The 144,179-nt window shown below is 42.1% G+C and overlaps 3 protein-coding genes across 18 annotated transcripts in view; 1 reads left to right on the plus strand and 2 right to left on the minus strand.

The window, feature by feature from the left end:
* Window positions 1-7,463: 7,463 nt before the first annotated feature.
* Window positions 7,464-64,647, minus strand: EFHC2 (EF-hand domain containing 2). The gene is made up of 15 exons (XM_063393581.1): window positions 64,204-64,647; window positions 56,235-56,420; window positions 51,832-51,982; window positions 45,212-45,435; window positions 41,083-41,337; window positions 39,398-39,508; window positions 38,937-39,075; window positions 30,386-30,551; window positions 29,206-29,333; window positions 24,986-25,182; window positions 21,338-21,471; window positions 16,977-17,174; window positions 16,316-16,408; window positions 9,402-9,507; window positions 7,464-7,772 (listed from the first exon to the last, which is right to left on the minus strand). Exons 1-15 carry the CDS (start codon window positions 64,243-64,245, stop codon window positions 7,677-7,679), a joined length of 2,226 nt encoding a protein of 741 aa, XP_063249651.1. The 5' UTR covers window positions 64,246-64,647; the 3' UTR covers window positions 7,464-7,676.
* A 23,163-nt stretch (window positions 64,648-87,810) lies between these two features.
* FUNDC1 (FUN14 domain containing 1) lies at window positions 87,811-99,759 on the minus strand. The gene is made up of 5 exons (XM_063393055.1): window positions 99,634-99,759; window positions 97,765-97,921; window positions 95,905-95,980; window positions 89,877-90,005; window positions 87,811-88,423 (listed from the first exon to the last, which is right to left on the minus strand). The coding sequence occupies exons 1-5, from the start codon at window positions 99,662-99,664 to the stop codon at window positions 88,346-88,348; spliced, it is 471 nt and encodes a 156-aa protein (XP_063249125.1). The 5' UTR covers window positions 99,665-99,759; the 3' UTR covers window positions 87,811-88,345.
* A 34,519-nt stretch (window positions 99,760-134,278) lies between these two features.
* Window positions 134,279-144,179, plus strand: part of KDM6A (lysine demethylase 6A) — a 149,282-nt gene continuing 139,381 nt past the window's right edge. For 11 of the 16 annotated variants that reach the window (XR_010079755.1, XM_063393057.1, XM_063393058.1 and 8 more), the window contains exons 1-2: window positions 134,279-134,581; window positions 134,786-134,849. Coding sequence is in view for 15 of the 16 variants with exons in the window: in XM_063393057.1 (XP_063249127.1) it covers window positions 134,424-134,581; window positions 134,786-134,849 (222 nt within the window). In the remaining variant the exon portion in view is untranslated. The remainder of the gene's footprint in view (window positions 134,582-134,785; window positions 134,850-144,179) is intronic. The other 5 variants (XM_063393069.1, XM_063393061.1, XM_063393067.1 and 2 more) reach the window with 1 other exon arrangement.

The following is a 144,179-nucleotide window of genomic DNA, read 5'->3' on the forward strand; positions in this document are numbered from 1 at the left end:
TCACCCTTACCCCCAGGAAAGGCAGTGTTGCCTCTCACCCAGGGAAAGGGCGAGGTTGGAGAGGAGCAACCCAGCAGGGAAAAGAAAGATCAAAAAGCTGAAGCCTCTCCTTGGGGAGGAGGAAATCCTACTGTCCTTGCTGCTGCTGTCCTTGTTTTGGGGAAACAGTCCCCCATCGGCTCCTGAGCTGCACACAGGGACCTGAGCAGCCCACAAGAGCCACAGTCATCTGCAGACTTCAAAGGACAAGCTTCTAACCCTGCTGCTTCAAGGGTTTTCAGAGGACAGGTTGGAACTGGAGAAGTCCTTGGCCCAGTTATAGCTCAGGCCTTCACCTCCTTTGGAGCCAACCACTCCACTTGTTAAGGGACAAGTGCAGCTGTCACCCCACACCTAAATATCTGTAATCCTGAATTTTGAGGTGGGATCTGCCAGGAGCTGACCCAGTCATGGGACCTGGCTGTTGCAGCTGAAGCATGTGGGCTATCCTGAGACAAGTCAGGGATTTTGTGTGCAAGGGTAGGAATGCAGAAAAGCAATGGCCCTTTCCCGGAAAGCCAAGCCAAACCCTGTTCCCACAGGAAACCCTGCTTCCCCGTTTCACAGAGATCAATGGTGAAACTGTTGGGGCCTCAGGAGTGACAGCTCAGGTCCTTCATGATTGTTTGCCTTCAGAAAGGAATTTTGCTTCATTAGGATGCTGAGTCTTTCTAATTCACATATTTGATTTGCTTCGGGTCTTGTGTTGTCTTCATTCTGTGCCTGCCAACAGGGAGTCAAAAGGGGCCAACAAGGAGTCAAAAGGGGCCAACAGGGAATCAAAAGGGGCCAACAGGGAATCAAAAGGGGCATCTCTGAACCTGCTGCGAGGCCGTGAAACTTCACTGGAGAGTGTTGTGTGTGGGGTGAGAGGAAGTGGCAGGCACATTCGAGATGGAGTGCCCTCTCTGTTTGATGCCATTGTTATGGAAACTTGAAACTTCAGGAAGGCCAGTGAAATGGAAATGCCTAAGAGAGACCATTTTTCACTCCTTACCAGGCTTCTGCCAGAACAAAATGTCTGAGTTTCTGCCTTGTTGGAGTTTTTCCTGAAAGCCAAACTCCCTTGCAGGAGGAAAGGTCAGGAATCCAGCAGCAGAGAGGTGATAGACACAAATCCCAGCAGTCACTTGAGATGCTTACTCTGGAAACAAACTCTCACAACAGCAGTGGCAAGAAGAGGAGACCTGATGCAATGGCAAAACAGATGAAAACCACGGGCTCCATCCCAGGGTGAGTTACCTACTGGGAGAAGGAGGGTGGGAGCAGTGGCTCTGTGTGCTCCTCCAGCTTTTCACAATCACTTGAACACAGATGGGGAGTGAGTAGAAACAAAAAAAAAGCTTCCTGCATTTTGATGAACTTGAGCAATATGATTTTAACAACACAGGAAGAAACGTCCTTCAGCAGCAAAGCAAGACAACAGATAGAGGTAGCTCCTGGAACAAAGATTTGCTAGGCAGAAGAGTGCCTTAATGCACTGCAAAATCAAATATTATTTGTCTTGGACAAAGAAAAGTGCTCATTTTTTATTGAAAACAGTTAAATTACTCACTACCCCCAGCCTCAAATGGAAAGAGGCTTGAGCTTCAAAAGGTTTGCTTGTATTGATGTCCAGGCAAGCACATGCACTTCCCTAGAATTCATGCTGTCAAAAACAAAATGCCAGCAGCAAAGAGGTTCAAAAACTGTGGAATCCAGGCACTTCAGTGAGGATTTTCCTTTAAAACAATAATAAATGTAATAACAATAATAATAGAAAAATATGCTGAAACCCAGCTCTGGAGAAGATTTTGTTTCTATTTCTCTGGAGGGAGAGGCAGGGTGAGGATACCACCAGGCTTTCACATGCAATCCCTTCATGTAAATGATTTCCAACAGGAGCAGGAAATCCCCCTTGCTTGCAGACAAAAGCAGGATGCATCAGTGTTGCCAGACCACCTGGGACATGGGGAGGAGAGGAAAATTTCCAGATGGGTTTTAAGACAATTCATTTATATTTATATAGCCAAAATAAATGTTGTGGGGGTTTTTTTTCCTGTGATAGCATTTCCCTTTGCTCTATCCAGACCACCAAGAGAAGAGGGAAGCACAGAATTTCTATTGCATTAATAGTCCTGGTGTTTACAGTTTTGGCTTTTATGAACTTGTGGGAGCTGTTTATTGAGTCATAAACTCTACTAATGGGAATATTATCTCTAAATTACAAAAGTACCATAGTATTTGGGTTAGTTAAAAGAGAGGTTTCAAACAGTTACACACTTACAGTTTATCTCAATTACCAAAATGATCCCATAATGGGAATTTAATTGCTAATTGCTGGCTTATATTGTAGAAGAAATGCAATAACAACACACAATATATAGCCTATAAACATGTCCAGACAATTCTGTATCACCTCCTTTCACTGCTACCTTCTTATATGGTTTGAGGGGGGGTAGGGGGTGGTATTATACAATGATTTAATTCCTAAATGACTCAAATTAGGGATTCTTCTTTGTTAGGAAAGCATTTTTCCAGCAGTGCTTTGTGTGACAGATTTTAGCAAGCTGTCTGCACACACTCGGGTGGCTTCGAACAAATAGGACAGCCTTATGCACACACATAAATACTTTGCTAAATTAGATTCTCAGAGAGTTCTGACAAAAGAAATCACAGTTCCATTTAAGTCAACCCAGATATTCCTGTTTACCCAGCTGGAGTTTGAGCAACACCCACCAGGAAGAGTCAAGCTCAAGCACAGTCAGGTCACTGATAAACGTGGTGCTGAATCTGCTCATCCTGAGCTCCACAATGCCCCAGGAGAGGGATCCTGTGCATGTTCAACATGGACTCCTGGTCTCATGGACTTGTGGTCTCATGGACTCTGCCCATTCCACCCAGCTCAGCCCAGACTATCCACAGCTGGCCCATCCTCCACTGCAGCCACAACCTGCCCAGGGGCAGGGAGCAGCCAAGGTCACCCTGCTTGGCCTCAGAGCTCCTCTCACAATGCCAGTGGACCCCAAGGGTGGGACTCATCTCCCCCAGCAGCAATGCAAACATCTACATTCAGCTGGTTGTTTCTAATCCCTTCAGCTGGTGCAGAGGGATGGGTAGGGATATCAAGCATCCTCTAAATATTCCTGTGGGCTGGTCAATCTCTAGAGGTGGTGATCACCCTTCCATCAGCAGTACAGGATCCAGAGAGCAAGTGCAGGTGCAGACACCTGCACTGCTGACATCTGAGAGCAGGGGACATGAGTATCACCCAGAGACATTCTAATTGGGAAGTGGCCTTGTCCCACCTGCAGCACAGCAGCTCTGCCAAGGGTCTTCCCCTCATCTTCCAAGGCAATGCCATCCCGACAGGTTTGCTTTGGAAGTGGGAGCTCTCTCAAGCGCTGTCAGGTGATACAGTGAATTTGTGCTGTTACAGATCATCCCACCATGCTGCTTGCCAGGGATCTGCATCAGATTTCAGGTAGGTTTGTGAATCAGCTCCTTTACTTCTCTCTGTTCGTAGTTCTAAATATGAAACTATCCTGATGAAAGAGGAGAGCAGAGAGGACAGATGGCTGGGGTGAAGGGCAGATGAGGATAGCTCATTCATTTGTGTGTAATACATACCGGAAGAAACTTTCAGATGATTCAGAAATGACCAGAGAAATGTGCAGAGGAAGAGTTCATTTAATCAATCCATAACCTTAATATATTTTAGGTATATTAACTTCCTAATCTTGGTTATGCTTCCTGGTTTCAAACTTTACACTGGAAGCTGGCAGAGACATGGATTTTTCCCCACACCTCTCTCTGGCTTCTTTGACCATTGCCCAAATCAGGAGTGCTGCTTTTGACGGGGTCTGAGTCACTCCCCCAAACAAACTACAAAAGAAATTGATCTAGAGCAAACAGTAACTTTTTAAAAGTCTTCTTTCCAGATAGTTTTCTCTAAAATGTTACCTATACTGCCCTCTAAAAACTAAAAGTAATTTTTAAAATCTGACTGAACTCAGATTGTGGTACTTTCTTCATCCTGGTGTTGTGAATTCTTCACAAACAAACCACTATTCTGTCTTTTTATTGTACTGCATCTTGATGGTTAAACAGGCTTGAAGAGGAAGAAATTCTGCAAGTAACCATGCAGTTCAGTTACGGAGGGTACAGGACATTATTGCTTAAAGAACTTATGTTTCCCTCCCTGACACCGAACTATAAAATGTTAAAAACTGGAAAATTGTTCTTAGTTCCATGTCTCAAACCACAGGAACACTTAGAAGGGCCCAGCAAGCACACACCTGGTGAATTACTGCTAATGATACATGGACTACTGTTCTCTGAATGCAGTCAAGTGACTGAAAACATCCAGTATTTTGGTTATTGTGGAATTAGGATCCCTGCAGCTTTCCCACAGCAAGTTTTCCTTTGGGAGGCAACGATGTCTCATGGGCTAAAAGGACAAAACAGAGAGAGCAGACACAGGAGCCAACTGAGCCCAAATTTTTTCCATGAAGTAAGATGAACTCACACCAGCACATGAGGAACAAATGCGGGATGACTTTCATCCTTTTGTTTATGCAGATAAACATCTGCCTGATGTTGGTGCAAATGGCTCTGCCTGGAAAAATACATGAAGAAAATATTGCCTGGTGAGGAACATCCGTTTTTTGCCCACAGCAGATGTCCGTGGCTGCCCATGTCCAAGGGGCCCCAACTGCAGGTGACAGCCCAGGCGCTCTGAGCCAGCCTGTTTGCAGCCATTTCCTTGCCACAGCAGCAGCTATTCCAGAGGACCTGGAGCCTCTTCTTCCCAAATGCCAGGCTGAGGAAGCAAACATCAACACTGAGCAGGCAGCAGAGCCCAGCCGTGGGATGGGGCCGGTGCTGTAACGTGAATCCCTCCGCTCCTGCCGGGCCAGCGCAGACACTTGTGGAAAGGAGATACCCTGGGCTGCCCTGCAGAGATCCTGAGCTGAGATTAATGCAACTGTGGGACTGCCTTCCCCTCTGTGCCATGCGTGCTTTACAGCCGTGGCCTCCTGCCATCTTGAAACATAACCCTGTGGTATTGTCTTCATTCAGGCCCCTCATCAGCAATGTGAAAAGAGAGAAGAAGCTGGTGGCAGGATTAGAGGAGAGGTTGAAATATTCTGGGCAGCATGTGCTGTAAGTCACATTATACAAAGAGGATTACTGGGCTGCTCATTGGCCAGGGCTTTCCATTCTGGAAGCACTGCTGCTTGTAAGAGATAAAACCTGGTGAAAAGTGTTTATAGCATGTCAGACCACAGCGTTCAACACATTGAGCACAATGACAAGCAATGAAAATATTTTTCAGGCCCTGTCTGCCCTCTCCTAGGAGATTGTTTTGTGTTTTTCAGGGTTATGCAAGATGCATGGGAAAAAGGGAAAACCAAAAGTGAGACTAATAATTCAGAATGGTATTATAAACCTCCTAAAATTATCATCATCAGATGAACCCATCTCAACCTTAAAAAAGAGTACATCAGTCTCAGAAGGCAGTTTGAGACCCTTGTTGTTTTAGAAGTGAGAAACTACCTTTTGTCCAAGTTTAATTTATTCATGGCAAATTATACCCATTTTTTCCTTAAGACTACCAATGTTCTTACCTGAATCAGATAATTTTCCTCACCTGGCAACAATGTATTTACAGAGTGCAAGGATATTAATTCATTCTGAGCCTTCATTTTGCTACACTAAATAAGTCATGCTCCTTCAGTCACCTTTCTTCTCTCCATTCTCTTGGTCACCTTTCCAGCTCTTCTCTGCACTAATTCCAGTTTACAGTCCCCTTTCTTAACCACGACCAGACAAGACTGGACCATGACTGAGCAGACCTATGCACATGGTTCCACATGAAATTATAAAATGTTATATTTCTTGAACTATTTTTTTCTTTAAAAAAAATGCTTCTTTTGTCTCATAAACATAAACAAACTAAAGCGAATGTATCTTTTCTAGAAGCCACTTGAGAGGTTCTCAGTGTTGAGAGTCCCCTTTTCTTGGAAACACTCAGCTGTACAAGATTTCCACAACTGAAACAAAACCTTCTGAAGTCTTGGGAGTATTGAAAATTTACAAAGAAAACTGCATTCATTTAGCATCAATCTCAGTCTTGGTGGCATGTTATAAAACTATCCAGCTTTCACCAAATGGGCTTCAAACACAAATTGTTGTTTAGGATCCTGACACTGTCCCTCTGGTCAGATATTCCTTGAAATATAAGGAACCATTTTCCTCTTTTGGATCAAAAAGCAATTCATGGTCTTGTCTACAACTTGGAGCACTTTAGGTTTTCACCTTTTCATTTTGAGCCTCTGGGCACAGACACTCCTTGGCCATTTTACTGCCCCTCCTCAGCAGCAGCAACATAATTATGCTTTGTCTCAAGATCTTTTTCACTGCAAAAAAGGCAAAGAGCTGTCAAAAGCTACATATTTTGCCATATGGTACAAAAAGAATAAGAATTTCATTTACATTATCATGCAAAAGTGTAGGAAGGCAAGGGGGATCTCCAAGTTTCAAAAAAAATACTATTGTTTTCCCCTTAGTTTCAGGATTTAGATACATTGAATTCTCATTTTTCTAAATCTATCAATTCTTCCCCAAAACTGTTATTTCAGATTAAAGAAAAAACAGGGTTCTAAGTCTTCCCAGGCACCAGAAGAGGTGCACTGGCTCACACCTCTTTCCCTTCCCCAGTGGAATCTCATGGATGAATCAGCTCCACCTTCACCTCAGCTCTTCCATTCTTCAGAGTGGGGTCTGAAGACCTCTCACAAAAGCACAAAGTAAATCCAGATCTAATCATGGCTTTGAGCTGGAATAAGCTTAAAAAGATACAAAAATGCTAACAGGAACTCCATTAAGCCATGGAGAAAGAGAAGGGCATCAATGAATTTTCAAAGGGCAAGTACAGTTCTGCTGCAAGAACGCTGCACACTGAAATTGCACTGAAACCCCTTCTCTTCAGACATGTCCCACCCAAGTAAAGCTGGGTGGGACTAACACTGAGTCATATCTAAAACAAAAAGCAAGAACTGACAGCTTCTGTGCCATGCCTGCAAAACATTTGCTTCCACTTTGGAAGGCTATAATTATCTCTGATACCAGAGCAGCTTTATAGTGTGCAAGAACCTTTCTGGCTTTTCCCCCACAAAATAACCAAGTTTGACACGAACAGCACTCTAGCATCACCATGGGGATAGAGCAAAACTACAGATATGAGCTGAAGAGGAAGGAGGAAACGTGAATGGAATGGCATTATTGTGCTAAAGCAGTCCAACCCAATTTTAAGAGGTCATCCAACCACATTTGTTTGCAGAACAAAGCAGGGTCAGTCAGATTTTGCACTGTTTGACTCAAAGATTTCTCAATACTCTCAAATTCTCCATGCAACAAGATAGAGAGTAGAGGTTCTAGTTTTAATTATGCTTGTGTAAGTATGACAGAGTGCTGTTGATTTAGAAAGAGTTCCAAAAACACACAAGTATACATCTCTGTTGGAACAAGCAATTAAATACAATAAAACCTATATCTGATTTTTTCTGGTTTTTCAAGGAATGCTTTCTGTATCTCTCCAAGTAATCTTCAGAGCTGAAGCACCAATCTTAAATCAGTGCCTTGCACAGAAGAGATTATTCTTCCTTGCCAAACAGGTCATCCAGAAGAGCAGGGTATCTGATCCCAGTCACGGGAGGGGATCGTGGTAGTTGGTTCCAGATCTCTTCCTTCTGAAATTAGTAACCCAGAGAATATCTTAGTATATAATAATGAAAACAAAAATCATTACAAGCTGGTCAACATAAGATTGAATGAGCTGCTTCAATTCCTCAGACAAATCTGTGAAAAATTTGGTCTTTATACAGTACATCTTCCTAAAAGGTTACAACATGCACATTCTTATGAATGTTATAAAATATTTTATTAAAAATATTATATCATCAGCCCTTTTGCAGACATTTTTAAATTAATAATGCTATATTTTCTTCATTTAAATGCTTACACATCAAATTCTTGAAAGTCATCTATGTCTCAACACCAAAAATCATACAAAATAATGAGATAAAGAGAAGGAATAAAAAAAAAAAGCCAGCTAAACAAGCACAACACTGCTGCTGAAATCTATCTGTCAAATACAGGTACTGTAGCCTGAAAATACTGCTATTAATTCGTGCTAAGTCATGCACAGAATGACAATTTAATTCTAAAGCTGAACAAGATTTAAAACTCCCTGTCTCTGATTTTTTTCCATTTTGTAGTTACCTCTCTTAAAATACTAAATATTTAATTATTGCTTAAGCACAGAATTAATCTGTAAAAACAAAAAATACCCCCTCAACAAAGCCTAATAAACACCATGCTCCTCAGGACTGCTGTATTAAACCTGTGGAAGGGCTTTGAGTTTATCTGTACAAGACAGAGAATTTCTTCACAAAGACAAAGCAAAAATAATCAGCCATGGAAAGCAGAGCAAACCAACAGCCCTGGGCCCTTGTTAGACACCACCAACAGTCTGAGATGCTACAGAAGGTCTTGGTAAGTCAGGAGGGAGTGAGGAGTCAGGAGCACAGTGCCTGAGGAATACTGGTTTAAACTATGCCACATGTGAACTTGAATTTAAAGGAGTGCTGTGTTTCTAAATGGTCTGAACACAATCAAACACATTCTGTACAATACATTGGCCAGGCCACAACAGCAAAATGATGTGTTGGCAGAAGGCCTTTGGATTTATCTGTTACAAAGTATTTAAAATTCAGCATAATTGCCTTATGGACCTTCTATTTTAAAATGTTCCACTCAGCACAAGATGACAAGATCAGATTAGCCTCTGCAGTTTGTTGATACTGCATTTTTATTTACCCTAAGTAGCAGGCTGAAAATATACCAAGTTGATCCATTAGTTCTTCTCTCTGTGCACGCCTACCAGAGATGTGGTGTGTTAATTATGTACAGGTTTCTGAGGAGTTATACAAAATGCAGAGCTATTTTCTGCATATGTGTCAGTGGAGCTTAAAGTATTTTCTGACTACCTCAGCAAGTGAACAGTTGATTTGACATGTGACAATGATATTTGTGGGGGAAGAAGTACTCATGCCCATTGTCCACAGATAAACACACCTGCTTCCCTTTCTCTTTTTACTTTTTCTTCTATAAAATGTCCCAGAGATCTGACAGTAGGCACCTCCACATCCCTGTTTTGACTTCTCTGCTTCATCCTAAACCTCCCTATCAAACCTATTAAAAATAATTACTTGAAGAAAACAGGTATAAATATACAAATATGAAAAGATGTTGTAGTGTGTGTTGGCTAGAACAGTCATGTTAAAGTTTGAGAAATTATATTGAGACACTGGTTTTACCTTGGGTGGCTCCTTTACCTCCACGTAAGTACGGACTTGATTCTCTCTCCAGTTCAGTCCATGAACCAATTTTCTATAATCTATTTGCTTCTGGTTATCTTCAAACCTGAGCAGAATATCCATAAGATGACTCAGGGTTAAAGGGAATTTTTAACAAAGTTATGTCATATTAACTGCAGCATACTAATCATTACTTTTGTGATAATAATTTTTATGCTACTTTATTCCCAAACACTGGCAGGAGTGAAAAAAAGGTACAAAATGTCAGGAACTCATATATTACACATTCTTTTCCGTATTCTTACACCTTAGTTTTGTCTCTTATAGTAGAATTCAACTTCTTCAAGTTTTACTTTATTTCAACTATTTTCATTTTAGTTTTGAAGCACTGTCCAACCTTTTCCAACACTGATTTCACAGCTTTTGACAAACATAGAGTTGGGATGATTATTGTATGATTCCTTTGTGTAGATAAGAAATGGAATTATACAGGAGACCTGTGCTGCTGACCTGCTTTATTATGACTTCTACAATCGTCTCCTGAAAATGAGTAATCCTTCAAAAATGCTGTTTGCACACACGTGGGGACCAATTTGCAATTGACAAACACAAAGCTTGCTAATGTATCAAATAATAGCCAGATTTTAAATCATTTGGTAACAGGCTTATGGCACTGTTCTTTATTTCTATGGATAAATAGATTTATTTGTATCAGTTGTGGCTGTCCCCTAAATGCATGAAGATATATATGCTGCCAGCTAAGGTCTACAGTGTGGAAAATGCAGTTCCCCTCCCTCAGATTTCTAAAATCCTTACCCTGCACTAATAAGCCCCATGGGAACAGATTTATAAGTTACTGCATCCTTCTGCCATTGATTTGGATGGAGCAGCTTCAGAAATAAAAGTCCTCAATTCAGCAGAACACTGAGGAGATTCAGGCCCTTGGGAACCGCTGTTCTTTCAGTGTCACCAGCCAAATGTTGAAAGATACCTTTGGGCTGAAGCTTGAAAAGAACAGCTGGAATGCTCTGTGATAAATACAGCACTGGCAGCTTCTGAAGGACTCCTGTCCCACCCAACACCACCCACCTGCAAAAGGGACCCAGTCTGGGCACAAAAACATAGCCTGGAAGTGTCTGTGCCCCACTGGGCTCCATGGAGAGACACAGACACCCAGCAAGACTCAGTGGCTCTTATCTGGTGGGAGACTCCAGGTTCAACAATTCTGCCCTGCCATCTGGTGAGTCAAAACCACCGCACAAGTATTTCAGAAACAAGTATTTCAGAAAATCATTTTGCCTTGTCCTTAATGAAATTGTGCACAAAACACAGGCCTCAAAACCCTTCAATCACTGCAGAGGGTTCCAACAAAAACCAAGCATGAAGGCACTTTAAGGGAGAATTTACAGCACAAACTTGGAAAACAATATTGGAGGAGAAATGGATCTGGTGACAAAAATAAACTGCAATAAACTGCAACTCATCCTTTCCTTCTCCTCCCCCCACACCTTTCATTTAATAGTCAGCAGGAAAGATAATAATAAAATATACTGAGAGCCATAAACAGAGATGGCAACGATAAACTGGAATGTTAAGTACAGTGAGTTATGCTGAAGATGAAAGCAAAGTCAGAAAAGAATGCTACTGCTACCAGAATTAAATGGAGCCTGAAACACTGCCATGAGAAACCCTCCTATGAGAACCTGCTCCTTTATCATAGTTCACACGCAAGTTAACATTTCCATAAAGCCTCACTTTTGGGGAATATATCCAATAGACAAGAAAATTACCATTCCCACTTCCAGTGGGTTCTTAGTTTCAGGGTTTGTTTGTTTTTGTAGGTGGCAATAGGGAAAAGAAACAAGTTTTGCATGAGATGTAATAAGACAATCGAGAAGTTTATACCTCTTGGAAAAATAATGGCACACAGATTGGAGTTTCAGAACTATCAGGACAAATTATTTTTTCCTTCTATTATTATATTGTTATCTTTTGCTCATTGTGAGAAGTCAAAAGATTCATTCTACCACCAAGATGCTGAGCTGTATAAGCAGGATTTTTAAACAAAGAAAAAGTGAAGGTGTGTAACTACTTAAACTTTCAGTTTAGGCACCAAAGTTGAGGAAAGCATTGCTTCTGCTTTTGACAAACATTTACAAGGAGAAAAGTCCTTTGATGTGACAGCACTAGTGAGCTGAGATGACAATATGAGTTTGAAATTATCTATAACCAAGAATTTTAACGTGGGCAGAGGAAATGGGATTCCTAAATCCCATAATGAAATAGCTACAGAAAGCATCTTAAAATACTACTCTAGAATAACCCAGAAAGAAAAAAAATCTACTCATTAGATCTTTTTACTGCTGTGACTTACTGTATCAATCTACTAAAAGCACACACTAGAGATTTGGCACAGAGCATCCAGATGGACTGAGGAGATGTTATCAATTTGTGCATTATTAGGACAGAGATGTCATACATTCAGTGGCTGGAGTTAATAATGCTGAGACAGACAGTCCTCTTCAGAAAAGGAAATTAGATTTGTCTTATCAAGAAGATGCACCAAAGATAGCTTTAAACCACCCTTCTCTTCAGTTTTGCCATTACTTCACCAATGCATGGGATTTTAGACTATGAAAATCACTCCTCCATCCCTATCACAGTTTGCAGAACTTTTTATTTTCTTTGTCATTACAGAAATAATCGCACATTTCTGCTTCTAGAACTACTTTCATAATTAAATACTCCAGTTAGGTGAAAAATCTGGTCAAATCACATTATGATCATTCCTGAGGATGCTTTTGTGAGTAAAGGTAACTTGCTAATAAGACTTTATTTCCCATCAAGAAATCTATACCCCAAAGATTTACGTGAAAGTTTAATGTACATGCAGAGTTTTTATCTTTAATTCCTTCATTTCAAACATTTATTAACAACTTAAGCTGATAATAACAGAGCAGAAGCATCTGCTTCTTTAACCTTAGAGAAAATCTAGGGATTCTTTAGCCTGTTTGATCCTCTCTGTGCAACACTGTTCTACAGGGTCTAAATTGTTACAGGTCTACACCTAAATTGTTATAAACTGCTCATATCAAACGACTTAAGCCAGCAAGCACAACAAGTCACTATTAAATAATAATGTCTACCCTCTCCTTTTTTAAATTTATATTTACACTACATTTACTCATGCCTTGAACAAGCATGAATTGAACCATCATCTCCTCAGCAAACTGAGTAACAGGAATAATTTGTCTTAAGAGATTAAAATATGAATTCTAGAGAACCTTTTAATCACAAATGGCATAAGGAGTCTCAGGCACCAAAGGTAACAAGAAGGCAGCAGGAGAAAGATCTTGTGATCATTTCCACTGCTGCTCCTGCTACTGGAACTTGCTGTAGCAGGAAAAGAGGGTTTGCTTCCTGAAAGAAAAGGGCAGCCCTAAAGAAACAACTACAGGTAGGAATCCAGGTAAAAAATTATTATCCAAACACCATCCTGGAAAAAACTGAGCAGGCAGGAGTGGCCTGGCCTGGCCTGTAAGTGACTTGAGAACTGGGATAACCATGTAGGAGACCCTCTGTCATCAGGCTCTGCTGCCTGAGGGACCAGAGATTCACCTTTTAAAAACAAGAAGCATCCTTCAAACAGACTCACCCCAGCAGTGTAGAGACATGAAAAACTATACAGCTGCTTATAACAGAAATTAAAGAAGATAATTTTAAAAACCAGGGACCTAAAATTAACAACTAAATTAATGCAGAATAATCAACATGTAATGCTTGTAAACTTGTCATACATTCTTCTCTCCATTTTTTCCTTCCTTATCTGCCAGCTGTTTATAAATCCTCCAGGGAAGAACTGCTTCTTTTTAAGTCCTTGTTAGCATCAATTTAGCATTGCAGTAAATAAAAATAACAGAGAAAAACCCCTAAAGTCATTACTTAAGCACTTCGGCAAAATTTATTTATTAAACAAACTGTAATTGTTCATTATGCCTGCATAAATTTAAAGACATGTTTATAATGACTACTGTAGTTTTCTGGCAGAAACAACTGTGTACCATCTGCATTGCTTAATACAGTGTGATTAAATTCTGTATTGTTCTGTGATTTAAAAAGTAAGTGAGAAAATGTCAATGGAGAAAGCAACTACTTTTTAACATGCCAGCTCAGGTAAATTGGAAAAACGTTCACATTGTTGGGTACCTAAATCCTACTATTTCATCATCCCACAATTAAAAACATAAATTTACACTAGATGGACAATAGGAAAACGTCTTATGAAACCCCAGTTTTTGTGCTAACTCTCCCTCCACTCCATGGCAACTGAGTGGTCTTCGGGTACAGTAAACAAAGTCTTGGGTCATTTGGAGGTGACCACAAAATTAGACAGTAATTTCAAGTCCCATGCCATGGTTTTAATAAGTGACAGATCCTTGCAGCATAATTTACAAATCTAAATAATAAATACTTTAAGAGTACTACCTCTCAAAATGGAATAACAGAGTCATTAAGTCCTGGAGAAAGTCTTTGCCACCTAATCTCAGATAGCAAAGCTGAATAAACACAGAGCTTCAGCCTTCAACTATTATCTGATCACATTGTCCAGCATCATTTTATAGCTGAATAGGGTCCAGCTAGTGCATTAGCTATATAGACTGATTTTGTGGGAATCAGTCCAGCAACTTTTATTGTACCACTTTCCTTCTTCATAAATACAGATACACAGAGTGGGAGCACCACTCGTTTTAGAAGTATGGGAGGGGGGAAGGGAGGGAAGGGAGAAGGAAAGGAGGGAAGAAAGAAGGGAGGAAGGAGAAGGAAGGAAGGAAACTGTTGACAAACTTGGCTCCCACTGAATTGCAAACTCCACAGGAATGAGACTGTTCTCCACTAACAATAAACTTGCCTGTTTCATGATTCTTCAGTGTTGAAGAAAACTACAGGAAGCAGAATGAAAGGAAAAGAGAAATCTAAATCTCATTCAGATGACCCAACGCTTCGATTTACAGACTACTGGAAAAAGTCTGTAAATAGAGTTCAAAAAAATATTTCCCTGGCTCTGCACCCTCATAAAACAATCAACTTCCCAAGCAGTGCCAAGTGCACACACGATGAAGAATGTGACAATCTTCCTCATTACCTGCAGTGCTGTGACACCACCTAACCTGCCACCTTTGAAGCAGCTGATGCTGTAACTTAGAAGTGCCTTTCATAAGGCTCTCTGTCAAATGAAGCCCTTCCCACACTGATTTCTGAGGCCCAGCTTCACATCATTCTCATTTACCTTTCTTCATACGGAAATCTGTAACACAGGCTGGCCTCAGCCCCTTTAGAAACTAAAGAAAATGGATGGGAATTTAGAAATGCAGTTCTGATGCAGGTTGAGGAGATAACTCTCTCCTCCACCACCTACAGAAAGAACCTACAGCAGCTGAAACCTCATCCAGTTGCCATGGGTATCTTGCTAAAGTTGGGTGAAATCCAGCCCTTGATCTCCTCCCTGTGTTCTAAGCTTATCTCTAATTTTTATTATAGTGTACTGGGCTTCTTCTTCTTAACTGCCTACACTCACTCCTTAGGAAAGTAGATGTTCAGGGCACAAAAGCTTTCCCTGGTATAAATTCACAAACAATAAACGTGTCCTTAGAGCCCAGGATGTGTCAGGCTTGTCTGCTTCTTATCAGAACTGAGTTGGTACATAAAGGAAAACTTCCAGTGCCTTGTGGTGCATCTATTCGAGTTCAGCCCTTAAGAAGTGGAATCTGAAAGAACCCTTTGTCTAATATGGGATGTCAATTGTCCTTCAACAATTGTGTTGGGCAATTTGGTGGGTGTTCTAAAGTATCAGCTGTAGATCACTGTTAAAATTCAGACATTTCTGAAGACTAATGCTTATAACTCATTGTCAGAAGTGATGATCAGCAGTATGAAGAAGCTTTATCAAAATGGGTTCCACATTTCTGCCTGACAAGGGCCTTTTCATTATTTACTAAACTCAGATACCTAATTTGCCACTCCTCCTAAAATCAAGAAGTATATTTACCTGAAAGAATCTAAACATGACAGAAGACAAGACCAGTTTCTGTTTTTAACACAGTAGGAAAGCACAGACAAAGCATGTGATTTAAGGATCTCCCTCCAGGGAAAGAAGAAACCAGTAAGTATGCATTTAAACCTACTACCAGAAAATCTGGCCAGGAAAACCAAAGTGTTCAGAGCACCACAGCTTACTCTGAACTCTAGTCTTTAATACAAGTGCACTAAATAGTAGTTCTTTTCACTTCTATTTCCATTAATACAGCTAGCAAAGCAATTTGTCTCAAAAAAGCTACATGTGCTATGGAAAAGTACCAAAGCCATGCCAACACTCCTTTTCCTTTTAAAAAATAACAATAAAATATGTTCCATGTCAGATTAATAGGAGTAGCAAACTCTTTTTTTTTTATTACTCATCAATAGTAAATTGATGTTTATCAATAAACTGCCTACTTGATAAAGACACTTCATTGTATTCATGTTAGTGTGTTCCTTGGAACTCACAAAATGTGCTTTCATAAAATTATTATTTTTACCTCAAATCTATACGCAGGAACAACTAAAGCAAAAAAAAAAAGTGAATGTCATTGAAAATGATAAGTATCAGTAACTGACTCTGGAAAGATTAATTCCACAGAATTCTGCCAAACCCCACATGATTTACCATGCCAGGCAAAATGAAGAGAAGTTGCTAAGATGGATGCATCTCTATTGATTATAGATATTCTGTAAATAGGAAAGTCTCTGTGTGTGTAGGGAGAAAATCTACATCATGAAATGATTTGTATTTGATAAATGACAAATTCTGAGGATTTGTGTCTTTAGTAAATACTTGCATCCATGCATGCAGGTCACACTATCTCCCCTTAAGTTACCTGGTCAGTAAAGTTTCTAGAAGATCATCAGGAAGTGGCAACTTAAAGGATTTGAAAATAGTCCTGCAGGTCTCGTAGGGCAACAATCCAGACCTGCATATCAGAAAGACAAGGGTAGAAATATGCATTAGGTATTTTCCAGTTTTACTTCAAATGAATGGTTCAGTGCATAGGAAAACACGTGTGGAATATCAGGATAGAGAAAAAGACAACAAAGTTTTATGAAATTTTGCTATTACAAGTCTGAGAAACTTGTAGGTCACATTGTAACCATTCTCATACTGAGATCCTCAGTGGTTCTTTATCTGTGACATCAGAAAACAAAAAAGGCAAATGAGTCACATAAAAAATCTGATTTTTCCCCCCCCTTGAGTCACTATTTCTCTTCTTTGATTTAAAATCCTATGTTTTGCCCATGAACTGGTATCTGATGTCACAGAATGTTCAGTACAGCATCTACAATAAAGTCCACATATGAAATGTAAAATAGACAAAAAGGTTGTCCTCTTCTTGTCTATTGTCAAATGCTGAGAGAGGCTTAACATTACACACAATATTCTTTGGTCACAATATACCATTTTTGCTCAGCAACAAACAGAAAGTGTGGGTTTACAAGAAGAGCCTCTCAAAGAACAGCTTGGGATAAAGAGAGGAAACTTACTTGTCTCGGTCATTGTACAAAAACACTGCCAGCAGTTGTTCAAAATACTCAAAGGCATTTTTCTTTAGTTTTTCTTGAGCCAGTGAAAGGAGGCGGCACTGGTCTATTTGACTTTCATCTCTCATGCCATAGTGACGGCCAAGAGTGATAATTTCGTGTTCTGAAAATCCTCCACCAGCGACACTGACTATCCAATTCCTGTTCACAAAACCAGTTTCGTTTTAGGTAAATGAGTTAAAACCAGTTAATAATCACTATTTTGGGGGAGAATGTCCATATTTCCTCAGTAACTGTCTATACATCCTAACCACAACTGAAGTGTTTTACCAGAGATGCCACACAGAGAATTATAACAAATCACAAGTTCCCCTGGCAAGAGTGTAAGACAGAAGGTAGCAGTAAGAGCAGCTTACACTTGGATGCTGTAAGTGGAAAATCAGATCCCATGCAGGGATGAGCCTGGGATGTGCTCTCTCCAGCCCGTGTGTGCCGTTCAGACAAATCATCCCAGCCCAAGGAAGAAGAAATTTTCCTGAGATCCATCTGATGGGACAGTTTCAGCTCCTCAGCTGTAACAAGGCCTTTTGTCAAGTCTGGATTAGTGTGACTGCATTGGCTCTATGATCCCAAACATCTGCCTGTGGTGCACTCACATTCAACCAGGCTTTTTAACAAGCACGCATCAGCATAGGCCTGTGTGTCTCAGTCAAAATTAGATTAATTATATATAATACTTCTGGATAAACTGCACTAAGAACAAATTTCACCATAATTGCTGGTGCAATCAGTGCTGTACCTTGTGATACCCATGAGGACACTGAATCACTGTGACTAAACACCAATCCTTGAAAACAAATGGAAGAAATTAGTAGTCATGCACAAAGTTCTGACACAAGACCTAAATGGCTGCCTGGAGAATACTTGAATTGTTGAATTAATCTGATGAGGGATCTCTTTAACATCCACATGTGAACTGAAAGCACAGAAACTTAGGACCCCTCCAAATCTGCAAGAAACATAGTTCTTCATTTGCTTCCTCTCAGAGGCTTGTGTGGTCCTGTTCAAATTAAGGGATCACTCCATGTAATATGATTGCACTTACACAGCTATCAAAGGAAGGTTAAATACTGCAGAGCGTCTTCTTTGATTCAACTGCTTCTTTTTTCTTATTAAGTAAATTAGCATGATCTTCTATTTCCAGTGGCAGAAAACAAATGCAAGGAAGTGACAAGTTGTTGACAGTAGCAAACCTTATTTGAGATTACACAAACTTAATGACCAAGAGCTGGCCCATCTATTAATATTATCATTATCTTGTCAGTATTATTTTTTCCACTTACTGGATATTATTATTTATATTGCAGCAGCATCCAGAGATCCAAAGCTGGAGCCTCCTTCCTGCAGCCTGCAATAAATACCCCTGCACACACAAAGAGGACAGTGCTGCCTGATCAGCCTGGCACTCCAGTGCTTGGGCTGGCAGAGCTGGGGGCTGTAGATAACATCAGCCATTTCCACAGGTTGCATTTCCATACATGGCACAGATTTTTCCAGTGTCAGGATTTTAAAAGTCTTTTATTTTCTCCATCCAGTCAGTGACAAGCAAATCACCAAAACCCACAGATAAAATTATTTCCCTTGGGAATTAAGGAATATTTTAGTGATTGTGAGAGACTAATGAGTAAGACCCAAGACTCACAAACAGAATGACATCTAAACTCTCCCTGACAAAAAAAAACAAGCTTCAATTATTGTTCCCACAGCTTAGCTGTCTCTTGTTTTACTTTTTTCTTTTTTTTTTCTTTTCTTTTCTTTTTTTTTTTTTTTGTTCTAGAAGAATAAAACAGATTGTAATCTGAATTCATTACAGAAAGAAGAAGTCGTAATTAATTGCTCAAGAGAGCTGCTTCTCAAACTGAATTGAAGATAGGCATCTTTGTTAGACCCACATGGTTCTTTGTCTCTAACAGCAAACATCCTTGCCAGTAGCTTATGAGAAAAAACAGAGTGGATTGGGCTGTGTGATGCACAGGCATCTAAGTTTTAGTTATTTTTAATTCTCCTTTTAACAAAGCTTTCAATAGTTCTAATGATAGCTTAGGGGATAGCTTCAGTGTACATTACACATTTATTTCCTGGATAAGGGACTGAAGACTTGGGTTCTGAAAGCAGTTAAAGTAAATTGTATAATTACAATTCTCTTCACTACTTCATACTTATAGATGTAGTTTTACATGCAGATTATATAAAATTACATAGGTAGAAAGGAAGAAATTTGAACAGCCAAATTCAGAGCACAGTAAAGCCTCAGCTGTATTTAAGATAAGGAAAGAGGATTATCATTGAAGCTGTCATACAGATAATTGCCTGTACTAAAAATAATCATTTGATGTTAGCTATAGTCATGGCAGATTAAAAATAAACAGAGATGTACACAATAAGAAACTGAAAGAAAAGATATTCTATTCACATAAAAGTATCTTGGAATTTTCACAGACGTAAAGAAGTGCTCTTGTTTTTGTCATTAAAAATGCTTCTTTCATTCTAAAATCAGACACACAGATAATAATAATAATGAGAGCCTTTGGATTACTGGATGTAATACAAACTAACAGAAACAAAACCTACTGTCACTATAGAGCACAAATGTTCAAGGTTCCTTAGAGGGAAATTCTCCCTCTGGCAGTGTGAACATCCCCTATTCCACCCCAGGCCTTCCCCACAGGAGGGATAGGGAGCATTAAAGAGTGTTGAGACTGGTCCAGGTGAGCACTGAGGCCCAGAAAACCCTGAATATTTGGGTTCCCCAGATTTCCTGCACACGGAGAGGGCTCCTGCATTTTTTGTGGCTGAAACCAAGTCCCTCAATACCATATGATCAGACATATCTCTCCCCATGTCACAGAATAGCACCACCCTAAATTAAACAGTTGAGCTGTTCACAGCTGCACAGATTATGTCCATGATTAAATTTACACCCAACTGAGCCTCTTCTGGATAAAATAAAAACCTTTCCCTGCCATTTAAAAGCACAGTCATCCCTTCTAAAAGTTTGCTTCCCTAATTCTATCATACAAATGTTCCAAACCTTTGAATTGCTCTTAGTGCATGCACAAAGTTTTACAGATGATTATTTCATAATTTGAACTAAAACTATTTTTTAAAATTTTAAATAATTACCTTTTACATAAATTAAAAACCTTTTCCAGATGACAGAAACTTTCTCCCATTAAATATGAACTTTCAATTTTCTCCCTTCTTATTCAAGTAATAACATCTTCCCTCTTAATGCAATTAGCAATTCAAAATCTTGCTTCTGCTGAGTAAAATATCAGAGTTCAGAAATATTTTGACCAAAAGCTGGCAAAAATTGTGGCCTCTTTTAGTTTAATTCCTACGTTTAATTCACTTATTTTTCATTTCTGAATACCAGCTCATTTTAATTTTACTTTCACTTTGAATTGCTGAAAGAACCTTCTGCTGATCTATTTCTTTTCTGAGATATTTCAGAAGCAATTCCTGCCTTGGTGAGCATTCCTATGGAGATGACATTCCATGCAATATTCATCTACTTACATGCCTTAGTTATTATGACAGTTCCTAAATAGACACTGTATTAATTCTGTGAAAAACAAATGCTTCTAAGTAAAGTTTTCTCCTGTTTCACATCATTAACCTTAGCAGTACTGTGCCCAACACAGTTCATACACTCAGGTATTCTGGCTGTGGGATAAACTGAAATCAGTTTGTATTTGAACATGATTTCCTCTTTCAAGTATCTCTCTATCTGCCTATTGCCATATCTGGATCATTCCCAGAATCCACATTTCCCCTTCCTTTGTCTGTGCTTAAATTACTGTCCAAGTATTAATTATTGTTCTCACTACTGCTTTCCAATCTTTTTTAAACATGCTTAGCACTGCCTTCTATAATTCCAATGCACCTTAACTCTATAAAGACTATCTTCTTTACCAATGGTTCAAAACACAAACATCATTTTCAGAAGGCAATTTGAACATTCCTACTTGAATTTCAAAACTACTGTTTGACTCTCAGGATGGACTTTTCTTTATCGTTCAGCAAATCTATTATTGATGACTCCTGCCCTTTCACAACACTCTCTGTCAGCCCCATAAAAAGTAGACAGATTTCTGTTGTGCTTTTCAGCTTACTTGAAACTATTTTTTTTTTCTGGAGCATGGATTTACTTTCATTTTCACACATAATCTTCAAGTAAATGCAAAACAAATCTATGCCACTTGTCAGCTACTGGGCAGAAAGCATCAAAACTCAGTCATGCTTTATACATTTTGGGGCAATGTGCCTTTATTAAATATTAAAACCCCAACCCACTGTCTTACCTGAAAGTGTCATACCCAATGACATTGGTACACTCAGGGTCAGTAGTAGCAAATGCCTTTCTGATTTCTTTGGCACGAAATCCAGTCATGCTCTTCAGTTTATTGAGGATGACACAAATATCAGCCATGGGGAACTTAAAAGAGGAAAATAAGACACAGATTATAAAGACCTGAAGGATAGGATGCCATTCAGAGGGACCTGGAGAAAGGGGCCCATGGGAATCTCAGTAAGACTATCAAAAATATAAACAATTTTAAAAAAATCATCAGGTCATGCATTCTCAGAAAGTTTAGTGCATTTAGAACATCCACTTTTGCTTGAAACATTGCATTTTTAAAGCAGAAGTAGAAACATTCAAAGTTGAGTTCTAATAATTTGGTCCTCATTTTATGTTGGTGCACCACACAGAACTCACAAGTCATAAATTTCACCATGTTAAAGCTAATTTTTCACCACTGGCTCCAGTGGAATGTTCCAACAAATAACCTCATCATTTGGACTGCACTGTCTTAAATACTCAGAAATAGCCCACTGGAAATTTGTTAGGAACCAATTTTACCTGTTAAGTATAAAAATGCTTAAATGTTTATTTCTTCCTAAATAGACCGTTAAAATAAATTTGAACTCAGATTAAACAGAACTGAAGCACTAAGGCTTTCAATCTACTCAGATTATGTTAGTGCTCTACCAAAGATTTATTTGCTATATTCATTTTTAATATAAAACACAGAAGTATTTAGTCATTAAATTGGGGGTGACTTCAAGTATGATTATCTGCTATGTCCTTATATCTGTCATGCTCTATCTAGCTTAAAAAGCACAATGAACTGCCTGAGAACTTTTCTCCTGTTTCTTCCAATAGCAGTTATTTGAAATTTGGTATGACTGGTATTAAGGACCAGGACATAAAAATCGGGCCTCAGTCCCAACTCTGCTGAAATGTGTCTACAGTTTGTATCAGTTCAAAATGATCCAGAAAGGGGTATTTAAAATCCCTATGGCACTGCCAGAGCAGTACAAATTGATCCAAGTCTAATCAGTACATCAGATCTTGCAGGTTTTTCTCAGAATTGGAGAAGACAATTTCTGCCTATGCCAAAACCCCAGGTGCAGCCCTGGCAGGCAATACCCTGCAAGGCAGCACCTTGGAGCATCTGGAGCAGCAATCAAAGAGTTTTAGAGGCTGCAGCTTTTCCAGGCCCCTCTCCAAGATGTTACTGTTTGGGGCATAAGCACACAGCCTTCTGCTGATCAAGCAAGAAACAGGGAGAAAAGACTGAGCAGAAGGATTCAGAGAGCAGAGGATTTCAGGATGGACAAAGTGTTCTGAATATTTAAGAGCCTGTCTTCTCCACATTATCAAAAAGGCTATTTTTACATCTGTTTTCCTAAACTACATATTCCAAACACCTACATGGACACTGAGTATCTGAGCAGCATGGCAATAATTTCACCAGCTTTCCCCCTTCTCATGTAACTCCTGGCATGTTTCTAGTCACAGTCTAGTTTGATTTAATTGTCTTGCTTAACTCAGAGATTATTATGCTGAATTCAATGGAAGTAAAATCCTTTTCCACGTTTGTGCTACAGCACACAGCAAAGCTAGAACAACTGATGCAGTTCAGAGATGCTGAATTCCCTTCCAGTGATGCCTTGTTTGAAACAGTCCTCCCCAAACCCGGATAATACCAGTAGGACTGTACACAACACACCTGTTCTGCTTTGCAAGGAAATCTACAGTTTCTAAATAAATATTTTTTCCTTCAAATTGAAAAAGAAATCAGAAGTTCTGAAAAAATTTGAACTAGGTCCTTGAATTAACTTTCAGCCAAGGTGGCAATCAAAATCACAGGACTCTGATTTTTCTCTCTCTTTAACAAAAAAACAATAAAATAAATGTAATTTTGAAACAGAAAATTAAAGCCTTCCAACTATCTTAGATGGTCTTAAAGAAATTTTCAATATTCACCTGCACTATGATTACCAATCAAAATTTCTAAATCTAAATCACCATATGCCTATAGAACTGTGGTCAAAATGGCAAATTCCATGAAAAAATGTTCCATACAGATTTCTTTCACCAGTTTTCAGAAAACATACTGATGTGTTCTGCTGGAAGGAAATCTCTTGTCTAGTCAGATAGAAAATTATTTGTTTTCTCATTTTAGAAACAGATAAACAAATTGCCATCTTTATATTGTTTCCCCTTTTTCCAAACAATCTTCCAGCTCTGATCTTCTCTAGTAATTGCTGAAGTTGTCATTTGAGTATGTGATCCCCTGATGAACTGAGGTAAACTTCTGGAGCTCTAGTCAAAGGATGTGAGTGAAGCATCTACCTATGGAAGAATCAACCTTTTTTTTTCTACCAGCTGCATTAAAACCTTAGTTGTGTGAAGAACCATTCAAAATTCACTTTAAGGACACATTTTCAATGCTGTCTCTTCTCATTTTGCAAATTTTATTTTGATACTATACAATCATTCAGTCTGAAGAACTAAAGCCTCATCCATTTGATCCAGGACAATCAATGCAAACAACATTCCAAAGAACATTTACAATCTAAAGATGAGCTCTGCATTTTGGAGAAGAGGTTTGGTTTTGATTCTACCAGGAGGAGAAACCATCCAGCAGGAAGGAAACACACTGGGTTGTATTTTTGAGGTTTCAGCTTTGTATTTTACTGCTTTAAGCATTTAGCAGTCTTAGGATTTTATATCCACAAGGATTTTACAGATCTTCCACGTTGTTCCAGGGAAGGCAGATGGTGCTAATCCACATTAATTCACAAAAAACTGCACCATTCTGCTAAAGTACAAAGCAGCAGAGGCACCCCAGCTCATAATTTATTGTTGCTCTCCCCTCTGAAAGTAACAAGAAAAGACAGTAAAATTCAATAAACACTTTAAGCTTGAATTCCTGACTGTGATATGAATTTCTACTATTACAAGTTTTGGTAGAAAAATGTGTATGAACCCAAAAAATCAAATCAGGACATAAATAGCCTCATCAGTAAGACTACATTGGATCTTGAGTAGTGAACACTGTTCCAGTCTCCACACCACACAGTTACTTTGCAAGAACAGACCAAAAAGGGTGAAACTCTTAGCTGCACAGAATTAGGCTGAGCAGGAAGAATGTCTTAGATTTACAAAATTATGAAGGTGGTGCATAAGGTAAATGGGATCTTCCCCAAACCTCAGAACAGTAAAACTGGCCTTGAAACTAGTGGGAGGCTGGTTTGAAACAGTTAAAAGATACTTTTTTTTCCATCAGATATTTGTTTTTCACAGCACGCAGTGAACTTTTCAACCTACTGCCACAGAAAGTTGTGGAAGCTGACAGTATCAGCAAGGGTTAGATCAGCTCAGGGACAAGAGGTTCATGAACAGCCTCAAGAAGGAACAGAAAGGGATATCCCTTGTGACAACCCCTAAGGCAGCCTGAGTGGATTCTGAGAGAGGAAAAGGGAATGGGCAGTCAAGAGTGGCCAGACCTGCATGCACTCCCAGCTGGCACCTCCTAAATCCACTGCCAGACAGAGAGCACTGGGCTGTGAGCTTTGGGTGAGGAAACAGTATAAATAATTCTGAAAAATATATGATAAACCACAGTCCTGAGAGATAAATTAACAAGAGGCTGCTTCACCTCATTTGCATTCCTCTCCATGTAGTTGAACGTGTATTCATCAGCATCCACCAAAAGAAAATTGTGACCATGGAAACAAAGTCTGGCTCCAACAAACAGATCCTGAGCCTTGTAGTATTCAGATGGCTCACTCTTAAAGAGTTCCTGCCCAGGCTTCTTAATGCGACCTCTTTCCAGGAACTTTCCACCAGCTATCCCTATGAGAATAGAATTAAAAATAATTAATTATGGCTTTACTTGGAAAAAAAAACATACACACACACAAAACCTCCAAGCCATCAACAAAAAGACACCCCAAACCACATTATTTGTATTGAAATACCACATTTTGCACACCAGTTTCTTGCCTCAGAACACTCTCTTCCCCTCTCTCCCAGTGCTAAAAGGACTGTCTTTGCCAGTGTCCACAGCAACAGCGACATTGTGCACATTCTGTGACATGTCTCATTTGAATGCCTGCCAAACACCTTCCCTGCTTTGCTTTTCTTTAAAACAGGACAGAAATGTGCCTCTTCAAATCGTTCCCATAACCCTGTTGCCAGCCTTGGAACTGGCCCTTGAGAAACCTAGATCCAAAAAGATCCAAACACAAAGATGCAGACAATTATCCTTTAACTGTTAAAAGCAGAAAAAGAAAAAAAATCACAACTTAAGAGAGCGCTGTCCTATGAAGATTGTGAATTCTGATGCACTGTAATTCTAACTTCTTTTAAAGGGCTTTTGAAATTTATAAAAAATGTAGGAGTGACATGATACTGTCTTCCACGTTGTTCTGCCAACGCAATTTAACTGTGGTCTGCTCTTTGCTTTGTGAGGTGGGTATGTCACAAGATTCCTTTTCACAGTATAATGATTTTATTTGTGTCACTAGGAACTGCACGAGTTACTCAGGGTTGGGTAAGATGCTGGAAGGAACATTTCACTTTCCTGTATTAACTTCTGCTGTACCACAGGACTGCATTGCACGTACCAAGCTTTCTGGAAAACCTTCTGTTCACATGTTTAGTTTCACTGGGATATGTGCCCTACAACAACTCTGGGGTTTGCTTCCTGTTGATATTTCAGCTTCCAAGGCAAAAGCCAAAAGCTTATTTTAGTAACATTTAATGGTGCCTTAATATCAGGTACTGGTGCAAATCCAATAAAAGGCTGATGAACAGTGTAATCAAATGCCTTTTACAGTCAAAATTATAAATGAATCTGAAACCCAAACTACTTATTAAACCAGAGTTTGGAGCAGATGTCTATCTTAATTGCTTTATTAGCACCATAAAAGACAAAAAAACCCTCCACTGTGGTAATCATCAGACCTTGCTTGAATCAAAAAACAATTCAAATCATTAATGTGACTCTAATGTTAACACATTCCTTTTCACCCAGCTATAAAAACAAATGTGAATTTTTTAGGTTATATAATCCTGGCAACCGTTTTTTAATATTTAATGTATCTGCAAGACTGGAAATTCACTCCTGTCTCTCTATTTCCCTGCAACTGTGCACTTATTTTGGAAACCTACTTCTGTCCCATAATGCTTTTTTAAATGTTACAGGTTAATACATTACAAGTGGTATAAAGAAAAATGACTGAAAATAACTCATTAAGTTAGATATTTTACACTGAAACTTGATAAGGAGTTTTGATAGAAATCTACAAAAGCCAGGCTCAAAGCACAAAATAAACACCACCACAAAAGACCCTCTTCCATTAAGATCAGATCAGAGTTTGCAGGTGTTTGTACAGCTGTTGGCTGGGTCTTACACTGAGTAAAAAAGGGGGTTGTGATCTTCTTCATGGGGAGCCAAAGTTCTCATGCTTTGATCCCCATCTCAAGAAGTGCTTCAAGATGTCCAGCCCTATGAATATCATAGAGTTTCAGTGTTACTAATATTAGAGTGAAGTATTTCTCTGAAACCTTCAGGTTGCTGAACCGAGAAAACTAAGAGCAACTTATTACTTCCACTTTAGGATTGGGATTTGAACCATTACTTGCCAATTTGTACCAGTTCATGTAAATAAAAAGGTAAAATTAGCCCTCTGAACCTGTGCACAAAAGGGTTTGTTATTTTGGATGGCCTCAATCCTTTTCCTTAGCCACTATTACCTGACTTCTACAAAACCTTCTCATTCTTAACATTGGAGAAACTCACTATCCTTGAGACATGCCTAAAATGAGGAAGGGATAGTGAGAGAAAAGAAGTAGAAAGAAAAGGAAGGTGGGAACAAACAAACTTGTGCAGACTCAGGCCTCTTTCCAACTGCTGCTTTAGCTCCTCCAGCACATTCCTTGCCTCTTCAACGCTGTTCTCACTAAACTCTCCAATGGACAGTTCTCAGCCATATCCCTCAATTTCACCTTTTACCACCTCTAAAAGTCAGCTATTTCATCCATTTTAAGAACCTAGGGAAGTTAAAAGTCCACTTACAGACACATGCCTTTCACATGTGCCTTGAAGCATTTGTTACTATTAGTGGGCAAATTTGCCCATTTATTGTTTCACATTTTATTTGAGCAGCAGTGTTCAGTGGGCTCCCAAATGAAATCCCAGCACATATTCTCATTCCAAAATAAAAGGAAGGCAGGCAGCAATCTCTGGCCTGGCATTCCTGCTGCTGTTGGCTTGACCAGCTGACCACATCTGCTCTGCAGTGCGTGGCTTTGACTCTTGTCTGGGTGCTGTGGGATAAACCTGGAGTCTCAGGTCACAGCTATTATTACTGTGTTCAAGGCTCTCTGGGCTTGAAATGGTGCAAAGGAGAACTCAAAGTGACTGAACAGCAATAAACATGCTTGGGGTCCAAGATTCAAACTGTTCCCTGGACTTCTTCAATTTAACAGTGCAGCTGTACCTTTAGCACCCTTTATGTCTCTGGACATAAAAAATGCCAGTCAAACAGGCCATTCAGTGATGGAGAACTGAGCTGCTCTTCAGCCTCACAGCAGCATTCCATATTAAATATATACATAAATGTGTGTGTGTGTGTTTAGCTGCAACAAAAGAAGTTGCATAAATCTCAGGCCACTGGATGCCAGGAAGTGAGTAAAATATTGATAACAAGACATTGCTGCCATAAAAATGCTAAATCTTGATGCTTTAGTGGAGCAGGATTAATTGGGAATGTTCACTGAAGTCCTAAGCAGGTATTCCACATCTTAATAAAACACTTCTCAGAGAATTGCTTGTATTTTCGTTGGAGTTGAGGTCCCTATTTATGCACTCGTGATATAGTTGGATAGAAGCAGAGATGTCATCAGAGGTTCTCTGGATTGAAAAGACACTTCTGGATGTTAACTGCTCTGAAACTGTTGCTGAAGATGTTTAGTGGGCTTCACAGAAAGACACAAATCTCTCCAACAGGGTCATGCTTAGCCAAAGCTCCCCCATCACTCTGAACTACAGAATTGCTTCCTGACATCCTTCCCACTGCTGTGTCCTTCCATCCGTGCACAAGATGCTTCAGGAAAATAAAAAGATGCTTGAAAATCACAAAACCTTTGATATCCTCAGCTGGAGGCAGCCTAAAACAGACAACAGAGGCCAAAAGAATTTAAACTTGACAACATTTGGTGACCATGCTCCAGCAATAGGATGTGATCAAGCAACTGAGAAGTAACAAAGCATTTATTTGCCACTTAAACACTGTCAGTTTGGCTCTTGGAATGCAGTTCAGTATTGTACACAAACACACATCCAGACTCTAGTACAGGGAAATATTCAAATGCTCAGCACTCCACGATTAATGGTAAAGTATGTTAGAAAGTGTCACAGCTGTTTGGCTTTCATGAGCTGCTTCTATGCAATGGATGCTGTGTAGGTTTCATAACACAATTTTGCAAAACAAAGGATTTAGTCTTTCATTCTTGATGTCTTGTATTTCCTGTCCCTATTTATCATCAGTTACAATACTATCCCTGTATTCTATCCACAACAAAAGCAAATGTTTAAAGGTCAGGTTTTCAAATTAAAATGTAATAAAAGTTCTAAGGCATTACGCTTGCAGTTCCCAAAGGATATTGTGAAGTACTGTCATGCAATGAACAATGTAATTCTGAGTGAGGAAGATCATGAATTACTGTGACATCCAGCTATGCAAGATAATGCAGCAGGCCTGCTGATGGAATTCCCATTGCATTTAAAAATCCACATTCCTGCTTCTGCTGCTGCTGAATCTGGCCACAATGTTTACTGTGAAGTCTAATTAGAGACATTTATAATCTTACCTGAGTTTCTCTCTGTATGTTCAAAAACAGAAATGGTGTCATCCCTCAGGAAGTAGGAGATGATGAATTTACGATCCTTGTCGATGTCACTGTCCGTGATGAGTTTGGCCCTGTAGCGCAGTATCTTACTATCCATGCCATAGTTGAAAAAGCAAGGGACAGGTAAGAAATCAAAAACTGAGTGTGAGAAAAGTTTCCACCCCTAAGAGATGCCTTTTCCTGAGTTTTGTAACATACTTTAATTGTGTTATTACTGCACCAAGAAGGAAAATGGCGTAAGATTCACTACTTTGTCAAAAACCACTTTCAGCTTAAATTAATGGAACCAGATAGAGTCGGTCAGATACAAAGGAATAATTTTCAGGGGAAAATTACTTCTCTGCCACAGGTCTGGAATAAATTTTTATTCAAGTTGAGTTGCAAATCAAGCCCCAAGTTTCTTTCCACAAAATTTGTGAAGGAAGAACACAATTAGGTATGTATATTTTCAAACCAAATTCAGAATAGCGATTCATACTAGGATTATCTCCCACAAATTCAGGGGAGTAAGTGAGATTATCCAGCAGATGATCTTACTAGCCAGATATTTATTAAGTGATTGTGTTTTAAATAATTTGCAGTGTCTGTATACACACTATCAATAGATTTCTGGGCCTTTTCTAACAGCTTTCCTCTTTTACAAAGGTTATCCAGGTGAATCTTTAACAGGAGACTTTGCTTTTTTTGCTTTGGCTTCAACAACTGCTGCCTAATAAACCATTTAACAATGGAAAGTAAATTGTTTAAAGCTTTAGTAGTGCTACAGTAAACTGCATTAATTCAGCAGACAAAAAAAAGTATCAGAAAGTCAAACAAAAACAAATCTGTGTTGGTCTGCTGGATCATCCAAAATTCCTGACTAATGCCTGGACTAAGATTTCTGTCAAACTCCCACTGAAGACAGCAGAGGGAAGGAGGTAGAGGATGGAAGGGTCATATTTGCCTCCTCCAAAGAGAAATTTTGCAGAGTTTGCAGAAAATTGGAGTACCATGTCCCTAACTCAGGCCTCATGCACCTGTGCCCTAAAAGTCTGATGAGCAGTATATTTTGCTGAAAAAAATGACATCCCCACATAACATTTATCTCCTTCACAAAAAAGACATAATTTAAACAACTGAAATTATTTTTCACACCAAATACCTGTCTTTCATCAGGAATTGCCTGTAATCCTTATGGGGAGACTCAATAACCACACCCTTACAGGAGGACAAAGAATCTTCTTCAGAACCAAATCCATTATAAGGAGGAACAATTTTTTCTGGTTTTGGAGGCGGTGGAGTCTTATACTGAATGGGGGTGAAATCCACTGCAGCAAAGAGAGCAAAACTTATTTGTTACTACTGTGATGAAGACATTTTACCAAGGATTTAAACTTCCAATATGAATAGTTATTAGCCTACTTCTGTAACAGACCACTGATCAAAGTCAAACCAGGATGCCTCCTACTGTTACAGAGTAGAAAAAGACTCTGTAAAGCCAACAGCAAAATTATTTCTTCAAAGGTTTCAGGATTTCATCTATAATCTTAAAATATTTGAAAAATATCATTAAGATACACAGGCAAAAGGAAACACAAATAGTTTCAAAATGGGTTAAAATAGTAAATTAAAAATTGTAAATTAATTTTTCAATTTCATCCTTCAAGAAAACATGATTAAGTAAATAACTGTCTTTTCAGTTTTCTGCCCTGTGCTTTTGGCCAGAGGAAAAAAATACATAAATAAATAAAATTTTATTCATTATTTAAAACATACATATGAAAAAGTCTTTGGTACACTAAAGCAAATAACTTCATCCCACAGCTCACTATATCCAGAGTTTTGGGAAGCTTTGTTTTCGCTCATTTTCCCCAGATTCAAGCCTTGTCTTGCTGTGATCAGTGATCTTGACTATCCCAGGTACAGAGCAGCAGCTGTCCTGACTCAGCAGAGACACATCTGGTCAGGGACCTGCACTCAATTCCCAAAAGTGCTGCTTCCCTGACTCTCATTACTCCTCTCTTGGTGTAAATATTGTCCCATTTAGCCCCTTGTTGCACCCCTGCACTGCCCTTGTGCTGCAGGACAGCTTCCAGTGCATCCACATAAAACTTAACAGAGGAGCTCAGTCTGCTGCTTAAATGAGGTTAATGGAAAGGGTGAGAGGAAAATAAGGAACTTGCATATGGGAGAAAGCAAATGGGCAGATCTGAGGCAAATGAAGATCTGAGCCACAGGAACACAGGATAACTCAGGCTGGACAGGACCTCGGGAGGTCTCCTGCACAGCCCAGGGTCAGCCTCACGTCAGAGGAATATAAGATATTAGAACCATGTATAAAAGTAGATCCCATTAAATAAAGGTGGTTTTTTTTCCTTTAAAACATTTCTACACAGAACTAAAGAGACATGGATAACTTAAACTTGTTCCAAGGGCTTCAGTGCAAATAGAGGAGGATGACAAAACTGCTGTCAATTGGAACAGTGAACTGGTTTGTGATTTAAATGTTTTAAACATGGCTATGTCAGATGATCAAAGCACAACACTCCTAAAATCTGACTTGCTTAACAGCAGTGTGAGTTGAAAAATAAAGCAACCATTCAGATGTCAGAGTTTTTCTTTGGCCTGAAAACATGAGTTTTCCTTTAGCCTTTACTTCTCAGAAGAATATGGTCTGACTCAAAAAGCTGAAACTTTCACTTGAATCAGTCAAAAAAGGGGTTTTGCAAAACCACACCAACATTCTTCTCCATAAAAACTGCATGTCCCCTTTCTGGGACTCAGAAGCAAAAAGGCCAAGCCCAAAGAAAGACTATTCAGAAATCTTCAAAGTAAATTTCATCATGAAAGAGTATGTGTGTGGAAACAGGCACCAAAATCACAGACTCATAGAATCATAGAATGGTTTTGGCTGGAAGAGACCCTAAAGGTCACCTCATTCCAACACCCCTGTCATGGGCAGGGACACCTTCCACTACATCAGGTTGCTCAGAGCTCCATCCAGCCTGGCCTTGGACACTTCCAGGAACCACAGAATCACGGAATCAATTAGGTCATCCAAGACTATCAAGTCCAACCTATGACCAAACACCACCTTGTCAATCAGACCATGGCACTGAATGCCACGTCCTGTCTTTCCTTAAAAACCTGGTGGTGACTCCACTGCCTCTCTGGGCAGCCTATTTCCATGTGTAATCACCCTTTCTGAAGAATGTCCTCCTAATGTCCAACCTACACCTCCCCTGGAGCAGCTGTCCACTCTGTCCTCTCAACCTGTTGCTGGTTGCCTGGGAGAAGAGCCTGAGCCCCACCTGGCTCCAATTTCCTTTCAGGGAGTTGTAGGGAGTAAGGCCACCCCAGAGCCTCCTTTCCTCCTCTGTGAGTCTCTCCTCACAGGACTTGTGCTCCAGACTTTTCCCCAGCTCCATTGCCCTTCTCTGGACCTGCTCTGGATGGGACATCTGAGATTTCTGGGGACAGTCTGTTCCAGTGCCTCTCCTCTGTCACAGGACAGAACTTTGTTAACATCTAATCTCAGCACACTCTCTTTCAGTGTGAAGCCATTCCCCCTTGTCCTGTCACTCCAGGCCCTTGTATAGTCTCTCTCCATTATTCTTGTCTGTTCTCTTCAGGTACTGGAAGGCCACATCTAGGTCACCCCAAAGCCTTCTCCTCTCCAGGCTGAACTGCCCAATACTCCAAGGTATTGTCCATAAGAGAGCTGCTCCTTCCCTCTAACCAGCTTGGTTGCTCCTCCAGACTCTCTCCAGCAGGTCCATGTCCTGGGGCCCCAGGGCTGGATGCAGCACTGCAGATGGGGTCTCAGAAGAGTGGAGCAGAGGCAGAATCCTCCCCTCACCTGCTGCCCACGGTGCTTTGGATACAGCACCCCCTTGACCTCTGGGCTGAGAGGGCACATGGCCAGGGCATGTCCAGCCTCTCATCCACCAGCACCCCAAATCCTTCTCTGCCTGGATACTCTGGATCTGCTCATCCCACAGCCTGGGTTGATACTGGGGATTGCCCCAGCCCAAGTGCAGCACCTTGAACTTCTTATTAAACCTCATGACATTCCCTATTTTCTAAGCATTGTTTGTGACCAAAACACCACATTTTCACAGCTCCACGGCGTGTGTCTGATACAGGCAATTCCTGATACCATAAACAGGGAGCCTGTACATCGGCATAGAAGGAGCAGGGAAGTAAACCCCGGTGCCTGCAGGTGCTGAGCACGGCAGGTATCGCACAGGATCCCCCGGCGAGATTCCCGCTGGATTCTCCGCTGGATTCCTGGCTGCATTCCCTGGCGCACTGTCGGCTGGATTCTCCGCTGGATTCTCACTGAATTCCCGGCTCGATTCCCGGCTCCATTCCTGCTGGATTCCCGATTCCCGAGCCGGGAGCGGCACCCGGAGCGGCGGCTCCGCGCTCCCACAGCGCCACCCGGTGGCGGCGCGGCGGAGGCGGCGGGGGGCCGATGCTGCTCATCAACCCGGGCGCTAATTTTTTAATTAGGCAATGTGGAACAGCGTATTTTGGCAGACACAAGCCCAACCTCTTTGCTCAAGTGTCACATTTTCCTGCCAGAGGCGCTCGGAGTTCCAGGAACCCTGGCCGCAAAGGACAAGAAGCTCCTGTGTTTACACGCTGGTCACAGTCTGTACATTCACACCCATGCATAAGGCATCCATTAAGAGATGTTAAAGCATTTCCCGTTTGTAAACTTTAGCGCATGTGGATGAAAATTAGATTTATAAGCTAGAAGGGAATTATAAATTAAGAGGACTAATGTTTTATCCCTGGGGAATGTATTGAATCCCTCACAAGTGAAGCTCGGAGTAAGTGAAATCCAAAGTTCAGCCCTTTCATTCCCATCTCACCCCTGAAGTAAAATGATCTTGTGTAATTCATAGAATCATGGAATCACTAATTTTAGAAAAGACTTCTGAGATTACCAAGTCCAACCATTAACCCAGCATGGTCAGGTCTACCACTAAACCATGTCCCTACGTGCCACATCTACACATTTTTTGAACACTTCCAGAGATGATAACTCCACTACTTCCCCGGACAGTCTGCTTTAGCTTGACAATCCTTCCAGTCAAGAAATGGTTCTTAATATCCAATATAAACCTCCTCTGAGACTGTTTCATCTTCTTCTGTCACTTGTTACCTAAGACAAGAGACCAACCCTCACCTATCTAGGTTCCCTAAAGAGAAAAATACAAACATCCAGCCTTGAGTCCCCTATATTTTCCAGGATTTTAAAGGATTATATATTAATATTCTCTCCTGTGAATGAGAAAATTCAGAAAGAAATTGCCATGGAGAAAAATGTTATAAAACTAGTCAAAAACTCATTTCTGGAACTCGTGGAGAGCCAGCTACCTGAGCTCAAAACTCATTTCATTTTTGCTCTGCCACACAGTATTAGGGCAGAATCAGACAGACAGGTGGCACTTACACAGAAAAAGCACTCTTCTCAAGGTGACCACTGGTGTTTAAGAAAATTACCTCTGTCCAGTCTGGAAAAGGAATCAATTCTCACTTTTTCCAGGCTGTAACATTTTCAGTGTAAATTTACAGTGGGTAGAGAGTAAAGTGAAAGTCTGGGATTACAAATTTCTACTTCCAGAAAGAATAGCACAGGTATTTTTGCTATGTATAGTTTCATCCCTTGTTACTGCAGTGACTTGGGGGGTTATTTCACCTCATTTACCAAACATGGACCACGTACTTGTAGATTTCTCATGACATCAAAACCTGAGTGAGATTGGAACAAACACTGGGAACAGCAAGAAACAAAACAGCTCTAGCCACATCTTTAACATATAAACAATTTGAAGATAGCTAAGCCTTCTTACTAAGAAAAACTAAATTCCTCAAGAAGAGTTTGTTGCCAGAGAGGCAGCATTAAACCAGCTTGAATGAACTTGTCAGCTTTCAGTTTCGATATACATTCTGAGATTTTGGTATAGAATGTGAGATTACCTTCTGCCTTACCTACCTTCATTGAAGAACTGCAGGAAAGCCCTCATGTGTTAGATAAGACCATATTTCAAGGAAGATCCAAGTGCTACATACTTTGGATTAGAATGATAACTATACTCAATATCAAGATAAAGAAGCAGGAAAGAAATTCATCCTTCAGAGGAAGAGGACAGGCACCTCTGAGCATTAAAGCCAGGACAAAAGGAGAAATCCCACTAGACTTGGACAATACAAAGAGGTGGTGATAACCTGGGGAGATGGCAGCATGGTGTTCTTTATAGATCAGAGGAGATGTATGATAAACAGCTGAGACCTAGTGATAGTCTGCTTCACAACTGAGATAAGAAGTAAAATAAGAAGGCAAAAACTCCATGACCACAACTTTTACATGCAGGAATAAAGAAAACCTAATGCTCACAGAACTGTCCGTGCAGCTGAAACATGACAGTGTTTCTCTTGATTCAAAGAAAATCTCCATTTACAGCCTTACTTCACGATTATTACAGTTACCTGGGCAAAAAAAAAAGGCATCTGTATATGCACAAGTATATTCAGAAGCTGCTGCTCAGTCTCCTCCACGTGTAGTGGAGAGGTTGAACACCAGAGACACTGACCTCTGACGAGCCCAGCGAGAATTGGCAGCGGGCTTTAGTGCCCCACTGGGGGGAAAGCAGGAGTCAGCTGTTCTCCCTGTTATCCAGGGCTGTCCCTGCAATCCAGGAGCAGCTGCCTGGCCAGCACACACGGCCCTGCCCCGGCAGCAGCGGGTCACGGCCGGAGCCTGAGAAATGAGGGGGTGGGAGGGGTGGAGAGCCGGCACAGCACAGGGAGTGCAGGCTGCTGTGGAGAGCCTCAACAGCCAGGCTTGGGAGGTGCTGGGACAGGGAAGGAAAAGCAGTAGGAAACCAGATTTGCTTGGTTTTGTTCCATCTTGAGTAATCTGTTATTTAAGAAAGAATACTTTCCCATTTCAGCAGGGTGACCACAACACCTACATGGCTACAGAGTTTTTTTCTCCTCCTCTGAGGCTGCACTAGCAAGTCTGCACAGGTAACTTCACACTTTAATGCATTTTCTTTTGCATTCATAGTACTTCCAGGTGACAGTAATGCCATCAGCTTCCTGCTGAAGAGCATTACCTATGTTCAGCCATGGAAAAATTTTTCTTTTCACAAATATACTAAAATAGGCAAACCCCATATTAGAAATATATCACGTTGAAATACATCACATTCTTCAAGAGAAATCTAAACTACTCTTCATTCTCCAAAAAGGCAAATTCTGTGGACAAGCAACTTGTGCTGAAACTGCAGACTCAAAAATAAATGTCAGCTTCTTTAATGGCTTTGGCAGAAGAGTATAAATTGAAGGGGAGTAATGTAAAAACACAGTAACAAAACAGCTGGATTAATGCCATGAGATGCTGAGTACTGTGCCTTGATGTAAGAACTAATTTATTCACTTGCTTACTCATTCTCAAGTAAATGGTCTCCCTGGACTGGAACTGCAATTAAGTCTGTTTCAGTGTTTAATTGGATCAGAGTGGAATTCTGAGCACTTTGTGGGACTGAGCCCACTGAGAGTACCTTGTACACCCACAGACACACACAAAATGTGTAAATCACTAAGAGTAAAAGGTGAACACTCACTAGTTCTTTCTAAAAAACCTGCTTTTAAGCTAAAACCTACCCTGATTCTATTCCTGGTCCCTTCCAGTTAAATAGTCATACCTACATTTTTTAAATCCTTGTGGGGAAAGCAGGAAAGAATTTTACAGCAAAGTGTGTGAATCCCTTCGCTGTAAAAAAAGTATTGTCTGTGAACAAGACAGGCTGCATCAAGATGGATGGTTTTCCATGTCAGCCAGAGTCTCTGCCATCATATATCCTTAAAGGTATGTGTAAAACACTTCTCAGTTTCCCAAAGGTCTCAGCTAGAGCACATCTTTGTGTGTTTGATGTCAACAAGGCAGAGAAACTGGATAGAGCACTGAGAAAAATTATCACAGATAGAAAAGAATGGACTATGGAGAAAGACTGAAAGGTTTCCCTTAGCAGCAAATGGCCTGGGATGGGGGCAGGGGAGTAAGGTTTTGTATTGGAATCTTGTTCAGAGATGTACGAGGTTGTTATTAAAAGAAGATACTGAGTACTCGTTCCCCAAGTCCAACAGAGAGAAGAAAAAAAAATTACTCTCTCAATTTACACAAACCAGATTCAGAGCAGCTTTTAAGCAGCATTTTTAACTATGAGGTTAGGACAAGATACCTCAGGAGGCAAAGAAATCTTTACTGCAGAACAGGAACAGACTAGACCACCTACAGTCACAATTTTGTAGAATTCTGCACATCAGCAACTTCTGAATTCCACTAACTTGCAAACCACCTAACTTTTAGCATCCAGAGACATAAACAGTAATTACTGAGCCAGCATTAGAGGAGGGGAAGGGCCTTTGCATTTGTGCATCACTTGGTTGCACTGCTTGCTTGATCCAGGATGGTCAGCTGCATTTCATTTATTACCTGTCCTGAGTAAGAAATCCCCATTCTCTGTTTGGGATAATTGCTCAGACAGAGGATATTGCTGCCAAAAAGTAGCAGTGGTCTTGGCTGAAGAAATTCCCAGAGCAGAACCCCCCTATTTTGCATCTCTAGAGTTAAATTTGCTGTTATTACAGGGAGTACCTGTATGGTTATTAAACATGGCTTCCTCACACACTGGCAAGATCAGATTTACTTTGGTACAGACATGCCAAGGTATTATTGAAAAAGTCTTAACAAGAAATATTTTGCCAAATAAGAAATGTAGTGTCTGAATGGCAATGCTACACCATTTAATTCCCCCAATGCAGCAGACAAGCTCTGATACACACACACACTCTATCTGATCACAAGGTAACAGAAATAGTCTGCTCAGGTGTTTTATTTCACAGTGGCAGGGAAAGGCCATAGTAGGGCTCTTCCAACCATCTCTGAATAGTCAGATGCTCAGCTGGATTTATTGAATGAATAAACTGCCAGAAAATAACTAAGTCATTTTTGCAGGAAGATGTCCATAATGGAACCATTAGCAAGTCTGACTAGGGACATTGAAAGACAGATAAATGAAAGCCCCTATTGTTATTCATTTCCAAAATGCTTTTCCATAATGGACATAGTTGCTAAATATTTCCAGAATTTAGTACTGAAGCTTCACAAGATACACACTCTAACGGTCCAGAGTACACAAAACTGCATTGCAAAAACCAATAATGTGATAGACTAAAACTGTCATGTCAGAAAATCTTATTATGTGAGGATTCTGATATCCATATAAAATGAAATATAGTATAAGGGGGAATAATTGAGCTCATTTTACTCACCCACTTACTACATGCTCTTTATTATTTTCTGACTGCAAATACAGCCATTGGAAGGGGAGAGGGAAGGAGAGAAGAAGAAATGGCAGTCTATCCATATGACTATTTTGTCACTGTAGTTTTCAAATAGAGGCATTACGAGCAGAACACATAGCTTATATGCTAGTTTTCAATAGAGCAATATACAAGAAAGCCCTTCTGGATTACCTGCAAAATTACTGCTTTGCTGCTAACAGCCTACAACAGATTGTTATTGCTAAAGGTTTTAATGAACATGTTTTGTCAGTAATAAAATTTGAAGACAGCTCTGTTAAATTCAGAAGTATAAAACTGCTCATAAGGAAAGGATAATTATCACTACTTACCAATTCCATACTTTTTCCTGTAATGTTCTTTAGTGAATTCATCACAATCACAGAGTAATACTTGCCTTCCCCAAACATTAATTACTGCCCCTATTTTCAAGTCACTGTCTTTGTAAAAATCCTGATGCACTGCTCCTGTCTAATAAAAGAAGGGACATTTATACAGCAGTTCCATAAATCTCAGAATTATACAACTTTTCTTAAACCTCAGGTCATTTAGTGTGTGTGATTTAACCTTCTAAGTCCATTGGCAAGTATATTTCACCCCAGGTTAAGCTCCTTCACTTTTCCAAATGTGGGATTTACATACAGTAAATCTCAGTAATTCTCATTTGAGCTACTCTACAGTGGCAGCACAATTCTATAAATAACTCTCTTTGTTGCAGAGGATAACAATCATAGAAATTACAAAAACTACAATAAAGATATTCAACAGCTGGAGGTACTCAGTAATTTCTGACCTGCAGAACGTCCCGAATGTAATAGCTTTTGTTTCTTTCTGGCTTTCCCAAGACATTGAGCAGGGTGTAATTGGTGATGGTGCCCGGACGATGCAGAGCAGTGGGAGCATTCTGCAAGGAAAGAGAGCAGCTCTTCAGAAATACAGATTACAGTGAAGAAAGAGAACTCTGCTACCTTAGAACCAGCAGGTTTGTTATACACGGGCTGTTATTGTAGTATTTTCTGGGAGAGTTTTTAGTAAATTCTAAGATTCTACCACCAAACCTAAAAGCCAAAAGTGTATATTCCAAAAGCCTGTACATATGCCAGAAGCAGCATTCAGAATCTTACTCTCTCCAAGGGTAAAGTCTCCTTTCTCTTGGAAGCAAACAAAAAGCAAAGGTCAGCATACCCAAAATACCACATCGTTGTCAACATCTGCTCTAGAGGCTATTATTTTGATTGGTAATAATTATAAAAACATGCAAAGTACCATCCAGGGTTGGTCCTATCCACTGCACAAACACAGGAGATTCAAGTCAGCATGCTTCTGTTGGCAAAGACGTGGGGTTTTTTTTCTATTGTGAGTTTTAAAATTACAGTAGTAATTTATCCCAGTAATATCAAACTTAATATATACTTATGTCATTTTTTTAATTATTAATAAACTGCTGATGCAGGCTAATCAAAATGAGTTATTTTGTCTTACCACCTCTCCTGACCCCTCAACTTTTGATTCCTCTGCTGCCATTCTCAAAACTTCCAGAGAAAAAAGCCAGTTCTTAACAATTCTTAACATGTTGCAACCTCAGTGGTCAAAGGGGTCTGGTATCACAGAGCCACTGCTAAATCAGCATCTCAGAACACAGGACTTACAAGGTTAAAAAACGGGTAATATTTTGCTGGTAGGTTTTTATTATAAAATCTCATGTACATCTATGGCATCACAAATAGATTATCAGTGTTAGAAGGAAAGGAGGAAAAGGCTCCCAGTATTTTATTCCATCTGTTGGCTGCTGTTGTTCTATCATCAGGATCTGTCTGGAGTGACACAGAAGTGTATCCAGATCAGTAATTTTATAAACTTAACAGGTTACAGAGAATACAAACCCTTTGAAGATTTCTCTGAGTGGAGCCTTTCTCATGATTAATGCCCAACAAAGCCTATTGATGGATTCCTATTGATTTTAATTGGTTTTACTTATGGTCCCAAACCCAGAAACTGAATTTTAAGAAATCACACCAGACTTGCTATGAAGAAGTAATGTTATAGAATACTAAAACTGACTTTTCCAAAGGCTGCAAATGTAAGTCATAGATCAAATCTGAATTCACCTCAGTTTTACATAAGCTTATCAATATTAATGGATTTTCTTGTCTTCTATTATTGCAGAGTTTTATTAATAGAGTTACCTTGATACATTAATATAGGAGAAAGAAAATCACAGGACATCTCTGTGCCTAAATGCTCCTTTTAGTTTAAGCATGACAAGCCTAAAAATATTTTTCCATCACTTTTTATATTATTTTATGGATTCATGGAGAATTTACTCCATGAGTATGTGTGCAAACCTAAATCATACAATTATGATTAATACTCTGAAAACACTTTCTAAATATCATTGCAATCCTAATACAGGATTTTCAAAACAAGGCATTCAACGTTTCTTAATTAGTGGAAGAATTTGAAATCTTCATTCCTCACCTTGGGAAGCTTATCTCTTCTGAGGAAAAGTGGAACTACATCCCAGCCTGAGTTGTCTGGTAAAACTTCTCTTATATCAATAGTATCATCAGACAAATAATAACGAAGAACAAGTTCCCGTGGACCAGAAAGCTGCGACTCTGGGTCATTCCACACACAGGAAAACCCTAACACTTGTCCATCAAACTCCAGAAATTGTTTCAAAGTGTCAAAGCGCTCATAAGGGTGGAAAGGATTTGTGCTCTCCAGATGTCTCTGGTAAAGGAGAAATTAAGAGAAACATATTTTTAATTATTTACTCCTAAAAACAGGATCACAACTACGTGGGGCTGTCTAACCTTACAACATGGTTTAGGATTTTCAAATGACACCATGCCATTATAGCATATGAAACATGATTTATGCCATTCTCAGAGAAGCATTTACTGGGTTGCCATGCCCTCAGAAAAAACATGAAAACAGTTTTGGATTGGTTTTAATCCTTGTTTTTCTTGCAACAAGATCCTCTAGATCAGAGAATTGTTAAATTATTTGCAGTACAGCTCATATTTTCAGAAACTGCCTGTGGTAATCACATGACTAAAACACCAAACAGTATCACTCTTCCTGATTTACTTCCTTAAGAATTATTTCTTCTAGATCACATAATCACAGAATCACTAGGTTGGAAGAGACCTTCAAGATCATTGAGTCCAACCCATGCCCTAACATCTCATATAAACCATGGCACCGGGTGCCACATCCAGTCTTTTCTTAAACACATCCAGGGACGGTGACTCCACCACTTCCCTGGACAAAAAATTCCAGTACTTTGTCACTCTTTCTGTAAAAAACTTTTTCCTAATATCCAACCTATATTTCTCTTGGCGCAGCTTGAGGCTGTGTCCTCTCCTTCTGTCAGTGCTGCCTGGAGAAAGAGACCAACCCCACCTTGAGCACAGCCACCTTTCAGGGAGTTGTAGAGAGTGATAAGGACCTCTGAGTCTCCTTTTCTCCAGGCTGAACAACCCCAGCTCCCTCAGTTCCTCACAGGGTTTATGTTCCAAGCCCCTCTCCAGCCTCGCTGCCTCCTCTGGATGTGCTCAAGCATCTGAAAGTCCTTCCTGAACTGAGGGGCCAGAGCTGGACACAGCACTCAATGTCCTTCCCAAACTGAGGGGACACAGCTGGACACAGCACTCAATGTCCTTCCTAAACTGAGGGGACACAGCTGGACACAGCACTCAATGTCCTTCCTAAACTGAGGGGACACAGGGACACAGCACTCAATGTCCTTCCTGAACTGAGGGGACAGAGCTGGACACAGCACTCAATGTCCTTCCTAAACTGAGGGGCAGAGCTGGACACAGCACTCAAGGTGTGGCCTCACCAGTGCCCAGTGCAGGGGCAGAATGACCTCCCTGCTCCTGCTGGCCACACCATTCCTGATCCAGGCCAGGAGCCATTGGCCTTTTGGCCACCAGGGCACACTGCTGGCTCGTGTTCAGCTGCTGTCACCAGTACCCCCAGGTCCCTTTCTGCCTGGGCACTGTCCAGCTACTCTGTCCCCAGCATATAACGTTGCAAGTGGTTATTATGGCCAAAATGCAGGACTCAGCACTTGGACTTATTAAACTAATGTGGTGTAAAGAATCAGTTCATTCTTTTCCCTTTGGTATTTTCTGTCATTCAGCTTTAAAACACAGATTTTTAGCTTTTGATTCATGCTACAGCTGGCAGGTACTGGGTATATTTTTTCTTTCAAAACACATCCATATGTCTGATAAAGAACAGCAAATGTTCAACTAAAGATACTTTTCAGTTATGTGACCTATGACAAGGTGCTTCCTGCAGTCATGATTGCTGAAAAAACAGTAGCACTGGGTTAAACTGGGTCCCAGGATGATGATGCAGTCCAAGGACTGCATTTCTGTACTGTTAGTTCCCATATATAAATGGTGACTTAAACAGGGTGTTTTTCCTAAGTCAAAATCCACATGTCCAAAGTGCATTAAAAGGGACAAGATAATCCTTCTCATCTACAAAACTGCTTCCAAAGAAGAATGGTGACAGACATTGATGAGACAATGTAAGCTGAACTGTCTGAACAGAAAACAATGTTGACTGTGGACAGTTTATGTCGTTGTCTAAATTTCTCTTTATCACTAACACACCTTCTAGACTTAAAAATTTTACAGGGAAAAGGTCTATTCTTTCAGAGCATTAAATCTTAGAACAAGGAGAGCAGAACCAAATTATTTACCTTCCCAGTGCTCTCTTTCCTCATCCTGACCCTTGAAGATGCAATAGACAACCAAGAACCAGGTAAGGCCATTGTCGTCCATGGAATACCATCTCCAACAGTACAGGGGGAATTTCTTCATGGAAAGGGTTCTTAAGCATTGGAAGGGGATGCCCAGGGAAGTGGTGGAGGCCCCATCCCTAGAGGTGTTCAAGGAACACTTGGATGTGACACTCAGTGCTTTGCTCTGGGTGACAAGGTGGAGAGTGGTCACTTGTTGGACTTGATGATCACACAGGTATTTTCTAACCTAAATGATTCTGTAATTCTGTGAAATAGGACCCTAAATGGTTTACCGCACTTTCCAGTGGCCTCATTTTCTATCCCATCCCATTTCTTACCTTCTTTCATACCTTCATTTTCTGGCTATGTACTAGGAGTCCAGTGAAAACCAATTTCATTTTGCTCAAAGTAGCCCAGAGCAATCAAAAAAAAAATTACCTTCCCCAACTTACGCACAGAAAAGTGAAAGCATAAAGCAGCCAGAATGTACTAAATAACTTTTCTGGAATTCCTCAACAACTGAGAACATAGAGACATAGAGTTTAGTAATTTTTTGTCAGCTGAAGCTCTTATTTCTCAAACCTTTTTTCCCCTCTCCATTCTCTTTAGGGACCAATATGCCCAATTCTTGAATGTTTTGCTTGTTAAAAAAAAAAATTAAAATGTAAGTGGGTTATGCAGCACCATCCATAATGTTGACACAGTCTGAGAGTATCAAGACAACTCAGCATGTGTTTATATACACAGCTGTTACCCACAGGGGCTGAGTAAGGGAAAAGAAAGCCATGGCCAGGCTGAGTCACCACAAGGCAGAACCAGATGTAACAAATGCTGCTTTTCACTGGGGGGCTGCACAAGCCTGGCAGCATGAATGAAGAGAAAGCAACTTGCTGGCCTGAGAGTGCCTCAGAGACATGGAAATCTTCCTGCACATCTCAGTCACAGTCCCCTTCCATTACTGCTGCTGAGACCTGCAGCAGTTTTCTCACTGGGAGCACTAAGGATGCCACAAACACAGGGAGGATTTGCTGCTTTCACAGGACCAGGCTGGATCTGTCCAGCCTGGAGACAGAGTTGGGTCAAGTGCCATTTGCACTCATATCAAGAGAAACAGAACTGAAAGAAACTTGTCATTATTCCCAACAGACAGCATCACTCCCATTACTACTCCCAGAGGAAAAAAAGAAAAAACAACAAATCCTGCAAAGGGGAATCCATACAGAATGTAGGAGTTGTGAGTAAGACTTCTGGAGGTGTGTATGTTTGTGTACATGTGTTCCCATACACTTACAAGAGGGAGGCAAATAAAACCTTGCAAGTCTTAAAACTGCAGAACACTGGGTTCTGTATGGCAGAACTGCTTTACACATGCAAAGAGCTGTTAAAAACATGTAGGGGTACAGATGAAACATATGAATAGAAGAAAAGAGTCTGCAGGAAGCCATGGGTGGACTGGAACCACAATTCCAATTAGATCTTCCTTTAAACACTTCAGAAGTGTTTACTATCATTAGATTAGCTCAAGCAAAATCTCACGTAGAACTTGTAAATTACATGTAATAGGTACACTTTTTTCAGTTTAATACTGAAAAGTTTATTTTATTTTTCTTAATTATTTTATTCTGCTTTAAAAGGTATGTGAACACATCAAGAGAAAATTATTTATATAGTACAATGACCCACATAGCAAATTTTTAAATCCAAGTTTTCTCTTGGGATTTGCAATGTTGAAATAGCTACTTTCTATTTGATATTAAAGAAATAACGTATGTAATGCATACAACTAGTATGCATTTAAAGCAAGTTTTATTCAAACAATTTCTCGCTACTGGTGCCTCTCCTGACCTGTTCTCGCTCTGTGATGTACGGGTCATCCGGACGGCATGCAGGAGGATTTAGTCTGATTCCTATCTTCCTCAGGAAATTTTTTGTGTACAGGTCACAATCCACAATCTTATATTTTCGGCCATAAAAGGTTACTTCTGTGTTGATATTGAAATGATAAATAGTATAGAACTGATCCTCATGAGGAGGTGGAAGTGGAATCCGGTGCCGTCGAACAATAGTTCCTGTAAAACAGAATAAATGCATGGAGTGAATAATATTTGCTCTAAGGACCCAAACAGAACTAAGCTTAGAGAAGAAAAATGCCTTAGCAGGGAATAAAAACATGGCTTATCAAGCATGGAGGCAGGGACATTGAACTGAGCTTCCTTGAGGAGCACAGGGAAGGTAGAGACAAGAGAGGTGAGTTGGTCTGAAGCAAAGAATCCATCTCAAAAACACAGAGCCAAGACTCACAACCCACAATCTAACAGGAACATTACCCAAAAGAGAAAGAAAGGAGAGAAGGATAGATGAGAAGAAAAGGAGATATTTTAACTTTGACAAAGTAATCACACACTTATATTTTCTTATTCATAGTCCTTAAATGAAAGGACTGTTATCCTGACAGCTTTGAATTTTATTACCTTTTGAAGATTAAAAGACATTAAAAGACAAGGAAACTGCTATTGGCCTATCAGCTGAAAACTCTGAAATACATTGATGAATTGGGTGATGCTTCAGAAGTACTCACAGCTTGTGAGCAAGAGACTGGAACATCTTTCATATGAGGAAAGGCTGAGAGAGCTGGGTCTGTTCAGTCCAGAACAGAGATGGCTCAGGGTGGGGAACACCTATCAAAGTTCATTGATAGCTGATGGGAGGGAAGGAAGGAGATGGAGCCAGGCTCTTCTCCATGGTGCCCGTTGACAGCATGAGAACAAATTAAAAGACACAAAATTCCAGCTGAGCACACAAACCCACTTTTTACTGTGAGGGTGATCAAATACTGGAGCAGGCTCTCCAAAAGGGTTGCAAAGTCCCCATTCTCAGAGATACCTGAAACCCAAAAGGACATGGCCCTGGACACCTGGCTCCAGCTGACTCTGCTTAGGGCAGGGGCATTGACTAGACAATCTTAAGGTATCCCTTCCAACATAAGTGATGTAGGGATAGCACAAATATTTTAGAAATAGCTTAAAGGAATTTTAGAACCAACTTCAGAGGGCCTGGGGAGAGAGGGGATAAAGAGAGGCAGAGCAGAAGGGAGAAAGATATCGCTGTGTGCTTTGTTTGGTGTTTGAAGGGCTTTGTTCCTAGGTTAATGCATGGAAAATCTTTATTGTTCACTTTATTTCCCTATGGACTAATTTATATGAAATACCTTTTTTTACTACATTATCAGAGTTATTTTTTCTAATTCCTACAATGAAAACATATCATTACTTTTTCAAGGGAATAAAGCAGCAAAGCAGATTTACTTAATGTTCCCATTAAAATAATTTTTTAAGACCCATTCATCATCCTGATGTTTCACATGCACCAAATCCAACATTCTGGTTACTGACCTTTGATTGTAAAATAAACCTTAACCTCTATCTGCTTAAGAATATTATACACCTATTTAGGATGTATCCTCATGAAAGATGTTAGAAAATGTGGGAAGTAGCACATTTTAATGAGATACAAAACTGCATTGCATTACTTTTAACAAAACTATATACTTTAAAATATTTTACCTGATTTTGGCTAATTGTTAGGTTGATCAACAGACAATGGGGTAAGTCAGAGCATGCAAATCCTGTTGAATCATCACTTTAATTAAAATATAATGGTTGATGATTTTCTAATATGAGGTGTTTTTGGAGATTATATTCACCTCAGATTTGGTGAATAAGCCTCAGCTTGTTTTTCATATCACTTTTAAGAGTGAAATACACATACCTATTTTGTTCTGAGGGAGAAGAATTTCTTTCCTAATCGAAAATGTCTTGTAAAGATAATATCTTTAGCAATCCTTTGCTTTTATTAGGTATCACTGTGCCCGATGTACATCTGTAGAGGGTACATTTCATAATGTTGAATTTGAAATTTAATAAAACCTGATCAGCTGAGGTTAGGTCTCATCATTTTCAAATTGTTCTTTCTTCTGGAAAACAATACATTTTGTCTAGAAATTTGTTGCAAGCTGTTAAAGGAGCATCTGAATGTCCAGTTTTCAGGTTGCTCAGGATGGATTGCTATTCCTGATAGTTCTTTGGTTGTCAGTTTAATGAGCAGGACATTCTACTGCACCACCAAGCATTGATTTAAATATTTGTATTTGGTCAGACCAAAGCTTTGCTCTACTATGCTCTTGAAAACGGAGTTGAGGTACTGCTTTTCTCTGACAGTGGTGGTGGCACTGAGCTCCCACACTGTAATTAGTCTTTTTTTCTTTTTGGGCTCTAGATTATTTGGCAACCCCAGCAGGTGCTTAAGGTCTCACTAGTAGTGAAGGCCTTTTGACAACGAAGCTAGGCAGAAGGTGATTTGGTCTCTGCTGCTTCTCTTCTTTGCAGAAGAAATTAAATGATATCCAGAGTTTCCTCAGCACAGCTTTCTGAACTTGCACAGCTCAACAGTGCATTAGAGAGAGGAGAGGAATGAGTAATACCTGGACCTTGTACATGCTTTGTTTGCACAGAAAGGAGGAGAAGCCACCACTATTATTCCTGCAACACAAAGAGTTCATCCCAATAAACAAGGAAGCTTCTTACATTCACTTTTTCACCCTTCCAGAACATAGCAAGGTCATGATTTGGCCACCATCAAACATGGCAAGATCACAATTATTTCAAGGCCTTGGGGGAGGCTTAAACTCTTAGATAATCTGTTATATTGGAGGAGCTGATGCAACTTCACTTTCCCACTTGTACTTTTCTCTTCCGCCAGCCGGCCTTGGGAACTCAGCCAGGAGGCAGCTCCACTCTCTTTTTCAGCTGCCTGACCTTGGGGAAACCAGCCAGCTACTCCACTCTGCTCTGGCTTGCAGGGTCTGGACTGCACTGGAAGCTACAATCAACCCCATGGGAACAGAAATGACCTTTTGATAAGACAGTATCAGCCAGCCACAGTCCTGTTAACTGGGAATTATATGTACAAAACACTTGCAACTGCCATATGTAGCCTGGCTCTCTATGGGAGAATTTTTTTTTTATACTGAAAGAGTAATTATCATTCTGGCTGTGGAAGAAGCATTTGGAGTTTGTTATGTGGTCATCTTTAGCATCCTTCTCTCCTTATCTCAACTTGGGCCTTGTGCACTGTGATTGTCCTGCTGTTTCTTGCTTTGATTCTGGTTTCTCAAGTTCAAGGTCTCTGCATTTCTTCCTCAGTACAGATTTCTTCTAATGTTTCTAGTATTTGCCAAAGAGCAAGGAAGCATCCAAAATTAAATGAAGTTTAAATTTCAGTTATTAAGGAGCAACCTTGTAAGTCCAAATTCATGTCCAAGTACAGCAGCCAATTTCATAAAGCAGTTTTTAAAGTCACTGAAACATTTCCCATGGATAATATTCTTCATTGCTTTGAGATTTTGATCAATGGTAAAAGCACTTTCTGGCATTTTTTTTTCTCTGAAGCCAATTTGTTTTAATTTTGTAAAATCATAACTGAACTTAGAAATTCCTCTACCTTCTTTGACCACTGTTCCTTCACCAGATCTTCCTGCAGTCTGTAAGCCTCTCCAAATCTCTTTCCACAAAACCACAAGCACTACTAGAGTACAATGGGAAGACACTGCATTTCTCCAGTCCCACCACTCCTGGATACCCATTCAGAACATCAAAGTCTCATTTGTTGGTTATGGCACAAGCATTGGTGATCCCATGGCCTCAAGGCAATACCAGCCAAGATAAGATCTACCTTTGATCTACCCTGTCACAGCTCTACCTTCTCTCCAGGAAGCCTCCTGAAAACAGCCATCCCAGCTGTCTGGTTTACATCTTTTTTTGATAGGGCAAACATCCAAGTTAAGGTGACCAGCACCTTCTGCCTTCAACAGTTCAATTCTACTTTATCCACCACTGGTTTTTGTTGTTCTTCCTTTACATGATGCCTTTCCTGGCACTGCAGCTCTCCAGTTCTTCACACAGACCGAGCTCATTGTGCTCCTGATGTCCTCACACCTTTTTCTTCATGCACCTGTGCTCTTTTGTTCAGTGCAGTTTGCCTTTTAGCAACCCAAGCTCTTCTACAGCTGAACTCTCCTCTACAAATCTCTGGAATTTTAATTAACTGAAAAGTTGTATTTCAGCAGATGTGCAGAGAGCAGCATAATGGCCAAGATCCTGAACTTCAGTTCAGTTCAGCTCCTCACCCTGTTATGACCTTTTCTGTATGACTATGGGTAAAATTTTCATTCCTTTGTGCTTCAATATACCAACATTGCAACGCAGACAGTTACACTCCTGTTGTTCTTGAGCTTAAATATTCCAAGGATAAAAAAACTGAACAATTGAAGAAAGATAGAATTATAATAAAAGAGGAAATGGGACAATTCTTTGTTGAAAATGGTAAGATTAGCAGTTAACGATTTAGTAATTTTTTTAAAACAACATTGCTTTGCATGTATTCAACAACAAATATTTAGAGCTTTTAACATAGTAACTTTGTCACTGGTCTTTAGTTATGGAGCATGAAGTCAAACTCCAAGTGCATGTGAGTAGAGAATTCTCTGATAGGTGTCTCCATCACCTCTTTCACTCTACATCATATTAATTTCTAGGACAACAAGAATTTTTATGTAGATGTTTATGAAAAGGTATAGGCCCAGTACCTATGCATCAACTGTGAAGCCCAAACACATTCCAAATAGTCCTTGGGCCTTTTAATCTACAGTTTTTCCTAAACACAACCAACACACAGAGCTTCCCTACCAGCCCAGATACCAGTGACAAATAAATTAAGTGCACTTTGGAGATCCTGGAACTTTATTTTTAATCCATCAGGTAAATATGTTGCATATATATATCTATCCCACATAAAGTACTCAGACAATCTCATAGAGACTTTCAAAACATCCTTGCATGGAAGACTGAGAAAATTCTTGTTTCTCTCTAATACCATTCAGTTAATTTCAGGTCCAGTATCAAAGGTGATTCCAACAATCATTAATACTAGATACAGCCAAGGAAACAGGAGGAAATTGTAGCCTTCCTGTCACCAAAGGAACAGGACTAGACTGCCAGGAACATTAGGGCTGAAGAGGCAGCCTGCACAACCCATAGTACAAAGACAATGAAAATAACTCCTTCAGAGGAATTGGCTTTGAATTTGCTTTATCCTGCTCTTAAGACTCTGGCTTCCACCTTCTCTCTCCAAGGCATCACCTCTGACTCTCTGTACTTCCTTTGTCAGTGGACATTTCCTCTAAGCCACAAACCCCAGAGGGAGCTGCTCCCACTCTTGGGGCACACAAGGAAAACTTAAACCCGATGATATTTCCGATGTCTTACATATGGGTGCAGGGCAGGGCTAAGGGAAAGAGCCCCAAAATGCTTTTCTTCTCATGAAAAAGCACTTGTCCGTGTAGGAGTAGGATGAGGTTTCAAAATCAGTCCCTGTTAATGACCCTACAAAACTTCTGGCAGGAACTGCTCAACACAGGGACAGCAGAACCTGAAGTATCAGTTTAAGAGATTCATAGGCAATTTTATACCAGTCCTAATAGTAATGATGCACATAACACCTTCAAATATTATCTTACTCTGTAGACAGAGAACTTGACAGCATCTGTGGACCTGGAAATAGGGTAGTTAAATGGTTAACTTATTTTGTGCTAAGAATGTATAAAATGTACAAAACATCTTTGGGGACTGGGAGGTGCAGTCATCCCAAGACATCCTGCTTCTCTGGATTATATCCCTTGAAAACTTTTAATTCTGGCAGTGACCCACAAACACCAAGAAGCAGCAGCTGTGTTCTCCTTCTGCAACAGGATGTTGACTGCTAGATCACATTTTCTTAATATAAACCAGGTCCAGTTATACCCCAGTAAATCAGAACAGCAAACCCTCCTCCTGGAGTCCTCAGGCTGGCCCCAGTGCAGGGATGTGACACTGAGGCACGGCAGCTTCTCAACTTTAGAGGCATCAAGGAAGAATTACTGTGCCAAGGGCACTTTAATCATAAAAGAACCAAAAGCCAGAGGCACAGAGGACTCTTGTCCTCAGTAATGGCAGAGACACTGCAGCAGCTCATGAGCAATTACAGAGCTGCGGCCACAGAACTCCCTGTCAGTGCCAAGGTGGGAGGAGCCAGGCTCAGGGATGGAGATCTCGAACACGAATTGTTTTTGCAGGAGTGACACAACACTGACAAAGACCTTACCACCATATGATTTCAAACTACTATATTGGAGAAAAATTTATATATTTGAGTAGGGGAAAGGATTCAGCCTTACAAAAGCCACATCTTGAAAAACTAAGACAATAAAAAAGTTCACATCATGATCTGTACCAAAAAAGGCAATTATACCTGTGCATTTACACCCCATTTTAGCTATAAGAACTCACATTCTAAGTCCTTTGGAACAGACCACGACTGCACTGAAGAAAGATACAAAGGGGAGAAAAAAGGGTGCCAACAAAAACAGATACCTTGATTTATGCCACTATTTTTCACTACGGGCTCAGTCACCTGGATTGTATCATCTTCAAGGTAGTAATATATTTGACAGTGTCTGATTCTATACAGCTCTTGATTTTTTTCAGGCACTTCTTCATCAAAATAGGCATCAAAATTCAATACCTATTAAAAACAATAAATAAATATAAAGCAGCAAAATCTCCAATGCTTTTGCACAATATGTCAAATAAGCATGTATGGGTTATAAGTAACTAAAAGTATGGATTTCAGGAGGTAGATTTATTTCTCAGAAATGTAAAAACAGAAATCCACATTAAAGCACATAAGTTTAAAATTCTTTGCTTGGCATTTTTATTATCACAACATCTAAGCAGAGATGGAACTCTAAAGTAAAGAAATAAATCAAATACAAAACTATCAGCAGGTTGCTTGGAAAACCTTCCAAACAAAGCATTTCTGATAACACAATGAGCTGCCTAGGTACTGAAGCAAATTTTAGACTGCTGTTCTATGAATTACTAGAAAATACAGCAAGGGCTCTACCATCAAGGCAAGTGGAAAGGGTTCTTTTTAAGCAGATCCTGCAAGTGTTCAAATGGTACTGAAGACTATCAGAGAGAAATTACATTTTTCAGGAGGCAATTACAGCTGTGCACTATTGACACTCTAAAACTTCCCTGGTTCTGCAGTTCAGTCACAGAGTGCAGCAACTTTTCTTGACTGTCTCTTGTAACAGCAATAATGCAAAAACACCCCACCTTCACAGGGTAGGTGCTCAGTGGCCCTCATTCCTGGACGTCCCAGCTCAAGCTCAGACACCCTCACAAAAATTTTGCACTTCTTGGTAGCAGTTTGTAACCACCACACCAATGTTAAGGGAACATGAGAGATGTATCTACTTCCTAGTGCATTATCCAGCAGGATGCTTGCTTTGGTAAGGATGTGTAGCAAAGCATTAATTAAAACAGGTTTCCATCCTGTCCCCTCAACACATTTGGGTCAAATCACTGTTAATTTATACTTTATTTTCCACACTGATTATATTTAATAAATGCAATTACTTTTACTTTTGATTCATCAGACAACCTGAAGCATTGAAAAAAAAAAAGACAATGTAGCTGTTCCCTATGTTTCAAAAAGCATCTAGTAGACCATGAATTGGGAATGTTTGAAATCGAGGAAGCTGGCTGAGCTCCCTGCATGACAGAACACATTGTTAATAGTCTGTACTCCTTTTGCATGAGTCTTTGGGAATCTCAAAGCACCTCCATGAGAACTGAAGACAGAGATTTTATAACACCTCATAGACAAGAACAAACTCCTTTTCTCTATCTGGGAAGAGAGGAGTAGGAGCTTGCCCAGGAGCACACAACAGCCACCCTGTGTCCTGCTCAGACTTCTCAGTCACTTCCCTCCTCTCAAGCAGGTTAAGTGCAAAATGAGAATAATTCTGTTTCCAGAAATTATTTCAAAGGCTCAGATCCCACTGATTTTCAGCAACCATTGAACAGCATGGCAGAGACATTTTTGGCATCAACTCTTCTGTACTGTGACCCTCTGCCACTAGAGAAATAAAATTCAAATTATAATCAAATGACACAACCATTACCTGCTAAACCTGATGGCATTAGATCTTCACAGAAAGGAATTTAGAAACCTCAGTGGTAGTCTGTTTAATTAGTACAACATGCAAGTTTCTGAATGTCCAGACTTGAAAATAAATTCAAAAATTAATATTTGTCCACATTTTTTAACAGTGGATTTCACTGTTTCATGTATCAAACACAAAAACACTGGACAAAACATCTGACACACAACAGAGGCAACACAAACTATCAACCTTCAGCGTTTCTTCTTCCTTGCAATTGTCTAAACACTGGTGTAGAGTGCCATTTTTGGTGACCAAATGATCCTTCCTGGCCTCCAGCTGCTGTTCTGGAGTGACCAGGAGCCCTGTATAAATCTCTTGAACACTCCAGGGGACTTCAAAGTTACTGTGGTGGAACCACTGCATACCATGTGAACATCCTGGGCCTCAGCTGACAAGAATTTCACTCCTCACTCAACTGCTGTTAAGCCATGGAACACAGAAACTTCTGCACCCTTTTGTTCCTATTCTGCCAGTCCCACTAGAATAGGGACATTTGATGAACATACTGTTCAAGAGTTCTGTTTCATTACTAATTGTTCTTAATTTTGTCAGTGATCTCTTCTGAGAACAGTTGTCTCATGAGACACCAGCCAGGCAAAGCCGTCTGTTTGCACAGAACTCCAAGCTCAATCCCATCCTTAAAACACTGGATTTATTTCTTTCTCTAAGCATACACCTATGCCCTGGTTTATTCCATTTGAGGAGTTTGTGCAGGTTCTTTTGCACTCACATTTTATTCTCTTTATACCCATATCAACATACTAGTGTGTGACTGAAATATATGCAGCAGCCAACTGTAATTTTACAGATCAAAGCAGAAGATTTGGGAAGTGTGAGGGGAAGGAACAGAAAGGAAGATGACTTACTTTTCATTTTGGAGCAAAGTTAGTCTTGAAAATGCTCAAAATGTAACACTTCCTAACTTGAATCTCATCTATGGTACAGAACTATAAAGTTCCCATCCCACTCCTTAAAAAATTAAATGTTACCTATGAAAACCAAAAATAACAAATATTGAATAAACTTGGTAGCACTTTACAAAGTGCCACAAAATTTCCCTGGTACCTGCTGTGGTCAAATTATAAATATCATTTCAAGCCTAGGAGACCTTGTGTGTGTGCTTAATGGTAGAAGAAATTAAATTTACACCTGCTTCCTATTATGCAAGTGAAATTACAAAGACTACTTCTCAGCCTACTTAATAATGAAGTTTTATGCCTGTCCTTCTTCCGGTTACTATGGTACTATTGAGAGTTAGCAGCCAAAGTGGTAAGAAAGCAGCTTATATTTCCAAAGATAAACACCTTCTCAAACCATTTTTCATTAAGTGCATTCTGCTGAGTCCCAGACTGCAGCACTGGAGGACAGAGCTGCATTCCAGGCTCTCAACTGGGGAAGCTAAATTAGTTAGATAGGAAGTACCCTGTACCAATCTGCCATTAACACAAACACATGAGCCCTCCAGAGGCCAATTCCGAACCTGCAAACTCCTGCCCTGGACTTCCCTGGGGATGCACATAAGGATTAGATCAGGAAGGCCAAGGGTCAGCAGGTTCCTCTTCCCAGACAAGGCCGGGACCTGACGCTCACTGGAGGGTCCCTGTGCCTCCCACTGAGCCCTTTGATTCCACAGACTTGGATCCAATGCCTGAGGAGGCAATACACCCTCCTGGTTCCAAGAAAGGAGGAGGAAAAGCAAGTCTAGGTCTGGCTGAAGCCTTAACACGTGGGCACACTGGACCAGGTCCTACCCAAGCCTGCTGCTCTGTGAGCAATAGCAGGGATCTCAGAGGCAAAGCCAACCCAAGGCATGTGAGCTGTTCAAACCTTACATTTTCTTGTTGTAGTTCTGCTCTGCCAAAGATGAATGTGTAATTGTACTCCAATTACCTGCATGGCTTCTCTTGTAAAGAAAAAATTACAAGATTTGCCTTTCTTCCCAATATTTAAATACCATAATCATTTAGTCATGCAACATTTCTGTGATCTGCTGAATGATTCCTTTTTCTGGATCATTTTCCTTCCCTACTGTAGGCTTTTTTCTTTAGAAATAAAACATCTCTAAGTAGAATTTAATGGGAATTTAAACATGGCAAGCAACAACAATGTGCTACAAAATTCCTGTCATCACAGGTTACAGTTTTTTGGTAACTCTCTAACTTGAAAGGTGTCACTACATTCTTGCAAAAAAACCCAAAACAAAACAACAAACAAACAAACAAAACCCAAACCCTAATTTTAAGTTCCTCTGTCTGTATCAGACATATTCAATTACACAACAGCAAATCATACAGGAGTCCAGAAGTCACCAGGACTGTGAGCATCCAAGTATGATGGCATGAGCGAATCCCAAGCATGTAGCACTCCACTGAGTTTTGTGATTCCCAAGTGCCCACACACACTTTCTCCCAGACTAGGGTTTACCTTACTTTCATTCTTACCAGGTTGCCAAATAATTCCCTTACTGTCATCATTTTCACTAAAAAGGAATATGCTGCCCACTCCCTTGGTCTTGTTAAATCCTGCAGATGTATCCCAATGCAGAAACTTTTTTATATATTTCTGTATGGTATGACAAACATTTATAACAATTGTCCAATATATTAATATAATGAAAAATACCCACTACCACTCTTTTTGTCTATCTAGGAGCTTTTTTTGCATGCACAAATAATCTTCTGAAATATCACATTAATGGAATTTCATTGTTATACTCTGTCATATTGTAGCTATTCACAAAAATAAAAAAGGATTTCTACAAACCTGCTTGTCAAATGCTATCCAAGAAGGAGCACTACTTCTCATGGCTTCAGGAAACACACTGTTGGTAATTTTCAGGGTCTGACCAGGTAACAGTTCACCTCCTATTCCACGCTTATCTTCAAAGAGCATAGGAACATCATTGCAGAAGCCACAGAGCTGTGATTTGTGGAAATTTTCTCCCCCAATCTGTCAAAAGAAGAAGAAAAAGAGAAGAAACTTCCTGTGTGTTTGTTTTTAAATCCATAATAGCTGACCATCCAGGAAGGAGGATTAATCATGCAGAAGTTTCTTTGTATTTAGTTTAATACAGACTCTAAAAATCTGTAACAACTGGAATGCTGCAAGTGAAGTGACATTTTTCAGTGGTCAATTTGCCAGTCTTATAGACAAAAAACAGAAAAATATTCCAGTCATTTAACTAGGCTGAGAGACTGGACAGTACCAGATTTTTAGCCCCCACACTCCTTCCCTGCAATAAGGATTGAGGTACATGGTAGAGAAAGAATCAAATCATCCCCAAGAACTGTTGTAAAAGGTAAAGGGGAAAGGCCTTTCCTACAGCTCTCCAGAGGACAAATGGAAATAGTTCAGCAGCACTCAGAGAACAGCCTCTGTTGCCTTTCGATGGAAAGGCAGGCGACCTGGTTTCAGAAAGCCAGCACGGCAGCTTGACTCCTCAAGCAACTCGGGCCACAGACAACGCATACACCAATGTGGTGGACGGCAAATGGCGATTTATTAGGGTCTTACATGAGATTATATAGTCTAAGGGGTCTTCACTACGTCAGAGGGGAGGGGAGGTTAAAAGTTAGTGGAAAACTACTGGGTTTAGAGGGGCTACATTGTTCTCAAGGTTAGTTACACATCTCCGAGGGTGAGGGGGAGGCTTCTGTCTTTCCGTTACAATCCCGAGATCTTCCGCAGCGCCAGGCCTTATCTTATCTGCTCACACACAAGCCTCCTCTCAATATTCATGTCAAAGATCTTATTTACATTTGCATCCCTGGGTGCAAAATAAATTCCTCTGTACTAGTGAATACACTTGAATTTTGGGAGGCTGGACCTCAATCAAAAGGCAGACATTTATTCCATCTGGGAGTATTTCAAAAGGTCTCTGTGGTGGTTCCTCTACATTATTACTAATTTTTCAGGCAACTAAAGATGGAGTGCTTAAAACTTTTGGAACAACCAACAGCAAAGAAAACCATCCTGCCCACTCAAGTTTCTTGGTTGGGGCTAGAAGCCTTCACTTCACAGTCTTTAAGTGACACAGAAAAGCTTCTAGGCTCACATAAACGTCACTCCTGTCTCTGGGAATGTCCCTCCTAATAAATTGCCTGCTTTGCTGGCCAGTTCCCTCCAATGGAGGCAGCTGATGTGAGCTGGGCTTGGGCAGCAATCCCCTACTGACCCCACACATCAGTCTCATAGGACAGGGAAATAGGAAATACCAATGGAAAACTCAACTTCCTTCCATGAGCAGCAATCCTGACTTGTTAGCTCTCCTCACTCTGCTGTTCTTCCCTTTCTTGCCCTCTCAAATCCTCAAAATACTTTATCTGGAAAGCAGAGACGGACCTCTGCATGCTGGCACACCCATTCAGGGGACAGAGATGCCATCAGGGCTGTGCCCTCCCTTGGCCTGGGACTGGGGAACGTGGGGGAAGACCAGGCTGAAGTGGGAGGAACTGATGTTATGGGGGAGAAAAGTAAAGGTAGAGGAAAAGGCTGGACAGCAAAATGTTTTAGAGCAGCACCAGAGCAGGATGTCAGTAAAGCAGCAGGGGAACAAAATTGCCTCCCCACTCCATTTGGAAGACTAAGCATCACTGATGCTCTACTCCCCAAAAGGTGTAGACAGTTCTAAGTTAATATCATAAATCAAAAAACGGTACAAATAATCCTTTTGCACAATAGCAGCATTCAAATGCTCCAAGATAATGTAACACACACCCAGCAGAGCAGTTCTGGGAACAAGTGCAAACAGTGAAGCTGCAAAACCTGGAAGTACTCAAGCAGTTATTTCATTCTGCCAGTATGAAAGAGTCAGTAATCTGAAAGGCAGGGAACCAGTCTCACAGCACAGAACTATCAACACTGGTCTGCAGGAACTCCTGCACTTTGGGGTCACAGTCTGAACTGCTCACCTGCCTCCAGGGGCTCCAAATCTGAGGGCACAGGACAGAGAGCTGCTGACACAAACAGCCCAATCACTGCTTTAGCTTAACCTTGCCTAAAATCCTTTTGCACACCGCTTTTGCAAGGACAGCAGTATGAAAAAGAATACTTGCTATTTTTACAAATCACTATTTTTAATACCATGATTATCAAATCAATGGCAATCCCCTTGCTTAGGTTAAAAAAAAAAGCTGAGCTAGACAGTACCCTTTGAAACAGTTATTACAAAGAATAAGGTTCACATACTGGGGTCAGAAACAATCAGGGCTATGGAAGCACATCCCCAAAGAAGATATTTTAAGGTAAGCAGTGTTTTGAACAAAGGTGGATAAAAGAGCATGCAGAAAATATCACAATTTAAAGAATAATACAAAAGAAACAGAAATTTACTCCTCAAGATATAACTCAAGAACAAGAGTTACTGAATAAAAGAGAAAATAAAAGGAAATGCTTGTATACAGACTAGGAGCTCATGGGTCCCCCTACCAGAGCATTGCTCAAGCCAGGAATTTAAATAGACACATTTGCAGGAATGATGCCCAAAATGAAATATTTTATATCAGCACAGCTTTGTGATATAAAATATCATGCCTCAGTGTGAGCACTGACATTTAGGCACCAGGATCAGAGCTTCATGTGGTCATCCCACCTCTCCCACCACATCTGCACTTGGGATGGTTTCCTCTTTCTCCTTTGGGTGCTGCTGAACTTCCCTTTCTTCTTTTGTTTCTTTTTTGAATCATTTTGTTCCTCTGTAAGCTGAGACAGAGCTGGGGAGAAGTCAGAAAGGAAGGGAGATTTCTGCATTTATCAGTTCAAATGTACAATAACTACAGTCAAGCTGAATTTTAAAATGGGATTTTCTAGGCAGAAAAATCTGATTTATACTAAAGGTGCTACAGAACAGATCCATTTCTGGCACAGAAAGTATTTAATTCTTTTCTGTCTGTTACCAAAGCATGTGTTAGAGAGAAAGGCACAGTTAGCAAAGCACAGCAAGTGTAGAAGTTTTCCTGAGCAAAGGAAAGCTTTTCATGTCCTCAAAACTTCTTCTAGAAGTAATTGCTGTTCATATGTTTTTGGGATTTAGCAGCAAAAGTATGGCAAAGTGTTCATCAAAGTAATCCCAATCTTACAGTGCTGGAATTTCCAGAATTTAGGGCTAAAATCACAACATCCTTAACATTTGATATGAAAAATACATGATTAAACAGCTTCAGTTCTGTTAGGAATCTTTTGTGTCATTCCCGTAACTCTTCAGGGTTTGACAAAAAGACTATTTTAATCACATAATTACTTATCCCCTTCTTCCAAAAAGCACCTAGATCAATAGACAAAACAATCTCTTCTCAAAATCTGTACCGTTATTTCTTAAAAATCCCAGAACAGCAACAACAAAAATAGAAAGTTTAAGAAGATTTGTTATAACTGAGGATCACAAAAGAGAAAAATCACATTTTGGAAACTTCATCTAATGAATTCAGTCTACATCTGGCCTAAAATAGTGATAGAATATCATTGAATTGATATGTGGCTACCTCCACACTGAATGACTTCTAACAAATTTTTTAGAGAGCAGAGAGAGTTTGAATGTGTCTGCTGTGCAGCTCAACTGAACAGGCTGTGGACCTGCTGAACAAAGCTGGACATTTTCTGTGTGGTGAGCCTGAAAAATATTGAGGATCCACTCAGTAGTGACTCATACAAAGGTTCTGACTGCAGCTCTTGGCTTTGCAAACTCAACCCCTGCAGCCCTCGGGGAGCCCTGCCTCGTGCTCGCTCCCTCTTGCTCTGTAATACAGTCACAGCAAACTCCCCAGGGAGCTGCACATTCCAGCTGAACCAAACACAGCTGGAAATCTCCCAGCACAGCAGCTGGAGTGAGGGGAGAGCCCTCAGTGGGCTCTCAGGAGCCACGTTTTTAACTCAGTCCCACAGGGAGCTATGGCAGGAGTGGGAGCACAGTTCTGTACCCAGTATCCATCTGTAATTCCCACCTTGAGAACAGCAGCTGCACTGTGGATGTCTTGCTCAAACCCTGTACCAGGATGAACTGCAGCATTTCTGAACTATTCTAGGCTGCTGATAAAGCCCCCTGGCTGCTTCAGCTAAGTGACAGAAATGAATGCAAATGCTACACACTGTGCAAGTCAAATTGACATGAATGATTTCCAACTTTTTTGTCACCCCCTGCTTGCTGCAGAGGTCTCAGGATGTTCAGGGGTTAAGTGGAGGAACACCCTAAGACATTGCTGCCAGCAACCCTGGTGCCACTCCAAAAACACCACCAAACAAGGTGCATCAACACCAGTAGTGTAGACCAGTACAGGAAAGGCATGGATCTCATGCAGCAGGTCCAGAGGAGGGCCTGAAAAATCAGCAGGGAGCTGGAGCACCTCTCCTATAAGGACAGGCTGAGAGAGTTGGGGTCATTCAGGCCAGAGGAGAGAATCCAGGGAGACTTTATTGTGGCCTTTCTTCAAGGGGCAGTATAAGAATAATATGGACAGAGTTTTTAGCAGAGCCTGTTGCAACAGCACAAGGGGTTATAGTTTTAAGTGAAAAGAGAGCCGACACAGGCTAGGTGTAAGGAGGAAATTTTTAACAATGAGAAGGGTGAAACAATGGGACCAGTTGCCCAGAGAAGTGGTGGATGCCCCATTCCTGGAAACATTCAAGGTCAGGTTGCCCTGAGTGACCTGACCTAGCAGAAGGTGTTCTGCTCATGGCAGGGGGGTTGGCCTGGATGACCTTTAAAGGTCTCTTCCAGCCCAAACCATTCTGTGATTCTGGCCTGGGAGAAGACAACAGATGAATAAAGGAAAGAGCCCAAAATGCAGCCACGGGGAGCTGCTACAGGGAAATTTGGGTTTGGGGGTTATGAACAGACAGAGATCTGGGGGAGCAGGGCTGAGGGGCAGGAGGCAGTGGAAGGGGCTCAGGGAAAGATGGCCAGGGAAAGAAGAAAGGACAGCAGGCACCCTTACTTATAAAGAGGTTGGAAACTGTTCTTGTTCAAGAAAAATTAATGTCCTTTTTGGTGGGCTACAGAGCAGCAGAAAATATTTCAGGTAGGAAACACAGAGACAGCCACAGTAGCACAGTTGAGGGCAATTCAAAGCTTCTGCAATAAACAAGGAGGATGTGGAATTTCTGCTGTGCCTCTAAAGTTTGCAACAGAATTTCTGCAGTTTTTCAAGGCTGTAGTTTCCCCCTGACACCTATAAACTTACTGTCTGATTCTCTAAGGAATGCCGTGGAGAATTGTGGCACAGAATTTTCTCTCTGAGAAGGATTTCAAACATCAGGCAACAAAATACACCGGTCAGCCAGCACTTGGCAAATCTGACCCATATGAATACGTGTTTCTCACCCTCCTATTTAGCTGCTGACATAGGCAGGGCCATCAATCCAGCATCAGAAGGAGCAGCTGCTTTTGGGAACAGGAAGCAGGCAAGGAACACTAATAAAAGGAATACTTGTGTTGTAACCAGCACCATCCCTGACACAGTCCAGGGTCCAAATGCACAAACCTTTTCTTGCAGTAACAGAGCAAACCTTTTACATGTTGTGTTTCCACCATGTGCTCAAAATACCTCAAAATCACCCACAAACAAAAAAACACAGGCAATGCTGATGAGCAGCTGATCTTTGGACTTCTGTTTTAAAAGAGGTAAAGGGGTTTTTTTGATGAATGGACTTCTGTGTGCACAAACTGCTCTAATTTTGCTTTTGAACACTACCTTAAAGCTCTGATTTCCTGGAGGCAGCCCAGCCACCTCATCAAACACACCCAAGGTAGACAGAACACACCTGTACTCCCCTTCCATGCCTTTTGTGGGTCTACAAATGAGGCAGGTGGAAGCATCAGGAGCAGAGACAAAAGAATTTCACTAGGAGCTTGAATGTAATGAGTGGAATTAATACCCATAATTAATACCCAGGAAAAACAATCCCCTGTCCCCTGTGCATCCTTCTTCAGGGAATGCTTTGCCACTGTTGTTTCTGTGCAATAACAGCCATTGATGGTGATGCTCACAGTCCTGACAGGTGGAAACACTTTCTTCCTTTTCAATTTATCTATAGCAGTGACATCTTTTTTTTCCTTTAAATATTTTACTCTCAGCCTCTCATTTGTGGAGGTGAGTTGTCATTATGAACTCCACTGTCTCAAGGACTGACAAAAAGAGCGATCTGGAGCCCTAACAAAGGTCTAAGTATGGTTTTATAATGTCTCATGGCACTTTGTGACAGCTTTCACACCTTTAGTTCTCATTACACACTCCTGTATGCACTTCAGCATGGGGTGCTCAACACTCTCTGTCAGTAACTCTTCCCAAGCACGTGAAGTTAAATCAATTAAGTTAAATTGAAGTTTGGAGAACAATGAAGCCACAGATACCCCTGAGCTGAGCTATTCTGGTTCCACCCAGCAGGTACCAGTGGCACACTCCTATTCCAGTGCTGCTGATACGCCCCCTCAGCAGCCACCTCGAGTGTTACACACACAACCAGTCCTTAACAAAACAAATCTCAACCAGCAAGAGACTGAGTGCTCACCACCAGACCTTCTTTTTATAGCCATTCCAAAACAACAGCATCCAGCTGTTTCCAGGGAAGAAGGTGCCTGAAAGATCCTCACTGTCTCTAGGCTGGGCTTGCAAGGCTGTGTGTGCACACACCTGTGCAGTGCTGACACACAGAGTGAGGCAGAGTCCACATACTTCTACACAATTTCGTGCTCCCTGTACCTGGGCAGCTTTGTGTCTACCTGATTTGTCTATCAGAATCACAGAATGGCCTTTAGGATCACTCAGTTCTGACCCCCTCTTCACCTTCCACTAGAGCAGGTCTCTCAGAGCTGCACCCTTCCTGGCTTTAAACACTTCCAGCAATGGGATATTGATGTGTTCTACAGGCAACCTTGGCCACAACATGTTTATAGGGTAAAAACAACAGATTCTCTTCCAGGTATTAAGAATAATTAACATTATTAAGAATGGTAAAACACACTGTTTCATTTGCCTCCTGAAGGCACCAGCTAGAGTGCTGTGCACACATTCTGCCTTACGCCCCACACTGCTTCACAACACAGTGTGTTCAGTGAATTCCTAGCTATCCTGGGTGAAAAATCGTGTGGTGATGGCAGCCTTCTCTTCTGTTTGCTGTGATAAAATTACCATCTTGTCTGTTTAGCCTGCATTAATAGTATTTGCAACCCTGAAACAGCACATCTGCATCCCTGTCTTTGCCCTCTCTGGCAAAGCGTTTTTGGTTTATGGAGAGGGTGTCTCTCCATAAACCATCACTGTCTCTCCCTGTTTTGTTCTGTTAGAGCTGCAACAAGAGCTCCAAGTGCCTCAAGGCAGAATCAGTGAGGTTGGAAAGGATCTCTGGGATCACCGAGTCCAACCCATGACCGATCACCACGGTGTCACCCAGACCGTGTCCCTGATCCTGCCTTTCCCTGAACACCTGCAGGGCCGGTGACTCCACCAGCTCCCCGGGCAGCCCATTCCCGTGGCTAATCAGCCTTTCTGTGAAGAAACTCCTGCTGGTGTCCAGCCGAACCTCCCCTGCCGCCGCTTTAACCTCAGCTGCTCCCGCGGTGCGCCCTCACCCGCCGCTGAGGCGGGGCGAGCTCAGCGCACCCAGGGGCGCCTCCCCCCGGCCCGGGGGCGGCAGGACCGGCCCCGCCACGCCCGGGCCAGCCCTCGGCACGGCCCCCGCGGCCCCGGGGCAGGGCAGGGGGCGGGCAGGGGGCTGCCCGGGGGATGCCCGGGGCACTCACGTTGCGGCGGCGGGAGAGGCCGGGCAGCAGCGGCAGCGCCATGGCCGCCCCTCGACCGCTGCGCCGCCCGGGGCCGCGCGGCGCTGACGTCACGCGGCCGTGACGTCACGGGGCGCGAGGAGGCGCGGGGGGACCGCGCGGGCTGGTCCGGAACCGCTCAACACGAACCGATCAACCCGAACCGATCATACCGAACCGATCAACCGGAACCGATCATACAGAACCGATCATACAGAACCGAGCATAGAGAATCGATCATACAGAACGGATCATACCGAACCGAGCATACAGAACCGATCATACAGAACCGATCAACCCGAACCGATCAACCCGAACCGAGCATACAGAACCGATCAACCGGAACCGAGCATACAGAACCGATCAACCGGAACCGAGCATACAGAACCGATCATACAGAACCGAGCATACAGAACCGAGCATACAGAACCGATCGTACAGAACCGATCATGCAGAACCGAGCATACAGAACCGATCGTACAGAACCGATCATACAGAACCGATCATCCCAAACCGATCAACCCGAACCGAGCATACAGAACCGATCATACAGAACCGATCAACCCGAACCGATCAACCCGAACCGATCATACAGAACCGATCATACAGAACCGCTCAACACGAACCGATCAACCTGAACTGATCATACCAAACTGCTCCACCCAGAACCGCTCAACCCGAACCGATCATCCAGAACCGCTCATCCGGAACCGCCCCATTCAGAACCGCTCCAACCCGAACCACTCCAATCAGAACCGCTCCAACCAGAACCGCTCCAACCAGAACCACTCATCCAGAACCGCTCATCCAGGAGTGCTCATCCAGAACCTCTACAACAAGAACCCCTCCATCCAGAACTGCTCATCCAGAACCGCTCATCCTGAACTGCTCCAACCAGAACCGCTCATCCAGAACCTCTCCATCCAGAACCGCCCCATCCAGAACCTCTCCATCCCGAACCGCTCATCCCGAACCGCTCCATCCAGAACTTCTACAACCAGAACTGCTCATCCAGAACTGCTCATCCAGAACCTCTCCAACCAGAACCTCTCCAACCAGAACCGCTCATCCAGAGCCGCTCATCCCAAACCTCTTATTCAGAACCCCTCATCCTGAATCGCTCATCCAGAACCCCTCATCCAGAACCCCGCATACCTAACCGCTCATCCCGAACCACTCCATCCAGAACCTCTCCAACCAGAACCGTTCAACCCGACCCGCTCGTCCAGAACCACTCCAATCAGAACCGCCCCATCCAGAACCGCTCCAGCTAGAACCACTCATCCTGAACCGCTCCAACCAGAACCGCTCCATCCAGAACCACTCCAACCAGAACCGTTCAACCCGACCTGCTCATCCCGAACCACTCCATCCAGAACTGCCCCATCCCGAAACTCTCCAGCCCGAATCTCTACAACCAGAACCGCTCATCCAGAACCATTCATCCCGAACCTCCCCATTCAGAACCGCTCATCCAGAACCGCTCCAACCAGAACCGCTCATCCAGAACCATTCATCCAGAAGCTCTTCATCCTTAACCGCTCATCCCAAACTGCTCATCCAGAACCTCTCCAACCAGAACCGCTCATACAGAACCGCTCAACCCAAACCTCTCACCCAGAACCGATCATCCAGAACCGCTCCAACCAGAATGGCCCCATCCGGAACCGCTCATCTGGAACCGTTCATCCCAAACTACTCCATCCAGAACCGCTCATCCCGAACCACTCCAACCAGAACCACTCCAACCAGTACCACTCATTCTGAACCTCTCATCCAGAACTACTCATCCTGAATCGCTCATCCCAAACCTCTCCATCCCAACCCACTCATCCTGAACCTCTCCATCCCGACCCAATCCATCCCGAACCGCTCCATCCCAGACCCTCATCCAGAACCGCTCCATGCAGGATATGGCCCAGGGGGCTGCAGACAGGTCCCAGCTTTCCTCCGCAGCAGCCCCAGCCCCACCAAGTGCAGGGAGTGCCTCAGGGTGGGCCCAGAATCAGCAGCAGCAAAGTAGAAAGAAATCCATTCTCATTTATATGTGTATACAATCAATTAATATGTATAATTATAGAAATCTATCTAAATATTATATGTATATATAATTTATATACGTTTTATTATAATATAAAAACATGTAATATATAAATGTATCATAATACATGGAATATATGTAACATATATTATAAATATAATATATAGAATATATTTAACATATATTTATATAGTATTTATTACACATCATTGTTTACTGAATGCTAAATACATATTAAACCAAACACTAGAATGCACTAAATCGATTTCTTCAATTTTTCAGGATTAATGGCCATTTTCCTCAGGAATCTCTCAAAGTTTGGAGGAAAGGAGGCTCAAGGGTGCCCTTACGTCTGGGTGACCAGGTGGTGTTTGGTCAGAAGTCAGACTCAATGATCTCAGAGGTCTTTTTCAACCTAAAGGACTGTGTGAAAATTTACCTCAGGCCCAAAGCTTTGCCTTGTCCCTTGCTCTCTCCCACCTGGGGAGGAGCAGTGACCCCACAGGACATGGTGCCCCCAAAAACCTCTGGAAGTGGGGTCACAGATGGGGCAAATCCCACTGCATTTGCCATTTTCTGCACCAATTAATTTTTAATGTTTTTCGTTTTGTGACTTTTACTCAGCACATTTTACTCTGGGGCCCTGTCAGGCTTGGGGGAGGGGGGAGTGGGATGCTTTTACAGCTTTTTGTTTGGTTTTTTTTGCATTTTAGTCCACTGGGATGGGGAAACTGGGTCAGTGGGTTTCCACCTTCTGGTTTCCCAGCGCTGTACTGCACATCTGCATTTGCATTTAGTGTGGAAAGGTAAACATTTAAAATATATTTTAATTGAAAATTAGAGAAACCACCATTTTAATCACACTCATTTCGTACAGTGGGTGGTATTATGCAAGAATTTAAATTTCAAACAGAAAATATAGTGAGAGTTTCTCACGGATGGCTGGTGGGGGGAAGGGTTGTTTCTTTCTTTAATGGAAGTAACATTTTCCTTGTTAATAAGGGAGAATGCATTCCAGATAATTTCCAAAGCCAGTTCCAGAGAACAGCAACCGTGCTATGTTATGTTCCTCCATTTTACGTAAAGCTGTTCATTAATATGTTGGGTTTTTTTAAATTTGGCTGCTTTTTACAGAAAAAAATTAGTTTATGGATAAAATAGCTTAAACCTAAATATTCCAGTTCTGATCTGCCTTCACTCTGTCTCAGAGGAGCTGTACTTCAGCTGCTGAATGTCCTTATTCTCATGGATGGAGTGGATCTCCCCTGCCATATTTCATACTCTATGATGCATCAGACCATGAAATTCCCATAATGTGTCATCCCTCCTCCCCCAAACAGAGGCTCATGGAACAGCATGGGAGATGTGCTCAGTCTGAGCAAGCCTGGGAGAGAGTCCCCTCCAGTCCCCAGGGAGCATTTGTGCAGAATTCACTCTCTGAATTGGAATTTTGCCAAAAATATTCCAATTTCCAAACCTGTCATTTATGGGAAAATTATTTTGGGGTTGTTTTGTTGTTTTGTTTTGGGGTTTTTTTGCCAGACATTTAAGAAGGAAGGAAGGAAGGAAGGAAGGAAGGAAGGAAGGAAGGAAGGAAGGAAGGAAGGAAGGAAGGAAGGAAGGAAGGAAGGAAGGAAGGAAGGAAGGAAGGAAGGAAGGAAGGAAGGAAGGAAGGAAGGAAGGAAGGAAGGAAGGAAGGAAGGAAGGAAGGAAGGAAGGAAGGAAGGAAGGAAGGAAGGAAGGAAGGAAGGAAGGAAGGAAGGAAGGAAGGAAGGAAGGAAGGAAGGAAGGAAGGAAGGAAGGAATTGGTATCTCCTGTTTAGTTTTTGTGGCTCATTGCATAACAGGGTGGTTGAAATGTCTTAATATCCCCTCTGATGTCAATAAATATAAACCGTCAATAAATAATAAACTGTTGCTCCAAGGTTTCAGGCAGTATGGGCAGAGGCTGCATGTGAAAAACATGCAAAGGAAACAGCAGCCCTGCTGGAGGAAGGTCAGTGAAATGCACAGTATCAGTAGAGTCCAGTGCATTTCCAGCAGAAAATCCTGTGAATTGTCCCTAAACCCTCAGGTCAAATCTTTCTGCACCTCTGCCTCCCCCAGTAAAGAAAACCCAGAGGACTGTGGAGAAGGGGAGCATCTTCCTTGTGCAGCAAACCACCACTGCAATTTGATGTTTTCTACAAGTCTTCAATCATTTTGTTTTCTTTCAAATGGAAAAAAAAAAGGAGTATAATCTACTTTAGAACACAATTGCTTCTTTCTACATTACCTTCTCTTTGGGGTTTCTCTCACATGTTTATCTTTTTTGTTCCTTGCTGTATTCACTCAGTAGTACAGACTGAGTGAAAACAAATTAATTTTAATGCCTTTTCTGGGAAAAATGAAAGTACTCCAGGAAAACCAATTTTGATAAAAGCTTTTTATTAAATGAAGATTGTTAATGACAACAACAGTAAGCAGTTGGCAGTAGTAAATTAACTGTGTGTTCTGACTGCTCTGCAGATGATAGTGGTGTATGTACATAGGACTGCATAAGTTGTACAGTTCAAAGGAAGGAGAAAGCAGGAGGGAGGCTGAAGCTGGGGAAAACATGGAAAATGCTGGTTTTGTGATAAAAACACAGATATTCTAGTCTCTTTGTGTTGGGATTGAGTTTTACTGGCAAACTTCAAATGAGTAGGGGAATATAAATTGTAAAGTGAGCCACCCAAAACTTTCCAAAGAGGCTAAATTAAAAAAAAAAAAAAAATACTGGCTTTCACTCTGCCCAAATGCTGCAGGCTAAGTCCACTTGTCTGAGTAGAAAGCCAGGTCTGACCAAGCTCTGACAGTTTAGAATTGACAAATTTAGAAAGAAGAGGAGACCAGGAAGATTTGACTAAAATCAGCAAAATTTAGTCTTGCTTGTCTGTTAACACAAGTCTCTACTTCTGTCATAAGTGTGGCTTATCCTCTTCCTGGGACTGGTTTTCCAGGCCATGTTAAGGCTGGGCTGCCCAAAATCAGATTGTCCCAGGGTTCCCAGTGTCAAGTGAATGATGACCCTACGTGGATCATCATACAGCCCACTAAAACCTGAGCAAAAATTGAACTGTGGCACGCACCTAATTGGGTACCAGAAATTAAGAATGGAAAATTACTGCCTATTAATACCCTCTTCCTTAGGCCTGTGTCAGAAAAATACTGAATGCTTTAAGAGACATTACAGAAGTCACAGAGGGGGTTGGATTAGGGGAAGCAAACACAGCCCAGCCTGTGGCCAGCTCCTGTTAGGGGAAGGAGGGCAAACCCCTATGGGGCTGTTCATTGTGGTGCACCCACAGTGAACACCCCTAGAAATATTAATTCCTTATGGGTTTTTGTGTCTTCTGTTACCTCATTCATTTGGTTTTTACCAGTCAGTGAACATGTAGCCCATGGAGTTAATTCTTCAGTGGCCAGAAAACAATGCTGAGCACTGTGGAGTGCTCCAGACAACCCACATGGAGAAAATCTGGCACCTTTGTGGCCGTGGATCTGTGCTGGCCATGTACCACATGGATACTTGGTGCATCCTGCAGCTCCTCCTGCCTCAGAAAGCAAAGTGGAAAGAGTGAATTTCCACCTCTCATGGCCTGTAAGCTTTTCCTCCTGGCAGTGCCATGGGGGAGAGTAGAACAGAAAAACAGTTACAGCTATTTGGGTCTCACTGGGAAGTTTCTTTATGATCTTTCCATGGCCAGTTGCTCCAATTCAGCCTGCTCCACCAAGGCACATTTGCTCATGAGCCACTCAGTGAGAGGTGCCATGCCCTTTGGGGACAGAGATATTGGGCAGGGATGAGGGATGGAGGCACAGCATCCCCACAGGTGCTGCCCACCTGTGTGTGAGGGGCCCTGCAGCAGCCTGGTTTTCCTGTCCTTGTGTCCCCATCCCATCACCCCACCCCACAAACTCCTCAGCCTCTGGAAACTTGATGGAAGAGGTGCTCTGTCTCACAGAACAAGCTTGGTGGGCAAGTTTCACTTTGCTGTGCCTGTTTGAAGTGTTTTGAAGTTCCTGCTCATCTGATACCCAGCTCTTTTACATAAGGTGTGAGCTTCTCAGGGGATATTTGCAATCAGCCTGACTTCCGTGTCGTGGAAGTCAGGGAGACTGTGAGGGGCCGCTTCCCTGAGTCCCCCACACTTCTGAAAGTACATGAAAAGAGAAATATTCTAGGCCTGGTAGATACCTTTGAGCTGCCCCCGCTGCATATATTCAGTGAGATCTGCATCAGGGAGTAGCTGTTCATTTCCTCTTCACCCTCCTTATATGGGCTGATTTGAGATGCAGGCACACTGGTAAAATGAACCTGACAGAAAAGCCTCTAATTTAATTCAGAGCAGAATGCAGATTTTGGTGGGGTTTTTTTTCTCAATTAAGCTATAGACATGCATTTAATACAGCATGCAGTAGTTTCTGGGAAGAGTTGGAAAAACTTGTAAGACACCTAACACTGATGGGAATGAAGTATGAACGTGGAGCTTGGCAGTAAAGTAACCACACGTCAAAGTGCAGCTGAGGCCTCCCAGCTGTGTGTCACCTCTGCAAGAGCCAAGCAGTGTCACCTCTGCAAGAGCCAAGCCTTCCTCCCTCCAGATAACATCGATTTTAGGGTGAGGACAAATCCCTGGGGAGCACAGAGCCCCCGGGGCAGGGAGGCACAGTGACTCCCACAGCACAGACAGTCCCATGACAGTCAGGGGAATGCTGCTGCCACTCCAGTGCAGCACCCAGACCTCTGTCAGACACTGCAGAATGAGTGGGGAGCTGCTCTCATGGGGACAATAAAGGGGGGAGGCAGCTATTACCCTCCTGGGTGTCCTTATTTTCTTTCCTTCACTCCTGACCTGTTTGGGATGTCAGTGGGACTGAACTTATGCAGGTCAAACATTTCCTGACTTGCTTTTCCCAAAAATGAGGGGTTTGGCTCAGCAGAGTGTTCATCCACCTTCCCTCCTTTCCACCAGGGGTGTAACTTGCCCATAGCCTGACTCTCCATGCCCATTATCAAAGCTCTCTCATCCAGCCAAGGAGGCACTACAAGCCCCTAAGAAAGCCCAGCCCTGGCTCTGTTCAGCCAGAATTACCAGTCTGCTCCCTTCTGCCTAGGAAAATTCTGTCAGCATTTCCCCAAGACTTGCAAGTTGCCTGGAGGATACGCCATCAGCTGAGGCTGCATGGCTGATCAATTCCTCCCTCTTCTCCCATCCTCCATTTTCAAGCTTCACCTTGTAGCTGATGGATAAAACAACAAAAAAACCCCACACCAAACATATTTAAAATTCCCATGGCAATGTATAGATAGATAGATAGATAGATAGACGACAGTCAATTACCAGAAACTGCTATTGATCAAGGCTGGTCTAGAATTATACTTGTGTTCAGGATCAAGCTTACAGTACAATTTGCCCTGCATTCATCATCTATTTCAATCAAAATGAGAGGGGAGGAAATGCCACTTATTTTAAATAAAAAGCTTTCAAGCTATTCTTACAGGCAGCTTTGAGGATCTAGGACAGATCAAAGCTGCTTTGAGAATTCATCCATTCTGCTTCAAATACGATAGCTCATTGTCCATAAGAAAAAAAAATAAGGCAGTATAAGTTATCAAAGCAGCAAGTGGATTTTGGGTTTCCAAGAAGTGGTCTCACAATTGGTGAAGCCTGCCAGGATAATAGCAGAACAGGAGTGACAGTAATCCCCTCTGTCACAGAGACCAGGACATTGGCAACTGCAGGCAGAAATCACTTCTTAATCAAGCCCTGTCTTAATGGTAGCTGGGTCATCTGTATGGATCAAAAGTCTTGGTCAATACCAGCTTCTCAAAAGTGGCTGAACCCCAAACCTAATTCCCTTGCTGATTAGGACTTTGTTCTAACTTCCAGCCTAAGGGCACTCTTGGGAAACAGATCCTTTTGATCCTTGTTTTGGCATTGTCCTTTGAATAATGTATCTCTCTTTTTGCCATCCAATGCCTTCTCCTTACATAATGGTAGATAGCAATCACATCTCCCTTCAGCTTTTGGCCAGGTTTAGTGAACTAGACTTTTTGGCACCCTGCCTATGTGATAGTTCATGTTTCTCCTGAACTCCCAGCTCTGCTTTTTTCTCTGCCTGTTCCAGTCTGAATGTGTCTTCCTTGAATAAAAAGCAGCAATGCACAATAACCTAAAAGAAGTCTCTCTCACCACTGTGCTGCACTGTTCCAGTTACTCTCATCTCTGCTTTCCTCTGCTCTGTCTTCTCAATATTTCTTTGCAATATTTCTTCCCCCTGCCTTCCTGCTTTCTTAGGTTTGTGCTTCCTCCTGGCCCTTCCCATTCCCACTTGTTCTGCTTCTTTTCTTCACTTCTGCTTTTCTCATAGAAGGCCAAAATAAGTGAGAAAAGTGTCGGGTCCTGCCGTCCAGACCTGTTGATTGAACGTGCTGAAGAATAAGTGATCTGCAGGGAACAGGATTTATTGGGCTGTTAGCTTGAATGGAGACGTCTGGCTCAGCCTGAGTCTCTGAGCACAATTTCTCTCTGCACGGCTCCACTGCTGCTCTTCCTCTCTCTAAATGCACTTTGGGGGGCTTTGCTTTTGTGTCAGTGTGTGAGGAGTATGGGTAAGACCTAATTTCAGGGATGGGAGAAGCAGACTTCACTATCTATAAGAGGTGGTTTCATGCCCTTATAATACATTTTTCAAGGCAACTGATTCTGATTCTTCATGGCTCACTTGGCTTCCATCCATTGAAATCAGAGCTGCTGTCCTGGTGGGGTTTTGTCTCTTTGTTTGGAGGCAACCTGTGATAGCACAGAAAGAAATGTCTTCACCTGGAGTTCATTTTGAGCTTGTGATTAATACCAGTCCTTTTCATGAATGAGGTGCCTATTTTGCTATGTTTCTACCTTAAAGATGGGGCAAACTCCAGATCCTGTCAATGAAAGGATAAAGAAGGTTTAAATGAGAGAGGAAACCCTTCTGCCATGCCAGAAATTTGCTGGTCACTAGCACATCCCACACCACAGCAAGACCATATTTATTTTTGTGTGCTAAATGCTGTAACAAGGTTGGTCCACAAATAAATAAATGAGTAGTGGTTCAATATTTAACAGAATTTCAACTGGAACAAAAACTACCGTGAAAGTTGAGACTGTAACAACCTCAACAGTGTCCCTTTAAATTACACTTAATAAATACCAGGGAGCTGAAGTGTTCTGTGGTTGTGCATATATTTGTAACAAATGGTTGCACAAATATTTGGCTCCTAACGATGAACTAACTGGTATGACATTTGCCAAGGAAAATTAATTACTTTAACGTGTGTTGGATAAAATATGAGATAATCATGTAATGTATGGGTGTGCTGTAGAGTGTTGCTGAGTGACTAAGTTATTACCAAAGGAAATTTATGAGAAACAAACAAGAAACACTCAGAGATGCTGTAAATGTCATGCTATGCTCAAGGGCCTTTTGCGGCTGAATAATTTTTATGTGGATGAGGAGGACAGGATCATGCTGTGAAAAATCAAGTTAGAATGAGTTAATCTTTGTATTTGCACATAATTTTATTGGTATTTAATGTAGCTGTGATGTTTCTCTTTCAAATTGTAGGGACAGTTCATGGTGAAGATGACAAGATCGAATCAGACTGAACTGAGTGATCTCAGCATCAAATTTTAAGCGGTCTATGTTCAAGAAGAAAAGCTGCCTATTAAAGAAATGCGAAATAAAGTGGTCCTGATAGTCAGGTCATGGCTGCTGGTTTGGGCAAAATTTTGCTGCCTAATTTATGTGACTTTTTGGAAGGGTGAAGTAATCTCCCTTAGAGGTCTTGCCTGTGAAGAGGCACTGCTGCTCTCAAGCAGGGAAGGGTCAGGGACTGCCAGGGCTCTGCCCTCTCCTCCCACCAGGATGCTCTGCAGGGGCTGCAGGAGGCTGTGGGCAGCAGGGAGGAATGGAAGGCAGTGAACTGAACTGGAGAAATAGGAACTGGCCAGGGAAAAGCAGATACACACATCCCTCCTCAGACAGAGAGGGTGGAGCGTGATAAACCTGACCTCTGAACGGCAGCAGTAAAAAATCACATCCATTACATCCTGCCTCTTACCCCCAACCAAGAAATTCAGAGAGGGCAGACTCGCTCTTGAGCAGATAGCAGAGCCATTTGAAAAAATAAAACTCAACAAAGAGACAGAGCTGATTGGTTTGAGGGGGTCTTTAACCACCCTCATTGTTCCGAGGAACATGATAAGGTAGGGCACAGCCCTTGGTGAGTGTCACCAGAATTTTGGATGGCAGCAGTACAGAAAGCAGCTCCCCAGGTGGGCATCCTGGAGTCCTGGAGTTCCTGCTATGGGAGAGGAATAACTCGGAATGGGAAAGTGGAGGACAATGCTGGTGAGGGAGTTACAGGATTTGTAAGCCTCAGGAAATGCAGGGAGGGTAACATCAACCTCAAGGCAAAGGACTTGAAACTTAATACAGAGGATAAACTCCTTTGGGAATCAAATAATGGAAGAAAGGAGATCCAAGATGAGTTGATGCTTCATTAAAAATAAAATAAATAAATAAATAAACAAAAGACTGTAGCAGCAGAATCACAAAACATCCCAGTGTGTAGAAAGGAGGGGAAATGCAGTACGAGATATCTGTGAAATCACAAGCTCTTGTATGATCTCAAGTGCAAGAAGGGAGAGTACAGAACATAGAAACTAGGTCAAATATCTAAAAATGAATGTTAAAAAAAAGCTCAGCATGAACACACAGAGACAAAATCAGAAAATGTAAAGCACAAAATAAAATACTTTTCCTATTCTTTGCTTATACTAATAAGGCATTTTAAGGGTATTTTTTTTAGTAACAAAAAGGGAAAACAAGGGAAGAATTACTCCATGGGTAGGAAAATCAGCAGATGATGCTGAGAAGCTCAGAAAAAAAGTTCCTTTTTAAAAGAAGACTAGAAGGGAACACATATAGTGCTTCTGTTAAAAGCCAAGGCAGGGAATTGTGAAGCCGGGGAATCAGAAACAACAGGGTCAGTGGGATGCTGTAAATGAGTGTGTGCACTGTTTCTCACCCAGGATATCTTGGTGTGTCTCTGTATTTATGGCCTGGCAGGAACCTGGAAAGGTGAGGGGATGGATGGCCTTTCACTCATGGCAATCTGGCTCATCATTTGCTCCAAGGTGCACATTCAGGCTTGTCCCTGTGGCCCCTTTTTCTTTTGTACAGCTGGCAACTGTGCTCTCACTCAGAAATGCCTGAGGGACCAATCCAGAGGGTGGGATAGTTTGTCTCTGGAGGTAGCTGGGCCAGACACTTTGGGAAGAAACACAGAAGCTGTGTGAGGGGGTAACCAGTGATTAAACTGCTTGTTGGTGAAAGAAGGGTAAATAAGAATATCCAGCTTCAACATTAGCTGAAGTGACGTGCAGCAACCCAAGCCCTGGGGCTGCTTGTGTTTCAGCCCTTCCAGCACAGCTGCTGGTTGTCCCAGCAGTTGAAGAGAGAATGATATTTTCTTTAATCCTGCAAGGCTGTCAAGACAGTGAAGCTTCATCCCCTCATTGTGTGGAACAGCCTTCCCCTCTTCTCATCCCCTGCCTCTCTGTGTCACTGGGGAGGGTTTGCTGTCTTACTATTAAAATGTCAGAAGTGCCAGACCTACCTGCTCTTGGTTTTCTTAGCTTGTACAGCTCTGATTGCTCCCTGTGTAAATCAGCTTCCTCAGTTTTCATTTGGGTTTTTTTTTTCTCCAACTTCTCTTACAATTTTCATGAATCATGCCTTACGTTTCTGGTCTTGATAGAGAAAGGGCTGCCTCTGTTTTAAGGGAGAAAAGCTGACTGTTCTGAAGGGTGCTGGAGAACAGTCACCTACCATGAGATCCTTGAAATACCTCCTAGGAGAGAGGCAGAGCTCGTCCCTGTCTGCAGAGAGATCTGAGTAAGCTCCTTAAGCTAAATCAGCTCTTCTGAGCAGGGCTCTGCAGAGCATTAGGCTGACCAGAACCAGATCCAGTGTTCCAGGGGAATCACTAAACCTTAATGGCACTGAAATGTCACAATATTGAACCTATTTTTTATTCCACTCCAAATATCCCCCAGCATCCTGTTTGTGATTTGCCCACTGGTTTACACTGAGCTTCCAGGTGAATTTCCCAGTCTTTCCCTGACTTTGCTGTCTGTGATTTAGGACCACAAGTGCAGAGGGCTTCAGGTCACACCATCTGCTGGACATGATTTTGGATAGGTGAGAACCAATACAGCTTTATTATCTCTTCACACTCAGACTGGACAAAACAGGGAATTCTTTTCTCTCCATTGGCTCAGCCTAACCTAGATAACTTTGTGTCACCTACAAATGTTGCTTCCACACCCCTTTCCTAGATCACAGTGAGATACTGCAAATGCCACTCGTTGTTTTATACAATACATTGGCATATTAATACAGGATATAAAAACAACAACAACAAAGCCCACAAAAAACAACAGAAAAAACATTCCAGTTACAAATATAGCAGATGCCAGGATTAAAGGTTCTTATGTCATTGTGATTTAGTGATTTAAATCCCTCTGTGCAACAATACAGATTTTAGTCATGGGTATAGAAGGGCATTCCTGGGCTATGTCTTCCAGTGCTGCGTGATTCCCATCATCAGGAAGTTTTCTGTATTCCCTATCCTAAATCTTCTTTACTTCAAAGCTGATTTGTTCTTGTTTTGATGGACATGATGAGCGGGTGATGATAATCCTCTTTATAACAACCTCGTACCTACTGGAAGACTGAGAGACAGATTTTCTGAGAATCTGATTTCAGCTTTAAAATAACTCTACCAAATTATTTTGCTTTTGTACCACTTGGCCACAAAACAGGCAGTTTTCATAAAAGAAAGAGACAGGAATGACCACTTGAAAACCATCTCTACCTCTCTGCAACACAGGTTTATTTCTTTAAGAGGTGACATGCCAGAGATTAAATTGATAGTCTTATTTGCCAGTGTTGTGTGCAATCTGTAAACTTTTTTAGTGAGATAAAGATTTGCAATTTTGCTCCAATAAAAATGTTTGGAGACTTTAATTGACTGGTGCCTCTGATCCCCTACTGAACTTGCAGTGGCCTAAGTCACTGTTTGCTGAGTCAAGGAAAGCTACATTAGGTAACCTGGGTAATAACACAATAGACTTCCTACTTCTTACAGTGCTGGAAATCAGGAAGAATGGTGCAGAAAAACAACAAAACCAAAATACACTGATTTTGAAGTCACTCAGGAGCGTTTTCTCATTGGGGTGGGGCTGATGCTGCTACTTCAGCTGTGTGCGTCTGGCTCTGCGTGTGTCTTCTCCTCTCTTCAGAAAGAAACTTCTTGCACAAAGCACCTTTTGCCTTCTCTGAAAAACAGAGCCTGTTTTTCAAGGAACAGCAGCCCTCTCTGAAATCCAGAGTCAGCCAGCACTGCTGCTCATCCACGAGAAGTGCTGACAGGCTTTGAAAAGCCGTGCAACACCTGTGGATGCCTCACACCACCAATCCAGTTCAGAGGATGGCTCTGGAGTGATCAAGTCCATCACTGCTCATTGTCTTGAAGGGGATCAAGGAAGAAGCAAGGAGAAAATGAGATTGTTTGTGTCTCCCCATGCCGAGCAGGCTGGAAGGAACCCAGCCCCAAAACTGAGAATAATACGTGTTGCACAGGAATGGTAGCACTTTTAGCCATTTGAAGAAATACTTGTGCTCAAATTTCACTCAGCAAACACCGGGTTTGAATGTCATATATCTCCTCAGGAGCAGCAGAAATGATGGATAACAGCTGTGGGCACTGCCTTGTCATCCCCAAGTCAATAGGAACTGGGGCAATGCCCATCTGTGTGACCTGAGGAGCAAAGCATGGGTTTACAGGCTTGGTTGTCTTTCCCAAAATCCCCACACCACAACAGTGCTGCTCTCCCAGTCTCTGGAGCTGCCAAGGACCCCAGGCCCAGCTCGGGCACAGCACAGCTGTGTAACCTTGGGTCAGGCTCTGAGAAAGCCCCCAGAAATTCTCTGCACAGATTAGAGAGGCACAATTACAGTCAGAGGTGGGAAAACTCAGAACAGTTCGGGGTAGAGCTCAAGAATTCAAGAGGGAAAACACCTGCAGGGAAACACAGTGAATCCTTTAAAATAACAACACCAAAGAAAAAGTGAGGCAGTCTGGGGGTTGGTCAGGAATTAGGGATGATCAGGTCATGTTTTTGGTGTTACCTCCCATTGTACAGGCGTAAGCAGCTTTTTTGGCATGTCTGTTGTCCCTTGAGGTAAAGCTGCTTTGATGTCCCTGCCAGCCTCAGGGGTTCTGTCCCACACATGGAGAGAAGCTGCTGCAGAACACCAGGGGTGTGTCCTGTCCATGTTCCACGGCATGGAAAAGCAGGAATTAACTTTGACACCTCGAGGTGAAGCAGGGACTCAGGTGGGTCACAGTGCACAAACCTCAGGGGATGGTGCCTGCTTGGACACACACGTGGGCACACACAGCCACCTCCTGGCTCCCTAGCAGATTTTCTGGCCCTCAGCAGGTTAATTCCAGCTGGATTCAGCTCTGCCTTTATTTTCCCTGAGTGCTGAAATCCAACCAAAGATGAGCTTGGACATCCAAACTGGCACGGCAGGGGCCAAGCAGAGCAGAGGCTGTGTTGGAGGATGTTGGAGGATGTTGGAGGATGTTGGAGGATGTTGGAGCTGTGTCCATGGGGAGCTGGGGAGGAGGCAGCCCCTCCTCAGATGGGAGCAGGACAGGAGCCTGCCCAGGGTCCCAGCTCCAGGGTCCTGTCAGGGTTGGCCTTGGCAGCTCTGTGGCCTCTGCAGGATCTGTGTGGGTCTCTCAGGCACCCTGCTCCCGCTTTGGGATCTGGGCCTGCAGAAACCCTGCAGGAGAATCCCTCAGGTGTGTGTCAGGGTGGCTGCTGTAGGCTGGGAAGGCCTTTGTGTCCCTGAACACCCTCTCATTTTTCCAGTGGTGATTATTCCCACAGGCTGTTGCTCCCACTCACTCCCAACCAGCTCCTCCCTCACTGGTTTCCTCTGGCCAGCCCAGTCAGGGTGTGCTGCTGTGCTGGGCACTGTGCAAGCACTCTGGGAAGCATCTTTTCCACCCTTTTTTTGGCATCTTCTGGGAGCTGATTCCCCCTGCTAGCTGGAGAGGGACTGGTTTATCCAAACACTCTTTGCAGAGGCTGCTCCACTCAAAAGGTTCCAATTTTTCCATCCCATTTCCTTATTTCCTTATTTTCCCTTTGAACAGAGGTCCCAGTGGTGCTCCCCAAGGAAGGAACTGAATGCAGCTGTAGAAGGCAAATGAAACACCCTCTGCAGCTTGTGACCTTCCTCCTGCCTGGTCTCATTCCTTCAGCCCTTTTTCATCCCAGGCTGCTCCAGGCTGGGAGTGGGATGAGCCTGGGCTGTCAGTTCATGCCCTGTCATCCCCACCACAGGCAGCCCCCACAGCTCCAATCCCTGGCATGGATGGGGTTAACAACATCTCACTCCTCTGGGCAACACAGGATTCAACCAGCTCACGACACCAAGCAGAGGAGCTTGCCTGTTATTTTTATTTTTATTTTTATTTTTATTTTTATTTTTATTTTTATTTTTATTTTTATTTTTATTTTTATTTTTATTTTTATTTTTATTTTTATTTTTATTTTCAGAAGTTAAACCATATTATAAAGAAATTGTGTTTCTTTCTAAAATGCATCAAGCAATACAAAGCTGTGGAGACCAAAAGAAGGTGTGTATAGGTATAGCATATAAAGGATTTGTATTCCTCTCCCTTCTTATTCAATCTGTGGATGAGAAACTGCATAGTTCACATATTTACAGAGCTTTGCAAAAGGTTACCAGTTACTTCCTCTCTAATATCCCAAATGTAGGGGAAAAACCTCATTTGAAATTGTAGAAATATCAGAAACCCTTTGCAAAAGTAAATCATGAGCATACCATTGCTCTTCTCCTATTGACAAGAAAGGATTTGCACTGAGAAATCCTATTAATAGAGATTATTTGCATAAATCTTTTGTGCAGCAGACTCCAACTAATTTGTATTATATACTTCTCCTGTGGCATGTATTTAAAATGGTGTATTTTTAATAATACACTCATGTTGCCACTTACAAATCTACACAGCCATGACTCACCAGTGCCTAGTTTCTCCTGAGGTCAAGTGCAGTCAGGCTTAGAGATCTGTAAATGCCCAAACTTCATTAAACACTCACCAGTCCTCAGTAATTCCCATTCCAGTAAGTTATCACAACTGTCCCACAAAAGCTTTCCAGAATCTCCCACTCCCTTTACAATCCTAGGATGTGATTTATTACCCCAGTCTGGGTGCTCTGAGAACTCTTTAATAGTACTAATTGCCTTATTATCCACTCCAGTGCGAGAGTAAAACCTTTTGACATTTTCCTTCCTTCCCTGAGGAAAACAAATCCCAGTTCCTGGGATATTGCCTTCTGCTCCCTTTGTGATTACTGGGGCGAGGAATTCCTTTAGGCCCTTTGCCTTATCAGCCTCATCTGTCACCAACTTTCCATTCCCATCTCTCTTGGCTCTCCCTAATCACTTTGCATCTTCCATTATTCTGTGTTATTTTTTTCCTCTCTTCCTTTTTTACTTACAGTGTCAATCTTCATCACATATTCTATTCCTTATTTTCTATCAATGTATTTTTTTTTTCACATCAGGCTCTGTGATACTTACCTTGCCCCAGTTTACTATTTTTAAATTAGTGTAGGAGTGTTGATTGAAAAAAAAAAAAAGAAATGCATTTTTTTTCTGACTGTTCCATATTTAAGAATTTGCTGCAACAGCTCCAAGCAAACCACACACGTACACAAATTCCTGTGTCAGCCACCAGAAGATCTTAATTTTCTACAAGCAAATCTAATATCACAAAAAAAAACCCCTGGCAGGTCTCTAACCTTTCCAATGCTGATAAAATAATAAATTTGGGGTTTTTTGTTTTGTTTTGTTTTTTTAAGTGAAAACCTGGAATTAATTGCAGTGCCACACCCCCTCAGCATTTTTCCTGCTCTGTGTGAACAGTAAGAAGAGAGCAGGCACAGAAAGCATTTCTGTTGCATGTTCAGATGTGAAGGAGCACAAGGCCACACCCAGGAGAAGGATGGAGGGCCCGAGTGGGGTGATAACACCTGATGTTCACAGGAGGGGAGCAGAGGAGTTTCTGCTCACAGCAGTGTCAGGTCAGTTTTGTTCAGCCAAATCCTGTCAATTCCTGAGGAGGGGCACCCACAGCCACCCTGGGTGACCTGTCCTGCTGCTGCACCCCCCTCCTGCTGGAAGATCTTTTCCTAATGTCCAGTGTGACCTTCCCAAGCCACAACTCTTGTGGCTGCTGCCTCTTCTTGGGAAGGGTTTGGCTCCATCAGGTTTGTGACTTCCCTTCAGGTGCTGCAGCTGCCTTAGATTCACCCTCAGCCTTCCCTTCCCTTCCCAAGGCTGAACAACCTCAGCTCCCCCGATGCTTTAGACCCCTTATTAGCTTAGGTGTTTTTCTCTGGACCCTTTTTTCGTTCTCAACACCTCTCTTGAACTGAAGGGTTCAAGAGCAGTCATGGTATTCCAGGTGAGGTCCTCCAGGGCTGAGTACAGACAGATAAATAAATTTCCCTCATTGCTGACCATTCTCCTCCTAAGGCACCTCAGCCTGTGTTTTCTGCAGTGACTGCAGAGTTCTTTCAAATTCAAGGTCCACCAAAACCCCCACGCCTTCCCCCACAGAGCTGCTACTCCTGCAGCCTCTGCCTATGGGGTTCAAAAGGCCAAGGAAAAATTGGGATTGTTCAGCTTGGAAAAGAGAAGGCTTTGGGGTGACCTAAGGTGGCTCCCCAGTACCTGAAGGAGGCCTATGGAAAAGTTTGTGGGAGACAGTTTGCAAGGGCATGGAGTGGCAGGACGCGGGGGAATGGCTTCAAATTGACAGAGAGCAGGTTTAGGTCAGATGTTCAGATGATTCTTCCCTGTGAGGGTGGTGAGGCCCTGGCACAGACTGCCCAGAGAAATTGTGGATGTCCCATCTCTGGAAGCATCCAAGGCCAGGCTGGACGGAGCTCTGAGTAACCTGGTCTGGTGGAAGGTGTCCCTGCCCATGGCAGGAGGCTGGAATGAGATGATCTTTAAAGTCCCATCCACCCCAAACCATTCTGTGATTTCCAGCATGGCAGATTTGCCACAGAACATTGACATAAGCAGGATACAGAGTCCCCAGCCTGACACCCGCATTCAGATTCCTCTTCTTGTGCCTCACCCTTAACTCCCCCACAGTGAGCACTCCCTGGTCTCCTGATTCTGTGCAGACCACCCAAGGGTCTCAAAGCCTAACCAGGGATTCCTGGAATAACATAAAAAGAGGAAAAACGTGTCCATGCCTTCCCTGGTTTGTCCTACCTTTGCTTTCACATACAAACCAGTGAGTCACTGAAGCACGTGCTTGGCTGTACTTGCACACGCAGCCTCAAAACAAATCTGCTAAAGAAGACAGCATGCAATTCAGCTTTTAAGTTTGAAAATTAGATGTATTTATATTCCATATAAGTAGAAAACATATTAATAATGTTGTAGAAAGGCATTTTCTCAATGTTTTTTAAAAATCATACACTCTTAAAAGAACATTAAGAATATAGGCTCCCTGATTGCTGTTAATTTTCCTTCCTCCTCTTTATTGGCCCAAGTGGATTTTGAAATAATATTTGGCAGCTCTTGATTACCAGACATTCCTTTCACACATCTGTAGGGTTTTCTTACGTTTACAGATTAATTCAGATTTATTTTGGCTTAGGTTTCTGTCTCAGCAACATTTAGGCTATCAAGGTATTTTGATTGCCTCACTGGAGAGGATTTGAAACTGTAAATAAAAATCTGTAATCTGGCTGCAGTATGAGTTTGGTGTCTGTTAAGCACACAAGAAAATGAAATAACCTCTACTTCACCATTAATACTTCAAGGAAATAAGATGTTCAATTTCAATTCATGCTAGATATATTGGTCCTAATTCTCCGGGTCCCATGAGTGTCTATGGCAAGTGTTTGAGAGCCTCTTGTTGTGACAAAAGCTCAAATTATCTATATTGAATTGGAATCATAAAGTTCAATACTCAATTCTCTTTGTGGATTAACATTTTCTATTAAGGTTTTTTTTTTTTTTTAATTTATAGTCCACATGTGCAGAAATGGATTTTTTTACAGATTAGGGCTAAGAGGATTTTATTTTGTGTGGTTTGATGGTGAAACCAAAAAGGTCTTACCAAGGACTGAATGTATAACAATATATTCCAGTTCCCAGGTAAGCATCCTACCAAATGGGCAGCAAAATGTCCTGGGTGAAACCTGCTTTCCTTTCTCCCTGTGGGAGCATTCCCACCTCAAGCAGATCATTCAACTGTTTATAAATGACTTCAGGTAAACTTTGAGGTGACCAGACCCAAGTTCCTGTCCATGCTCCATGAACACTGAGATACACCCACACCCAAGAATGTGTCAGCAGCAGAGATCAAGGTTATCTCATGCCAAAATACCTTATGGTTTGGATGCTAGGGCACTGTCTAGGAAGCAGGAGAGGTTTCCCAGGAAAAGGTAATGGAATGTGGCCTCCAGCTTCTCTGAGCTAAGACAGAGGCATTGGCTGTTGGGAAGTCCCACGGCTGAATTGCCTTGTGGGATTTATTCCCAACTTCACCTCATTTTGAAGCACTGCATTTCCTCTTTTTCACAGTTTAGTGTATGATACGGTGCTCTGTTCCAGGGAGCTGTGGAAAAAAACAGAAGGCAGGCAAAACTACAGCAGGGAGACAGGAACAGACTGCTCTGAAGAACTGGGAAAAGGGAGAGGCTGAGGGAGGCAGAAACTCTTAGTGTGGAGTCCATGAACTGCACAAATTTGTACCACTGCGCTGGTTTACCCAAGCTGTGAACTGGAGTCAGCCTAGATTCAGCAGGATTTCCTAGTCCAAGTCTGGCACCAGTTGTGCTGTGTCCAGCCCAGGCTGTGAGCACAAAATTCCACATTATTACACCTCTGTGCCATGTCCTGCAGCACTGCAAGATTTAGATGCCTCCAAGCCTGAATGTGGGACCAAACACATCCAAGGGTTCAGGCTGTGCTGTATCAGCACCAGATGTTTTGTGCATGGTCACCCCACAGATATCTTGATTAAATTGGCTTCCAGTCTTACAGGTCCTGATGAATGTCAGCTGACTCGCTTCCCAAACTGCCCCAAAATAAGAAACACCAGCTCTTCCACATGTCCCAGTACTGGGACATCACCACACTGCATCAGAGCTGCTTCCCAATCCAGCAGGGGAGGATGGCACCTCCTTCCCATGGAACATTTGACTCTTGTTCTCCCCTACCACCCACCCAGCCCATGCACACTCCTAGGGTGAATAGTATTTTTTTTTTTAATTTTTTCCCCAATCTCCCTTCCAAAATGTCACATTGTTCTAGTTTGGGTGAACATTATCGTTTTCTGCTATCACTTGCAGACCTCAGGGAGCTGCATACCATAAAAGTTTGATTTTTTAAGTAATTCTTTGAGATTTCCAACAATTTTGAAAAGGTTAGGGGAGGTATTACTGATACTTTTTCACATTTTTGAATTCGTTGTAATTTATGGAGTCTGCACAGGCAGAATAACTGAATTACAGTTGTGACTCTTGCGTTTTACTCTGTTTGCCTCTCCCCCTCTTAAGCCCTCATGACAAATGCACTTGAATCTGGGAGGCAGCTCTATTTTTTAACTACAACATTTTAATTTTCAGTCTGGCTGCTGAAGCAGAAACAGCCTTCAAAGTTTTAGCCAAATTCTGGCCTCTTAAAATTCAGTAATAAGATCACACTGGCATCTCAGTGTAAATTAAAATGTACTTCCCAATGCTTCTTTAACTAAAAATAAATAATTTCAGGAAGTATTATGCCGTTACGATAATAGAAAACAAATAGATGATTTATTAGCAATCTCTCCCCAAATGCACTATTTAATAAGCTTTCAAAAGCTGTTCACCAGAGGGATACATGTCATGCCTTCCTCAATCATTATCTGAGTATTCAACTTCGAAAAGTGGCTACTAACTTGAGGGGAAAAATTTACACAAGCCTGTAGAGGGAAAGGGTAGGATCACCTGGAATTTTATCATGAACTGCATCAAACAATATTAACTATGGCCAGAGAAAGCTGAAGTGGTTTTTCTCCCACCTTTAGATACAACTGAGACTCTTGCAGTGTTGCCCCATCTCTCCCTGAATGCAGGGCTGTTCCTTGGTCTCAGTAGCACACAGCAGAAATTAATTCCACAGACTCATTGGGCATCATGGAAAGATGTTTCTCACTGCTAGGTCCCTGTTTTCCATCTTTAAATTCTTCAGGTGTACAATAAAAACCTTAGAAATGCTGGGTCAGCCATTCATTAATTTAAGTATTTCTGACACCTTCCTTCTTAAGCAGCTTTCTAAAACTGATTTGCCTGCCTCCCCCCCCCCCCGTTAAAAATGCTCATTAAAAATTTTTATTCCATGTTTTTTCTTTAGAATCGTGAAATCATAGAATGGTTTGGGTTGGAAGAGACCTTACAGATCACCCAGTTCCAACCCCCTGCCGTGAGCAGGGACACCTTCCACTGTCCCAGGCTGCCCCAAGCCCTGTCCAGCCTGGCCTTGGACAATTCCAGGGATCCAGGGGCAGCCACAGCTTCTCTGGACAACCTGTGCCAGGGCCTCACCAGCCTTTCTCCTCTGAACCTTCTTAGCCTGGATTATTTTTGTCAGAGGGCAACAGTAACTCTGAAATGACCCCAGAGATTTTACCCCCAGAAATCCAATATTCCATTGGGTTACACTCCATTCTGTTTCCAACCCCATCAACATCTGTATTTTGCCTGTACCTTCACAGAGCATTCCCTCTCACAGATGAGACTGGCCTGAGCTGGCCAGTCATAAAAAAATCTGAGGTATTTGCAAGAAAAGCTGCACTTACCTTGGTCCTTTAGCACAGCTGCCACTCCATCACCCCCTCCCCCTGCCAGCTGTACTGGAGCTGCTGGCAGCAGCCCCTGTGCCTCAGCAGCCCCAGGAACTGCAGCAGCAGGTCCTGCTGTGCCAGCAGCCACTCTCCTTTCCCAGTCAGGAGCCCAGGACACGAGGCCAATCCCAGTGCAATCCACCAGGGTTCACCTTTTCAGTAACAACATTTCTCCTTGCCTTTTTAGTCACTCAGTTTTACATGTACAACATGATGTGTCTTATTCCAAAGGCTTTTAAAAAAATAAAATCTAACTCAAAAAATAAAACTATGGAAGCCGCAAATGTATTCCAATCAATTCTTGATCCATTGACTGAAAATCTCTGATGATGGCAACAGAATAGTAGAACAACTTTCCTCTGCAGAAATTAGTCTTGCATCCTAATAATACTTTAGGCTTTACTTCTGCTTCTAACAATGAAGTAAATTCCTGGGCCACATGAGCAGCCTTTTTAACAAGCTCCTTTCCCAAAGTACACCAACAATGCACATTTACAGGTCCATGGTACTGGGGTGGTCACTTCACCCCCACAGCCCTTCAGGACACCCAGTTCATTCCAGTCAGGGTGGATGACTCATGTCAGCTGGCTGCAGCACCCTTTGGATGTGCCAAAACGCCATGAGCTTCATCAGCAGAAAAAGCTGACTGGTTGGTTACCTTCCCATTATTTTTTGGGCTGAACATCATGGCAAAGGCTTTCACATTTTAACATTTTCGTCCTTCTTTGTTTTACTCTAAATCCCCCATAACCCAGCAGACACATTCCTCCCTGGGCTTCCCATTTCCAATAAACTGCAACTGTGCTTCTACAACTTCAAAACAAAATATTTTGGATCCATGGCCATTCATGCACTTTGGGTTTAAAGGGTGTTTGGTTTGGGGGTGTGTGTGTGTTAAGATTTATTTTCCAGAGTCTGAACCAGGCGTGGTGAAACCCATAAAGCTCAGAGGTATGCAGGGCACGCTTCACACCTTACTCACCTCGGCCACAAGCACACCACAAACGTGAGGTCAGTGTGTAATACAGACCTCCGTAGCCCAGGGAGGCACAAATCTAAATGTTTAAAAGGTTAATATGTCCAACATCCCATGTCCTGTGCATCCCAAGCTCACACCCATCCATCTGATGCTACTGAACCACCACAGCTGCTCAGAGAAGGGAATGGGAACACAAGAGAACACTGCTGGGAGAGATTCCAGTTCACATTCATCTGCTGCTACAGTAAAATCCAGAGAAATCACAGCAGAACAAACTCTTCCCCAGGTAGAAATCTCTGAAAGGTTCCCAAGTTTGAAATGCAGGAAATGCACTGAGTGTTTGGATTCTCATCTTCTTTAGGATAACTTTGTAACAAATCACTAAAACCACCTTAAAAACCTGTCTAGGCAAACACTGGCACCAGGTCCCTACAGGCTATAATTGAGAGACTTTCTTATTTTTTATGTACACAAAGGCCAGAGTCAAAGTTAATTTTCACCTTTAATAAGCTCATGATTCTTTGTTATTTAATACTCTGTAAAAAGGTATTACAGATTGATCATTATTGCAGTGACTTCTAAAGGAGATGGACAGCCAGGGAGGCTGAAACTACAATATTATATACAGTATGTAGTCATTGATACTACCTACTACAGCATGAAGAAAAATACTTTTTAAATAAACAGTATTTAACTGAAAACATAGAAATGGAGCTTTCATTCTCATAGTATGGTTACATAGCTATATTCCAAGAATAACATTTTAAAAAATGCTAGATCTTGAAAGGCCATAGATAAAAAGAGTCATGATGAGGATGAACCAGTTTTGCCCAGAAATGCTTTAATGAGCACACTGCACAGTTTTTCAGCAAATCCTAGTTTTGCCAAGCTTCAAGAGGCAAAAGCCTGAAATGTAAAAGCTCCCAAGTTGTCTAGCTAGTCCACTTGTCCCAGGCCCAGTGACCCACACTGCTTGCAGACACATCAAGGATCCCATCAAGGAGAGGTGTTCGGGTCCTTACGACGCCAGCCCCAACAAAAAGCCTCCAACAAACCCACTGGACACCACGATGTTCTGTTTGATAAATTCTGTTGACTGAGAAGAAAAATATTCACAATGTTAATTGTGTCTGACTTTATTATTTAATACTTATCATAACTTCCTGGAAACAAGACTTGTGGAGAATGTGTCTAAAACCATATAAAAATAGGTGGCACCAATGTAGTGCAAACTGACTCTCAGCTGTTTTTAATAATATACTTAAAATACAGTGAGCCTTTTAAAAGTCAAAATACAGAGGAATTGCTACAGCAATTTCATGCCAATACCACTCTTGTTTTGATCAAAACAAGACATGTTTTACAAACTACCTTGTCAAAAAAAGCATGAGCACTATCATGACTTCAATTGCAATCACATGATAATTATTTTTTAAAAAATACTGCTTTTTGGAAGACCACTGGAAAAGAAATATACTTCATTTTGAGCCAGTTTCCCAACAACTTAATCCTAGAAAAAAACACTTCTGTATGACGACATGGGTGTAGAGTATTTCATGCAGTAGCAGCACAGAGTATAACACCTTTTATCAAATGTGCCATTTCATAAATCCTCTGCTTCAAACACGTTGAATTGGCAACTAACACACAGTTACAAAAAAGTCATATAATCTGACAGGAAAAAAACCAAAGGAAAACCAAAAACCCCATCCTGTCTCACCCATTTCTACAGGGCAATGGAGAAGGAGATGTTAAGCTATTTGAGGTTCTGAAGAAGCACAAAAACCCTCACTCTTGAACTTTAAGTTCATATTCACATTAAAATTTAGGGTAATTTTTATCAATCTATATGCAGCTCCATACAGATTAAACCTGAGATGTCAGAACTCATTAACAGCCAGTGCTGTTTCACTGTCTGCAGCACATTGCCAGCCAGGATTCTCAGTTATTCAGAATGAAACTTAGACTGCATGTATGGAATGTGAAAATATGTAGGGCTTTAAAAAACCCCAAACAACAGAATTAGTTAAATGGAGGTCTTCAAATGACAGAGTGGAACAGCCCCAGTGACACTGATCAGTGTCACAGCTATCTCAGTATAGTTAGGCAACAGGCAGATTCTGCAGACAGATATTCTCCAAAATGTATGAAAATGAGATAAAATCATAGCTCTTGTTACAAAGTAGCTACAGCTTTTCTGTAAAAAAGTCCTTCTTGTCCAGACAAGTAATTCTGTTATCAGCAGTCTAAGAAGATTTGGGTTTTGTCTTTGTAGTTCCCATGTTCTACCCTCACCACGCTGAACTTTTTACTATGTCTGACCTTATTGGCCTTGTCACTGCCAAGAACAAGTTCGTGTTTCATTTGTAACAGTGACCAAACCAGAAAGATGAATGAATAAAAGACAGCACAATCTGATAATTTTTAATAAATTATAAAGCCAAACTATTTTTGATGTGCTCCAGTTTTGCATTTTCAGCTTGTTATCACCTACAGTGGAAGGTAAGAAAACCTGACTGGTAAAAAAGAGTTTATCACCTTAGACTCACCTCTTCAATTAGAGTGTTGATTTCGGGAGCTGCCTTATTTGCACGTTTTTTTAATTGTTTTTTTGCTTTGTTTACATCTTTTTCAACTCTCTTCCAGTCAACTTGTACATATCCACTATGACTAGCAATCTAGGGAAATAAAGGCAGTTAGTACAGTTGCAATTAAATTCACATTTTATGAGTCAAAAACATTGTCTTGGTGCCTATTTTTCTTATTTTTACTTATTACAGATATGGGAAAAGACATTGTTGCATTTCAGCAGGTTCTCTGCTTCAAACCAGCAGCTCAAATTAGAACAAGCAATGGCAAAGTTCAGTAAGCTCTTGTTCGTTTTACCAGTTCTCTGTTCTTAGTTCTAAATAAAAGCTTTGCAATGTTTTTCATTCAGCATTTATTGTAACGTTACTTGTAATAAAAACACATTCATAAGACAACAATGAAAAAACTCTTTTGTTTCAGCTTATTTCATTATTGTAGAATTCTAATTTGTGACAGAGTATCCGGGGCTAATCAAAATCATCATTAGAAATACTGAAAACTCTTTATTTCATCCTACACAATTTAAACTATCCAACAAAAAAAAACGTACTCATTACAAGAGAATTCTTACACTTCTTACAAAACAAAATCATTAAGTAGAAAAATAACACAGCCTGATAGCAGCACAAGTTCTGTAAAATCAGAAAAAATACTAAGTTTGAGGAGACTGGTTCATACTAATTTATACACAAACTTCCAAATTTTTTAGCATGTCTAACCATCATCCCAAACCTTTGCCTTATTTCTGTTACTAAGATTTGACTGCTGCATGTTCTAGAGAAGAGCTAAACAACTCATTATTTGGGGGAGGAAAAGAAGAGAAAAATTAAGGATTACTGCTTATTTTAACTGTTAGGACAAACAGATATAAACCACTAAACTTACATATAAGTGATTGTTATAGAAAAACTCCTGGTAAAGAGTGAGATTTCTCAGGTACTTCTTAAGGTAACATGTGGGTGGGAAATCCACCCAATTCACCTAACAGCCTCCTACAAACTGTGCAACTGGTAAACGTAAGTTCCAGATAATGAATTTTTGTGGAACAGGTATTTAAATATACAATTTGTTAGATTTAGCCTAAATACACAATTAGGTTTTGTTTCACTTACAGGCTCTGAACTTTGACTTTCACATGATCTTTCTACCAAATAACTGAAATTAGACCATCTAGCTTGTGCTACAACTGCCACAGTAACTAAGCAACCAATCTCACCACAAACTGAGGATTTCATAATCCAGAAAAAATTAAACAAGTGTCAGACAGATTTTGAATTCAAAGCAAAGCTTCTAGAAGATCACCTCTGTAAGAGTCGACTTCAGTTTTCAATTTTGTGTAATTAAAAATACCAATTCACTGGACAAATGCAAAATGAACTTCCTAGATTTTAAACTCTTTTACTTCATGCCTCAGAATGTAATTAGTAACAAATTAATTGATTTTGCCTGTCTACCATAAAATCATTTATTCACATGGGCACCAGTGCCAGGCAGGGACAGCTCATTAAGCATGAAAGCAGGAAACCAGTTTGAAAGCTGTACTGGTTGCACATCACTGGATGACATACCAGGAAAAGAAAAATAGCTGCACGTTGTGGCAATTGTTATATTATGAATTTAACATAACCACAAGAATTTCAAAAAGGCCCCAGCATTGAATTGGTGCCTTCTCACTCACACAACTGAAAATTAAATGTGACTGATCTACTCCGTCCCACACAATGTAAGAAATGCTAATGTATCTGCTTGCTTGTAAAATGCAAATGGATCTTAGGAGAAACATTTCATTAAAACAACTTTAATTAGCTCAGTTATCCAGACAGCACAAAGATGAGGCAGAAGTTTTTAATTAAGATCTGTTTGTAACTACTGCAGAGCTTACATTTGTATCAAAACCAGACATCTTTTCTCACTGAACTTTGTAGCCCTGAAATAAGAGATTCCAAATTCTACTTTTTGAGTGTTTATAAAATAAGCAACAGAGGGTAACGTTTTGAATATAAATTTTTTAACTGAGAAGAAAAAGCCCTATACTTTGGCAGTGATAGAGCCTGTGTCATATCTACTTTGGCTGCAACCCCAGTAATTACATAATTTCATATATAAGTGCAGGAATAATACCCCTGAACTCAAATGCTAAAAACTTCAATTTTTAGAATCCAGTGTATCATTAAAAAGCTACTTGCTTATAACAGTAAATTCACATAAATGCAAATTCTCAAAATTAATTAGCATATTTAAACTCAGGCCCTATGATAACCAAGTAAAATAACAGTATTCCATGTATCATATCCATACTTGGATATATTAAGGAGTCACATAGTGCTATACATATTAATTGCATATATTATTAAAGAGACCTATGGGGGTGGATTTGGGGTTATGCAGAAATCTCTCTGTATGTGACAATGGAATAATAGATACATTATATATTTATCTATATATCTCATAGCTCATTATTTGTTCAAGACTTTCTGAGAGTGTTGAGAAAATAACAGAATTTTTTCCAAAGGCAATTGAAGAAATACATCAGTGCAGGAACACTAAAGATGTGTTATCTTCCCTGATATTAATCAAGGAAAACACAATCTTCAAGGGCAGACCTCATTTTGGGGATGATACTGGAGAGGCACACAGGTACTTTGATATTGTGAAACATTCACACGAACAATGAGCAGAAAAATGTTTTGGAGCAAAAAGTCTGTAAGCAAGATGGGACAAAAGAGTTTTAATTTCCCCAAGGCAAAATCTCTCACACTAAAAGAGCCCAAGCAAGGCCAGAAGGCCCAGGTGAGCTCAGCTGACAGAACCCACAGGCACTTTGAGGTCTTTTCTGCTGTTTAGGAACGAACAACGCCCAGTTTTTATCTGAAAGTCTCTAAGCTCAACGCCCAGTGACAAGGAGGGAGTGAGAAATGACACAACACAGTGTGAGAGCTGCACTGCAGAGGTTGCACCCTCAGCCACCACCTGCAGGCACAGCTGTCCCCACTGCCAGCACTGCAGGTCACAGAGGCACAGACGCTCTGTCCCTCCTGTCACAACCTGCCAGGAACTTGGCATTTCCTTATCAAGCCAGCTTCCCATTTGCTTTGGCTGTTCCCCTGAACATTCCCTCCAAGTGTGCACACATCAACTGCCAGTGGGATATTCAACATAAAACTGAATCCAGCTCTTCCTCACTAAGCCCCAGCCCCAGGAGCAGGTTGGACCCTCCCTGGGAACATCCCTGGGATGGAATTCCACGGTCCTTAAGGTCCCTTCCAACCCAACCCATGATTCCATGATCATCACGGTGCACTAACAACAAAACCCTGTACAAGATAAAGCCAAGGAGATCTCAGAGTTTGTTCTGCTTCTTGTGTTGTTTTCACATCTTTACCTTTCCTAAATTAGAACATAATTTAATGAAGAATTCAATTTAATTCATTAATGGGCTGAGGAAAAATGTATTAGTGAAAGCACAAATAACTGAATAAAAATCCAATTTCATTATTAAATAATAGACAACACAGAACAGAAAGATCTGTAATTTGTATGCTCACTGCAGAGCAAAAAACAATGAAACTGCTCTTGGGGATATAGGATTTTAAAAATAAAGAGATATTAGGTGTTCATTAAGAACAATTGTTTTTAGCCAATTTATTACAGCAGAACCAAGAGTACACAAGTTTGTGTTTCCCTTCTCTTCAGGATTTTACAAAACTGTGCTGTATAAATGAAAAGCTACACAAGTTATGAGAAATGCATTGTATTTTCCCTAATATAGTGCCTAGATATTGCTCCTACACTGGCATATTTGAAGAACTACATCTATTTCACACAAAAAAAGCACAGTTAATAATCTAATAATAATTAATCAAATTAAGGTGTGGAAACATTCACCACAAAGATGTGATAACAGATCGTGGATTTGAAAAGCTGAGCAAATTTCATGTAATTTTTATTCTTTTTCTCCCACTACTTTTCACATAATCTGTATTAAGACTGAAGTTTTAGATCACTTACAAAAACATGAAAAATCTCTTTTGCTTTCTGTACAAAATGACACTGAAAAATGTATTGCTTTCAGTTTCCTACTACATATCTTGAGATGAAGTTATCACCCACTGAAGAAAAAAGTGTATTTTTTAAATTTTACGACTGAAACGTTTCACTGAATGGGCTTTAGCCAAGAATCTTGCCTTCTGTAGTTATTATTCTTGTTCTAGCATGTAATTATAATGTCAATATTGCAATCAGTAGTTGAAATGAAATCTGTAACTTCAGAGAAATTTATACATAAAAAGGAACTTTCTAGTAATGTGCTGAAATCCTCTTCTGCCCGCTCAGGAAAAGCACTGAACACGTATTTGTAGAATCAGGATGCGTGATTTTAAATGAAAAAATTAAGGACTACAGAAATGTAATTACACCATAGAATTGATGACTCAGCCTTCAAATGCAAAACGTTTTGAATTAAAAGAGAGACCAAGGCATTTATTTCATTTCCTTTCAAGAGAATCTGATCTTACTTAAGATATAGACAATCCAATCAAAATACTTAACTCATATTTCCTCTTGGATAATATTCCTTTTTGGATTCAGAGTAAATGAGATCAACCAAGAAATCAGACACTCAACCACATGGCAAATCTACTGCGTGCACAGGAAAGCTCCCCAGCCTTCACAGCTCAAACAAGCCAAAATCCTGCACAAGTGATGTGTTTTATTCAATTTCCATTCTCCTTTGTCTACAGGTTTCAGCTTTAATTTCTCAGGTTCCTTAGTCAGGAGCACTGAGGAAGGCACCCAGCAATCCCAGGTGCCTCTGTTCTGGCAGCTCTTCAGTCATATTGACAAAAGAATTATCATTAAAAGAATTAACACCAATGGCACACAAAACATGGGAAGAGGAAAAAACTAAACTAGCCCCCAAACCAGTGGGGACCATGATTATGTTATTATTACATTATTATTACCATTTTCAGTGTGTGTACTTCACACAACAGTGACATTTCAATGTATTACACAGCAGCAGTTACTACCCCACCCTTCCTGATCAGTGCTCGACTACAATCAAAAGAAACAGAGCAGGATTTGCCTTTCAGAAACCCTCCAGGGTGATGCTGCAAAGAATAAATACATCTTTAACATCTTTAACCTCCCCTCTCAAGAAACTGTGTATTATTGAGCCTAAGTAGGCAACAATCCACATCCCCCGAACAATATGAGGAAAAATGAGAAGATACTCCTGAGACACCATGACATTCATGAGAGAAAATACTCGTAAGTATTAAGATATTAAAAATGCCAGTAAAATTCTGGCATCTTACAGAAAGACACATGAAATTCTCCTTCATTTAAAGTTTCATCTAATTTAAAGGTTTTGTGGAAATATATCCTCCCCTAATCACAGTATCTGATGAAAAATGCAAATGATCATGCCAGATAACATAATTAAAAACTTCTAAACCCAAAAGCCAGCAGAGAGGAATGCAATGAAGCTGTCAAAATTCAGCCAGGCTTTAGAGGTTCAGTAGATAAAACATGGCAAGGGGAGAAAACAGAAAAACAGGCTCAAACTGGGATCAGAACAAGCCTTCCAGGCAACTGCCAAAGCAGCCCAAGGCTTTGATAAAATTCTCAAACCAATGTAAAACAAACTTATTTTAAATTCTCCCTAACCATAGGTTTACAGGCAGTTCCTCTCATCTGGCAGCATGGAATCACACACAGTACCTCAGCTTCTGCACAGAAGTTCTCTTGTCTTAAAACAAACTATTTTACAGGACAGAGTAGATTTTGATTTACCCCTGATTTTTAGAAATGTCTCTTTTGTTCATTTGTACACAATATTCCAGGTCAAATGTAAGGTTTTGACTGATAAGACTAAAAAGATGAAGCAGATAAGAAGCCTTCCTAATTAAATGTTACCCAACAGCTGTGTTTTTCCTATTGTTTAGTAAATAACATTTGCCAAGTTATAAAGGATGAAATGCTACATACTTGAAGCAGAAGAAAGCCACCACCTACTGCAGTTGCTGCAAGCTTTCCGACTTTCTGGAACAAAAATCCCGCACACCTTAGGGGAACAAAACAGAAAAACCCAGTCCAATGAAGTTTTCTGCTGAACAATGCCACACTACACAATTCCTGGCTGCAACTATTACCATTATTTCATTTAAAAAAGCAAATGTATAATTTCATATTTACAGATTTAAAAATCAAGGCTATTTAGTGCAAGCAATATTAAATTAACAATGTCTAAAATAAGATGATGTGAGTAATGGTTGCTTGTTCCTGGCTGTCTTTAAAGGAAGCTTGAGATCTCTAGATCTTACTGCTATTAAATGCAGCATGTTAATAAAGCACAACATAATTATATAACAGTGCTACTATAACTGTTCCCAAGTGGAACTTAAATACATTATACCGTAATTTATATTAACTACACAACTCATAACTGGAAGATCTCAGTAAAAAGCAGCACATCCCTAGCACAAGAATCCAACTGAGCGAGGCCACTCTGCTGGAACATGGTGTCAGTTTATTTTTAATGGATCAAGGCAGCCAGAACCCCCCTCATCAATGGAGAACAGCAGAGTTACTGATATCACAGAGGAGTGATAAGGCAGGAAGGGGCTCTGGAGGTCACCTGGGCCAGTCCCCTTCCCAAAACTGCTGCAGAGCCCAGTCCCATCTCAAAGCTCCACCAGGAGCCCTGAGTCAGACAAGTTTCCAAGGCTGATGGTTCCACAGCTTCCCTGGGCAATTCCAGTGTCTCAACACTGGCCCACACACACAGGGGAATTTATCCCCCTGCTTATGAATAGTGAATTCTTATTTATGTACATAAGTAGGCACCCAGAGAGATGTGCATCTACAGATACTGAAATCTCTGAAATTTTCCAGATCATTCAATGAGCCAGTTTTTATGGAGGCCAGATGAACTGTTCCCTAGAAACTTCTGAGTTTACATGTACACATATAACTTTCAAAAATAATTTTAGGGCTACAGAAACAAATAAAAAACTCAGACTGAAAACTAAACTCCACTCCATAAAGCTGCACTGAGCCTGGGTACAACAATTTCATTTTTATTCTATTTCATCTTCTAGTTCTTGCATAATCCCTCTTTAAAAGTCAGTGTGCTGCCATAACAGTGCTTTTCAATGAATTTACACCTTTTCTGTGTACTGGAATAGACAAATATCATTCAAATACCTCTGACAAATGATACCTTGACACAGCTGCTGAGGCTGTGACCACATTTTCCAGTTTAAGTTCTCATCTTTACTGTCTAGCTTTCCCCATGAATTATTCTAGTATAACTAGGCTATGCTATCTCTCTTCAGTTAACATCAAACTGTGAATTTGCTTAACATGGCTGCAGATCTGTTTAGAGGAAAACAGTCTCCATGAAATAGGACTCTTAATTAAAAGTGTATTTTGCCATCCTTTTTCCCCCCTTCTTTTCTTTTACCTGTAAAATATGCTTTAGCTATAATATAACTAAGTGTCTAAATCTGGGCTAGTGAGGAAAAAGCTTTTCCATACAAATAAAAGATATATGCAGTAATTTTCCATTTATTCCTTGCAATTTTAGAGCTCTGACATTTTCCCAAATCCTTCCCACAGTAACTAGTATGAGTTCCCTTGGATAACTGCTGTTTCACCACTATTAAAAAACACTTCATAATGATGAGTCAGACTAACAAGCTCAGATAGTTCACACATGAATAATCTTGATCAATGCTAAAGGAAATCCCATTAAAGATGTATTTATCTGCTTCGAACACCCTTGGAAATGGATCTTCTAACAGAGTGAAAGGTCTAGGTCAGTTATGGAAAGGGAAGCTCCCTCACCAGCCAGTCACACCTCCCATCACAATCTGTGTGGCTACAGAGTATTTTTCTACGATTGGTCCTGAGTTCCGGCCAAACAAGCGATTCCACCAGTGGTGACGCCGGGCGTACTCTGTTAAATCCAGCACTTCATAGGAGTCGTCGTCACTGTCATGGTCTGGAAAAGAAAAAGCCATGTTAAAATAAGTTATCTTCTCAGCTTTACAGTAAATTAACACTTTATGTGAAAAGCCCAGATGCAGTTTGGGTATTAACTGGGTAACCCAATGGTTTAAATTGTAGTGTACAAGTACAACCCAGCAGCTCACAGAACAAAGGATTTGGGGATTCTTTGCCATCATCAAGGCAAGGTGTGGAAGCTACAGGGGTGGGATAATCTATAAAATCCATGACTTGCACCACAAAGGTGAACAAGAATCCCCTAGACTGCAAGTACAGGAACCAAGAGGCACCAGATGGAACTACCAGTTAGCTCCTTCAACACAAACCAAAAAACCCAACAGAAACAAAAACCAAAGGGAGAGATGGACACTGGGAAAGATTAAGAACTTCTGGGAAAGATTAAGAACTTCTGGCCCAGTGCTCTCCTCAGAGGAGCAGACATCAGCATTTGCCACAAAGCCAGGAAGCGACCTCTGCTCCTTTTCCACAAGCGAAAGTGAAACAGAAAACACTGGGACTTCAACTAAGTTTCACTTTTGCAAGACAATTTTAAAAACGTTTCAAAAGCGTTTTCAAAATGGACAACCTACAACTTCAAACTAAGAGATCCTCAAGGCCACGTATACTCAAACATCTAATGAAAGAGATGAGTCCACAGTTTAAAGAAACAAGTTTTAAAAGTGTATCGCATTCTGCAACATAAACACATGAACCGAAGTTCACTTTGGTTAAATATATTTGAGGCTAAATCTAAAATCAGCAATGCTGGTGGGACTTTCCAGAAAAGAAGAGCAGTTAAATTACAACCTAGAATTATTAAGTAAGACTGCAGATATAAACATTTTGTTAGAATTTTGACAGCTTTTAAACTTGTACTACCAGTATGGGTAAAAACTTCAAAGACTGCAAGAAATACACTTGTAGGTGAGCGTTATTTCCCTTTATTACCCCCTAAGTGTTCTTGAGTACTGAAAAATAAATAGCAAGATCCATGCTGCTAAAAAATTGTTATTGAATGTTCCCTCTTTGAGATATTGAGGACAATCTGTTTAACTACTTTAGATGGAGAATATTAAAACATTGTCATATGCAGTTATATTTATTCCGCCCTTAAATTATTATTATTTAAACCAAAACTCGTGTACACAAGTATAACACGCTCTGTGGCAAGTAACACTGCCGGAGCCTTTTCTTACTGATGAAAAATAATCCCTGCATCCGGCAAATGATGTTTGGACATTCCCCAAGCACATCGAACTGTGCCAGTGGCGGAAGGCGCCGCAGGACGAGGCCACAGCGATGCCCTGAGAGCCCCGCACGGGGAAGGATGCGGCGGCCGTGGGGGATGGAGGCTCCTGGTTCCCGTCCCGCATCCCCCCAGCATCCCCGGCTGCACGACCCCGCGCTCCCTCAGGGCTCGCCGGGCACTCATTCTGTCTGCGGGCCCGGCCAGAAGGGCTTTTAGTGGTTAAACCCCATAAAGGAGCTTTAGCCCGGGTGATGCTAGGGGTACGCCCGATACACCGGGCCGCGCGGTGGAGGGGGGACACGCACGGATTGGGGAGGCGCAGAGCCCGGGCCATCCCTCCCCGCCCCCAGGACGCAGCGCGGGCAGCGGGAGGGGGATGCCCGCCGCCCCCGAGAGGAGGAAGGGCGCCCGCCGCGCCGCCTCCTCGCCGCTCCCGTCAGGAAGGGGCCAGCACTGACCTGAGGCGGAGCGGGGCCGCCGCGCCGCCATGTTGGCCGGTGCTGAGGCGGCGCGCGCCCGCCCCGCTGCGCCCCCAGCGCCCGCTCGCGCCCCGCCCCGCAGCGGGGCCGCCCCCTCGCGGCCGTTCCGCGCATGCGCCTCCCGCCCCCCCCGGGGATGGCTGAGGGGAGCGCGGAGGGGGCGGGGCGCGGGCTGCGCCGCTGGGGTACGTGCGGTGTCCTGAGCGGGAAGGGACCCGCCAGGATTGTCAGATCCAGCTTCCTGCCCAGCGCAGGTTACCGCAAGGATCCCACCGTGTGCCTGAGAGTTATCCAAACGCTTCTTGAGCTCCGTCAGGCTGGTGCTGTGACCGCTACCCTGGAGAGCCTGTTCCAGCGCTCAACCACCCTCCGGGGAGAAGAACCTTTTTCTAATATCCAACCTAAACCTGCCCTGACACAGCTCCAGGCCATTCCCTCGGGTCCTGTCAGTGTCACCACAGAGCAGAGATCGGTGCCTGCCCCTCTTCCCCTCATGAGGATGTTGTACCTGCAGTGAGGTCTCTCCTCTGTCTCCTCCAGGCTGAACAGACCAAGTGGCCTCAGCCGCTCCCCACATGGCTTCACCTCAAGGCCCTTCGTCTTCATTGCCCTCTTTTGGGCTCCCTCCAATAGTTCAACGTCTTTCTTGTATTGTGGTGCCCCAAACCGCACACAATATTGAAGCCTGTGCCATGAGGGGCTCATTGATCCCAGAGATGGGAGTAGGAAAAGCCCAAAACCTTTCCAGTATCTCCAGCTGTGCGTGAGGGACAGAGCAGTGGCTGCAGGCATGGCTGAACAGCAGCTACGTGACACGAGCCCCATAAAAATTAATAACCAGGAAAAAACAAACACAAGGTCCCTCAAAGTACAAAGGTTAAAGCCAACATGAGCTGTGAAACACTGGAAAAAATTAAATTTGAGCCCTGGTCTACTCTCTCCTTCAATGTGTTGGTGGGGTTTCAATGGACTAAAAATCACATAATTGTATGTTATTACTCTTTTTGAATTGTGTGCAGCCATAACATAAAGGTAGCTGACACCGTAAGTGCAGCTTCAGGAGAGTTGTCACAATATGAACAAGAAAGCATCAATGAACATAATTTATAAATAAGAAAATTGAAAACAAATTATATGAAAGTGTTTACAGCCTCTCACTTGGACTCTTACGCTGCCAATATACAAGACAGTCAATTATAATGGAAAAAAATCCACTTTTCCCCATGTTATAAAGCTATTTTTATGGAGTAAGCATTTAGGATTTTAATGAAACCCCTTAATTACACCAGCTTTTATAGACATACCAAAAGCGGGGAAAACGTATCTTCCACAAAAAGATCCTTCTTTAGTTCACTCTGAAACTGAAATTAACATATAAAACTTGAAGTTAGTGCATAAAGTGGTTGTTTGCTTATGAAATGATTTTTATTACAAACATTTGCCATCGTGATAAGCAGGTGACAGCATGCCAGACAGAACTAGTAATATATTGCTTTCTTCAAGATTTCCAACAGATACGTTCCTGTGTGGAACACAGATTTGTCTCTCATGATTTGTTTTGACAAACACTGTGCATCTTGGGAGTTTTCTTGTTTAACCATAAAATTGGTGGGTTTAGTATTCACTTCCCAGTCAGAAACAAAGGGTTTGTTGACTTTTCCCAGTCAGATGCCAGTAAGGTACAGGAGGTGACCAGAAAGTTTTGCTCAGGTTGTGTGAGCCTGGCGATTTTTGTGCCTTTTGTTGCTCAAATTCTTAGTATTTGGCTTCCCTATTTTAAACTATGATCAGTTAAAAATAGCAGCCCTTCTCAGATGACTTTCCCCATGTCTGTACAAACAATCAGATTAATTTCCTTTCAGAACAGGGAGGTTTATATAATTAGCACTTTTAAAAGATCAACATTTGAAGCTGTGTTGTGTTCTACATGTGACTTCTGTTTGCCTCCTTTTGCACCCCTCTTGCCAAGCCAGGGTGGTGTGACAAGTGGCAAGGAAGGAGTTTAGGAAAGAGCCAGGGAAGGCCCTTTTGGCAGGTTTGGGGCTTGTGGTGTCTCTTTCTGGGATCAGGATGCACCCGTTGCTCAACAGAAGACATTTCCTAGTGTGTTCCAGTTGTGTAGGATGCAGCCGTGCTCCCAGCCGTGGTGCTCAGCCCAGCCTGCTCCTGGGTGCTGTGAGTGAGCCCAGTGTGTGCCCGGGATCTGCAGGCACTCCCTGGGGCATTGGCTGGGTGCCCACACAGAAAATGCCATCAGGATTGTTCTTGATTCCAGCAAAATCCGTACCCTGGGCACCTTCAGCAAACCTCATGGCTCCAGAGACCAGGAATAACTGGGAGAGCTTTCACCAGCCCCATTGTGATGTATAAAATTCCCCAAACCCATTCAGATCTCATGCACACTGATGCCTCCTTCACGCTATTCATGGCAGATTCTGACAGATTTTCCAAGGAAAGGTAGACAATTTAAACTCAGGCCACATTTTGGGTTCACCCTTAAAGGTTCTTCAGGAACAAAATGTTTTCCTGTAGCATGAGAAGGACCGTACAAAGAAATTGCTCTCTTTGCTCTATAAGCCCTGGCTACAAGTTCAGGCTGTGCAGCCACCCTCTGTCCTTGTACCTGTGACAAGTGGGTTCACTGTCACAGCTTGCAAGGGAGCATACGTGGCACACATGTACCTTACAAATACTAAAAAATTCCACAATAAGCAACCAAAACCCTCCAAAATCCCAGAAAGGCAGCAGAGAGCCCCACAATCTTCAAATGCGTGTGTGACTCCAATCCTAGCAGCTTCTTTCTGCTGCTGCTGACCAACATTCCAAACTGGGACACGTCCTTGAATTTTTTACCATCTTGCATGACTAATTATAAAAACTAAAGGCAACAAACGCTGCCAGCCATCTCCATGAGGCTTTACTTGTGGGTGAAACTTGTTCTTCACAGGTTTAACCTGGTAAATACAGTCAGAATAACCTGTCAATAAAGATATTGGAGCGAATGGATGATTCCTTTTTAAAAACCTGATTGCACATGATGTTATTCAAAGTTCAGTTGGCTGGAAAATGGCAGAGAAATGTCTGGGAAGGAATTTGGGTTCTAAGCCCATCAGGATCTTAGGCAAGGTCTGTTGTGGGGCCATCACCTGAACTGTCAATGCAGTGGGAAATTCCATGATTTCCTGGAAAAGAGCAGTGCAGGGACAGGCACTGATCTCTCCTCTGTGGTGACCAAGGACAGGACCCGAGGGATTGCCATGAAGTTGTGTTGGGGAGCTTTAGTTTGGCTATCAGGGAAAGGTTTTTCCCCCAGAGAGTGGCTGGGCACTGGAACAGGCTCCCCAGGGCTGTGGTCACGGCTCCAAGTCTGACAGAGCTCAAGGAGCATTTGAACAACGCTCTTGGGCACATGGTTGGACTTTGATGATCCTTGTGGGTCCCTTCCAACTCAGGATATTCCATGATTCTATGATGTTAAAATGAAGATAATCTTCCCTGTAATTATGATGTTAACAAATACACATCCTTGTGTCTCCTGCCATCTCCATGTGAGATTTTGGATGGCTTGCTTGTACTGCTTGTCTTCAACCTTCCTTGGCCACTTTTCTTTGTAAAATGTTTGTTGTGAGGTTTAACAAAATTTACTTATGAATTTTTTTCTTGTTTGTTTTGTTCTTGTGAAGATCATTAAATTCTGCTTTTCAGTTTTGTTGTACTCTAACTTGATAACAGTCTCCTTTGTCTTATAACCACAGAGTAATTCTGGTTGGAAAAGAGCTTTAACATGATCGAGTCCAACCATATATCTTAATTAATTTATCCTAATGAAATTTAAATTATAAATTCCCACCACAATCCACGTATGAGTGGAGGAGAAAGGGGCAGAGAAAAATGTCTGCTGTCTCCATTAACTAACAGGCATTTAAATTGTCTCTTGCTGAAGAGTTCAACTGATACAAAAAGAAAAACCAAGTTTAGTGTGCTGTGAAAAGTGTTTAAACAGATAACAACCTAAGACATCACCCAGGTAAGATGCACTGGATCCACAGCTCCTGCATTTTACTTATTAAACAAAACTGATGGTTACTGTCGGGTCAGGCTGCAGCAGGACACATTCCCATGACCCTATCCTGGAGAAGTAAGGAAATAAAAATAAAAAGTTAAGGGGGGGATTGATCTCTCCTGATTGTTCTGTTTACTATATTGTTAATAATGCAAGCTGATTATCCATTAATCTTTTGATCTCAGCTCTGATGAGTTACCAGCTTGGCCTGCAGCACGGAGCTCTGACCATGACCTCCTGCTATTGTATGAATCCCATGCGTGTGTTGGGATGGTCTGTGTGCTGGGCCTGTGGAAAAACGCTGAGATCACGGCCAGAGGGGAGCCAGGGGAGCCGAAACTGGGGCCGGGCACTCCCGGGAGGAGCTGAGCTCATCGTTCCTTTAGGAGCTCCCCTGGAGGCAGCCGAACGCAGGAGCAGATGACTGCAATCACTCATGGAGTTTCATCTTGCACTGTCAAAATGCTTCCTAAAAACTGGAGTGTTCAGCTAAATTTGAGGCTTCATGTGATTGTCCAGGCAAATAAAGGGCAGCGAGGGGAACCAAATCTTAGAAAGTTTTGCAAGGCTCTGGAAGGTTGTCTTCAATCTGATATAGGCGTCTCTCTGTTCTTACATTCTTGTTTAAAACTTTTCTCATATGCAAAGTGACTTTTTTTTTTTTTTTAAATGAAAGAGTTCTGCCAAGTTTGTGTTCTTAATTTGCTGTTTTCTTGTAAGTAAAATATAAAAGATTTTTAATTATCTGGAGGTAACCTTTTGTTTACTGTATGTCCATAATCTAAAATTTCAGAAAACCGTGCATTATTTTAGAGAAGTTCTTTAAACACCTTTTAGCTGTGATCATGAATGTAATGATATATTTTGATTTTAAATTGTCCTTGAGAGATAAATATCCAATTCCCTTGCTAAATCCTTGTAGGTATTCTGGAGTTCCCTGCTACTGTCACTCAAGTACTCGGACAAACCAACGGAGAGAGTGAGAACAGACTGACAGTCTGGCAGTCTGTCTTGCCAAGCAAATGTAAGGAATTACTTTTTAGAGGAGCTGCGATGATGAATCAATCATACACACCACTTCCACAGCTAACAGATGTTCTGATTTTCTGTAGTGTAAGTGCACATAAACAAGGAAGAGAAAAATAAAACTCCTTTGCATGGCTTTTTACAAAGTTAAGGGTAACAGGGTAATAACTGGGCAGGGCAGTTTTAGAAAAAATCCACACTGGAAAAGTTGAAGACCCTCCAGAAATATCATCTAAGAGGTGAAGAGCCCAGAGAATTTCAGATTTTTCTGTTTGTGAAACCCTGCACCAAGAAAAGGTTAAAAATCCTAAACTGAAGGGAAACATGGTAATTATGTTTTTCATTTTCTTGCAAGAAACAAAAACCAATAGAGAACCATAATGAGTAAACACGAGACAGTACACAAAGAGAAAAGATAATGCATGTGAGTCATCACTGCTGGCAAGGAAGACCTTTGATCAGATGCTGCTGTGCCGGTCACAGGTAGCCTTCAGTGGAACACCTGGCTGTTCTCAGGTCACCTCAAGCTTATGAAGAGCCCTCCTACAGCTTTTTCTTCTGTGCTGCCTGGTTTTGGCTGGAATAAAACTAAACAATTTCCCCCAGATAACTGAAAACGTGCCAAGACAGTCAAACATGAGACTCCCGCAGTACAGGGCTGCCTCCAACTGCCCCTTCCCCACGGCTGTATCCCCTTCCTAGATGGAGATCTTGAAATAACATCTCTCTGGCCAAAGGACTAGCTTGCTTTAGTGACTCTGAGATCAGGGGATCTGGATTTGTTTCCAAGGCTAATTCTGAAAAGATTGAGGCCCCTGGCAACTGAGGAAACAGCCTGACAAGCTAGAGGCATTCCTTATTGTATTTGTGTGCAGTAACTGTAGTTCATCACCAAGACTGTCCCTAACTTTACAAAGGCAATGCCAAATAAAAATTAAGTGATTTCTTTATAACAAAGGTTGTCTTGAAAGATCGCCCAAAGGATCAGACTCTTTTTCAGTTATCTTTCAAAGCTCAACAATAATGAAATAACTGTGCCATAGCATTGTTTCCAGTAGCACTGATAATTTATTCAGGTTTTGAATACTCAAATCTTGATTTCTCACAAAATACTAATGCAGGTTGACAAAAATTGAAAGCAGCCATTGCCCCTGATGAAACTGTTCAAAGACAGATAATGTTCACTTTTTTCTCCTGGTTTTCTCCAATATTTGTTTCTGTGGAAGTATTGTACCCACCGTGACTCATGGCCACTGACCACCTTCAGCACTTAGTGTCTCTACAAGGACTCGATTATGATTTTTGCAGAATGAGAGCTGCACCCCTCTAGAGAAGACCAAGCCCTACTCTTCAGCAGAGCTTTCAGCACACAGCAAGACAGAGGCCATACCATCTACTGAAGCTGTTTGGGACATAGTTTGGAGTTAAACATCTGTAGAAGCAGCAGTCCTGACTCTGATTGAACCTGAAAATTATACGGGTGGGGATTAGAGGAGGAAATCTATTTTGTCTTCTTGTCATTAACTCAATGAGCACGACATACAGGCTGTAGGTACAGAAGTTTTTGTGCCATACATTTGCTGTCACTGACACCATGTGCCCAATCCCACAGGCTGCAGCAACAATGACAGACAGGTAGCAGTGGCTCCAATCCAGCCATTGGTGTTTGAATGCTGTTCTCATTGAGTCTCATCCAGAATTCCTCAGAGGAGGAGGAGTAGTGTAGGATATTTGCTTGGTCCACTGTCCAGCTGGAATCTAAACAAGCATGTAGAGTTCTCTAGTCTCCTCTTGTAGTCACAAACCACAGACTCACTCAGAAGAGGGCAAGGAAGAACCAACAGACCTAAGTGCAGCCGAGATGACTTCTTGGAGGAATCTCCCCATGTTCATTTTTAAAATTGTTTCATTCTGAGGGCTCTTCCTGGGTATTTGTTAGATGGAACATCAGAAACTGTAGTGATAGGACAAGGAGTAATGGGTTCAAATTGAAACAGACAAAAATTGGGTTAGATATGCAGAAGAAATGCTTTACTGTGAGGCTGGTGAGGCACTGGTACAGGTTGCCCAGAGAAGTTGTGGATTTCCTGTCCCTGGGAGTGTTCAAGGCCAGGATGGATGGAGCTCTGAGCAACCTGGTCCAGTGGAAGGTGTGCTTGCTCATGGCAGTGGTTTGGAACTGGGTGACTCTTCCAACCCAAACCATTCTGTGATTGCATAGCAAGGCCCGTTTTGAATGTGCAACTTGCTTGCTCTCTTTTTATTGTACACCAAGGTTTGCCTGGTGTTTGCCTGGGAGTTGTGTGGAGGCTGCACCAGCAGCTGCTGACAGCAAACTGCTGACAGCTTCCAGTGCTCAGCCACACGTGAGCTGACAGGCACAGGTCATGCAGGAGGGCTGACCTGGGTTGTCTGGCAGAGGAGGAGGTTATGGAGAACATATGGTTATGGTTCTTAGACAGAGTCTCCAGCACCTGTATAAAAAGATGCAGGAAGCAGAGAGACACCTTGATCCAAAGGAGAAGGAGGGTCCTTCTGTGCATGTATATTTCTGTGTGTTATGTGGGGTAAGATCAGGAGTGACACAACTCAAAACCTTTCTGTGTCCATTTACCTCAACTTTGCCGTTTCTAAGGACATAGATTCTTTCAGGGCTGTCCCATGATGAAAAGCAGGGATGGTTTTCTGTGTCAGCGTTAAGCCCCAGAGGCCTGGACAGATGTGCTTTGGGACTCTGCCTCTCTGAGGTGGTGCTGACTCATCAGCATGACCACAGAGCTGCACCAAGACAGGAACAGTGGGCTGTGAATCTCAAAATCATTCACACTCATGTAGTGACCACTCATAGCATCCTCCAGAGCAAACTGCAGCAGAGATGCACGTCAAGGGAACAGGAGGAACTTCTTCACTGAAAGGGTTGGAATGGGCTGCCCAGGGAGGTGGTGGAGTCCCCATCCCTGCAAGTGTTCAAAAAACAACTGGATGTGGCACTCGGTGCTCTGGGCTGGGTGCCAGGGTGGAGGTTGGTCAAAGGTTGGACTCAATGATCTCAGAGGTCTTTTCCAATCTCACTGGTTCTGTGTTCCACAGGGGCCTAACCCCAGAGCTAGCAGGAAGATGGTGAAACCAGGAGGGATGTTCTGATAACGATCACTAGTGTAGATGAACTTAATCTCTTTCTTACTTACTCATGAGATATTACTGAAGTTAAAAAGTAAACTAGTGAGGGGATCATAAAGCTGGGCATCAGCAGCTCAATATTTGTGAAATACAACTTCATAGCACATTGTCTATAAACTTTGTTTTGCAGTGTTTGTTTTATGGTTTTGCTTATTTATATTTTGCATATTTTATGTGCATTCTATATCCCATAGGCAATTTCTGCATTCAGTTCAGCTTTTTTTTCCCTTCTGATTGATCAGTAAGTAATCTTTGGAAAATTTGTTTGTTCTATTTGTTCCTGTCTTCTTACTAAATGTTTGATGAGTGGGTGATTTGTTTGTGCTGTCATTACGAAAACCATATGTTGATGTGGTCTTATGGGGGAGTGTTTTTATTATTTTAAAAGTTCAACTAAGGATGTTTCCAAAGGAGTCATAATTGCTTTTCTAAGTACAAAGGCTGAACAATGACTGGCTTACAAATAATGCCAAAAATCTGTTCAGCTCAGTCTAATTATTTCAAAGACTAAAATCTGTTTCTCAGAAATGTCTTCTTTCCACAGTCTGAACTTTTTAACATACTAAGAAAGTTGTATTTCTGGAAATTCTCTATGGTTCATCATCCCTTGGAGCAAGGGAAAGTATCCAATTTTTCATGTACATCTGAATGTATGTGAAAACTTTAAGTCTGCCCCAGTCTTAATGTGAAATTTATTGTGCCCTAGCATAAGCAGTGGTAGGGGGTTGGTTGTCCTTTCCATGGCTGTGATCAAAACTGGAGGGAATTTTCTGCTGGGAGGCCGGGGCTTGTGCTGATGCCATGTGGTCAGTGCTCCTGGAAACACCTTGTGAGGCTGTTTGGTGTCACTGATGAGCAGGACACAAGGTCCTGACACGAGTGGTGTCAATCTTCTCCATAAACATGAGATTCCCATGAGGAATGCACCATGAGAGTAATTGCAGCAAAAATGATCCTTAAATTGGCTGGGCTGCAAGGAACTCAGTACTATCCTGGCAAAAGGAGAATATCTGGAAGTACCTCAGCGCCCAGTAAAGGCTGCTAAAGAGGGAAGTACATGGTACAGGTTCACCTATAGATTTTATATCTAAAATATTAAATAACAACCGTTATTCAGTGCTGCAGGAGTAAAGAAAATGAAGAGAGGAAAATAGCTGTGCAGCTGGCCAAGACCTTGAAAAGGACAGACTCTTCAAAACAGTTTTCAGAAAAACAATTTCAAACCTCCCTGCTGCAAAGCCTCCTACACAGCCCTTGCAGAGAACCTTTTAGAGGAGAACTTTAAACAAAGGGGCGCAATCGCGTGGCCACGGTTTGAGAGCAGCAACGTGGCAAATAAATGCTACTCATTTATAGGTGCACAGCAGCCAAAATCAGTTACTGATAAAGCTGATTTCTTGTGGGTTGCAAGAAAAAATTAATAAGGGGGGAAAGTAGAAAATACTAATTCTGCAGTGAGGGACAACGTGCCATGCTAAGTCATGCTAATGCACTTTGAAAATGTATGTGTGTAGATAAAATTTAAATGTTACATAAACCGTGCATGTATTATTATATAAATGCCATTATATTATAAATGTTACCTGAGATAAATGTGCATGGCCTTCAATTTTTTGTCTCTCTCTATCTATCTATAAAATACAAAATCAGTATTATTAGATTATTGGCAAAACGAACTGTTTATTTTTCTCCATAATCCAGCAAAATCACAGAGGAAGTTGGCCCACTGGTCAAAGATGTTCAGGTGTTATTTTGTCTCAGACCTGCTACACTGTGTTAGGTCTGTGTTATGTCTTACATGCTTAGAGACCAATGGTTTTAGAGGATAAATAATATATAACCTCAAATCCATAGTGATCAGGGCTAGCTGGATACCTTGGATGGCAGGGGAGTAGAACTAGATGTTTTTAAGGTCCCTTTTGACCCAGATCATTCTATAGTTTTATGAAAATAGTAATAGATAATTTATTTGTGAAGGATTTCTTTATGGAAATTCCTGCTCCATGTGTCCTGGCCTCCAGAGGTATCTTGTGCTGATCACTGACTTTTAGGATATCATGATAAGGAGATCCTGGGGATCTGGAAGGGGATGTGAATGAAAACTGTTGCAGTTCTTGACTGAGGAATAGGAAGTTGTGTTGCTGGCTTTGCTTTTGATCCAGGTTCATTGTGGTAAAGTGCAGCAGCCTTTAAAAAATGGATCAAGCCAGGACAGGGTATTCTCACATCACCTCAGAGCACTGCAGACATCTGATGGGAAATCTCTGTCTCCAGAGCCACAGCTCTCTGTGCTGCCAGGGGATGGGATTCAGCCTCCCTGAGGTGCCCTCCATGTGGTGCTGAACCTCTGGAGCAGCTGCTTGCTTCCAATACTTCTCTGGAACTTCCTGGCCCTTCCTTATGCCAGAGCTGCCTCTGGCATTGCCACGCTGCCAGCCAAAAGCAATTCTGCCCTCAAACCATATGCAGTGCAGGGAAACACATCAGGAAAAGACACAGCCCCATTCCTGTGCCTTGGATTTGCAGTCTCTGGAATTTCTCAGACCCCTCAGCCAGTGAGCAAGGACAGCCCAACACCGCCTCTGCACATGGGCTGCAACCAACACACTCACAGCCTGGACTCTTCCAACATATTTTCCCTGGTTCACAATTCAGAACCATCCCATATTAGTATCTTGCTTTGGAAATTATGGTAAAAATAATTCCCTTGTTTAGACTTCAATGAAAAATGGATCCACTCAAACTTCCCTGAATTTATGGGAACAAATGCCATCATTCCCTTCCTCATGGAGGCTGTAGCTTACCAACACAGGGACAGGCATAGCAGGGAGCTGGAGGGCAGGACTGAGAAGTAGGTTTTTCTATTTTTTTTTTCACCAGGCATATCTTAAAGCCCTTCCTTGCTCAGCTTGGCATGGGCTACACTGGCATTTCTAGCTCCAGCTGCCAGCTGTAACGGTGTTACTCATATTTGTTAAAAAAACCAAAGAGAAGAAACCTCTCCCTTAGCTGACTGTGCCATAGCACAAAGACAAGCAACTTTAAAGTGAAAAAAACCCCACAATGTTGAGCTCATTGCAGGATATTTTCTTGTTGGATATTCCTTGTGTTTCCTTTGGGGCTGTAGTAGCCAGACCAGCCAACTTGGGATACTGCTGAGCATTGTTAATCTAAAGCAGTGGATCACTCCTTATGAAAATAGAGTGTTTTCATAAAGGAAAATACTATTTTTGCTGTAGACTGTGTTTGTACCGTGACCAGTGGGAAAGTAATGTTATAGCAACCTCGGTGTAACGTTACCCCTGAGTTTGCTGCCGGGCTCCACATCCCCATTGTGGGTGGAAGCCAACAGGATGGATGGAATGGTGGCTTCCCCAAAGCTGAACTGCAGCCAAACCCTAGGGCAAACTTCTGTTTTAGCTCCTAGACAGAAACCCACCCACCAGTTTTCTTTGGGAAGAACAGGAATTCAAATGTTGGTTTGGCCTGAAAATTGTTCTGGCTACCCTGAAGGCAAAGGGAAGGTGATTCTGCAAAGCCACAAGAAGCAAGTATTTTAATTCACAAATCATTTCCCTGATTTAAAATGCTAATTTTTATCTAACATTTTCCTTACTCCAAAACCACATTGGGTTTCAGTTACATTTCCTTTGAAACCAGAAAGCGATCATGCTGAAAGGCAATAAAAGGAACACAAATTACATTTTTCTTCCCTCCTTGTGCCTTTCCCTGCCTCCCCAAATGCTAGAGGAGCAAAACTGGATGCTAGTATTGCACACATTTGGATGCAGGAGCAAATGGTGCAGGATCCCAAGGGGTATTTCCAAAGAATTTCTTAGCTAGAGCTCCTTGCAGATGGTTTGTGGCTGGGGCAGAAGAGCTGACAGGTGCTCCTGAGTTTAACTGAGCTCACTGAACACGTGGCAGGGAGAGCCCCTGCTCTGTGCAGGTACAGTCCGTGCCCAGGGTGGATTAGAGCCCTGAAATGCACGGGGTGACAAAGGGAAATGTGTCCTTGTGGCCGGTGGCAGTGAGAAGGCAGCAGCTGCTCAGGGTTCCCTGGGCTCAGGCAGGGCTGGGACTGCCAAGAGAGCGAGCGATGGTTTCACAACCTATTTGTCAAGAGGGATAATTCGGAGCTAATCCGTATCTGAGATGCTGCCTCCGTGCCACTAGCAGGGAGATAATATCCCTCTGTTCCTGCAGTGTCTGTTCTGAAGGAGAGGAGAGAAAATCAAGTTCCTCTTCAGCTTGGGAACAGAAGAAATGCCATTTTCCTCCATGGAGGCAGGGGCGTACACACGATCTGAGGGGTCTGCTGGTGTTCTGATGCTGAATGTGCTCACAGCTTGCACTGTCACTTTCACATTTGCAACACAAATATGAAATATGAAATGTTGCCACATTGTCCTGGTAGTGTTTGCCCATGCTTTGTGAAATTGTGTGTGGCTACGTATTACACAGAACAGAGGGAACATGGGCCTGCTCCTGGCAGATTCACTCATTGCCCTTTAATGAGATTTTATTGGTTTGTACTGAAATGTGAGGAATTAATCACAGCTCAATTATACTTACAAATACATTGTTGTATTTTAACGTGTGCATGCATGTTGGTCTGGTTTTAATTCCCCAGAAAGTGTGAAGTTAGCATAGTAAGAACAAAGAATTCAAATTTGTCCCTCAGTGAACAACGTCACTGCCTTGCCACACAAAGCCAGGCTGGGAACGAGCATAAAGAGGCAGGGAACAGGGGACTTCCCGTCTTGGCAAGGACGAGGGCTGGCAAATGTAAGAGGCCAGACAATCTGATGAAAAACGGATCCTTATTCTCCCTTCTTGTTTTTCACTCCCACATCTCCCTTTTTCAGCCTGAAATTCACTCTGCTTCTTTGCAGTGAGTCTCTGCTTTGCCACTCTGTTATGCATCTGTGGTGGGGTGAGGGATCCTGAGCTTCATCCTCACCTGCTGGGGAGTCCTGCTTTGGGTTCAGGCTCCTCTCTGTCCTTTCAGCCAGTTCAGATTTATCCCAGGGTTCTATTTTTTTCTTTTTAAATCTATCTGTATTGGTACTCCTGGATAGCCCAGTTTGCTTTTGGTCTTGCCTACTGGGAATGTTAAGTGAGGATAAAATGAAACAGTGGGTAGATAAAACATAAGGAGGCTTCTACAGTGAAATATGATATGTATTGAAATCAAGTCATTCATTAGCACTCACATTGTGAATTTATTAAACACTCTCTTTAACAAACAGGGTTCCTAGTTCAGTGTCTAGTGCTGCAAGCAGCTGCTTTCTGTTTGCAAAATAAATTGCATCTCCTACTGATAAAGCAAGAATTATATATGGATTTTTATTTCTTTCCAGCTAAGTCCACAAAAAAGTCCTCTGATGCTTTACCTTATACATGGAGCAGCTACAGTCTGCTTTGAGTAGCTGTGTTCACTAAAGGGCCTCCTTTACAAACTCTGTTTAACACCTAATATCACCATTTTCACTTCTGCATAGTAATTTATGCTGACATTAGAAGAATCAGAATAACATTTCATAGAGCTCCCTTAAATTCTCTACTCACACTGAGTTTCCTGGACAGTGTCTAGCACTTGGCTGTGGTTAAAGTTGCTCAAGCAATAACAATACTGAAAGAATGAACGGGAATTCTCCATTGGATTTGACCCTACATCCAGCTCCTCTGACCAGGCCAAAACATCTGCTAGCCTGGCTTCAAATGGACATTTAGAACAACTCAGCCATAAAGAGAAAAGAAGGAATTATTTAAGAAAGTAGCAAAATTTGAAAGCCAAAATGTTTCTGCTCTTCAGGTGAAAAAAATGAAAGCAGGCAGCAAAGTCCAGTGGAGGAGCAGGAGGGGGATGGAATGGGAGCGTGATGTGATCCAGGGAGGCAGGAGCATCCGAGGCTTCAGCTGGCACCTCGGGATGGTGGGTGCTGGGAGGGCACTGTCCACTGAGCACACTGGCACTGTGGAAATCAGCAGAGAGGCAAAAACCCGCAGGCACCTGCTCTCAGCTGGAAGGGTTCTGCAGTTTCTTACTCATTATGGTAAGAGACACAGAGCTGTTTTTCTAAATATAGAAGAACATACAGTAGAAATTACTACAAAGCACTCTCGGTTACTTGGGTATAAATAAAGGAAGTCATGTTCCACTTTTTAGTGCAAATGCTATTTACAGCATCAGACCCTGTGCTAATTTTCACAGTTACACAACATGCTGCTGTTCCATCGAGTCAATAGGACTTTGGAAGTGTAAATGAGGAAAGGGCTCAATCACAGCAAAATATTAAATGGCCACAGGCAACGGTTGTGAAATCAGGAAAAGTATATTTATACTACATATAAAACTGAGCTTTTTTATGATGATAGTTGAAGAAAATAAGTGCAAATAGATCCTTTGGAAGGCAGGGGTAATAATTAACATTTACATTGGAGTTAGGCTGTTTATGTAAAAAGTATTAAGTATAATTCTTCAATGTCTTAGGCCAGCATTTGATTGATCTTGCTACTGTAAAACATTCTGGTTTCTAAGCTACCAAACTCCTTTTATTGTTGTTGTTGTTGTTGTCTTGGTTTTGGGTGGTTTTTTTGTTAACTTCCATTTATTTTTATTTAGGAAAGAAACATATTTTGCAGCACTCTGGGCATTATATCAATTTCTTTCATAGTGATCCTAGAGCAAGCTCTATACTAATGAAATCTGAATTAAAAACAACACAGCAAAAGATTTTTCACTCATAACCTCCCAGCAGACAAATAGATCAATAATCCAGAATTACTTGTCTCTTTCATAATTCCCGATATAAAATAACTGCTTTATGCTTGATGTAAGAGTAAGATGACAAATCCTAGCTGTTGTGGAAAGCAGCTGTTTGCTAAATCCATCTTCAACTCACTGCAAATGAAAATGTCATCTGTAAAGGTCTCTCATTTTTTTAGGATAATTCATCACAGTGATTAGGCACCTCCTGGAGCAAGATGTTATCGACTCCTGGTTTGGAAGAGTTAATTCACTGTGCTGCAAACTGATGTGAAATGAAAGAGTTGCTGGGTAAGTTTTGGCTTTGATATGAAAAATGATCAGAATGAAACTGAGACATCAAAAGGAGCTTTTTATAGAAAACACTCTGTAAAGCTGAATCAGAATCACAGAATCAATTAGGTTGGAAAAGACCTCTGAGATCATCGAGTCCAACCTGTGACCAATCTCCACGGTGTCACTCAGACCATGCCACCTCCAGTCTTTCCTGGAACACCTCCAGGCATGGTGACTCCACCTCCTCCCTGGGCAGCCCATTCTGATGTCTGATCAGCCTTTCTGTAAAGAAATTCTTCCTAATGTCCAACCTAGACCTCCCACGGCACAACCTTAGACTGTGTCCTCTCATCCTGTTGCTGTTTGCCTGGGAGAAGAGACCAAACCCACCTGGCCACACCCTCCTGTCAGGGTGTTGTAGAGAGGGATAAGGTCCCCCCTGAGCCTTCTTTTCTTGTGTCCAGGCCCTTTTCCAGCTCTATCCCGTTCTCTGGACACGCTCCAGCCCCTCAATGTCCTTCCTGAGCTGAGGAGCTCACAACTGGACACAGGATTTGAGGTGCTCCGTGCAGGGGGCAATCACTGCCCTGCTCCTGCTGGCCACACTGTTGGTGACACAGGCCAGGTGTCCTTGGCCAGCTGGACACACGTGGCAGAAGTCCTGCTCTGGTGTCCCTGGTCACCCCCAGCGCTCTGGGCAGCAGGAGCACTCACTGATGTCCTGCCTGGGCATTTCTCAACCTGCTCCCCCTGAGCTACCACCTCTGCAGCACCAAATCCACCCAGTGTTACTGCTGAGCCCTGGTATTTGCCTTCCTCCAGTAAATAAATCCTCAACACATCCCCTTATACACAGGCAGGGCTGTACCCCACAGCCCTGGGGTCACTGAAGGCACCTCTGATTGGGAACAATGACTGATTAAAAGTGCTGCCAATTCCTCCTGGAGGAAAAGGGGTAAACTCAGCCTCCAGACATTTCTTTTTTTTCTGGCAGATTTGGATTTCCAGAGATTGAAAATCTTGTAGTCAATCTCGCCATATGTACAGCCATTAAAATGAACTGAAATAGATGGCAGAACTGAAAAAAGAGACTGACACAGTAAATCACAATGATTTATGAGCATTTAGGTATATGGGAAAATTTACTCATTCCCATTTATTTAAAAATAAATACATTACTTATTTATAGTCTTCATTCTCATGCAGCAGAGTGTGCTTTGGGGTTGTCTTGACAAATTGAAGTCATTGGATTTTACCAATTATAGGGTCAAATTCCTCTCTCCCTTGCATGCCTGTATATGCAGCTTCAGAAGGATGAAGTGCAGATTTTAGATATTAAAGCCTTATTTTATTAGTCATCCTAATACACCCAACCAATACAAAATTAATCACTGATTTTTCCATGTCTCTTCCTATCTAGTTTAAATGTTCAAAGGAATGCCTTATGCTGCCATGTAGACATGAGTAACTAAATGTTTGCTAATAATTAGCCTGAATCTTATACTTTAAAGTTTCATGTACATCCTTTCATTTTATTTAATGAATTGCCCTCTAGATCCCTTCCTGATGCAGAAAGGCTTGCTTAGCTTATATATTTCAATTGTACATCAATCTGGAATATTTAAAGCTGTTTTAGAAGTACATAGAAACGTGTGGCAAATTTTGGGAATGGGATAACCAGGAAGTACAATAAACATGATCAATATTCCTTTCTTTTGCTGACAATTTTAGTCCCTGCAACTGTAAACCCATAATGTCAAACCCTTGGATCCAAACCTTAGGGAGCTTGCTAACTCCATGCCACTCCTCCAGAGATTGCTAATTAGGATAATCAGTAACAATTTCATGTTTGGGTGGTTTTTTTCAAACATCTTTCTGATTAAATCATGACTTTTAACCTCCTTACCAGTTTTCTGATCTTTTGTAAATCCCCTAGTTATTTTTCTGCTAATGAGATGAAACTGAAATTGGTATTTCAAATGTGATCACATAAGTGAGAACAAGGCAATAGAGGCTGGTCTCGTGGGTTCTCTCTGCTGCTCATTGTTTTGTTTTTTGGTTTTTTGGTTTTTTTTTTTTTTGTATACACTTGTCTGATTCTGCTTCCAGGTTTCATCCAGTGTTTCTGTCATCCAGTCTTGTCCCTGCCCTGGGGCAGCTCTGTCCCTGATCCCATCACCTTGGCAGGACCCACACCTGGCCAGGAGTGCTGCCATTTCTTGTTTTCAGGCTGCAATTGCGTTATTGCATTGCTCTGGTGTTTGCATGTCAGAATTCATGTTAATTCTGATAATTCATGATAATAATCAGCTTCCTGCCTTATTTCCTAAATGACTTATCAGTTTCCTCCTTTTGAAATAATTACAGAAGTAGCTGGGCAAAGGGTGCATGGCTGGGAATACAAATTCTATGCAAAAGTCTTTATCAATTAAATAAGTATCTGAACTACAAAAGTCCACAGAAAGTCTGCAGGCAGACAGCCAAACTTAATAAAGCAGCAAAAGAACATTTCAACTGCCAAAACTCCTCCACAAACCTTGGATGGAAATACAATTTGGAATTACAGACATGTACTATAAAGAGAAAATACCACAGACTCTGTTAATATAATAGGAAGGAAACAATAAAGAATTTATTACAATTCTTGAGATAAAGAAATTTCAGAGTCAGAACTCCAATTCTGGCCTTCACCCTACAAAGTCTGTTTTGTATTACTTAGCTGAGAATGGAGAATGAATTTACTCTGTTTTAATTAAATAATCTACAGGCATTTAGAACTATTATTAAATTACGTTTGGCTGAAAGTAATGGTGAGATTTTGAAACCTATGAGAACAAATTAAGGATATAAGGTTCATATATTTGCATGATTACTTTGATTTATGGGGATAAAACCAGCATTTTCATCCCCTGGTCACAATAGTAGGAAGCTAATTACCTTTGCACAGTTCATTATTTGGTTTTTTTTTTATCTTTTGGTATTTGATTTCACAAATTTGGATGTGGCACAAAAAAATAACAAGACACATGAACAGAAAGGCCAGACTCTTACTAGACATAGTAGCAAAAGAAAAATAAATAATTTCATAGAGGATACTATAAATGTTTATTTGCAGGCCTGACAACAATCAAAAAATGGATAAAAGGTTGAAAGAATCTGCACTGTTAACTAAGTAAGAATAAGAATGCTTGGGGGTGTTGGGTACTTCCATACCCTGCACTGATGTTGGGGCTGTTGCTGATCCTCAGTCCTGCCTGAAACCTTCTGCACTGCCAATGCTCATCTAAGCAGCAGCAACAACTTCAAATTCATCCTAGTCCTCCTCCTCATCCTGCTCAAGCTTTTATGCTTTAAACACAATCTGCTTTAGCCTTTTCCAGCTCCATTTCTATTGGGAAGATGTAATAATATGCCTTCACATTTTCTCCACAAGACTTGTCCTGTTTGTTTTGGTTTTCACGGAATAGAATACCTGAGCAGCAGTGCCTTTTGTGTCCTCATTGTATTGAATTTAAATCCATGGATGCTGATTCGCACCTTGGAGCCTGCACTTTGTGAGCAGCAGCTGACACTGTTTGCCCTGCTAATTATCACAATGATTATTTCTTTCCTGTGGTACTCTTCAGGTGGCTCAGCAAACTGCTCTTGCTTTCTGCACAGCCCCGGGATCATAGAACCACAGAGCGGTTCGGGTTGGAAGGGACCTCAAAGAGCACCCAGTTCCAAATCACTGCCATGAACAGGACACCTTCCACTACCCCAGGGTGCTCAGAGCTCCATCCAGCCTGGTCCTGAACATTTCCAGGGATGGGGCAGCCACAGCCTCCCTGTGCCAGTGCCTCACCACCCTCACAGGAAAGGATTTCTTCTAAATCTACTCTATTTCAGTTTGAAGCCATCCCCCCTGTCCTGTCACTGCAGGCCCTTGTAGAGCCCCTCTCCAGCTCTCCTGTGGCTCTCTTTGTGCACTGGAAGGGCTCTGAGGTGTCCCTGGAGCCTCCTCCAGGCTGAACAGTCCCTGCTGTCTCAGCCCCTTTCACAGCAGGGGTGCTCCAGCCCTCTGAAGCTTCATGACCCTCTGGACTCATTCCAACAGATCCACGTCTTCCTTGTGCTGGAGGCCAGACCAGACTCACTAAACCTGCAGGGAAGATGCAACCACAAGTATGGCCATGGGTGGACGTAACACCAGGACTTCCCTTTTGGTGAGGTTTTAGATCACCCTGAGCAGGCTGCTCCTGTCCTCTGACAGGAGATTCCCAATCCCTTTCGCATTAGGTGAAAGTGCTTCACTGATTTCAGTACAACCAGAATTTGTCTCTGACCAAAACAAAGGGAAAAAAATTTCCAAATAAGTTTAAGACAAATGTACAAAACACCCGGTCGGTTTTGACATATCACTCTGATGCACAGGTAGGTCACTGATAAAATATTTAACCTCTCAGTACTCCTATTTGAAAAAACACCACCACCACCTGAATTTGGAAATTCTGCCTGCTGAACTGTGCTACAGCAGTGCAAGCATGATCTATCATCTTATTAGCAATGTAGAGGAACAGAGTATTTTCCACTAACTGCTGTTTATATGTGACATTACATGGCATGTCATAAATGCGCAGTCCCCAAATATTTCTGTTTACAAGCTGCCACATGGAGAAGCCAACTGGCATCTTGTGTAGATACTGATTTCTGACACGTGCTTTGTATACAGAAAAACCTGATTTATGAAATGTGAGATGGAAACTTGACAGGTTTTTTCAATACATGCAAAAATAATTGACAGCACATAAATCACAACATCCAGAATGCACTTCTAAAAGCTTAAACTGCTTCTTTTAAAAATTGGCTACGATTTTGCAAAAATTGTATTTTTTTAGCTGAATTGGGCTCAAATTTCTTATGATTTATACAAAAGGTTCTAATGGGCTGGATGCTTTAGTGACAAAAGAGGGCTGATAATCTGAGGCAGTAAGACTGTGAGTAAAATGTGACTGAGGAGAAAGAGGAAAGGCTAAAGGCTACAGCCCTTCAATCCCTAGCTCAGACACCGTATCTTGGATGAAATATTTTAAAACATATTAAGTGTGGGCTAATACAATGGCTAAAATTTGTGTAGCTTGTCCTCAACAGACCTGGGAGGAGCTGTGCTAATTTACATTAGAAATGGTAGAGAATTTTTTTAAAAAGACAAAACTACTGTTATTATGTATGGGATAACTGTAAATCCTTTAAATATGGTATTTTCTCAAGTTAAAAGTTTCTATGAAAAAGGATCAAAACCTTTTTCTTCTTCTTCCTTTCCTTTCCTTTCCTTTCCTTTCCTTTCCTTTCCTTTCCTTTCCTTTCCTTTCCTTTCCTTTCCTTTCCTTTCCTTTCCTTTCCTTTCCTTTCCTTTCCTTTCCTTTCCTTTCCTTTCCTTTCCTTTCCTTTCCTTTCCTTTCCTTTCCTTTCCTTTCCTTTCCTTTCCTTTCCTTTCCTTTCCTTTCCTTTCCTTTCCTTTCCTTTCCTTTCCTTTCCTTTCCTTCTTTTACCCTCAGCCTTTTCTTTCCCCCCTTCTGTTTTGCTTCAGACAAAAGAATGCAGAAAAAAAAAAAGTTAAAGATGAATATGGCAAGAGTTTGTAATTTTTTAGTTTCACAGAAGACAAATGAAAATGATAAAAAAGGAAGTTCCACAATACTTTGTTGTCTTTTGACTAAAATTGACAATGGAATAAAAGATTAATATAGATAAGGTAAGGTGTAACAATCTAAAATGGTGTCTTAGACATTTTATTTTGTAATTTCTGAAAGTGGCTCAGAACACATGAGGTCAGAATTAACTTCATCCCCTGGATCTCATGGCTTAGGCTGTCTGAAAAGGGAAAACATCTCCTGCATTAGGGAAAGCACAGAAGAAAAGCCTCTAGAAGAAGCTCTCAGAGCACCACGAGTGGCATCAGCCTCAAGGAAAGTTCCAGTGAGACTTGGTGGGCTAATTGGACAGGGCAGAGTTAAGAAGAACTTGAAAGCTGAGATTGCCCATGCTGCACCTTTCTTTAAGGACTGAATTGCTGATTTTCCTCCAATGATATGGTCCTGAAAAATCCTGTCTTTTGTCATCACTGCCAACAACAGCAGCACGCAGAGTAACAATTTACTGTTTGTAATTACACAATATAATGCAGGAAAAATTCCTTGTTTTCTTTCCAAGAAGCCACAATCATAACTTAAATTTTACGTGTAAGTCAATATGAGACACAAATTATGCCAGATGAAAGGCACGCACACTCTGTAGCCTCAGACACAAAACCTGGAATTTGGTCCTGTGGGCACTCTGGGAATGATCCCCACCACCATTACACACAATGCTCTGACATTTCCCTACAGAACAAGACGACTTTTGAACAAACACAACTGAGAAATGCCAGTGAAGCAGAACTGGAGGAGGTAAAACCAACCGCTGTGGAAGTCTCCAGAGCCACGAGTGCATTGTGCCAGCCAACACCTCTGCCCAGAGACAGCACCGTGTTCTGGGAATGGCACCACAGTGCTGAGAACTTCTCCAGCTTTTAAAACCACTCCAAGTAAAGCATTTGGTGTGTCAACCTCTGTGCCCCACGAGCCTGTCCTGTAAGGAGCATGACCCTGAGCACTCCTCCTCTCTGCCCCATGCATTAGATCCTTCTGCATGAGGCTCCTAAAGCTTCCTGGAGGCTTGTGACCACTCTGCTGTCTGCAGGTACATTCTCTTCACTGATGTTGGCTAGCAACCATCTCTTCTTTTCCTGTGTTTTTGTCACAAGAAAATATTCTGCAGTCTGAAGCCAACTACTTCACTTGTACAAACGTTATGTAGCTTTTCTAGCATCCAGTAGTGTATTTCACTGCAGTAAATTCATTGTTTTCCCAATAAATTACTCTGGATATTAACAGTTCTCTCATTGAATGACGTAACTGTTACTGACAGATTATCTGACAGTCGAGATGTCAAAATATTTTTATTCAGTGTGTTGTACTTGAAAATGCTAAAAATGGCTGTAGGATTTTGAGCTTGGATGGAGTTCACCTAATTTCAGAAAATAAACCGATTTTTCCATATTATATTCAGTTGTTTTGTTTTTGAAGGATAAATTGAAATAAAGTGAGGGCAAAAACCTGCATGAGAAACACTATTGTGTTGACACTATCTGCCTTTTTCTAAACCAAAACACTTCCCATTAAAAAGTCAGATTACCTATGGATAGGATTTAACAGTGGACTGCAGACAGGTCAAGTGGCAATGAAGTGTCTGTGGTGGAGGATAACACAATTTTTCTCCCTGCTTAGACAAACAGCAGGACATGCTTTCCATCAATTTTACAGTGACACGGAGGAAGCCTGGAAAAACATACTTGTGGGGCACAGGCATTTCCCCCTGACAGAGTGATACATTTGGGTTAGAAACCCAAAGGCTGAGCAGAGAAGGAGAACTGTGCAGTGATTTCCATCACAAGGCTGTGGAGGACGGCCAAGAAAGGACAAACGGAACAAGAGCCAACTGAGAGCATGTAAATACTTTAGTCTGAAAAGTTGTTTTTGGAATATTGCTATGTAAAAATAAGGCATCAGTCTGGGATACAGGCTGGGTAATTATCTCTATTCCCCCCCATTTATCATATAGGCAGGATTGAAAGAGTCCTCAGTAACCTGCTGGAGGTCTATTCCATCCAGACTTTCTTCAAATGTAAAGAGTTGTTGTTGCTTTGTTCAGTAGTGCCTCAGACTATCACATACAAAATCATATGAAAGCAAAAGCTGGTGCTGACAGGAAGAGAAGCTTCTCACATGGTGCCCGCCCTGCTTCTCCCTACATTAACTGTTACAGGCAATTCCTATCTTTTCCTCGGGAATCTGAGACTGTGCCAGGCCAGCAGCACCCAAACCTGCTGCTGTGGCAAAGCTCCTGGCTCAGCTTTGTGCTGCACTGACTCCCTGGTACATCCAGCAGCTTCTCTGCACGTGCCACAGACTGGACGGGATGAGAATTTGGAGCCCACGTTGTGCAGTGTGATGAGGACAGTCAGGAAAGGCGGCAATCAGAGTTGTGCTGCTGCAGGTTGATTGTTGTTCCTGCCTGGACTGCAGCCCACGGGGTGCTCTGGTAGGTCCCGTTCTCCTCCTGAGAAGAGGGAAATAGACTTTCCTGAAAAGAAGTCATGAAGAAATATGACAGGAAGCCTTTAATGATCTGCTTCAGAGATAAGACAAAACATTGCTGGCTATCTCTTTATGACTAAGTATCTTTTGTAATTGTTGGACTCTGTCCTAATTGGCTTTGATACATCAGAGGCCTGCTTTGTGAGCTGTTTGGTTAAAACATGTTGTTCTGTTCTGCTTCCTTTCAGATGTTCTACGGATAACATCATTAGGCTTACCTTTTTGTTCATTCCCTATAGCATTTCCATGCTAGTAGAACATCACACACATGCTCTTAATTTGATTCAATTGCTGAATAAACTTTAGAAATGAGATTTATATCATTCTGCTTCAGTGCTCGTGCACCCACTGATTACCTGAAAGATTTATCTGGTTCATTAAAGCATGGGCGTATTTGAATTTGCATTTCCCTTTTTTGTAACACTTACATTGAAGTGTCCAGTATTTTTCCAGAACTTCTCCAACTCATTTTATAAATAAATAAGTTATTTAATTAACTAATTCCATTCTAATCTTTTCAGATTCTGTATCTTCACTAGGAATCCACAATATGGATCCTATTTTCATCTTGAATCTCTTGGCTCTTTGCAATTAATATCAAGATCCAAACTGCTGTCTCTTTTACCTTCCACAGCATAAGGTTATTTATAGCAGCCACCTTTTTAGATAAAGCAAAACTCTGCCGAAACTGGGGGATGAAGTTACACCAGACTCTGAGGACAGAAGCGAGCAGCAGTTGTCCTTGTTGGAGGAATTGGAAGCTGTGATACAAATCGTGGCTCACACGGCAAGAACCATTACAGACCATGGCTGTAAATGACCTGAGTGCTGGAGTCCACTGACCCAGCCGAGGTGAGAGCTGTGCATCCTTCAGTGGAGGTGTGTGTTGTTATCTTTGAACACAAAAAGATGTTATAAAGGTGAAAACAGGCAGAAAAGTGATGGAGTCATTTTCTAGAAAACACCTGGAACTCTGAACTGCATCTCTTCTGGTTTCCTTTGTATTTCAAAGCAACTGAATTCCTTCTGCACAGGAATATGCCTTCGTGGACTCCTGGTGAAGAAATGCATCTATTGTTGTGAAGAAACATCTTCCAATAAATTTAATTTACTGAAGAAACCTATCTGCAAGACCATATAACTGTTTACATCAAAAAGTGTAACAATGTTTTAAAAAAATAACCAGAGATTTCCATACAGTAGAACTTCATTTATCTCTGAAATAAAAAGTTAACAGATTCCCACAACAAATAAGCCTGCACATTTCCCTTTCTTTTATATATGCTTGGTTTCATTAAATTTTACTGAGCTAAATCTTATGTATTTCTCATCAATATAAATTTGGCCAATCTGCAAAATCTGAAGTACTCTCCCTGATGTAATTTTACTAGTTACTCTGAAGTCATTAGCTGTTATTATTCTTCCATTTTAAATACCCACAGGCATGATTCTAATTTTGAGTACAACAGTTAAGCTTCTAATACAAACAATTACATGTTCATGGGGAAAAACTTTCTGAATGTTAATGTAGAGGAGGAATCACAGTGCACATATTAAGGCTGCAAAGCAAGGAGATAGTAGTTAAAAGTTTAATTTTTAATCTTTAACCCTCATGGTCTTTATTGTTTATTTATCATTACTTTAAACACTTTTCTGAATGGACATCTATAATTCCTAAACTTCTCAATAAGGATAATGGAGACATTTCAAAGCTGGGCTTAAGAAGGAGGGGTTAGTTCAGGAAGATAATCTTTATTAATTCTAAACCTAAGAATTAATATAATGACAGAAATTCTTTCCTCAAAGTTTCTGTAAACAGTGACATGAAAAAAAGAAGTGTAAGAACAGTAATCAAATGAGAAAAAAAATGGTTAGAGTTGTCTTTAGAATGAAAGAAGAGTGAACTATTTTCCTATGTAATCTACCAGTTTCATCAGCTGTAGATTATGTTTCTTTACAGCCTTGTCGAGTGTGTAGAACTTGCTCCTTTTTGTCCATGCTCCACTGGGAAGGAAATGTGTACACAGGTAATGCAGCAATTGTTATCTGGAAAAATGAGTTATTCCTCCTTCTCTGTGCATCACGGTTTGATTCCCAGCAAGAGGTGCTGCATCAGAACAGCAAAAAAAGGGAGATCGTGATAAAGACCAACAGCAATTGGTCCAATTCCTCCAACTTAAATCTATCCGACAACCTAATAAACAATTACTCAGAGGTAGTAAGGAGTTAGTAGCAGGTAATTTCTATGGCTTATAAGCTTTTAGAGGTACCAGGTTTGTAATTTTTAACTTGGTTTTTATTACTGTGATAGCAATCTGCAGTCAACCTCACAGGACACAATCATTTTACTGTGCTGGGCAGCCACCAGCTCCTCAGGCACTGCTACGAACAGGCTGAACGTCCTCACAAAACAATCTCAGGATTCTTCACAGCAGCTGTCAGCAGTGAGGCAAGATTTATTAACAAGACAAGATTTAATTGAATTCTGTATGCTACTCAATAATGCAACCACTGTATCATCCGTTCTGGCATTTAATTTCACATTAAATTGATGTTATTCTTAAATATGTTTCAGTGTGCCACACAATATTGCACTGGAATAATGACCATAAAAGTTGTCTGGAAATGGCTTTCACCTTTCCTCTGGAAGTTTCTGGGGTTTTGTTTGTTTTGAGGATATTTGGTTGGTTGGTTTGGGTGTTTTTTCCATTTGGGTTTGTTTTTTCTTTTTGGAGGGGTGTGGACGTTGTTTTTTTTTTTTTTTTAAATTGAGGCTATTTCAATGACTTTGCCTCAGTTTCCAGTACAGCTTTGCAAACAGTTAAATCAGGATTGCTGAGGGGTGGCACAGGGTTGGCAACAGTGGCAGGGAGGGGACTGTCAGAAGCAGGGGGTGCTTTTCCCAAATAGATGTCACAGGACCCCTTCTGAGGCACCATCATTTCAGTGACCCAGTTTGTCATTTTTGACAAAGTGCTAGCACAGTCATTTGTTTGCCTGAGACTGGGGGGGGAAACCAAACCACATGATCATTTCTGCTTTTTGTCAGACACTTTGTCATTTTAACACAACATTCATGGAAAACACGATAGGGACAGAGAGAAGAGCTGGAATAAGTGACTGGTCAGAAGAACTCAGCTAGAGAAGAGGCCTCTGTTCAACCCCTGCTCAAACCCACCTCATACACTTGGCTCTTTCCTCTTTGTTCACAGAATCACAGAATGGGTCAGGCTGGAGGGGACCACCATGGGTCATCTGGTGCCACCTCCCTGCTCAGGCAGGGCCATCCCAGAGCACACAGCACAGGATTGTGTCCAGATGGCTCTGGAATAGCTCCAGTGAGATATCTCCACAGCCTCTCTGGGCAATCTGTTCAGTGCTCGGTCTCTGCACAGGAAAGAAATCCTTCCTCACGTTCAGGTGGAACTTCTGGGCATCAGCTCCTGCCCGTTCCTCCTGCCCCATTGCTGGGCACTGCCAGCTGCTGCTGGGATCTCCCTTTCTTGCACAGCACCAAACCCCTCCACCTGGGAGACACAAACTGCAATCCTCCTGCTTGTACTTCCCAGGCATTTTTTGCAGACCGCTGACAAGAAGCACCTACATTGCAAAATTAGGTAACCACAAAGAGATATGAAAAAAATCAGCTCATTCATAAAAGAGGCTTAAAAGTAGGTGTTTTGTTCTTCACTAATGATATATATTGTATTCAGCTGTTTTCAGAGAGAAAGAAGCATAAATAGTGCAGGATGTCTTGTTTAGCATGGGTTGATGTAACAGAAACAGGAACAACACTGAATTTGCAAGAAAACCTGTGTCTTGCTTGATTTCCTGACTAAGGCAACTCAGATAAGCATTTAAATTTTGCAAGCTTATCCAGACTGATCCATTAAAAATAGGACTTGATCTTTACTGAGCAGAAAAAGTCTCTTCACAAGGTATTCCAGAATCTGCAGGTTCAGGTCCTCGGGATGCTGGGATCATTCATTAGAAATACACCTGCACTGAAGGAATATGTAATAAAAACAAAACCAATCACTTACTAAAAAAACCCAAACCAATTACATGATCGACAACAGGAATTATTTAAACATCACACATTTGTCCTCTTTTCTGTATAGGAAACAACTTTAACATGAACAGGACCAATATAAATTTTTTAAGACCGTATCCTGGTCCTTTTTTACACAGATTACCCTTGGGAAGAAACATATCCATGCACTTTCAAACTTTTATGTCTTTAAAATAGTGCCAGTTGCATCATAACTTGCATGGTCTCTAGACCAGACTACAGTAGCTTGGAAGCTTACACGTAAGCATCTGAGTTCATCAGTGGATATTTCTGATTTGAGAGGAAGGAATATAGAAGAATTTTCCTCTCACTAAGAAGCCATTGGACAAGTATTTTATGTGAAGATTTGAAATTCGTAATTTCCAGTGAAATTTTGTGTGTCCACTAGTGGCAGAAAGAGAACCAAGTTAAGGGTATCAGGGTTTTGGAAAACATTGCAGATTCTCTGTGAAGGTTCCCTTTGCTGCCCCAATTCCCAAGAAACTTTTGTCCCATTGAGACCAATGGCAATTTCCTTCCTCTCACTCAGCTTTCAGTTTGGGATTACACATCCATGGAGAAAAACACTGTTTTAACTTTCCTCCCAAGAGTAAACCACCACAGGACTCACAGGCAAAAAAAGCAACCCAAAACACCATTAAAGAAGAACTCACAAACTGCCTTCAGCAGCACTGAGGATATTTATTCAAATACACAACCACAAATTCCAAACAGAAACCAAACCGTATCTTGAGACACTGTAAGATGGGAAGTTGTCCCAACCATTCCTAGGGATTTCCTGTTTCACAGGTTCCCAAAAGTGCAGCTGAAAGGGGAAGCAAGGAAAAATGTACTTAAAGGCAGGGTTAGCTTTGGATTTTGTGAATGTCAAGCTGATGGTAGAAACTACTCGTCTTCCTCACATCATCCTGGTGTTTGCAGCTCTGTGAGAGGCCTGATCCAACTCTTATGGACATGCAGAACACACAGTGGAGCACAGATCCCTAGAGAAATTCTGAACATAATCCGCCTCTTGGTAATAGCAAACTTAGGAAAATAAAAACCAGCGAACAAAAAAACCACGTTTCAGTTTGGCATTTTGCTTATCTTCGAGTTACATACAATGAACACATTTAGATGCTTTGAGTACAACCCTGTCTGTTTTGTACTCCCTGTGTCCTGTACATCAAATTAATGGAACGCCACCTCACCTTGGGAGCATTCAAAAATACAACAACAGAGTTGTCCCACAGCAACTCAGCCTTCAGCTTGAAGCATGATGTTTTCCTTCATTTGAAACGCCCTGACTCGCCCGCTGCAGCAAGGGGATCCTGAAGGCTCAGACAAGGCTGGAGAACTGTCCTTGTTTGTGCTTAGGAAGTGCAGCAGGGTGGAGCTTCTGGAGCCCAGGCTTTGCCTCTGCCACACCCAATGTCCCACAGCTCTTCTGCCGTTTGCACCTTTCAAACTCCCATAGAAGATTTTGTACTTTTAGGCACCCACATAAATGTTAACAAAAAGGAACATACCCAACAGTGGAGGCTTTTAAAACAAGTAATTCACAGGTACTTTCTCAGAAAGATTTGTGTATGAAATGCTAAATTAAATCCAGTAAGAGCATGTAACATCCTCTGTTCTTGGAGAAAAACAAAAATATCAGATAATAAAGCATTTTGGATAATATCGGATTCTGTCCCAGGATTAACAAAACAAGATATCCATTCACCTGGTTTGCTGAGCATCAGGACTGGCTCTTCCAAATGTTTACACAAAGTCCCTTGTAATTTTGCTCAGAACTGATTTAGAAATGTAATTTGTTTTTCAATTCCAAGCCAGAAAACCAGTAGCCTACAAAGGTATCAGCCCAGCAACTAATATTAATACATATAAAACCACCATAGAAACAAAATAAACGAGGTTTTTTTTTCCCCTCTCTTCTTTACAGCATTTGCCAAATTCTATGAAGTTAAACTATCAATCTGAAGACAAGTTAATATATACACAGTATCTTATTATCAGCTTCTCAACAGAGAAGAGCTACTCAAATTCCTGCATGGAAATACATGCAAGAAATTTCAGTTTCTCTGCACTGTTTTGGAAGAGCAGAGATCCTTGTTCAGGATCATCTCCTGTCAAACAGGTGATTTCTTTGGAAGGTGGCAAGTCATAAGCTGCCACATCTAGTTCCTAGGGGGAGGGCAGACATTCTCCTAAAACTGTTACCATAAATGAAAGCATTTCCACATTTGGAATGCACACCAAAGACACAACCAAAAGTGCTGGAGGCGGGAGGGACAGGCACAACTGAAAAAAAGATCTAAAAAGCTACCAACAGTAGCACTGTAAAGGAACCACCTCCTGGACAAAGGTAGTTTTTCATATTTTTTATTTCTCCAAGTCAGCAGAAACTGTCAGTATAACCAATTTATATACTGCAAAAGCAGGATACAGATCTTCTAACAGTCGTGTCTTCTGTTGGTAGAGCTTCAGCAAAGAGGTCCCTGTGTTCATGCTGGCATGCAGAGAACTGCTCAGTCTTACACAGCAAATCTACAAACAGCCCCAAATGCCCTGCCTTCTGAATTTCATACAACAGCTCAGGATATAGTTCAGGTGATGACACTAATTCATGGCTTTCCATGCTTGCACTGACTTGCTGACACGTTGCTGCACAGGGACAGACATTACTGCTTACCTGGTGACTGCGTGGGCTTCTCATGACCGTGAATTACCACTGAACTCCCAGATGAATTCCAGCATCAAGCCTTTCAAAGACATTCCAGGTTTTAAACTCATGCTAGCCAAGGACAGAGAGGGCAACAGACAAAAATGGCTACATGATTCAAGCAAGACAGAACAATAATAATAAAGGTCTATAAGCAAAGCATTTAGCCCTAACTTTTAAAACTTTCATTTAAAAAAAATGTATTTTTTTCTTTATAACTCATTTCCTAGACTAGTTCACTCCCCTTACTACCCAAAGCTAGGAAAGAATTTCTCAGATTAAAGAGCAATTTTTTCTTCTAACATAGTGATAAACAGCACTGGGATGTTTTTTGCTATTTTCAATAATAATTATCCTACCCATGTATTGGTTTTCTTTATTGCCAGCTAAAGCATTTGCATTTTTGGGCGGGGAAAAAACCCCCACAAACCAACCCAAAACCTTTATTTAGATCTAAAATATCCTTTATTTTAGATCTAAACCCCCTTTATTTAGGGGTTTTTAGATCAGCTTCCCCACTTTCTTGACCACCATGTGCCATCAAAACACAGAGCATCACACCCATCAGAACTTTGATGTGAGTAGTACAAGGAACATGTAAATTACAGGTCATTTTACTATGAACTCCTGGACCAAAGAAAAGCCACTGCTAAAATCCAAAAAAAAGCACCACAGGATTTTTTGTTTGAAATACCAAGAAAACACTTTAGTAATTTAAGCTTTTCTTCTTTTACCTTGGAGTAAAAGAAAACAACAGTAAGAAAAACAAATGCAGAAAAAGAAAAGTGTTAATGAAACTGCTTTCTCCCTAACTGACCTATTGCCAGATTTTACTGGTTTATGCTGCTTTCCCTCATATGCCAAATAGCCATGTATTTCAGGCAGCTTGACTAAAATTTGGCAAGCTGGCAGCAACAAAAGTATTAGATTTATGTTGTGTAGGACACAAAATGGCATCCTGTGGGTTCTGCTGGCCAGCCTGCTTTGTTCATTGCCGTCTCATGCATCCAAGATTGCCTCGTCACATTTTGCCTGCTCTGCTGCAGAAGGATTTGCCTCAGTCAGACTGAGCTATTGGGAGCATAGTGTTGACTCCACACCTCAAAATCCTTTCCTGAACAGCAGCATCAGTAGAGATCACACGGGGCTCCTGAGCTTCTCCAGACTCCTGGGGAAGAGATGACCACTGCCCTTGCTTGCTCTGCTGGTCAAGGATTGCAGAACTTCAAAAGGCAGGAATGAAAACCAAACCAATTTGAACTGATAGACCCAGCTTCAATCATCTTTTTTTCCAGGGATGGATCTTGCTGCAGGTGACTACAAAGCATGCCTGGACTACAGAAGACCATGAGATTTCAACTGTATCCAACAGGGACTGATCTACTGCTCCTTCAAATTTGTTACCTGACTTGGAAGGGAAACAAACAAACAAACAAACAAACAACGGCATCTGGAAATTCAATCCTAGCGATTCAGGCAGGGTATAGGGGGTTAAGAGTGGCACTCACAGTACCAGAGAAGTAACTCAGCTGTTGTGACTGTTGGTGGTGGATTCACCACCTCTGGATGTGGCACTCGGTGCCATGGTTTAGTTGAGGTTAGGGTTGGGTTGGACTTGATGATGCTGGAGGTCTCTTCCAACCTAATGATTCTGTGTGAATTCAGCTGCACATAGCTTCCAGCTGGACTAGGACTCTGCTTCTGCAGTCTCCTGAATTGCTCTATTGTTCAGCAATCCCTTTCTTCCACAGAGAAATGGTTTTGTCTAGTCTCCTTTCTGCTGATTTATACTCAGGATACTGCAAAGTGGAAACTTTACACCTGAGAGTCAAGACCTGCAGGAATAACCTGCACTGAAATCCTGGATTTATGGCACATTCCCAAGCAGTCAGGCTCTTGGCTCTGATTCTGGCACCTGAGGGAATTGCTGAGAAAATCCATGACAGAGAAGCCATGGACAACACAGATGAACAGAGATGTTTGAGCATAGTGTTTCCACTATTAACAGACTATGGCCCGTTCCCAGAACCAAAAATAACTTGGGTTTTATCTGCATTCCAAGCTGGCAAGTCCTTTAAACACAAATGCCCATCTCTTACACCAATACTCTCAACAAACTAGCTGCTGACTCTTTTATGAAGAACTGCAACATCATCAAACCCAGATGCTTTTTTTTTTCTTCTTCTTCTTGCATTTGCATCAGAAAGCAGAGCTACTTTGCAAGACCCTGGGTTTAAGAGCAGCATGGACACACTGCTGTGAGTCTTCATTTCCATTATATAAGATTTTGTCTTGACCACGTCTCCATTCAGGACCAGAAAACACCCGAAATCCACCTGAAAAACATCACTGACACGTTAGTTTAACACTTACAGAGGCAGAAACATGCTTCAGTGTCGTGAGCACGACTGGAGAGCAGCAGTTAAAGGAGAACCAGCAAGCAGCAGCATCCACGGCATAGGCTGGTCTTTGACCTTGTTCTCAGAATTCCCAAAGACATCTATCTGATGGCTTTACTTTTGCTTTAGTGCACCTGGTAATCGTCAAACAGGAAATTCAAATGGGAAAAGCCAGCCCAGACACCAGAGAAGTGACGCAATGCTGTTACAGAAGGCTGTTCTGATCCATTTCCAGCAAAATGGGGATGAGATGTGCCCTCACACACCCACAGTGGGGCTCAGCTCCTCGTACACACCACAGCAGAACCAAGATCAAATGATCTGCAAACACCTTACTTAAAAAGCCCTGAAGCCTCCTGGCTGTGTGGTACTGTAAAGAGAAACGCTGGGGTCCTGGTTGAGCTGGGGAGGATGGAGGAACCCAAGGATGGTGTGGAGGCACAGGAACAGTGTGGATGTCCCAGTCCTGGAAGTGTTCAACGGCAAGCTGGATGGGACTCCGAGCAATCTGGTCTAGTGGAAGATCCAACCCACGGCAGGGGGTTGGAACGAGATGACTTTCCAGGTCCCTAAAGACAGTCTAATGCTCAGGTAACAATTCAGGTTAATGCTCATCTACAATTCAGGTTGCACCTGCGCTAAGTCGCATGAAGCAGGGAAAGCAAGCAGCAAACCCCCTTTTCTCTCCGCGCCCAAAGAAATTCAGAGCTTTACTTACACGCGAGGCGTGCCCAGAAGCCCGAATTCCCAGGTGTTGCCATGTCCGTCCTTCGCGCTTTTCCCAGCGCCGCAGCCGGGGCCGGGCCGGCCGCTCCGCCCTCACGCCCTGAGGCTCTCCAAGCATCGCGAGACTTGTGTGTCTCGCGCGCAGCGCGCGCGGCGGCCGGCGCCACATGACTGCCGCGGGGGCGCGCGCGCGCGCCGGCGGGGCCGCTCCACCTGTCACGGGCTCCCGGGGGAGGCGGGGCGGGGGGGGGGGCGTGGGCGAAACCAACGGCGGGGGCGGCCGCCGCCCTTCCGTGCGAGCGTTACCCGCCGCCTAAGCATCTCCCTCGCAGCCCCGTTCAGCCCTGTCACCATTCCGGGAAGCCTTTATTTTCCGCTTGTGCCAAGAGCGCCACGCCCGGGGCGGGGCGGAGGGGTGAGAGCGTGCCTGCTGCCCCCCGCCGGTGGGACATGGCGCCTTCCTCAGCGGCGTCCACTCCTCCAGCCCGGAGCCCCCGTTACGCAACTCCACCCGCGAGCGCAGCCCTCCCTCGTTCCTCCTCCTCTTCCCACCCCAGCGCCCGCCACTCCCGATCTCTCCCCCCTCCCCCGCCGTCCGCTTTTAAAGGCGCATCGCAACCTGCTGGTGCTTGCTAATCGAAAAGCTCGTCTGACTGACAGCCTGCTCGACCTATCACAAACAGCGGCTCCCCAAAACCCCACCCCTCTTATCACGCACCAACCAATGGCGTGAGGTCGGCGGGGAAGGCGGGCGGCGAGAGCCAACCAAACCGGAGCGCAGCGGCGGCGGAGCGCAATGACTGACGTAAGTCAACAAAGGTCACGTGGGGCCCGCCGGCGGCGCCGATTGGCTGCGCGGACGCGGGCGGGCGGGGCGGCACGGGGGGGTCGCGGTGGCGGCGCGCGGGGTCCGCGGTGTGACACAATTACAACAACTTTGGGCAGCGGCTCCGGGGAAGTTTGTACGGGCGGCAAAACACACCCCGAGCCGCGGGGCGGGCGGGGAGGGTCCCCCCGGCTCCCCGACACCCCTGCTCCCCGCGCCGCCGGCAGCGAGCGGCGATGTAAACACCGCTCCGCCGCCATCCGCAGCCGCCGCCTCCTCCTCCTCCCCCGAGTCTCCAGCGCTGGGGCTCCCTCCCCCCTCCTTCCCTCCCTCCCACCTCCTCCTCCGAGCAGCGGGGCTTCCCCCCGCCTCCCTCCCTCCCTCTCCCCTCCCCTCCCTCCCTCCCCCTCCCTGCCGGCTGTTGTTGTTGTAATAAAAGTTGTGGTGTGTGTGTGTGTCGGGCACCCCGCCCCGCCCGGCGCTGGGGGGTGTTGGGGGCGCGCAGGGAGGGGGGGGTGCGATCCGCGAGTTAATTACGCTGCGTTTCCATGAAATCGTGCGGAGTGTCGCTCGCCGCCGCCGCCTCTGCTGCTCCTTTCGGTGATGAGGAAAAGAAAATGGCGGCGGGGAAAGCGAGCGGCCAGAGCGAGGAGGACTTCGCCAGCTTGACAGCCCAGGAGAGAGAAGCCCTATCCGGCCTCGACAGGTACCCGCTCCCCACTGCGCCCCGGCCGCCTCCGTGTCCCGGCTCGGCCCGCGCTCCCTCCGTGTCCCCCCGCTCCCCTGCCCGCGGCTCCCCGTGCGCCGCCGCTCCCGGGCCGCGCTCTGCCCTCGCCCGCCCGCCGCGCTGACTCTCGCTAACGCCGGTGCCTCTCTCTCCCCTCCCTCCCGCCCGCTCCCCTCCTCGCAGCCGGCTCTTCGGATTTCTGAGGCTTCATGAAGATGGCGCCAGAACGAAGGCCTTGCTGTTAAAGGTAAGCGCGAGGGTGGATGTGGAGCGGGGATGGGGGGGAGGGGGGGAAACGGGGGATGGGGAGCGAGGTGGCCCCGCCGCCCCTTCCCTCGGGACCCCCGGGCCCGCACGGTGAGTGTGTGCTGGGGCTGTGCGGGGGGCACCGCCACCTCCGCGGGGTCTCCGCGCGTTGCTGCCGCCTTTGCCCCTTTCCTTTTTAAACACCCCCCTCCCCCCCCCCCCCGCCATTCTCCCCGAGCGGGACGAGGGGAGCGTGGCCATGCGGGTGCCCGTCCAGCCCTGGGACGGGAAAGTGGCGGCACCCGGGGCCGGTAGCGGACGGGCCGGGGGAGGGGGCGCGGGGGCGGAGGGGGGGAGGCGGAGGACGAGGAGGAGGAGGAGGCGGCAGCGGGGGGAGAGCGAGGGAGGGAGGGCGCGCTCGGCGCTGCTGACGTTGCCTCTCCCCGGACCCTCCCTCGTGATTTTCGCCCCCAGCCGCCGGGAGCGGAGCCGGGCCCGGCGCCCGCAGGGAGCGCGGGGTCCGGGCCGGGGCGGGCGCGGCGCTGAGCGGCTCCCGGAGCCCGTCAGAGTGACTTGTTTACTCTGCGGGCCCCGCTGCCTCCATGCAGCGTGCCCGCTGCTCAGCGAGCCCCGCGTCCCGCCCGCCGTCCCGGCTTGACAGGGAGCGGGGCGCCCCGCGGGCTGCGGCTGCCCGGCCCGGTGTCCGGAGAGAGGTGTTTGTCTCTGTGGAAAGTTGTTGGCCCTGTCATTTAGTTAAGTAATGGCTGCTCCTGTCGGCCCAAGATGGCCGGACAGGGAGGAGAAAGAGAAGGGGGGGGAGGTAAACACGAAACAAACACCGGGAGCGAATATGGGGAGCGTGGAGCCCCCGGTGAAGGCTGAGGGAAACTCTCCTGCGCATCCCAAGTTCCTTCTGGGCGCTTTCCTGCTGCTTTGCAGCGCCGGTGCCCTCCTTATCAACCTGTAGCACGTTCTGCTGCCCATCCGTGAGCCGCTGACAAAGGCTGTGCGGACCGAGTGTCTGCCAGCTGTGCTTAAAACGCCAAATGCCAGGGAAACATTCGGGTAACAGAAGAGGTGGAAGTGTTTTTGAAATGCCACATGGCAGAAGCAAAGGGGACAGTGCTACTCGGGTTCCTGCTTCCTGCCTTGTTCCTGTCAGTAGTCTGGCGTTTGACACCGCTCATCCCATTGTTGTGCCGGGCTCTGTCGTGGAGAATATTTTTTTTTTCTGCTGCTGGTTTTGGTTGATCTGAAGATTTCACTCTAAAGCGTGTTGAATTGGATAGCCTAGGCCTGTACTTGTGTTTAGGTGTTTATTTCTTGTGTCAGGATTGGAAAAGCTCAATGTCAGGACGTGGGGGGAGGGGGGAGGATGGAAGGAAAAGCAAGTACACTTTCCTTTGTGCTTATATTAAAAAAAAAAATCCTCGCGGTTTCCTTTCGATTTTCAGAGTTATTTATAAGAGCACTTCTTCCCATTAATCAAAAAGGTAGGGGAGTGACATGTCAAACCAGTTAAATAATGTACCTTAACTGTTGGTGGACCAGAACTCGTGTCTGCTCTGTGAATGCTGCTGAGGCTATCGGAAATATTAGACTGAATCCCGCATGGGATAGAGCTTAAGAATGCCAGATAGAAAATAAAAGCTTCACATCTAATTAGATCATCTGTCGCATAAAATCCCTGGTTTAAGTTTTATTTTGCGTACTGTAAAATTAAGTGGTGCAAAGAGCAATTGAGCCTGTTAGTTGAGTTTTGTGCTTTTTCTTACGTATAATGCTTATTTTAAAATGCTAGTCAATTGTAATTTTAGTATATACAATCTGAAGTTGCAGGGCATTTTGGTAGTTTCAAAATACGGTTTCAGAAATGTCTTTGTATGTTCTCTTACCGTATTGATCTGCAAATCCATGCAGTGAATACTAAAAAAATCCACAAGCAAACCAAATATTTTGCTATTTCACCTCAGTTTTTGGATGGTGTTTTGTACATTTATGAATTGCACAGTAACTCGTGATGCATATTCTTTGTAGAACTTGTCTCTGAGAAAGGTAGATTATTTAAGGAAGTAGAAGGATTAAAACGTTGCTGTTCAGTGCAGAGATGTTTGAGAGGAATTTCTTGGTTTGAAACAGTTTCGGTTTTGTTTGTGCTTTTTACTTTGAAGGAACGTGCTTGTGTTGCTGTTACTGATAAGAAGTTGCTATTTTTAAGGTATTTTCTGCTTTATTCCCGTTCTCTGTGTGTGAAGCTTTATGCAATTTATGCTCTATGGAGGGCTTTAGAACAATTAATCTAGCAGACTACTTTAATTCAATGTAGCAGTTATTTGTATAGTAGAAACTGTGGCCGAATATATGTGCAGTTAATTAATAGGTTTTACAGTGATAGCAACAAAATGTTTCCTTTTGTGCATGGAGCAACAACAGCTAACAAAGACCCTAGACTCCATAATTATGAAATCCTGACTGACTGATTTAAGAATCTACGAGGCAGCGCGTTACAGCGTGAGGTTTATGTGCAAGTGTAGCAGGTAAGGAAAACCATTGAGTCATGTTTCCAGAGGAATCCGTCACAAAGGCAGAAATTTATCAGCGCTCCCCTTGGTGTGAGAGGAGCACACCCGTGGTTGAACCTTTTCCAGAGGCTGCCAGGCTGAAGCTGTGAGTGCTCTGTGAGTGCTCTGTGGGGCCTGGCAGTGCTCCCTGGTTGAGGTGGCAGGAGCAGGGTACCTGTCTGCAGAGGCTGATGGGGAGGGTTTGGGTTTTGAGTATTTGGGGAACAGCTCCCTTCCCTGCCTGGGTACTTGTGCAGGAGGAGGAGTCTGTTCTGGGCTTAAATTTGATGCCTGGGTGCAGTAAGATGCTCCTCGTTTTTGTTGGGGTTCGCTGAGGGGTCCATTGGCTTGCAGGGGATGGCAGGAGGCCTTTGCAGTGGGAACTTGGGTTTAACGAAGCCACACCCTGACAGGATTTAGTAGTAAGAAAACTGGGATCTCTTTGAGGGATGGAGGAAGCTTCGTGTCTAGAGCTTTAATTTAGTTGTGGGTTCTATTTGTGCTCCAGGTCTGCAGTCCCCCGTTTTTAGTGGTTTTGCTTTGTAGGATGTATGGGCTGTAGTATCACGAACTAAGCCAAGCTGTGCTGCTGGGTGTAGCAAATCAAAAAAGCAGATAAGATGTGAGTTCTGTACGATTTTATGAATTATTGAAGATATAGACTAAGGGTCAGGAATATTGTAATGTTGCCCCAAGTACATGATAAGCCAAAAGAAACTTTCCTGTAATGATGTACACGCTGTATGGTGACAAAGGGGTGGGATTTTCTGTTGCCAAGATTTTTGCCTTTATTTTGCAGAAAAAAGAGCTTGACAATCATAGGTTGCAGTTAGTGTGGTTTTGGGGAAGAGGAGAGGGAAATTAAGAGATCACCTTTCAAAGTGGTTGAAATGCTGGAAATCCAACGTAGTTTGTCTTGTGTTGGAGAAAGTGCTCACTGTAATGCTTCCGTTGTTGACAAGAACATAACGTGAAAGAGGAAAAAAACCCCAAAACAAAAACCCTGCTGGTGTCTTGATGTCTTACTCCCAGGAAGGCATTCTGGCAGGAGGTGAAGCTTAAAGATTACTTGTGGGGGAGGGCAAGGATATCCATTGTATTGGAAGTGAATTGCAAAGCATTTCTTTTTTCTTCCTTCCTTTTTCTTCCTTTTTTTTTTTGTTTGGATTATTTTGTTTGTTTGTTTTTGATGTTATTTCCAGTGTTTAGGCAAAGTTGACTTGATTGCAGTGACAAACCATTGTTTCATAAGCTGTTACTGGCATCTGTACAGATGTAGCTTGATGTAGCTGGTCCGATGTATTGGGTATAAGATGCTTGTTAATTCCTATCCATTGAGTTTAATCAGTTTGTCATATCCTGTGGACAAAATCTGAAGCATGTTTCCATTTAAAAGTATTGATGTTGAAGTCGATTTAGAGCGATGAAGTAGTCCCACACAATATGCCATGTTTTAGTCTGTTACGTCTCATGATTTTGCAGCCCTTTTGTTTTCCAGCTGCTTTTAAAAATGGTATTTCCTTTGTGTGAAGGCCACACGTATTGAAAAAGTTAACAGTGTGCTTATCTGTGCTTTTATGAATCCTACCAAAGAAGTGCACAGTGACAATATTCCTTCATTTTTCTTACAACTGTAGTGTTGCTTGTTTAAAAAAAGTTTCAGACAGTGTGAATTAGTATATGTTGACTTTGCCTTTTCAGTGTTGACATTAATGTTAATTTCCTACTAATCCATAATAAAATATCCTCGGTTTTATTTATAACAAACTGCTTGAAAAATAATTATGCAAGAAAACATTTTAGCAGGTTAGTGTCAGTGTAGTAGTGTTGTTTTTTTTTTTAATATAAGTTTGGAAACATTTTGGCGTGATTTATTTTCATCAAAACAAAGAAATATTGCTTGAAAAAGAATTAAGAATGTTTGTCTTATATGATGGCAGTACAGGGAATTGAGAAACTGGAAACTGGTACTAGGAGACAGTTGTAAGGCATTTCAGGAAGTGGGCAGCCTCTCCAGTTTCTGTAAATTTAGATCTGAGTTGTTCCTTAATGTTTTTTTTTTTTTAAATGTACTGTGTATTTCCTATTATTGGTTTATTATCTAGTGTACTATCTGTCCTGTGGAACAAGTTGAAGTTGGATAAAATTTTGTAAATTGTGTTAGAGGTGGAACTGGTTTTCTAGCGTTTTTTGAAGGAATCACTTTTTAAAAATGTGTTTCTTGGGTAATTTTAACTGAGCCATAGATTTCTTTAAGATAAATATTTTTTTTGTATGCACTTTGACCTTTGTATTAATAGGGTTCAGTTTTCTAGGATCCAATTAAGGTGTAATGGGTGACACATTCTATAGTTCATGGTTGTACCGTGTTTATACTTGGAAATCACAACCATAGGATATATAATGGTTGGGTATCCTGGTACTTGGTTATAGGTTTGCAGTATTTGTACTTCATCCAGTATTAAAACCAACTTTTTTTAAAAAATGGACATTACACAGTACTGTAAATATAAAATACTTAGCACAAATACTTTCACAACTAGTGTTTGAGACATTTTTTTTTCTAAATAGTGGGATTTTGTTGCTCTAAACATGTTCCTTAATTGTAAAGTACAGTGTTGGTACTACTTCCTGAAGACAAGAAAATTGATGAAGTCAGAAACATTACACTTGTCATTTTAATGTGTTAATGAGGAGAGAAGGATGGATCTCATGTCCACAAACAAAATGCTTTTGTAGAGGTGTAATTAGGATAGCAGGACTCTTGGTGTGTTGGCATTTGCATTTCAGCAAGTTTTTTTCTTCGCTGTCAGGAGACTATTAATTGGGAATATAACGTTGGAATTTTTTTTGTTGTTGTTGAATGCATGTTGCATATTGTAGCTTTAAAATTCTGACCTGCTGAGTCTGGAAGTTGAAGTGGTCCATTCATTTAAGTGGTACGTGTGCATCAAGTTAAGGTAAATCATGCCCTATTTAGTAATCAAATAGCCAAGGTGGGCAGTGGTTCAGGATGGAGGAGAGAGGGAAATACTGCTGGATTTTAGCAGCTGAGGAATAGAGGTTCTGATAAATTATTTAACTTTTGAAAGTGTAAAGAAAAACTGTGGCAAGGGTGGGACAGAACTACTTTCACCCCATTCCAGTAATTTAACCATTGATCCTTCTGTGCATTATGCTGCTTGTGGCCTCTTGCTTTCAAATTTCTCTCTAGGTGAATCCAGCTACAGTATGTGAAGAAGGAATAGACAATCTAAAGCTTTGTTTGAATGGTATTACCCAGGTGTGCTTTCAGCATGGCTCTGTGCTTCTTGCCAGCCTGCATGGCTGTTTGTTCACTGCAGTGGGGTTGAGTGGACTTGGTAATTATAGAGGTAAAACTATCTGCAAATGTTGATACCATCTGAAGTAAGTGTTGAAAGCATCTTCTAGAAGCTATGCCATATGTTTGTTATACCATTTTAGAAAAGAGTAGATGTTTCATGCTTGGATAGCTTGGTACGTGTAGAAGCATTTGTTTTCATTACATTAGTGAGATGATACAGAATTAAAGAGAGTCATGGAAAATGTTTATGGCTATAAAGTGACTTTTTCCTGATTAACCCTTGTCACAGAACTTCCAGTGCCAGAATTGTATGTCATGGCCCACTGTTGTTCTTTATCCCACTGACAATTAGACAAACTTAGGTTCTATGGAGAAATGAAGTTCTGATTTCCAGCCTTACAGATTCATCAATTAAACCTAAGGTTATTCTCAGATGACCGAACAAAAATAGTTCTACTTGGTCCTCACCTGGTAAAATTTTTGGATAATGGGAGGGATTTTGTTGTATTTCCAACAGTCTGAAAGGGAAGGAAATGTGTATATTGGTAGTTGGAGAATACTTAAATAGTTTTGTAAAAACTAGTTACTGCTTAGAGGGCTTGGATGAGCTTCTGCAGAAATGACCTTAGGAAATGGGCTGTGTGAGGTAAGGGCAGAACTGAGCTGGGTGACAGGTTTAGTTTTGGATCAGGTAATTCCAGGTGTCCTGCTCATTCTGTATGCAGACAGGTATATGGATACAACTTCAGTCCTTCAGTGCCATACCTACCTTGTATTTTACATTAAAAACCCATTTAAGTTACTTTTTTTGTTTTAGCCCCTTTTCTTGGTGAAGTCCTGCAGCTGTGGTGTTCGAAGCATGATGTTTTAATAATGTTTTCATAATTAAACATTGAAGTGATGCTTATTAAACTTGATGTGTCATTACAGAGACCAGTTGACTCTTTGTAGAAAATGTTAGCAGTGTTAATTTTGCAGAATGCTTATTTGTAGTTAAAATCAGACAAAATCAAAATCAGTGGGTCTTGTATGGAGCCCTGCAAAGGCTGCCAGGATTTGTATAGGTGCACCTGAGAGGATAAGCTTAGTATCTTACAGAACATTTTTGGTATGAGGAAAGAAAGGAATTGTGTTTAATATAGTTCAGTCTGAGTTTGTTGGATGAGGGAAGTTCAGTAAAGCAAGAAAAAACACTTAAATATTTATTACATGTTTCCGCTTTATGGATAGGCAGACTAAAGAAATAGCTATAGTAGAGTAATTCCTCTGTGGAAAAGCTCTTTCCAAGACTGGCCTGTTTAAATAGGGGTCTGTTCAAAGCTTGTTTTCAAGATGAGCTCTACTGATACTGTCACAAGTAGATGGGGCCATTTAATAGTTTGCTTGTGGCCATTACAAAGTTTGTTGAATGGTACATTTCTAAAATGAGCCTCTGTCAAAGGTTTGCAGTAGTTCAGGTATTAGTCTAGATACTGAATATTATTCTTTGTATTTAAAGGCTCGTAGGAAGGTATTCCTTACATAGAATATTGTTTATCAGGTACTTTCACTTCAGAGTGTGAGAGGATGCAGGGATCACCATCAGAGCTGTATTGACAAATTACCTTCTTTTATGGTTCTTGGATTTTCTATGTAGTGTTCATGGCAGGAGCTTATTTAATTAAGATGTAGAATTAAGACCTCATTTACAGTTTTGTGAAGGGAGTGACTAAAAGTGTGTGATGAATTACAAACAGAACACTGTATGTCTACATATGAATTTCTTTTGTGGTAAGTTGTTGAATTAATTGTTTGTTAAAATGGCTTTAAGTCATTTCCTTTTCTCACAGTGGCATTTGAGGATTATGATTCACTTCTCAATATTGATTGGTTATTAATCTAAAGCAGAGTGAATTGTGAATATGCTTTTCATTAAATTTCTGCTTCCATTATTAGAATTCAGAATTGTGAACAATTTCAGAGTATCATTTGCAGCATTAGGCAAAAGATCCAGTTCAACAGCTTTTAAAATAGAGCCAAGAGATAATTTTTTTTTTTTTGGTCAGTATCCTGTTGCTTCCACCCTAGTTGCCATGTTAACTTTTTATTTAAGCAGTGTTTTCATTATCTTATGTTTTGAAAACTCATTTGCACAGGAATACAGAGTAGAATAATGAACTGAAGTTAAAGTTTTATTTTTAGGTATTTTTCTTCTAGGTAATAGAATTTTAAGTACTCTCTGTAGCTTCCCGTATGTTTCAGTGAAGCTGCCTTCGGGCCTGTGTGATGAACCAGGCTGGAGAACTGTTTCAGCTCAAAAATAACTTAGTAAAATAGAAAACTCACTAGTTTTAAATAAATCACTATTGCAAGTTTGTACTGAGAGGTTTTAAAAATTCAAAGATCCAGCTTCTGGTTGCTCAGAACTGAGTTGGGAGGGATTCCATGGGAAGATTCTGTGGTGGATAAAGGGGCTAGTGAGTGCTGGGAGTTCTTGCAGAGTGCTCTTCTGGAAGCATGAAACCCGTTCATCACCTTGAAATGGAAGAGAAATAGGTGGGTAAGAGATGCCCCTGATTAACTGCAAGCTCCCAAGTCTGCTCCAAACCAAAGGAGAAGTGTACCCCAGATGGAAAAAATGAACAATTACACACTGAGAACTGCAAGGGCATTGCCAGAGCGTGCAGAGGTGCAGTTAGAAAAGTAAAAGCTCAGCTAGACCTGGAGTTGGCTGGAGATGTCAAAAAGTACGGGAAAGGATTTTTCAGGATCATAAACAACAAGCATAAACAGAGGGAAATGCTGGCCCACAGTTAAACAGGAGAGGTGAATTAGCTGACAACCAATGCTAGAAACCAGAGGTTCCCTGCACTTCTTTCACCTCTGTCTTTACCAGCACTCGTGGCCCCCAGATCTTGGGAACAAAAATCCAGTTTCATGCACAGACCTACTGTCTTGGAAGGAATTATTGGGGTGTAAACTATTACAGGAGCTGGATCCCTGTACCCATCTCAGCACGTTAGGAGAGCTGTTTGGATACTGCTGGGAGGCTGCTCTCTGTAATCTCTGAGAAGTCATGGGGATTGAGGAATGTTCCAGAAGCCTGGGAGAAGGCTCATGTTGCCTCATCTTCAAGAGGGGTTTAAACAAGAACACAGGAGATTATCAGCCCATCAGTCTTACCTCAGTCCCAGGGAAACATACGGTATGAATCCTAAAGAAGCACATGATTGGGAAGAGCTGGCATGGATTCACCAAGGGCAAATAATTCTTGGCAAACCTGATTGCATCCTAGCACAGAGTGACCTGCTTGGTGGACGTAGAACTAGTGGTGGACCTTGTCCTCCTGGATTTCAAGGCTTTCCATGCTGTTTCCCACAGCCTCTTCCTGGACAAACCAATGTGTTGTATTCCAGACAAGGGATCTGTGTGCTGTTTAATACCATCATAAGGGATCTGGATGGTG

The sequence above is a fragment of the Prinia subflava genome, chromosome 3 (genome assembly GCF_021018805.1).
Source record: "Prinia subflava isolate CZ2003 ecotype Zambia chromosome 3, Cam_Psub_1.2, whole genome shotgun sequence".
Lineage (NCBI taxonomy): Eukaryota > Metazoa > Chordata > Aves > Passeriformes > Cisticolidae > Prinia > Prinia subflava.

Excerpts from the sequence above, each read along its gene's own strand:
- FUNDC1 (XM_063393055.1), bottom strand. The coding sequence starts at position 99,664 with ATGGCGGCGCGGCGGCCCCGCTCCGCCTCAG. Across the intron at positions 97,922-99,633 it reads GCGGCCCCGCTCCGCCTCAG|ACCATGACAGTGACGACGAC; the intron begins GTCAGTGCTGGC and ends TTTCTTTTCCAG. Across the intron at positions 88,424-89,876 it reads TCAACACTCTAATTGAAGAG|TCAACAGAATTTATCAAACA; the intron begins GTGAGTCTAAGG and ends TTTTCTTCTCAG.
- EFHC2 (XM_063393581.1), bottom strand. The coding sequence starts at position 64,245 with ATGGCGCTGCCGCTGCTGCCCGGCCTCTCCCGCCGCCGCAAC. Across the intron at positions 56,421-64,203 it reads GCCTCTCCCGCCGCCGCAAC|ATTGGGGGAGAAAATTTCCA; the intron begins GTGAGTGCCCCG and ends TTCTTTTGACAG. Across the intron at positions 29,334-30,385 it reads CAATTCCTGATGAAAGACAG|TAAGATACTGCGCTACAGGG; the intron begins GTATTTGGTGTG and ends TGGCATGGATAG.